General features: G+C 39.9%; 1 protein-coding gene across 1 annotated transcript; it reads left to right on the forward strand.

Moving 5' to 3' along the window:
* The first annotated feature begins 2,154 nt into the window (after window positions 1–2,154).
* ntng1a (netrin g1a) lies at window positions 2,155–94,610 on the forward strand. The gene is made up of 8 exons (XM_062441711.1): window positions 2,155–2,403; window positions 41,017–41,660; window positions 63,021–63,193; window positions 76,558–76,584; window positions 80,584–80,628; window positions 83,252–83,419; window positions 87,242–87,376; window positions 94,351–94,610. Exons 1-8 carry the CDS (start codon window positions 2,155–2,157, stop codon window positions 94,608–94,610), a joined length of 1,701 nt encoding a protein of 566 aa, XP_062297695.1.
* Window positions 94,611–117,993: the final 23,383 nt, after the last annotated feature.

Raw genomic sequence — 117,993 nt, forward strand, 5'->3', positions numbered from 1 at the left:
CACACACACACACACACACACACACTGACTCAGCTGACTGATTAAGCAGCGTTAAAATATCTACCAGTCCGTCCCTCCTGTCTCCGACCGTTGACTCTGGTCTCGATCAATCAACTGCATTCAGGCTGCGGTTTGTAGGCAGGAAACCTTCACACACTTGCATCTGTGGGCTCGGCCAGCTGGCTCACCGCTGTGTGTCTGGCTAGAGAGACATCAAGGTGTTTGCAGTTCGTAGATAACCTCATTTTTTACATTTTGAGGTCAATTGAAAAGTAAAATCAAAAACAGAAGAAAAAATCTAGTATTTGTGAGTACTCATATATAATCTAGCCAATGAAATGAACAATAATGAACAACTTAATGCCCGGCTGTGTTTGAATAGGTGTTTCAATGCAATAACTAGAGACAAAAGGAAAAGTGAGGCCGCAGCAGCAGCCCAGAAACAGCTGGCAGATATATATATAAATGGATGCTACGTAGCTTCGGAAGTAAGTCACTGTGTGTGATGCAGTGCAGCGGCTCCACCACTTACGAGATGACACTTGAAAGCAGCACAAGTCACAATATATTTATGTTAAAGTACAATGGTTTATATCCTAAACTGCAAAGTGGGACTATAAAAAGGAAGCAACTTTACCCTGTTTCAGTGAAATTCTGGTGTCGGTATTTTTGCTGTTCACTTTATTTCAAAGGATCTCAGGTACATAAGTAGGAACTTGAAATATCCTTAGTTTATTTCCATTGCTTGACACCATTTATTCGTGACATTTCAAATGAACACTGACATTTCTCTCCAGCAACAACTTGTTATTAAACTGAAAAACCCCCCCACTGAACTGAAACTGAATAATGACACAAACGTCCTCCATGATATCCTTGAGAACCCATTCTATGAATGTTCTATGAAAACACTTCACACTTTGACAGACATTTTAACAATAAACTGTTGCTTTTGTGTGCTTTTCATTGATATGTAGATGTTTGAAAGATGAGATATTATAATTCAATATAGCTGATATAGCCAAGTGTTTATTAATCCAACCACTTCAGGTACATCTATATTCATTCACTGCACAGCTGCAGCCACACTACAGTCTCACTTTTCCCAGCACTCCTGTTGTTATTGACACACCAAAAATAGTTTCTGCCTGCTAAAACTGAAGCAGTTCATGATAAAACTGTAAAATGTGGACTGTTTCATTTCATGTAATGTGTATAATGATAGGATAGTCTCAAAAAATCCCATTTTCATTAAACAGAGCACTTCACAGTCACTATCAGATCAAGTTAAAGCCAGAAATCTAAAGATCTTACACAGTATATGACCTTAATTGCTTTAAAAAAAGACACAGTGCTACTTGGTTTGTTTGATCTTGATGCCTGCTCTCTGTCATTCAATCCCATGCAGTGTGGGGTGTGTGTGTGGGTGGTAAAAGCTGTAACACTGTAGGCTTGATACCGTTGAGTGAGATGAGGGTTTGGTGTGAAAGCAGCAGGATCCAATTCACCCTGATGCCCTCACTCACTGATTTTCTCTGTTTTGATGGACAACAAACACCAACATGGCACCCCACTCTAGCACCCATCCAACTTCCTAGTCACACGTACACCTTTCACCCCGTGCAACCTCGCCAACTAATGCTCTCTCACTGTCAAATTCTATTCCCATAAGAGAGGTTTATTCACCCTCCTCCCCTTTCTTCTGTTTTTCATTTCTCCGCAGCGCCAGATCGCTACGCAGGACAAGGACCATGATTGACAGCCAGGCAAGCTGAGGAGACCTGTCACTCATCTTCATATCAGCGTGTCAGAGGGCTATCTCCTTCTCGCCTTCCCCCCTCTTCCTCCTCCTTCTCCTCCACCGTCCTCCTCCCTCCCTCAATCCTCTCCTCTTATCTTCTCAATGGGCTGGTAACCTCACTGTCCCGCCGTAGTTATCCACAGCTCCAGAAACCTGAAAGAGACTGAAATAGTAAAGAAAAACAAGGCTGACGCTTCTAAACCGACCCTCGCTCCACCTGACGGGAGCTTGGCATGCCTCCTCACTCCAGCTGAGTGAGTTGTAGTAAGCGGAAATAGAAGAGGGATCCCTTTATTCGTACGCCTTCGGGAGGAGATACAGCTCCTTGAGAAGGAGCCCAGAGGGGACCAGTCATGCGTTTCCAATTTGCGTTGACGCTGCAGGCGCTGTGGACTGGTGTTTGCCAGGCAGCCATGCAGCACTACCCTGCAGCGTGGGGCCACTACGATGTGTGTAAGTCCCAGATTTACTCAGATGAAGGCCTGACCTGGGACTACATGGCCTGCCAGCCAGAGGCAGCAGACATGACCCAGTTCCTGAAGGTTACTCTGGATCCCCCCAATATCACCTGTGGAGACCCTCCAGAGACATACTGCGCCCTGGTGAGTACACACACGTGAACACTGACATGCAAAAAAACTTCACCAAGAAGCACAGAGAAGAAATCAGCCCTTAAAATGAATTGTAAACCTAGCAGAAAACAGTAAGGCAGCTCTCTTATCTGTGTATATATATGTGTGTTTGTGTGTGTGTGTGTGCATCGCATATCAGCTCAGCTTGCTCTGCCCTCAGAGACGTGACACTTTCAAAGCTTGTGTGACTCAAATGCGTCGCCGTGGCTGGAGAAATAGGGGTTGGCGCCCATCGACATCAACGTTCTGCTGTTCAGAGAGCTGCTCCTCGACATGCACAGCAAACACCGTCTGATGTGATGTTGACGCTGCTTACTCGCAGAATACACGCTACAATGTGACTCTACCAATAACAACACACCTCCTCGTCTCTCTCCATACACACGTCAGAGTCGCATAAGAATACAGTCGCCTCAGTAGTTGAGATTTCAAAGTGAAAAGATGTTACAGCACAGCTTTTCAGTTGCATCAGTGTGAGTCTTTTAGCAGAGTTGGGTGAGTGAGCGGCCTTAAAATTCAAACAATGTCTGGGTGAAATAGTGCACAGGTGGGCTAAAAATACAGCAGCTTGTATGCAGAACTTAAATGGAGCACTATTTTAAGTGTAAATACGCACATTTCTTTCATTTTTCTAGAGTTTTCCTAGAGTTAGTCTTCATATTAAGTTTTAATCATACCTGTCTTCCTTTGAAAAGTTTATCTGCCTCAGTTTTCTCAGATCTTCTGGTGATCAACTTTGAGATAAAGTGGGTAGGAATACTTCTTTTGTACCTGCTGAGCAAAAGAGATATTTGTCCCCAAAGGATGATTTCAGGAGCATGAAACAGGTTCATTCATTATTTTACTGTACGAATCAAAGAGAGAATTTATTAAAATTCTTTCTTAAGATGACTAACTCTACCATTTGGCTAACTTCCTAAGTGTTTAGCTGAAGCCTTATACCACATTACGGACACTTTTGGCTTTTTAATGTGCAATTTTGAAATAATTTGATAAGAGTGTAGACTTTTTGTCCAATTAGAACTAGAATAGAACTTCTAGAGGCTCATTTCATTTTATAATAAACTGTGTAATCACAATAATGACACTCAGCTCTTTAAGCGCAAAATACCTACATGAAACCCATTAAAACCATAATTTTTGATCCCACAGACATTGAAGGCACAAATTGCATGAAAATGCATTCTATTATATCAGGCTTTTAACTGAGAACCGTGGCTTCAAAATTGTAGTTTTTACTATTTTCCACCAGATTGAACCTTTATCTCATGTTTGCCCTTTGGGGCAAATAAATGCTATTTTCCTGGTTTCCACCAGTGCCATTGCTGCTGTATCATGGAACACTGCAGGCCAATGTAGCAAATGTATGCAACTAAAATTATGTGTGTGTGGGTGTGTGTTGAAATGTATGTGTGAGAGAGGTGTGTGTGTGTGTGTGTGTGTGTTTATGGAGAAATTAGTGTGTGTGTGTGTGTGTGTGTGTGTGTGTGTGTGTGTGTGTGTGTGTGTGTGTGTGTGTGTGTGTGTGTGTGTGTGTGTGTGTGTGTGTATGCAATAAACAGAAATTATATGGTACTGAAGGTCACATTCCCTCCTCCCTATCTCTTTCCCTAATAAAAAAAGGCATTTAAAGGGCTACAATTCAGAAAATAAATGAATGTCTGGTACTGTAGTATTCTGTGTTTTTTTAAATATTGCTGATCACTGACATATTTCAGATAGTGATAATTCCCAAATTTGAAAATGAATGGATATTTGGTAGTTATGATCAGGACTGATGTTGGTGAAAAGATTTAACTCAGTTAAAGTTGGAAAATAGTATTGACATATAATTTCTTTATAGCAATTTTTATTTTTTAACCACATCAGTGAAAGTTTATTAAAGTGAGGTATGAGATTTATAGTTGTTTTGGGCCCAAAAAAAATATTGACTTTCAAGGGTTGTTTTTTATTTTTTATTTTAATGAGTCAATTAAAACTTCTTTTGGTTTCATTTTTGATTTAATTTCACTTAAGTAGAAGCAGTAGTAGTAATTGAATCACAGAACAAATTTACCACAGCTGACTTGTGAATACGTGGCTCTACATTGTTGCACACTACAGCAAACCCAGATGAGGAGGATTTTCATATTTAAAAACAGCACAATAAAAAAAAGCAGTGATTGGTTGATTGCCTCCCACTTTGAAGTCCTCTGTGATGCTGTTGATTCTGCAAATTATATCGCAATCATGAAAATCACAAATTCCTAGTGGAGCTGAAAATAAAATGAGCAAAAGATGCATATTAGGTCAAGTATTTAATTAGCAAACCGCCCTCCTCCTTATTCCGGGTCCTTTTCACTTTGAAGCTCACAGCTGGTCGCTTCAGATTAACACTAAATGATGAATCCATTTTGGGTCGTCGTGTGTTAGCGAGTCATCAAAGATTCCCTCAGAACAAATGCACTCCTCAACAGCTTCAAGAGCTTTTTGGATAAATAGCGAGATGTTCCAGGAAAAGTGGTAACTTGAGGAGTATAAATAGACAGTCGCCATCAGCACGGAGTCAGCTGAGAGGAGAGACAGAGGAACAGAGAGGGATTAACAAAACACAGATGACAGAGACAGCAAGCGAATGATCAAGAGAGACGCGAGAACAGGGGGGATCATGGGGGAGACAGAGACTCAGAGGACTATGTGCAAAGCATACGGTGACTGAAGAACTAATATCTCCTGCGTGGGGTGGGACGGGGGCTCTGAAATGTGAATAATTCAACATGTTTTGTAGCTAATGTGTTTTATTCATAGGACACATTATTCAGCCCGACATCTCTCAGGCACTTTTTGAAAAATGCTGACACCCCTGATCAGCTGAAGGTTGGTTCAAGGCAAAGAGGGAGTTGGTGAAGCTGGGTGGGGAGGGTTGAGAGGGTGGATGACATATCTAGGAGGTCATTGTAAAAATGGGGTCACCCTCCGTTCTCCCTCGGGGCGGCCCCGTGACCTCTGATTGATCCGCATTTGAACCTGAAGTGTGTCTGATATTTGCTTTGCAGCGGCTGTGTTGTGGGTTAAATTGGATGATGTCTGAATCCTGGATGAGCATCGGTCCGTGTCTGATGCTTCCGCTGAGCCGCTTCTATTTCTGGACGCACAGTTGAAACTGAGTTTATTATAATTATTGCCAGCCTTTTAACAGTCTGATGATCGCTTATTGAATTAGCAGGAGTTTGTACCGCGCTGTCGCCCCTCATGTCTCCGGCAGTCAATGTGATAGGAGTGTTTCAATTAAACAGGCAGTGGTTAGCTCCCACATAACCATTTCCTCTCTCCACTGTACTCTACTTAACACAAATCACACAAACATCAGTGAAATATGACCCCTGCTTCTTACTATAGAGTCCAATTCTCTGCAATTGGTTTATGTTTACCCCAGGCAGTAACGTGGCTCCAAATCAACATCAGAACAATTGTCATTGATATTCCAGCTACTCTGGCTGCCAATATGTTGCTGCAATGCCAATACTGGTTTGTATCGTAAGTAAGATCATTTCAGATTCGGGGCAATTATCATTAGGCCGCATTATCGGAGAATTTCATCTCTCTGGTAATTGATTTTGTGCTCATAGAGGCCGATGTATTTTAAAGCCTTGTGTCTGCTTCCTGGAGTGCTGAAGGTAACAGACACCAAAGCCTGACGAGAGAGAGAGAGAGAGAGTGGGAGAGAGAGAGAGAGAGAGAGAGAGAGAGAGAGAGAGAGAGAGAGAGAGAGAGAGAGAGAGAGAGAGAGAGAGAGATGCAGCAGCCCGAGGGCGTGGTGCTAATATGAGCATGGTTATCTCAGGTTGCGGCCTTCATCCCAGGGTCACAGATAAAGGAAGACAGCCACACACACACAAACACACACACATGCAGCACGTCCACACATGCACACACACACCACACTCCCCAGTAAAGACTTTTTATTCAGCTTCTAGCCCAGTGACCTTTTCGATAGCAATAAGCTGGCATTCACTGAACTCTGGTACAGGAATCTGCCATCATATGAGATTTCTCTGTCCCCTCCAGTTAGGCAGTTAGAATGGACAGGTCACAGAGCGTCAACCAGTCAATGATTGAGTTGCTGCAGAATTCAGGCGTGAAGCTACATTCATTACAGAAGAAGCTGATGCTCATTGTTTGTCTAAAAAGATTATTGTGTATTCCACAGTCCTTTAATGCACCACAATCAATATGTTGAACTGGTGTGATTCCTTGAAAGCATACTAAACTGAAATGTACATTTAAATGTGGAAAGATCAGTATAGGTAGGTTAAACTGAGTTGTAGCTGTGCTGTCTGTGTAGCTCCTGCACCATATATAGATGGAGCCTCGAGGGAATTACCAGTGTTTCATTGACTCTACTGCAGAGACATGTAGTTAAAACTTACGTCAAGTAACATCCACTCATTTACTCACACACTCCAACACACAACTTATCAAACAGCATGACTTTGCATGTGTCGGTTCTTCTTTGATGCATATGGCATTAAAAATAGAGGAACCCCCTTTCTAGGTGTAACTCCATAATTTATACCACCTGGCTTGTGAAAACCACGCTCGTGTGTATGCGGATGTCCTCATGCATTTCCCGTGCAAGTACCTTATGTCTCTATTTGTGCCATCAATTTACAACCAGGAAATGCTGATGAATGCTGAAACCCGAGTCCCGGCAGGCTGGTGCATTTCATAGCCAATCAAATCTAAATGAGGAAATGAAGGGGATTATTAAAAAGGTGGTGCAGTGTGTGGCTTTTTCCTCATTTTAGCTCCAATGAGAGGTCATTAAAGCTGCGCCCTGGTTGCACACAAATAGAGTCTTAATTATTCTCCTTCGCTAATGAGAATAGTAGAGTGATGCACTAATTTAAGCTTTAAAAAGTGGACTATGGGGCCTTTTTAAAAAATCATTAACAAAGCTGGATGAGCTGGTAAAGGTAGTATGTGATAATTGTTTTTCCACCAGCAGTATGGAATTTATTTCATGTTTATCATGTTATCAGAAAGTTATATTTCCACTCTGTATGTCTACATTTCTTAAACTGCCATAAAATTATGTTTTGGATGCTCATGAAGCAAATGCTATACAGTATGTAAGGCTGATGGTGCAATATGCTACATGGTGCACCTGTTAAAATAAATAGAAAAGCCCCTTCTCTTCTGTTTTTGGTCCAGTATTATTAGGTTTTCATTAGTGTTAAATAATTTATTTCATCCCCGTGTTTTGCCAAGTACTACTTTATTCATGAGTCAGCATTTACTACAATAACAACAGGGCACAAGCCTGTTTGAGTTAGTATTAATTTGTGTTGCACATGGTTGTGAAATGCCAAACTGGTTAAAAATACAGTGGTGAAAATAAGATGTGGGTTTCTGTTCCTTCTTGTGGTATTTCGGGTCATCTGTTCACTTAGTGGTAGTGAAAACAGGTGTGTGTTGTTATACCTCTCAACAGTGACAGGGCACTGTCAAGTGAAAGAAGGGTAAAACTGCTGCACAGGGGATGATATGCTATTAAAGTGTGCATTTGTGTGTGTTTATATCTTAACTTTAGATGTCAAAAATATTGAAGTATATGAAGTTTTTGTTTTGTTATTGTATAGTTTTTGACTACTTGTAGCTGTTAAACTCACCCCTGTGCTTACCTGAGCAGATGGTACATTCCAGTTTAAATCAGGCTAAGATGCTTAAAATGCTGCTCACTTATCTGTAGTGGGAGAGAAAGGCTGCAACCTAATGTGAAACTCTAGCTTTTGTTTGTTCATTTTTCTTTAGATTAATGGTGTTTTTGTTGAACTGTGCCTCTTGGTCCAGTTTCTTTCATGAATTCATCATCCCCTTCAAAGAATTTCACTGCCAGACAAAGAAAAAACAAAGCTTTGCAGCTTTTATTTGTTGGATGCATAAATATGGTCTGCTTTCACCAAACAGACAAGCAGCATTGATAATAGCACTTTAGAACAACAGCATGTCCAATATGTTTTATTTGCTGTCTCAATCACAAGCCCACTAAAGCACTAGAAAGTGCTTTGCGAGGTGTTTTAGCCAATAAATGCAAGTGAGGGGTGCCACGGGCTCCCATGGATTTACATTGGAATATACAAATCTGACCTTTTCCCTAAGCTGATCCTGATTAGAGGTTTCAGACAGACAAAGCGTTTTACTCCATACTCCGTAACCCACCCCGCACTCAGGCACTGTGCCGCCTCTCCACAGGCTCCATGCTGACATTTCTTTGAGAGATGAGTACGCTGTCAGCAGCAATATGTCTAATTTCATATTGTAACCCTCAGTCAATGCAGGGGTTAGAGGAGGATGAGAGGGAGAGAAAAGAGATGGCGGCATCTTTTGCAAGGCTACAGTGTTGTCGGTGACACTCTGTCTAATAAACTTGTTTATATTGGCTTTGTTGTGAGAGGGCGAGACTGCGAAAATAAGCGCAAAAGCGGCTTTTCAGACCTACTGATTGACTTCAAGAAAAGGTCAGATTCCAGGAATGTAGTGGCAATTAACCAGCATTGAAAAACTAATTACTCATTCAATAGAACTGTTTAACATCAGAGGAGTAAGTCAACTTGATCCATTTTATGTGTCTTCTTTCATCTCTGCTTAACCAAACCAAATCAAAGGTTTATTGAAATTTGTGACAGAGGCACAGGATATGGACCAAATCAAGCTTAAAGGAAAGACGTGTACTGTAATTCTCCAACTCCTGGCGCACAATAGATTGTTTTTTGTTTGATTCGTGATAGCTATCTTGAACGCCAAACAAAGCCGCCGTCAATATTTCTGAATAATTCACAGACAGGCAGTGTTAGAGACTTGACTGAATTTTTCACACATGATCTTAATTTGTACTCAAGGAAATGATGTGCCTTTTACTTGTCTGTGATTTTAATTAGCTTAATCAACGCTAATCATATTTTCAGGTATTTTCCACTTTATGTATTGTTTTTGACATGACAATAACATGGTGGGTGGAGCAGTTTTCATTATCTAGGAGCCATGAAATGCTCTGTATCTCAACTTAGGCTGCAGTCATTGACTCAACTGTTAATGATATATAATGCTACAGGAACAGGGCCTCTTAAATTACTCTAAAATACAAGGGAATGATACTTCAACAAGAGGCCATACCTTCATGAAACTTAATCTCCCACTGAAACCTCTTCATCTTTTATTATCAACATCATGGCGTAATGTACAATACTTATAACTGCAGATAGATCATAAACTTTACTGTAGCTGGTAAGACTAACACAAATCAGATGCTGTCTTATCTTGCATATTATTCAACCTGTTCTCATTATCATGGTGTCAAATAGTGCCACTTTGTTATGCCCCTCAGCATCTGATTCTAATGAACAGGGCATCTTTTAACATCTCTATGAGACACTAAAGGATATACATAGTATTTGTATTTGCATTCTCATGTAACTCCAATGTAAACACATATGCGTCATCATCAGACACATTTTACAAATGCTACAAATCACATGTGGAAACGTTGTAGTTAAGGTATGGTTAGGTTTAGGGAAAGATCATGGTTTGGGTGTTCACTTTATTGAGTCATCCACCCAACCCACCACTGCTGCATAAGTACATTTACACCATTGTAGTAGACATGCACATCCAATAAACTTCAAACAAGTCCTGTACCAATGAAACAATATAAAATAGAAAGTTGAAGGTCCACACACTGTTGCTCATTTAGATGCTGGTTATTGAGACATCCACCAGTGATGTTTCAAACTCTTCTACATGAAAACCCATCATATAAATGATATCAACATATTCTTGTCAACAAGGCCATTTCACATATAAAAGAGCTCATACGAATTGTAACAACAAGTCCTATGAGCTAAACCAAACACAATTGTCAACAAGGCCATTTCACATATAAAATAGCTAATAGGAATTGTAACAACAAGTCCTATGAGCTAAACCAAACACAATTGTCAACAAGGCCATTTCACATATAAAAGACATACCTTCATTCATCCTTACCCAGGAAGAAGCTTCAATGTCAAGAGCATTATTTCATAATTCAAAAGTTTGGAAACACTTTCTCATTGATGTGAATGGGAAAGTGTGTCCAAACTTTTGACTGGTACTGTATATATATATATATATATATACTTAAATAACCCTGTGGTCTTGCTTATATTGGAAAAATAAGCAGAGCCCTCAAAGCTAGGATCACTGAACACAGATGTGCTATTTGTAACCAGGATGTTACAAGCCCAGTTTCTGTCCATTAAAAAAAAAAGAAGCCCAGAACAGCATATCCACTCTCAGATCCATCGGCATAGAAGTTCGAAGAGGTGACATTGACTCTCTACTCTTGGGGAGAGAATTTCTATAGATTTTCTGTAGATTTCTACACTGGGTACTCCTCACACCAAGGTGTCTGAAGGAGAACTTTATATCAGGACATTCCTGTCATTGTTTATTCAGGTATAAATTAATTCCTGTGCTGTCTAATATCTTATGCTCTTTATTTCAGACATTGTGGGAGATAGAAGTGTTAAATAATGCCAAGGGGTGTGACAATACATTCATTCAGTCCAAGAAATGTAAGGCAATACAGTAAAATAAAATAAAATTGTACACTCAAAATAAATTCCCTAATTTATAGCTCAAGCCTTCGCACTGTAGTCTACTGCCTACCTGCCGCCCACCTCCCAATGGGTTCCCTAATCTGAATAATCTGAACCCAGCAGCATGCAAAGCTTTCATTTTGTAGTCTGATACATTCAGCTGAAACTTCATTTCAGTCAGATATTTTCTAACAGTCCACAGAACTGTCAAGGCAGTCTGACTGCATCTATCTGACCAATATGAAGGTTAGACACACCGTGCCCGGTCACAGGAGGATCTCATCATATTCTCTCCGAGCAATCCAGTGCCATAAAGTTTGCATGAGCGTCGGGCACTGTCTGAATTTTTATTATTTTTTTCTCCTTCAGCCACTTGTTCTTCCAAGTTTTCAAGCGCCAACATAAACACAGAGTGGTCAGCCAGCCTTGGCCAGGCTCAAGAGAAGTCCATTAAACAAGTGTTGGCAGAAAATCCCACAGTTTCTGTTATGGGCATGCCAGGAGATATTTTGTGATAGTGTGTTGTCATGTACATTTTTTTTAATATACTGAATTTCTCAGCGATGTGTCACATCTAAATGAGTTCCTGCATTTCTCAGAATGCTTTTTGGCAAACTACAGAAAATAACTATAATCCAGAGTAAGATCAAGTGTGTATTTAGTGATATGGATTGTGTTTTGTCACTTTTAGATCATTGATAACACTCATATCTTGATGGATTATTAGGGACTTTGATTAAATACATGGCTTAATTGACTATGTGCTACTCATCAACAGAGATTGTCTAATTAGCCATAGCAAGCATAAGTAGGCACAGCAGGCCAGTGAAGTTTTGGATTTCTCCACATGCTGAAATGATGTGTTTAGGGATATTTTGAGCAGTACTCTGCATTTAAAGAGTCTGGAGGTTTTTTTCCCCTAGCTTTTCTAAAACCAAAAAGACAAGAGCAAAAGCATAAGGAATGGATTTGTATTTACCTGCTCTAATGTAAGCTAAAAACGTTAGCATTATCCAGCTCACTAGCTTACCACCCATGGCAACCAGCCATTACTTCCAAAGCCAAGGAGCACAGAATTAACTTACAAACTTGATTAGTTTTTGTTTGAAAAAATTGTTAACAACTAGCACATGTATTCCTCTCACTGTGTAGGAGTGGGTGATGGATGCTATCAGAGTTTTGGATAACATTAGTGGCTCTATGGCCTGTTTCACAATAGCAATTTGTGAGCACTGCTTACACGCAGAACGCTAACACCCCATATCACTAATGTTTGTCACTCATAAAGTCAAGGTACATTTGAGTATTGCAGTACTGTTACTGATGTACATGTCACAAGTATGGTGTTTGTTTTATTGATTAAATATGTCAAAATCAACTCAAGGGAAAAATACATCTATGCAGGACAGGAATGGAAAAATGTGACTACCATAGCAACAGTAACTAAGAGGGGTGCGAACAGTCATCTTTATGTTCAGTGCCATTGAAGTGAATATTTATTTTTACTTGCCTTATTATCATCCCCATTATCAACATTATCATCCATCAGAAGCAGGATTATCACAGTCAACATCATCAGCACCATTTTTTCAGTATTATCTCCAGTGATGCCACCATCACCACATCAGTCTGTGCTTCCACGGTTCAAATATGAATGGATGTAAGTGCAAACGGGAAGAAATGTTTACCCTCAGGGAGAAAAGTTTATAACGCTAAAGTTGGTGAGAACTTGGTATGCAGACAACATCAGGTGTTGCTCTGTGATGTTGTGTTGTGTGAGTGTGTGACTCGTCTATCTGGGATCCATCAAGGCGTTCAGTGTTGCCTCACCGTTTACACTGCCATAACAAGATAACAGGGGGCCTGCTTGACTCCAGCCTCCCACAGGGTTTTCTGTTGACTTTTTTTCCCCCCCAAAGTTTGGAGAAAAAACATCTCTTCCTTTGCCACAAAAATGGAGAGGCAAGTTTGTAGAAGCTTTTTTTTTTATACGAAACTGTATGTCAGACTGTGAAAGTGCCACTTGAAAAAAATGTAGTCTGCAAGAGAACGGCTAATGTTTCATTTTGGGAAACAAAAACATTATATTTCACTCTTATTCAACTTTTAGCTTCCAAATAAAGAAATGAATTCCCAGAAAATTAGTATTGAATATAAGTCAAGGGTGGAATGATCCTTCATAGCTCAGATTTAGCCTCTGAATTTCTTAAAGGCCCTCACTATTGACTTCAAGTCACCCAGAAATATCACATTGTCTCACTGTTAAAGGCTCTCTTCACTCACTGGATTTGAGGAGCCATGCATAATATGAACCGTATGGGCCTTCAGTCTGATTTCTATGACACAGGGATTTTTTTCCTCCCTTGTATTTTATTCGACGAAGGCATTTTTACCCCCTCTCTCTCGTCTATTGCTGTGCGGGCTCTAAATCCCTCTTGCGGTAATGGGGGCTTTTGTTGCATTTCACAGTTCATCACTCATGGAAAATTATGGTCTGGAAAACCCCCCAGACTCATCATCCCACTGTACTCCTTCCACCTTTTGTGCATGAGGCTCCTAGAATGGATGGAGATACAGTAGTGGGCTGTCAGAGGGATCCGTTGACTTTTAATTGCTCTTTGAACCTTTGGGACGGATTTCCCCTCAGAGCTCAAGCAGTTGAACACTGATTTTCCACAATGCCCCTCCCTCTGTGGGATAACAAATGGCAAGCAGACACACTTACAGAGCCGCAAGCATGGCATACGGTGGTATTCATATTTAGAGGCACTCATGATTTCATTTATTTGTGTTTGGGGCTTTTAATGTTAATTGCAGCAGATAAGTGGGAACGTTCTGAATGGAGCAATCCCAGTGATCCCATTCCTCATTTTTATCCATGGTGGGAGGTCAGATGCTCCCACAGCCGTGGCAGACACTCTCCCTCCTCTACTCAGCATTTCAAAGCAGCAGGGCCTCCCGTCCCTTATCAGCACAATAAATGCCTTTTTTCTTTTTTTTTTGGAGTGAGTGTGTGTGTGCGAGTGCGCGTTAGTGCACTTCTCTGTCTGTTTCTATTTGTGCGTGTCTCCATCCACATCACAAGCTTTCATGGATTCTGAACTGCAGCTTATTGCAGTTTTAGACAGCAGTTACTGTTTCAGTTACTCTTTTAGACCACTGTCTGCATCTATTTTGGGATAACCTACTGTATAGGCTGTCTTAATGTGAGCTTCAATTATGTAGGGGAAAAAAGGATGTGCAGAATAACAACATGTGCCAGTATGTGCCTTCAAATTCTCTCTGGATTTATTATCACCTGTCTTGCCTTTTTTTTATTTTTATTTTTATTTTTTACACTATTGCGGTTTCTTAGCTAAACTGCTACGCTTCCATAACCAGTGTTGCAGTTACAGTCGTCTCAGGTGAACATTTACTCACCGTCATGGCAACGCTGTCACATGTAGGCTGCATGCTTTGGGATCAGTTCTATATGACACATTCATGTCAACCTAAGCGGAACTGAAAAATGCAGCTGCTCCTTTTTTCAGACTCATCACAAACCATAATATTCTGTATCAGAATGAGCAAAAACAGCAGTTGTAGATGTTGAGTTTTGAAAATGTAAGAAGTGTAATATGTGTGTTATTTCTTGATGTCAAAATAAGAGTGTTTTCAATCAGAAGCAGGAGGGAAAAAACTGTGGAAAAGATCAAATAATGAACATTTTTAAAGGTGAAATGGGGTATTACCTGATACTAAACACTATTTCTCTTCTTTTATTGGCTCAAAGCAATCATTTGTGCTTTTCTTTTTCTTTTTTTCTTTTACCTCAGACGAATAAGTAGTAAGCCATTTAAGTTCTTTTTTTCTTGCCTGTTTGGTTTCACGTTCCTTCCTCTGTGGAGCTTTCCTCTCTTCTTAGACGGCTTTTAGGCCCATTCTGTTTTCCTCCTTGTTTGAAGGAAATGTGAGGCGGTAGGCTTCACCCTGACAAGCTTCAAAAAAAGACTCCTGGATTACCTTGACTGACAGCTCCCAAACCCTAATATCTGTTGTGTCTGGTCCACACTGAGCACAGGGCGAACTCTGAATCAATAGCACCGCTATCAGTGATGGAAATTGAATGCTGTATCTGAACGCTGAGTACCCCCTCATGAACTGCATAAGAGCATTTTTTTCCTCCCGCTGCTCATCTCAGGTATTATTCTCCCTGGCAGATATGAGTATAGCCATAGCTAAGAGAAAGTGTAAAGTTTGTTGGCACGTGCACATTTTTTGGAGCATCAAAAATAGAACTCGGGGAGATGAGAGGCCACAGATGGAATTGTCTTCAAAGCACAGAGTCGGCTCTTTTTTAAAAAGTGATATAGCACTTTGGTAGAGCATTTTCATTTTCCTGTGCGCTCAGCTTGATCTGACAATGAGAAGTAATTTGAAGTTTGCTGCCATGTATCATTCTGTTCACTCCTTATTGCTAGCTGCAAACAGGCCATATTACTTGTTTAAAAAGACAGCCGACAACACAACAGAACACGCAGAACAGAAGTGACATTTCTCCTAGAAACTATTATCAAACCTATACAGGGGCATACATTCCAAAAACTACACAAATATGAGAGCTGTCAGTGAGATTTTTAGCCGTTTGAACTTTCGGGAGAGCACTGAAACGATTCCTCTGTGCACTGTGCCACATATGTTGCTGAGTTGCTTTGTAAGCTAGCGTGTACCCAGCAGAGGGAACTGGACCGGTCAGCGCACAAGACGAAGGCCTGGAAAATATGCTTGCTTAATTAAAGAAGGGGAATATCCAGTGCAGCTATTTACACCTAATTCTGACATAAATCTGCAGTTATCGCACTGGCGAGACTGTTCTCTCCCCAAATTAGGAAGTACCCGAGAGCTTTTCCTTAATAAGCAATCCTCCTGATTAAGCCAAGGAGAGAGTTACAGTCTCTTTCTGTGAGCGAGGAAAGGACAAGAGAAGCTGAATTTAACTAGAGGGAAGGTAGTTAGCAAAGTGCCGTCACGGATATTGAGATGGTTAGCATTTTATTAACCGGAGTCAGGACAGAGAGAGTAATTGGTAAATTGGGTGTAGACTTGCAGTGTCTGCAGGACATTGGCCTAAGGGGGCTGGGATATAGACACTTGGCATTTCAACCTCTCCATCTCCCAAACCATTCACTCAGGCAATACTGTCTGCCTCAGTCCATTGCTCCCCTAATTAGCAAGTTGTTTTATTTCCTGTGACTGCTAAACTAGTTTTCAGTCCTTTTTTCTTTTTCCCAGGCTGTACTATGGAATAGGAAGCCATACATTGAAAACATCTCCCACAAGGTGCCACGTACTTGTCACAAGAGTACGATATGACAAGGATGCAAACGGTAATGTGACGAGGGTGCAAACGGTAATCTGTTCATTATGTTTTGCAAGGACAGCGAGCAATTGAGCGGTTTGGCGTGGAAATGCATTTTACATCCCCTCTGTCTGCACATCAGAGACTCTAAATGAAATGATTTAGTTAGAGGTGCCAGACATTAGCTGTTACTCTGGGACACGCATTGTTGTCACGTTGAAGGCTCTCTTTCAACGACATTCAGCATTGCTTCAGACTATTCCCTCACCGTAAACACAGGGGCGATACGCCAAGCTGCAGACACTGTGGCAGGGAGCGTTGGCGTTTGATATGAGTCTGCTATCCACTCCTCGCCTGAATTCCCTTGGATCTCATCAAGGGCTTTCTTCTACTCGTATTATTAGCTGGCTTGCCGGCTTGCCATCACCCTTACTGTTTTAAAGAATACGAGAGAAACGCTGAGAAGCAGACTATTACATATCAGTTGTCGATTAAATGAACGTCTGAGTTTTATATGGTTGATACATTCCTCTCTGGTCCTCCGTTTGGAATGCGCTGTCGTCAGATTTCATCTATCAGCACATGTGGAGTTTCTCATTTTCCTTTCGTGACTTGGTTTTGAAATGATGAGTTTGTGACTGCATGTATGCCAACATTAGATGCTGTGTATGGTGATGTGCATGAGTTTGTCTCCATTGTTGTTGAGAATACTTATTATTCCATTTATGTCAAGTTAGACTGTGTAAATGTCTCATTGTCTCTTGTTATGAACTGTCTGAGCTAAAGTCACTAGCATTTATTTATTCTTTTATTAAAGCAGGTTCTTCACATGTTAGGAAATCCGCCTTTTCACTTTATAGATGAGAGAATTAATAGCACTCTCATTATCTGTCCTCCTAATAGAAAGCTATAGACAGCAGTTTGTTTAGCTTAACCTAGCATACAGACTGGAAAAGACATCAGCCTTGTTCTGTTAAGGGTACAAAAATGTACCCACTATCTCACCCTAAATCTCACTAATTAACATTAACTTATTTCTGTGTTTAATCGCAAAGAAGTATAAAAATGATAATTTGTGGTTTTATGTGTTGCGCTATTTCGTAGCCAGGTGAGCTGACTTCCTGGAGTCTCTACTAGTTGCCTGGCAACCTTATATGCTAAGTTAACCCAATCAGCTGCTGGCATTAGCTTCATATCTAGTGGACAGATAAGAGTCGTATGTCCTTAAGTGTTGAACTATTCATTTAAAATTAGAAAAAGTAATTTTGTTGGCAGCAGCAGTAGTGAGGAGATTTGCGGTTATGAAACCACGTAGCAAAAAATTGTCTGGTAAAAAATACACAATAAGAGAAACAAGGATGGGAAATGACAACATAGTTCTTGAGTCATCGACTCCTACAGTATGATTTAAAGTTATGCAATGATGACAGAGTGATAAAGCTGTTAATCAGGCATTGCATATGGTGTTTGAGCTGCTGACTACACTTCATTACAATCACTTTGAATCGCACATGACATCACTGGTGTCACTGGATCCCCCTGAGGTCTGGGTTGTATAGCTACACTACATCTCACAACACATTCAGGCTTTGAAAAAAAAAAGTGTAAGTGCACTTTGGCTGTTGGTAATTCTGCACTCATTTTCAATTTTGCTCTGCAACGACTGAGCAATTTGTTTTAGTCCCAGCTGAATAAAATACGTCCTGGTAATAATCCTAATTAGCTTCTCTAATGTACTCCCCCCTCCTCCTCCTCTAAATACTCCCTCTGGTGTGCAATTGAGGCTGGAACCCATTCAGCCCTGCCACTACCTCTCAGCTGCCTGTCTGACTGATAGGGAGACTCCCAGCTACTATGGAAGTTGAAACCGGTGTTACTGTTGGAGGCTTCAGTTAACACAGTAACAACATTTTCAGTTTCTTTTTTAAGTTAATTCATCCATGGAACTGAACTTGTGTCTGCTTTAGAGCCCTTGTTGGGGATCCTTTTCAGCCAAGATAGACTATGCATACTATTAATTTTGGTGAGCACTTGACTTTTCCTCTAAAACCATCATGAGGTTGACATTTGTATTTTTCAGTGAAATATCTACTATGGAAGGGTAATAATGAAATTTGATACGGACATTTCTGTTCCCCAAAGCATGAAGTACTCTGGTGATCCTGAAACCTTTTAATCTAAAGCAATCATCAGACCAATATTTAGATTTTTTTAATAAACAAATACCTGCAAAACTCATGACATTTCCATCAGACTCAGCTGTACTTTGTACTTTTTATTAGCAAGTGTTTGCATACTAACTAGATGGTGAAATGGTAAACATTGTACCTGTTCAACATGTTGTAATTGTCAATGTTAGCTGATGTTAGCATTAAGTACAGCCACTACGTAGCAAGTCTGTAAACTCATAGTTTTGTAAATTGCAATTAGTACATTGCCTATTTAAAATGCATAAATGTGATGTGAGTATTAATGTGACTACCATGTGTAGTAGACATCTGTCAATTTGCTAACATTAGATTGTATTGTTTTAGTTTTGTATTTGGTGTTCTCTTGGTGTGGAAGCAGCCCATTTTAACCAGTTCCTCTGTGCATCACCTAGCTTCTCAGGATTAAATGCTTGGTTCAGAAGCAGTTACTTCACACTATAGCTATTGATGGAAAAAAGTTTTACCCATTCATTTTAAACTCAACCATATTTTTGGCATCTTTTTTGGAAATCAAAAGCCAGCCTGCACTTGTCCCATATGGGCTGTCACCATAATTTGAAGTTACTTAATTTAAAAGAGATGTCTCTTGCAGTATATCTATTTTACAAGAAGAAACACTTCCAGATTTAGGTCAGATTACAAAAACAAGAGTGGACTGTGATATTCCCAGTTTTCCCTGTGGTGTTAATGATATTAAGGGGAAAAACCTGGCTGGTGTTCCTGCTTCATTGCAATTGACTCTTTTGAACCTGCAGAAGTACTTTTGTGGAATAGATCATAGAAGCCAACGGGTGTCTATATGTCTGTTGGTTTGTGTGTGACTGTGTCGCGCTGTGTATCCGGGTGCCATGTGGCACTAAGCGACTCAGCTTTGCTCTGCCAAGAGATAAGAACACAGGGTAAGCCGCTTGCTGTGCCAGCCTACTGGATTTCACCTCTGAATCGTCTTTGTTGGAAGTTGTAGGGCTGCTCCATTTCTAAAGTAACAATTCTTTCGGAGCGCCACATTGACTTTATATGGTGTACATGTTCAATGTGAGAATGTATTTGAAATAGATTATGAATTGGAAAGCACTTGAAAGCAAGGGGAAAAAGTTAAATCCTGCAATGGCTGGAAATTGTAAGGGTGTTAAAGCATTGTTGATGAAGGACAGTTTGGCATGGTGATTAGGAATATTAGCATGTAGTGGCTGTTCTAATTGTTTTTGATTATGTAAGCACTTTAATCTCAAGTACTTTATAGTGTTATAGCAGCACGAAGATTATGTGAGAGATGCTGTTTAATCTACTGTGTTACTGCAGATCAGTGCATAGTGAAATAAAGGGAGACTTGCTCTTGAAGTGAAGGTGTTAGACTGTTGTGCTGACTGGATGCAAGCCTTGCAGAAGAGTCCTGCCAGTGAAATGTTGGCAGCAGTCAGCAAACAGGTCTGCAACAAGAGGGCAGTGCCTGCTGGGAAGTGTAGGCGGAGGCTGGCATATGGCTGGGGATACTCGCAGGCTTTTGCTTCAACAGTGCTTACCCTTGCTAGGCTGCCTTTTTAGCTTGTTTTAAGAGTGCAGAACTGTGATAATTTAATCCCCTCGTCGTAATTTAGTGGAAGCTTATTTAGCAAAGTTTCATGAGCAGGACCATACCTCAGCTGTGCTGCTATTTTGCACCCCTCCACACACACACACACACATACACACGCACACACACACTGCATTTCTCTCTTCCTATTTCTTAATCTTTTTCTTTCTCTTCGTATGGAGTCCGCCGTTGTCTCCCCACAACGCATTCAGCAATTGGAAGACCTACGCATATCAATACTTTTTCTTGATAAATCATTCAAACGCATCTTGTTGATTGTTGGTCCTTGTTAGTGAATTTCTTACATTATTGGAAAAATTGTCAGTAACCACACAGTGTCATGCAAGTGGTTTTACAACCACAGATTTATTTAAAACTGGTCTTTAATTTTATAAGTGAATATGGTTGTTTGAGGCTCGTCCTCATTAATGGTCCGTCGGCCTAATATGTATCTGAAGAAAAGGAGTAGCATAATTGTAGATAGAGGCTGGTTGGCTAACAGGCAATGTGGCACTGTTACCAAATGATCTGATTTATGTGTGCTTGCTTTTGCATCAGTAATGGATTTGACTGTTATTTTTTGACTTAGGAATCTTATCTTGTCTTAAGGACACTTTCTCCTGTGTATTACTGTAAGCTGTACACCAACTGTTGCATTGAACAATGACCACATAAGTTATCAGACAAACAGTTTATGGAGAGTCATTGTGACAGTTAGCAGATTTAATGAAATGACTAATGGGAAAATTCAACTCTTCTGGTAAAAGTTGAGTTCTCCTTAGATACAACTGCTGTCTGACCTCTGTAGATAAGCACCTGTAGATAAAGAAGCACAAACAAATATTGTGCTCACATTTCATCTGATTCCTTTATCTCCTTCAGTAAAATACTTACTTAGGCTATACAAATTCCAATTAATTGCTTCCTCGTCACAACGCTTTATTTGAAAAGTGCTTTGCTGCTCTGTATTATGCTCTTAAGCATCTCAGGCATTTAAGACTTGAGTGAGCTATGAGACCTCACCTTCCTGTTTTTTACTTTTTACAATATAACATAGATGTCTTTTTCCCGACATCTTTGATTGTTCTTGTTCAGTGTTGGATTCTCTGACAGCATAGTTTATACATGCAACATGTTTTGCATCTTCCAAACAGTGCAAGAATGCACCATGTAACATAGGTGCATGTGGTTTTCCTGTTTGTTTTGTTGGGTTTTATAAGTTTTGTTTCTTGCTTTTTTTCATTTAACTCTGGCCTCATGGGGTTGGCAGTGGCTCAAGAGGTAGAGCGGGTCGTCCACCAATCAGAAGATCAGTGGTTTGATTCCCCACTCCTCCTGTCTGCATGTCAAAGTGTCTTTGGGCAAGATTCTGAACCCCACATTACCCCTGATGGCTACAAGCTACCACGTAGGGTATGTGTGTGAATGGGTGAGTGAGCAGCAGAAAAACATTGTAACATGCTTTAGATAAAAGCACTGTGTACAATGCAGCCATTTACCTCAACATATGGTGCTAACCATCTGAGCAACAGAATAACTAGCCCCTCCTTGCACTTAAAAACACATTTTTGTTAATCATGTTCCAGACAGGTACCTTCATATCTACACTAACAAAATATTATTGCTTTAGGGTCAGGACTCCTGTTGTTACAGTTGTACATTCCTGTGTCAAGTTTAAAGCAACCTAGTTGTTCCTCTCTAAACACCGGGGCTGTTCCCTGAAGCAATTATAGTAGATATGAAAATTAAAAACTCGCCTTGTTTTCTGCTACTGTACAATGAGCCAGTGTTTACCTAGGTATATAATTGCTTGTGGCATAGTTGTTTTGTTTTTTCACTTTTTGGGAGACCGTTTCAAGTTCTGCCTTATGAATATTCAGCACAGAAACTTCTTCATAAAGGCCTGGTAGAAATACGATATATGTTTGAGTGACAGCTGCTGAACACCCCCCCCCCCTTCCTCCCAAACTTTGTCTTTTCAAATCCCTTCTGGACACCGCCTGGCTGCCTCCAGCATAACAATTTAAATCCCACCTGATAATACTTCTTGTCACACTGACAGCTGTCATCAAGTCAGCCGTGTTCACTGTTTAGTTTGCTTTTCAAATTAGCAAGTGGATATTCCTCACAATGGTCTTTGTTTTTCCTCTTCTGAAAAGGGAAAAATGCACCCTAAGGGAATGCAAGCAGGCATAGTACGAGTTTTGTTCATGTTGCTGAGAATTGACAGCCAGTTTGATATGACATTTGCTGTAGTTTGCTCCTGCAATTATTGAACTTTCAGTTTGGATTTGTCCAGTAGATCTTCACAGCACTTGATAGGGTTTGTTGTACATGTGGAACAGACTGCCCGCTGCCATATTTTAATCTATCCAGTTTATTATAGGAACTATAAAGCTTTCAATTTCATTCTGAAACGCAACCCAGTGAGTTGCTGACAAAACAGTGACATGCATATGACCAAATCAGGTGTAATAGGGCACACATTTTTCACAATATGACATGATTGCCAATTGGTGGTCATAAATGACAGTGAGAGGTAACAATTTGAAAAGAGTTTGAGCTTTAGTGACCAGAAGTTAGCTATCAGTAGACAGCATGGTCACATTTGCTAACTAGTCCAGTGATGTATGATGCCATAAGATAGCAAAGACATTTCTTGAATAAAACACATCTGAAACGTGAAACCTGACTTTTATTTGGTCAAAAAAGGATTACTCTAAAATGTCTGAATTGAGCTTGGAATAAGAATCTCCCTTTCCCCCATCTCTAAAAAACCCTAAAGTATTCTGAACTAAGTTGAGATGTCAGCATAGGCGCACATTATCATACAAAGGTCTGTTCACCATCTACATACTCATAGGGAAGTATCAAACCTCAGCTGCATGTAAAATAGCAAAACAATCATTATGTTAAATCGCACCAGCATTATGGCAATGATTTAGGCTCATTGTGGGCCATAAAACACGACGTAAGTGGAGCCTGTGGAGTAATCAGCTAATATTCTGAAGGCAACAAACAATAATATTTAATCGCCTGACAGAGCTTGGAGGGCTGAGGCGTGCCAAGTCGTAATCACTCACCTCTCCGATTACCCCCAACCAGGTCTGCTGTACTTGAGTTGTTACAACAGCCATGACCTGTGACACCAGCTGTTGATGTGCACAGAGGTGCAAGTGAAGGCTAAATAAACCTGTGGTGCATCACCTTATCTGGTGATGGTGGAGCACAGGATCCAAAGTGAGGCATTTGGAAGTGTGGCTGTGTTGTGTGAAGCAGGCTGAGGTGAAGAGCAGACCAGTCTTGAATTATTGAGATCCAGGCTGGCTGCTGATCACACCCTTTCTCTTCCCCTGGTAGAAAGATCCTGCTGTGAGGAAAGTCAGGTTGAGGTAAACACACCAGGATTTGTTTATCTCTCTCTCTTTCTCTCATCTGTTTCTCTCCGTCTGTTCTGTGTCTAATTTTAATACATACATGAACTGATCTTAACAGTTACCCAAAACATGAATCATGCAGGTGGAACACATGCATCATTTTTACTTTTATGTTCTCATAAATAAGTAAATGACAATTTGGCCAATCCCTTGATAACCTTGTATATTTGTTTTGACTGAAGTAAACTGAATTGCATACTAACTGCTATCCAATTTCTGTGTGAAATTTGTCTGTTTTTAATCACCAATTTAATAGGGAACTTGTCAATTGCAATGTCTGATTCGTGCTTTGTAGGAGTCATTTAGATTTTTATCTTCCCATAAAGTAAGCTGTACATATTCATCTGTCGTAGTTGGTGTATTGTGGAGGAACTAAAGTATATACAATGCTTTCTTTTCTAAAGTTCATTTTATACACACATTTACTTTTAATAACATACCCAGAATGTTTACACAAGTAGCTGTACTTCTATTTCAGCAGAATTTCAGCAGACTCTCAGTGCTTCTACCACACTTTCACATCCAGGTTCACACATACATACAGTATCTAAATAAAGGCTGCCATATAAACACGCAGGCAACCGCACTCCTACAGTACAGTATAAACAACATCACACGGTCTGAAGCTCCCCCCTCTCAGTCTCCTCGTTGCTCTTTCCCATCTTTTATCTTCCTTGCTTCCCTCACATCTGAATTCCTCCTGAGCACAAGCACACAACCTTTTGTTACCTAGCTGAACAACACACCACCCCTTGCTGGAGAGCTAAGCCTTTAGAATCCAAGCAGGTCGTCTCTCCGACCTGTTCCAACGCTTTAAACCAAAGTTAAGTAGAGAAGTGAGAAAGCAGTATATCCTGAAGAAGTAAATAATTATCTGCTTGTAATTTTGAGGTATTTCTCCAGCATTGTATTTTGTATGTTCCTGATGGTATATTTACAACTTTATTCATAAATCATAAGCATTTACACTTAATTAGGCTACATGTTTGTTTGTTTTTCCTTAATAGGGTTGCAAAGGCTAATGGATAGAGAGGCAGAATTTGTAATCCTGGTTCAGTTCCCTGGGTCATACTGGAAATGCGATTGAAAGCAAATAACCAAAACTTTTCCCTCCATCATAGCCACTATTGAGGCTTTGTGAGTACATTTGTTCCGGTGCAACTGATAGACAAAGCTTTATGCTGATGATATAGCTTTCTACAAATGACTGTGTTTATTGACTATTCTTATCCTTTCATAATAGGCTTATTGTGCCTCAGGTGACTACCCCTTTGTGTTCATATGTAGCAACCAATGTGCAGAACATGGCTTTATTACAGTAGACTTTAAGGACGTAAAATTGAACATACACCGGCTTTAAACAGCATTCTTTATCCCTTCCACATGAACATGGCTGCTTAAGAGCTCATTCAGGGTCTTCCACAGAGCTCAAACCCATGGTTAGCACACAAGATACAATACATCAACTCAGAGATATGTATCCTCTATTCAAGAAAGTTTCAGGGTGCAACAATTTGCACAACAATTCTTCAGCTTGTTAAGCTTCAGACTCCATAATGGTGTGTTTGTTTACTGAGCCTTAAGGGTTTCATTTTTAGACAAAATTGCCAGTACCATTTTGCCAACTTTATAATCTTGGATTTCTGACCTTTCTGCCAGTACTTGTGCTAGCACTTTTGCCAGCACAACAAAATAATTAAGTGCTGAAACCAATAGGCCAGACCAAGAGTGTAATCAAATCCAAGGTTAGAGCTTATTTAAAGACAACATTTTAACATTAAGCATACTACCAGACCACACATAGCAGTGGCACCCACTGTCTGGGTAAACTGGCAATTGACACTTACAATTTTCAATTATGTTAAATTTCCACACAGCTCCACAGCTTGTTTTCAGGGCTCTATTGATATTTAGGAGGTTTATTAATTCAGGTAGATTGACTGCCATATTCCCATTAAGAAGTTAAAACTGGGAGGAGGTTTGGCAAGGCTGTTCTGTCTCGCTGCCAACAGACTCTCTCCAAGGGTTTCAGTCTGGAACTGGAGGCAGACACACACAGAGTAGAGTCAGTGAAACGAGACAGCTTACACTGTGCGTGTGTGTGTGTGTGTGTGTGTGTGTGTGTGTGTGTGAGCCTCATGTGCTCAGGCATAATTTGGTGGATTAAAGTAATATTACAGCCCAACATTTTCAATGAATTGTCAATTAATGTCCATTTAGCTATTTTGTGTGAGTAATTGCTAAAAGACAAGAATGATTCAATGATCCACATTTCCCACACTTTTGCTGGTCTCAACACCTGAGAAAACCTGGGGAACATTTTCTGACACACAGGAAGTAATGTAGCTAATGTTTCTGAAACAGTATCAAATGTCACAACAGCCCCAAATCATATATATACAAACGTATGTGGAAAGAACTAATAATATACCTTTTGACATGTAGAGTGTTTCATTTGATACAGTGAATAATATGTTTCCCTGTGCTTCAGATCACAGGCAGCAGATTAGCCCATCCTTTTCTAAAATATACTACCTACTTCCATTTTGTTAGATGACATCACATGATACAGATGTTGCCATGTATAAAGGACTATATGAACATACGGACATTGACAATGTATGATTCTTTTCTTTCACTTTTGTTTGCAGCATTGGTTTGCACACACACACACACACACACACACACACACACACACACACACACACACACACACACACACACACACACACACACACACATTCACACATATCCAGGCAGTGGTCTGATAATGCCACACAGATAAGATCTATAAGGAAGTCTGAATCACAACCAGCCCTCCTTTCTGCTGATACTGTTGAGTCAGAGGAAAGGTAGAAGTTTGATACTCCACAGTGATATGCTTTAACTTTATTTTTTCCACCACTGCTTCAGTGACACCTTACTTACGTTGAAATGAAACTCTAGTTTGAGTGGTATTGACACTGTAGATCCCAGTTGCAGCCATAAAAGCTGCTGTTATTTGCTTTCCGCTCCACAGTGCTTCCGATAATGCGTCTTGTTTGTTTATGGTGTTTTAGCATTTTACCCAAACATACATACAAAAGGCCCGTTTAACCAAATAGTGAACTGTGTTTACTTTTTGTATGCATCATTTGAACCTGGAATTTTTCCCTTCGGCATCCACCGTTCGCCTTGCCTGTCACTGTTCCTCGCCACCACTTGCCTGCCAGTGAGTTCTCCCTCGCCAGCGTCAAAACTAGGCCAGCTGAACGGGGTAGGCACAGAGCAGTTTGCCGGTGTAGTTGAAATGAGAGATAAAGGCTGAAGTCAAACAGGCGGCGGTGAGGCAGAGCGTCGTTGCCGTTTTCCCAAGTTGCATCCGAGAGCTGTCGAGGCGTTCGCTTCCTGCCATGTTTAGCGTGGTGACAGAGCATTTGTAACACCTCCGCCTGTGGCTTTCACAACTCTGTCACGTCAGATGAAATCAACTTTCAGAGAGGAGAAGTAAAGGAATAAGGTGGTAGAGGGGAAACGGGGAAAAGGCACGTACAGGAGTAAGAGAGATCTTTTTGTGCTCAGCGAGAAGGGGCAGGTTTGAGACATTGTTGGGGCTGAAAACACAAGCGCCGCATCCTAGTTTCCATATCTATTGTTTTTGTTGTCAGTCACAAGCCAAAAAGTCTAGCCTCGGCTTGGGGTGATTGTACATGGGGGTGGTATTAGAATAGCAGAACAGGAAGCCAAGGGTGAGCATAAACCTTGTTTTACCTATCTTACCACCATGAGTGGTAAAACAGTGAGCCTGTAAGACAGGGAGCTTGAATTAAACAACCTTGGTGTCTTACAGTCCTGAATGAAAACCAACAGACTGGTATCCTTGATGGTACATAGTTAATAACCGGAAAAGAGCAAGGCGTCTGATTTATCAAAGCATGCAAAAGTGCACACAGTACCACTTCAGTGTAATTAATAAATTACAAAGGAGCTTTCTCATTGTTGCACTTTTTACAATTTCAGCACTACAAATATACCTCAGTTTAAATCAATAAAAATGAATGAAAGAGAATCATAACAATTCTTTGTAATGCAGACTGATTACAATTAAATCTCATTAACAGATCCTCTGAATTTCCTATATGGAGCCACAGGTGCTCAGTGATGCAGTACAAGAGAATTAATTGATAAAAAGACATGAATTTGCTTTTGTGTTCCTTGTTTTCCAAATAAAATCAGTAATAACTGATCATTTACTAATCATGCTGTGATTTTCAGTGAGGTTGAGGATTGTGTGTCCGTAATTAAAAAATGTACCTGCGATTACACCCTCAAACCAGTGGGGGTTTGTAGATATTCTAAAACACAGAAAGTAATCAATGAATTGGATTTTATGTGCAGAAATAAGCATATGCAAGGTTGATAAATGAGGCCCCAGCTCTCTTCTTTCTCTCTGTACTGGTGTTCATTCAGCCATGTCTAAAGACAAGAAAAATATGGCTAGTGCTAATTTTTACAGTATGTATAATTTAAAAACTAAAAGTTTGGCTGAAAGATTTTCCAGCGTCTTCCTTAATGAGCAAACCTTAGAATTTGAAATGTAAGGTGAAATCCTACTGTGGCTGCACAAATTCGGTTTCGAATGCGCGTATCTCTGTAGGAGTTCATAAATAGTCAAGTACCAAAATAGGACATGGGAACCTGCAGTCAGCACTGTTCTCATTTCATTTTACAAACCCAGGCTATAAAAACCTTCTTCATACATCTGTAAAAACAAGGAAAGGTGAAACTAGGGGATATTGTAGTATTTTATGTCCTAGATCATACTATATTAATAGCTGTTAAATAGTCTTAAAAGCAGAATTTCCTTGAATGTGGCAACTCTTAATGCTTCTGTTGATTTTAGTATTTTCAGCTGAAAAATAGTGAAAAGACAAATTATGTTCGTCACGCATTTTCCCCAGAGTCACCGCCTATTAACAACACACTTGAGTAAGCCATTCTGATTTTGTTCAAGTGTCTGGTACATTTGAGACGAGCTTACTGTCTTGACAATCAGCTCTAACTTGCTGTGACTCTTCTCCTGTGTGGCCGCCAATCAGAGCCAGAGCTCATTAGCAACAAAGCTGCTTATATGAAACAGCAAAATGGCTTGTTTGCTCGCACTGCAGATAAAGAAGCACAGGGATAGAAATTGAAAGCTATATCAATAGAATCTGTACTAAAACATCTTTCATCTTTAGCTTTATGATCAACCATGTTAACATTATTCTACAGATGCAGATGAACAGACAATATAATTAACATTCAAATATGTTCAGTAATGTGCTGTCTTTAGGTTTAAAGCATTTACTTATACATTTTCAGCAGTTTTCACCAGATTTGTAGGGTAGTCCAGGATGTTCACTGCTGTTATTTTGCTCTGATGATCTCAAATTGAAGCCTGGCAGCTTGTGCAACTTGGCAGTAGACTGGCAACCAATGACCCGAAGTTAGGGATCGTCTCAAAAGTGCTTGATGACCAAGAAAGCTTTTCAGATTTTTGTCAATAGCTTTCTCTTTTTTTATCATAGACGCATCAAACTAACTTTATATTTTGTTTCCGCAATTCATTTATAGTCATTTTTATTTTTATTTTTAGGTAGAGTAAAATTCAAATAATGCTGCTTTATTTGATTAATTGAGGTACATACTTATTGTGCTAAATATTGTGCAACTATGCCAAACTTAAACATGCATATTATATATGTTAATGGGAGTATTCATGACAGTAGAAAACAATTTAAAACAGAAAATAAGCAATCTTAGCAATTTGGGCAACTTCCTGTGTAAGGCCCCCATCTTTGTGTTATATCCCTAACATATATATGCAGATTTAGAACATGGAATACATAAAATGATAAATAATCCTCTCATCAGGAGCAGCCTGTAAGACTACACAACTCCATTATATCTTAAAAATACACACAACAAACGAACACCTGCTGCTGCAGCTACAGGAGCGAACCCTTTGCCCCATTTTCATATAGGCAAAATATGAACGTTAAATATGTGCAGTGATGTGACCTGAATCTTAATTTACAGCACAGTGTTTTTATATGTTAATTCCCTCTGAGTGTAAACAAAGGTAGGTTTATCGAGCCACGACAGTTTCTATCTCTCAAGTCCGAGACCATTTTCAGAAGTCCCTTTATTTTTCAGCTATTTTAAGCCTATCTGTTGACTGTTTAATGAGCACAGGCGCGTGTGCAGCAATCACAAGATCAAGCACTGTATCTAATCCCTCTTTAAAGTGGGTTGCAGCCTGAAACCGGTGTGCTTCTTCTGTGTTTGGCGCCAGAAATGTACACAGGAAATTTTACAGGCCACCCCACTTCATACACACACACACACACACACACTCACACACACACACATTGCTCTGTGTGGTCTCATTAATTTGAATCTCTTGGTTTAATTAATCACTAACAGAGTGCTTAATTCATCTATAATTTCAGCAGAGTGGAGTTGATTAGTGTAGTATTTCCCTCTGGCCCTGTTAAAGTTTTTGATTTCCGTTTCTGTATTTTTTTTTTACCCCCCACCACACCTCCCCCAACCACCACCACCACCACTTCTTCTCTCTCATCTTCTATAATGGTGGCTCATCAAGAGCTCAGAGACAATCAGCTGGCAGAGCACCCTTGACTCCCTTTTGAGGGTTGTGATTACGATGATGGTGGAAGCTTAAAGTTATTGTCGTGGAATCAAGTGGATCCACTCGTGTTTCATTGTTGCGGGCTGCACACATTTTGAGTCTGTCTTTAGTTTTATTTTTACAGACTGCTGCCTTTTCTCAGCTTGACGGGTGATGAAGATGACGAGTGCAGCGTTTTTTTTGTGTAGAAAATCAATGCATCAAGAGTACCCTCTTGTGTTGTACCATTGTTGCTGGTGGTATTGAAGAGTTCCTTTAACTCGCTTTACTGAAGCATGATGACGGAGAATTACATATTTCAGAACTGGATTTGTTATTTATAGGATTTTTGATAGCTGGCTTTGTGTTGGCGAATGTTTACAAGACTTTTCTATAGTTTGAAATTGAAGAATGTATTTATAGTGTGTCTTACTCGGTTGTCACTTTTTTTATATAATAATCCTTTGACAAAAGTTTAAAGTGGTGACAGCAAGGGGACATAATTCACTTTTTGTCATTTCTCCTGCTGATAATGCTGAGCTATTAATATTGCTTTATGTACAATCTGAGAAGATTATGTTTGTCAATTAGTCAAGTCAGTTATGCCCAGGTGTAGGAGTCTCATTCATTTTTGGAAATCCAAGAAGGGTTGAATTGAGGTCAATTGTCCTCAACGCAACCCTCCTTGGATAATTATAACCTGGATGACTGAGAATCTTCACAGACATTTTTGGAAATATACTAAGCTGTCAAGGATCATAGGAATGATGTCAAGTCGATTCCTGTGTGTGTGTGTCCTTATTTTTCTTCAGTGTTCTGCGTGACTTGCCTTTAAATGAATTTGCGTGCGTGTATGCACGTCCGCACGAGGCCACTTTGCCTGTCAGTGTGTTTGAGTGTTGTGAACCCCTGAGCTCAGAGAGAGGAAAAGGCTCGAGCTCTTTTTTCCCAGGAGTCATCTGCCAATCATTTTCTCAGATTCAGTGGTAAAAAAAATGGAGGGGAAGGAAAGACACAGAGAAAGAAGAATAAAGGGAAAAGAAAAAGAAGAAAGTCTCCCTGTAGAATGACTAAATAGACCTTCAGTGATCTGACAGAGAGGCCTGGAGCTGAATCCCAAATATGCTCTGCACAGTTAAATATCCACACTGGGAATGCAGAGCTTTACCACACTATTGATTTTAATCATCTCTTAAAAGCTGAGACTTTAAAAAAGATATAAATAAAAAGAAAACCCTAAAAGCCTGGGTAAAGAATATAGAAATCTTGTGAATCCGGAAGATGGTGACTGATTTGATTTTTTGACATCTCACACCCCCATCTGCACCCTGAGCTCCCTCGCATAATCCCTGAGACACCTTTGAGATGATTATAAGGTGCTAAATTTACCCCCTGCTCTGGCCGCTGCTGACCGAGTCACAGAAGCGCTCATTAACAGGAATAGATTCTCCATGTACTCACAGCAGTCTGTAGAGCCACTAATGAGGGGTGAAGCTTGATGACGAGAACTTGATTGAAAAGGCTTTGCTGGGAGGGAAATGTGATGGCACTTATGACTGTAAGAGCTTTCGTAGAGCACAAATTGTGTGATGGACACTATACACTGCTCTGCTTATTCCTCAATGGTAGCAAGCCCAATGAGAAACGATTAATAATCTGGGGTGAGCGTTTATTTTCATCACTGCTCATTCTTAAAGTAAAAAGTACATCTGTTATTCTATTCCTCTAAATCAGAAACTGGTATGTGTCCAAACAGAATATATCTCTTTATGAGCTGAAGGTCCAAACCAAAGGAAAACACTCGTTAGGGCCAGTTTAATTTCGTCACTGAGCCCACCCATAGAAACCCTGCGTCTTTCTTTCACTTTTCCACATCAGGAACTTCACAGTGTCTGTATCCTGAAATTGAAATTCCAAATCTGCTGATATTAAGAGGTGCAGTGAGTGTAACTGTGAGTGTTAGCAGAGCGTTCCTGGAAATTACAAGAATTAGTCTACATGCTGTGAGGGTGTTTCGCTAACATGCTGCTAACGTTCTCCCAATAGTCACAGCATAGTGATGTTTAGCAGTTGGGTTGTTACCATGTTAACATCTTAGCTTTTCTTTGTGTTTAGAGCTAATAAAAGTATCTTAGCATGCATCACATTAAATTGAGGAAAATGGGAATAGTTTTTGCAGATATTTGATCAAAAACCAAAGTATTTGACACATTGAAATTTTAAACTGATGAAGGAGCTTCATGACAATCCATCCAAGAGTTGCAGAGATATTTCAGTCTGGACCAAAGTGGTAGCCAAACCAGACCGACCAGTTGTTAGCATAGCATAAGACTAAAGCATGGTTAATCCCACACGTTGCCATACCAGCAGTACTTGACATACAGGCTCGAATATTCCTTTGTGTTTTTGAATTCTTCTACTGGCAGCACAGCGAATGATCTAGCACTAATTTGAGGGTAGCCTCATTGTTGCAGGCAGGGTGGGGGTTTGTATCCATGGGGAAGAAGCCAGGGCAGCTCCCTCAGCTGGGGTCTCTTAGCTTGGTCAAGTTGACAGTGATACATGTCTCTCTGGAGGGCTTCTATACAAGATTATTATACCATTAAAAATACGAGTGGATGGAAAGATGGGGGGATGGAGCGTTAGTGAGAGTGTGATGTAGCCTCTGCTTCACAATGTCAACTCCTGGAGGATTTCTCAACTAGAAGATAAGGAGTGATCATAGCTACAGGCTAGCCTTGTTTTCAAGTCTTAATGTACAGTGAAAAATTCCAAAGTCTTCATGTTATTTGACAGGACAGTTTGATTGAGAGATGCACCATTTCAGCAGAGTGCAGATCGATAATGCCTTGGTTTGTTGTCTCACTGTGGAAATGTCATCTTAATAAAAGATGAATGACACTTGTTCGGTAAATGGTGGAAAGTAACAGTTATCCATCCCTGATTTGGCATTGGCAATGCTTTAGTCATCTAAAAAAGAAAAAGTTTTATTATTTGAAACATAAATTGATAATGATTTTATAAAAAATACACATACTGTACTGACTTAGTTGTGATACCTGAACACGAAATGTTGTCTTCTGAGAATGTATGAAAACTAGCTATCAAGTGAACTTAGAAGTATAAACAGTTATCATAAAGTAATGGCTAAACAGTTGAAATATTAGATAAATGGTGGAAAAAAATGGATAAATGGTTATAATTACGTCCCACACCTAGTGGCAGTAGTATGGAAACCGTGAAACTTGACTAAACAGACCAAACATTAACAGTTCAATTGTAGGAAAAAAATATTGCAATATCCCCCTAATATTTTATATTTATAAATTTAAAATCAATTCAAATGAATACATTTGAAAAATGACAGGTGGGGTGCATGAAAGGGGAACTAAACAAAAGTTTTAGAGAAAAACAACTTAAACTGAGAAGCTAAGTGTGGAACTGTCCCAATGAACAGGTTTCATACCTGTCACCACTCTACACAAACATGCTATTTTAAGTTAATTGAATAAATTGTGGTGTACTGCATGTGGTCCAAAGATTTATTTTGCCATAATTTACCTTTTCACTCCTTTTTTGTTCATGAGGTCCTTTCATGTGTCAAAACATCTTATTTTCCCTAAGGTAACACTATGCGTGTGTTTATAATGTTGTGGTTAATTGTACACTTTGTGTGAAAGGTTCCTCAACTTATGCTTGACTGTGCCAAAGCCGTGTACTGTACCATTAACCTGTCAAGCTGACTGCCTATGTTAGAGGTGTACTTACAGACATGAAACAGCCGGGGCTGCGGCTCTTGATGGGTGTACTTGCCTTGCTCTTACAAATATACCATGTCTTAAGCAGGGGATATCGGCCTGTCCTCCAAACCATATCACAGTGGCACTCGATGGGGTTTGCAATGCCATATAAAAGATAATGGAATATAAAATTGTTTTTTATAGCCTCTGAATGTGTGGAGGGTTCGTGCTGAAGGCTTCTTAGCTATTGTTTTAAGGCTCATGAATCTCCTAAATGGCCGCCAGTGATCGTGATGAACGAAACATGAGGACATTTAAACATTGTCTCGCCTCATAACCTCCCCTCAGTCGACTGGACGGCCCACACTGTGGTGCTTAAGGTGGCTGAACAGTGCAGCTTGCTGCCGTAGATCAGAATTGGATTTCCCCCACTGGTGCCACAAAACAGCATATTTAATCTGTTGGACCCTTTGAACTGTAGTTCTACGGTCCACTTCAAGCTGCTGAGGGTTGGTGGAGCACCAGTACTCTTTGTTTTTCCGTGTGTTTGTGTGAGGGTGCAACAAATGTTATGATGAAACTAATTAAATAGGTTCAACTCAAACATCCTTTTTTTTTCTCAGCACATTTACTCGGTTTTGTCCAACCAACAATCCAAAAAGACAATTTTAAAAGACAAAAGCAACAAGAAACCCTCACATGGCATGAATTGGATACAAATCTTAAATTTGATATGGACTGAAGGATTTTCTGTCAAAGATGACACATGTTGCAGTACACCATAAAGATGATACCAGTGTAAGAGAATGTGTGTGTTTTAAAGTTATTTTTAGCCAATTAATAATATCAATTCATGCCCCGTGCTTTGACTTTGTTGACCTAAAGGTTATTGTAAAACGAACTACTTACGTCAAAATGCTTTATTAAAATATATGAAAATATATGCTAAAACCATGTCTGATCTCAGACACAATTGGCAAGTAGAGCCTGGTATGTGTGTGTGTGTGTATGTGTGTCACTGACCTCTGGCCGACCCTGAACCATTTGAAAATATGATTGTAATCCTTGTGAGGATTTGGCCTGGGTGTCTATTACCACTGTAATCTGTCACACTGGCATCCAATATTCATTCCACGTCCAGGTTAAGCCCCTCTTTCTGTCTGCACCACCCATCACCATGGGAGAGGGAGAGAGAGAGAGAGGGTGAAGGGATCCAGTAAAGGTGTTGGCATGACTGGAGAGAGAGAGAGAGAGAGAGAGAGAGAGAGAGAGAGAGAGAAGGAGAGAGATTTTGAAATTGAGAGAGCACTGCTTCAATCAAGCCCCTGGGTCGGGGTGAAGAAATCTATCGTGGAACACAAGGTCTCATTAATGCAGCAGGGATAGCTTTAACCCCCACCTCCCATCTTACACACATGCACACACACCTCGCTGGGGAAAAAGAGGTACATATAAAAAATGTGGAAGAGAAATGGATAGATTTAAGGAGAGAGAGACTGTACATTCCTGCACAAAAAGCGAGAAATCTTACACTGTTGATGCAATGAAACGGCCACACACGTACAAAGTTGTAATATAATTTCAGTATAGATTTTACAGTAATTTTACATTAGCTTGATTTATGGATTTATGCCAAACTGGAGCTGAACTTTAAATGTGCTGCATGTAGCATTTTTTACTGACTGATAAGTAACATTTATTGTCAAATCAATTTTGATACGATGGTATATTATGGTTAGCCCCGTAAGAGACAGCTGACCTGTCCAGGATGGATTGTACATTTTGTCCAGTGCATGCTGGGAAAGACTCCAGTCCTCTGTGACCTTGGACAGAACAGAGAATGGATAAATGGATGAACTGGTGGATGGATGTTATTATTACCTTTAAACCAACAATCATATGGTATTATGAGATATTTGATTATGATATAATTTCATATGATGATCTCATACAAAGTGATCCCTTTGTGAAGTAAAGTATTGCATCTGTAACATGGAATGTCATATCGTATCATTTGATTTAGATACATGTTCTAATCATTTGTAAAAAAGCAAATGATTATTTATTCTGTTAGCCAATCTAATAATGTTTACAGATATCATTGTACGCAGGAGCTTGTTTAGCTTCCTTTCCATATTTTTTGCAGATGACGATCAGTGCAGTAGTCAGCAGTGTCGGTGTCAGAGCAACAGTTACTGTAGGGGGCTACAGAGAGTCAGAGGTGGCTGCAGAAGCTCATTAATCATGACTTTTTTTTCTTGAAAACAGTATGAACCCTGTGTTTGATCCAGGATATGCACACAGCTGTTGTATTGTACCGGTAATAATAAAGAACATTGCATTTTCTTCCCATTTCCTTGTGTGAGAGGCACTGAAGCTCAAAGTGTGATTGTCACACCTATTACATGAAAGCTGGAAACACTGCAGGGAAGGCTGAACTTGGATAACATTAATTCAACAAATTTGTTTGCTTCTAATTCATTTTTTGCAGATTTAAAAAGTTAGAAAAAGTTAGAGAGTGGTCAAACTGTGAAAAGGGTCTGTATTGATTTAAGAGATGTGACAGTCTGAATCTTTTATCTGAAATGCACTATACAGTCCTGACGCAACATTTTCTGCAAAGTTAGTTCTGCTCAGTGATTACAAACAGCTAATAATTACAGCAGCTATGAAATAACTAAAGCTTAAACAAATATCACGTGACTCTTGTTAATCCTCTGAGAATGACATTTTTTGCTCTAAAAAAGTGTTTAAATAAAAAAAAAAAGATCAAATTACTTGTTTAAAGCAGTATGAATGCTGATCACTTCCAAAAATTAAAAGTGTTATTGGAAAAGTAAAGAGGAGCAAGAAAGAGAGGAGAGGAAAGGGCACAGGGAGGAATTGATGGAGGATAGATTAAATTTGCTATCTGGGTTACAAGTCCAAGACATCTGTCACAAAAACGGATTGATTTGATTGGTGGGGGCCCATCTATCTAGATGGCTTGTCAGCAGTTTGGTAAATTTATATTCCCCCAAGTCCCATCCTCCATCAGTGGTTACGGTGTAGCTGGGCCAAGGCTGTCAGCCACCACGCTCATATCTTATTTTAAAACTGGACACGGTCAAAACCTCACTAACTTATCTGCTCTACAGCTCTTTTGTATATATATGCCCATATTTACTCTTAATGGATCCCAACTGTGACCTCAGCCGGTGAGGAAAACAGCTTTAAATATTCCGTATGGCCTTTGTCAGAGCAATTTTTCAAATAAAAGTTGCTCTTAATGTTCTTTGTTTGGGTAAAGGTTGAAACCTTTAAGACGAAACACTGCTTTTCATCTTGTGTATAGAGCTACAATGAGAAAACACCTGTGATATGTAGTCCTGTATTTTTTGCCAGGAATATTCTAGTCAAGTGATAAATCATTTTTTAAAAAGTGAGCATTGCATAAAATTAAGAATAATTTTTCAGTGGATGAAGTTTTTGTGCTTTTTCCCTGTTCTAATTGTTTTAGACGACAGATTGATCATTGTTAATTTAACTGTTGCAGTTGCACGGTGGAAGATCTCAAAACTGAAATTGCACCTTCATTCAGAAATGTGTTTGCGAGGTAAATTGCTTCAGACAAGTGATATGAAGTGTTGTTTTACCTCCGTGAGTGCATCAGGCAAATTGCTCTGTAACGTGTTTAAAAGCCTCGGCTGGGAAAGCAGGAGAAAAACATTTCCCCATGACCTAAACACTAAAAATAACGCTGGTCTGTGAAGTGCAGCTGAATGGAATTAGTCTAATTTATTATCCTCGACATTGCTGCATTGTTGATTTTTATTCCTCTAGTTGGTTGGTAAAATTAGCCTAAATAGTTTGACAGTAATGGGGACAACGCCAAAGGAATTTATAGCAGCCTCCTGATAATTTGTGAAACACACACTACATCCGCCCACAACCAACACGTACACGCTGCTATACAACAATCCACCTGTACCCACAAACTCCCACCGTCTCACTACATCACAATGCTGGTAATCGGATTAAGCCGGTGTGTTTTGGGTCGGTCGACGGCATCTCTATTAGCGCCAATTTAGCGTGACCTTTCCGCTACGGCAACCTCGACGCTGGCTTTGTAATCTATGATGGCTGTCCCCCATCTTGGCCACTTATCATCACACCGGGATTAATAGAAACATCTTTTGTAATTACAGAAATGCTGCGTTGCCATGCCGGCTGCTGTCAATTATTTTAATGTGTGCCAAACCATTAATCGGCTAACGGAGACCTCAGTGATGCCCTACAGTAAAACACAGAAATCTGCCATTGATTTTCACGAGGCCTTATACTCAGCATTTTATGTCCTTTCTCTTCTCCGGGCTGACCGGTGAGGTTATTGATCTTCATAAAGGCAGTATTTTGTCGCGAGGCGAGAAGCGGAGGAGACAGTAATGAAAGGTTTTTAACCTGTGTGTTCGGGGGAAGGGGGGGCACCGGACGACTGGCCGAGGTTGCAAGGTGCTACACACAGCAGATTTTCAGCTGCTTGTCCGCGGGGATCGATAGGGATACATCTTTGTCTGATTACAGAGATGGTGCTGGTGAGGATGGTGGTTTGTGTGTGTGTGTGTGTGTGTGTGTGTGTGTGTGTGTGTGTGTGTGTGTGTAGGGGTGTGGGTGTTACAGTAATAGCTGATCATTGGATCCGCCTGACTTAGACAGAAGAAAAAGTTTGACCTCAGACATGATACAGTCACTTACAGTAAGACACTCCGAGACCCTTTTGCTTACTGTCTTCAATTCAGAGGTGCAGTAGAGGCTTTACTGTAGGTTTAGCTTCCCAAGCAGAGTTTTTGGCATTTGGCAGTCTGGATCAAACTCACACTGGAATACTACTGCGTGGACTAGTAGAGTCGCAAATGTATTTACAAGATTTGGAATGTAATGTGTTTATACTCATTTAATTTCGTGCTATGATATATTTATACTCCATATTTCAGAGCGAAATACTTTTTACTTGATTACATTTATCTTTCAGCTATAGTTCCTGTAGTTGTTGCTGTAGAATAACATTCTCATACAGATCCTTTGGATATATAAAATACAAAGAATACTTAAAGACAAACCTGTCCAATGGTGTATATAAAATCAGCTATAACACTGAAAGGCTGCTTACATGTTCATGCATCACTAATTAGTATTCCTTTTATTTATATATCATATAATAGAAATAAAACAATCACATGCACCATTCTGCTGTATTTTTAGTGTTATTGCTGTTGATACTTAATGTAAATCTAGCTTATGACACTTCTGTCTTCTTATTTAAATAAGGATTTGAATAGAAGACTAGGTTATTTTTTTACATTCAGGTATTTACACTTACACTAAAGTGGTATAAGGAGTGTAAAAGTATCTTTTATAAGTGACAATGAAGCAATACGTTCAATCCTAAGGTGACTTTTATGAGGGTAAGTAGAAAATGTAATAGTTCTGCATAACTGAAATACTGATCTGAAAGTGAGGATTTGATCAAAATATAAAAGTCTTCAACAACATTTAATAGAATTTCCAATTTCAAGGGCACCACGATTAAAGAGAAAGTGCTGATAACCGAATGCTACTTCTGTAGTTTAGTTAGTATGGTACAGTGTAAATACTGTATTTTATTATTATAGTTATTTTTTATTTTTTGATTATAATTAAAGCATTTGTTTTTTCTCTGTCTTTCCAACTGTAACCGTTTTACATCAACCTCAATAGTTGCAGCTCTAATACACATTTCCAACAAGCCACTACACCGCCAGCAACCCTGCATGCCAAGTGTGTTTTTTAGAGACTGTCCACACCCCCTAACCAGGCATAACTGTCGCATATGAGTTATTACACATCTGTCTGTGGGTACACAGTGCACCAGATGCTGCAGTTAATGGCACACCTAACCTCCCACCATGAGATGGTATACTAAAACCCAAGTGGAATTTTCCACTTCCAGCCTGCCTTCTTCCTCCTTCCATCTCCTCGGAGCAACCGCTGTCCAGTGCTTAGAGAAGCCTGTAGGGGATGGTCCAGACAGGATATTAATGGGGCCCTCCAACAGTCAGAAGGCCTGACAGAGCCCTGTTTCATTGTCACCTTGCCTTGGAGGACGAGAAAAAACTTGCAAAGCTTATTAGTCGAATGGAGCTGTTTCTCCCTCTAACTTACTCAATCTCTGCTTCATTGCTTCATTAGACTGTCTTACATCAGATGTCTGCTCTTCCATCCATGTTTCCTCAACACATCACCACACTTACTCCAACACACACACACAAACACACACACATACGCACACACACACAGGGTGACATCTCCCACCTAATCAAATAGTGGATTATCTTGTCCTGATAAATTGGAGCTTGTAGCACTTGAAAGGTCCTGCTGGAGGAGTGCCTGCTCCCTCTGACAGCTAGATCGAGCCTCCAGGGAGCAAGGAGAGAACATGGTCTGGTAATGATTTGTGGTAAATCGGACAAATGTTTTTGGGAAGACCTCTTTCAAGCAAGGGGCTTTATGAATTTAAAGCTTGTGAAGAAACTCTAAATCCACAAGTCGTACTCAGAAATGAGTGATAAAATAGGCATCCATTTAGCCCTGTATGAATTAAGTTATGATGGATGTGATTAAATGGTACAAAAGATTTAGATGGAGTGAGAGTGAATGAGAATGAATATATTCAGTGTTAATGAATCAAATTGGCATTTCATATGGAATAATATCAACTAAAGATCTTCGCAGACCCAATGAGCTCCCTGTGCAAAAATAGGCCAAAAGAGACAGTTTGCTTCCTTTTAGCACGATATTCATTTTATCCAATCTGTTATTTACGAGGTTTTGTGTTCCTCATGACCATTTTACACATAAAGATTACCAACATGCTTGCCATGCTTACATTGATTCATCTGAGTAAAATTTAATCAACTGAAAATGTTTTTTTTGTGTCATATCTCACGACGGCTAACAACTTTACCTTCTCTTCATGTTCTCTGCTTTCTCTGTGTAGGAAAACCCATACATGTGTAATAATGAATGTGACGCCAGCACTGAGGAGCTCGCCCACCCTCCAGAACTCATGTTCGACATCGAGGGCCGTAACCCCACAACCTTCTGGCAGTCCACATCCTGGAAAAAGTACCCCAAGGCCCTCCTGGTTAACATCACGCTATCTTGGAACAAGACCATTGAGCTGACAGACGACATCGTCCTCACCTTCGAGTCAGGCCGGCCCGAGCAAATGGTCCTAGAAAAGTCCCTGGACTATGGACGAACCTGGCAGCCCTACCAGTTCTATGCCACTGACTGCCTGGACGCCTTCACCATGGAGCCCAAGACGGTGCAGGACCTGAGCCAACATACCCTGCTGGACATCATCTGCACTGAGGACTACTCACGAGGTTATGTGTGGAAGTATGACAAAACGGTGCGCTTTGAGATCAAGGACCGTTTTGCGCTCTTTGCTGGGCCCCGACTCCACAACATGGCTTCCCTTTACGGTCAACTGGACACCACCAAGAACCTGAGGGACTTCTTCACCATCACAGACCTGAGAGTCCGGCTGCTCCGGCCTGCCACAGGAGCTACGATGGTGGACGAGAACAACCTGTCCAGATACTTCTACGCCATTTCGGACATCAAAGTTCATGGCAGGTAAGACCTGAATTCTTTTGCACACATGCTCATTCCTGTGGACTAACTCTCAGAATTGATGTTGTAATAATAATCCTGTGGACCAGAACTTCTGTGGTTTCTCTGTGGCATTGCTTCAACCACAGTACAGCTACCCAATAGTGAAGAAAAATGCGTTTGCGTTACCATTCTTTCAAATTAGGCAGCGGATCTATAACGGTGTGCAGAGTTCCCCGGTCATCAGCATGTCTTAATTAACCAAGCTGCTTACGGCTTGCTGAAGCACTCTTCTGTATTCTGGACGCCAAATTCACTCAGCTGTCTGTCTGTTAGCCTATGGAAGACATTAGAGGTAGCATTTCAGCTGTCAGGTCACTGAACGTTGTAATTAGTGTTTGATTTACGGAATCCACAGAGGGTCATATAACATGAAAACAAGACGCCATTATACTGTTAGCAGAAAGGCTGACAAAAGCTTCTTGACGCTACTACAAGAGTCACTGGGGCATAGACTTAAGTGGATCTGTTTTACACTGTGTGGTTTTTCAATTTAACAGATGTGAATATGGTTGTAGGGTTGGAGGAATGAAGATTTAATTACTCTTGTTTTGCTCTTCACACATGAGAGGCTCGCTGTACAGAAGTGCGGAGCAGCGGAACGTCACAACAATTCGAGGATATTGGTAGAAGTGTTGAAGTCAGGCTGCCAGACTGTGGCTCACAACAGTGGCTGTGTCACAGTGTGCCTCGGCCTGAAGATAGACTCGGGAAGACGACTACAAATAGAAACATCAGTTGTGTCGTTGGCTGCCACCGTTGTGGATGTGTGAAAAAAATTAATCAAAGTTTCCTGAGCTTAATGTTAGGGTCACAATAAGGTAACAATTTAAGATAATAATGCCAGCAATTAAAAGGAACTGAATCGTTTGCATCCGCGCGCTACACTGGTTGATACACAGTTAGATTGCAATAATACGTTTGCTGCTGTGACATTATTTACACTAATAATGTCAAATGCCTTCAAGCTAATTTAATGAATCTCTAATTTGTTGATTTCCTTAATATGCCATTAAAATAGAGTATAGCTATACTACACATTGCTCATTGCACTGTAAATGGGCAGGTACCCTTGAGCACAGGGGCTATGATAATGAATGCCTCATTCAGAAATTGAATTTTTGACTTTTTCTCATGATTGAGAAGGTCATTCAGCAAAACTAACTGGAGGGAATTTACTAACACAAAAGAGTTGGATGGGGCATCCATTCAACATCCGCTGAAATGAAGAGGGCTGTCATAAGCGCAGATTATTTATTCTATCTGACTAATCATGACCAAACTTATACATCCCTGTGGGGCTGTAGATTTGAGCAATGGCTGTGCGCCACCATCGGGCCGCGATCGTTTACTAGCCCGCTGCTTTTAGAGTGACGCTCGCCTGAGAAATGTTCCCAACGGTTTACCAAAGGTAACACACAGTTCAGCCATAATGAGATACAGTCTACACAGAGAGAGGCTTCACTCTCCTTTTTCCCCTCCCATGGCGAATCACTGCTCAGCCCCTTTCTCCATGCGTCGTATACGAGACATAAGCTTCTTAACCCCCGGAATACAGTTCTGTGGGACTCGGCGGGAGCGATTTTGCAGGGGCAGTGAGGTTGAATCTGGCATATTTCACTGTGCTGGACTCGGCTGCCATCCGTGTGGATCAAGAGTGGGGAGGGTGGGTGGGTGGGGGGGGGTGGAAAATACCGTAGGAGAGCTTGCTGATTTTTCTGGCCTTGCCACAACAGTGTGAGAAACAAAGAAAGAAACCTAAGCTCTTTGCCAAAGTAGGTCAACCTAGAAAGGATAGAGAAAGAAGGCAAGAGGCACAACTTTGCAGAAGTAGATCTCTTTGCATCTGTGACATGTAGCTGAAGTTGATACAGGGAAGCCAGAAGTGTCATGCATGACCATTCTATTATGGCTGATTACAAGAAAGAGCCGGACTGAAGGCACTGGGGAGAGAAAAATCGATGCAAAGAATTTCAAATCAAACCAAGCATGTAACTGTGAGATAGATGTGAACAATGCATATGGCCCAGTGACGTAAATGAATTTGACACCCTCACTGTTTTATTGTGTCAGCTGTACTAAATGGGTGTGTGGAGACAGAAAGCATGGAGAGTTGGGAGGATTTTCTAATTATCTACTGTATGACTTTGGCGTAATTGCTTTGCCTCTTTTTTTTTTTACATGCTTTACAGTAACTACAGCCTGCAATTTTACCAACTGTGTATCCCCCTTGCGCAACCCCTCCTTCCCCCTCCACCCCCCACCTCGTCCACCCTCCCGCCTGTGATCAATACAGTGTAATTAAAGCTGGAGAAGATTCAGGCTACTAAAGGATCTGTTTCTAGCTCTCTGTTTCGCTCTTTCGAGCTCTGTACCTCCCCCCTCCCTGTCTCGCTCTATTTCTCCTGTGCAGAGAAGACTTGTCTCCAAAGGGGCTCTGGATCCCTGCCTTGAATTATATACGAGGACCCAGCCCCACTCCATCCCTGTACCACCACTCCAGATATAAACACCAACCACATACCCGCAGTAAGAACTGTAGAAAGGATTTTTTTTTTTTTTTTTAAATCAAAGCACTGTTTTGGTTTTTAATTGCCAAAATCCAACATGCCAATCCCTTTATAGGCTGTAAGACTCTGAGGTAGGCTCCCAGTTAGTCACCACATTTTCACTTGTGCTATTACAGTAGGTCCAAACTTTTCTCCTGCTGTCAGGGCTAAATAATAATGCAAGCCCCTTATCAGGAACTACATTTTCAGCTTGTTTCTACCCTGTTTGTGTAAAACAAAACAGAAGATAAGGAAAGGGAAAGTTTGTTTCACCAATTTACTGTTTTGCCTGTGGGAGTTGTGATTCAATTTCCAAAGCATATATATGCCGCGGGGCATTATCAGGGAAGGTCAGAAAAGACCTCAAGGGTTCACAGTCACTTTGACTGCGGGGTAGACAGGTAATTCACTTGAAGGGGTGAACTGGTTATTAGATGCAGCGCCTTTTTCTGGTCTATATTCCCTTCAGCCCTTACAGAAAGCAAGTGCAAAGCAAATGAACCCCAGCATCGTAGGATATTGCTGCATTTTAACTCTCCCCACCGACTAACAAGTCAGTGGGGAGCACTGTCAGTTTACACTGACTTCTAATCAGTCCTTCTAAATGTAAACACTTCCACATGTGAAATTAAGAATAAAATTCACCTAACATGTGAAATCATGTGGATTATCATTATCTGGATTGGGATAAAATCTCAAAATATATTAATGTTAGAAACATCCAGCATATAGGCTATAACTGGTATGAAATACATCTGTAATCCTATTGCTGTGCACATTGCCTCTGCCAACAGAATGCAAACATATCAGACCAAGCATTCACAGGTCACTTAATGTAATATGTATTAGTTTTTTAGCACATTGCATGTTTGATTGACTCAAATCTATCACCACCCAATAATGTCAGTATAGGACAATTTTACATTCAGTGCTAATGTTGTTAGAATTTACAAAGTCTATGCATAGAAACAGCAGTGTAGATAATATTGGGGTAAGATCATATTTCATAGAATACTGGGCTTGATTAACTGTATGTTGTGTAATAAAAACGACTGCAAGTCTACATTAGTCTGTCAAGTATTAAGTGCAATGTAGCAGATTATGCTACAATTGTAGATGAATTATCATTACAAAAGCAGTGCTACTCTCCATTATTTTGGGGTCACATCCACACTTGCTCTAATATTCAAACATATGATAAAGAAAAGTGATCATTTGGGGCAGTCTGTAAGGGATTGCATAGTTCATCTCTCCCACAGTGCACGGGTCATATTGCCACGTACTTCAGTGCATGCATGTGTGCTTTGGATACAGCTGTTTCAACTACAGATCAGCAATTTGGTGAGTGATGGCTCTATCGGATCTCCCCTAAGGGAGGAACAAACAAGAAGTCAATCTGCTTTTTTTTTTCTCCCTTTCTCTCCCTCCCCCTCCTCCTCCCTCCACAGTGCTTGGCTTGCTTTTAGGCCTGCCTGGAGTCGACAGAAAATCTGTTTGTGCTAATTTTATGTTTCTTCCTGCCCACTTCCCCCTTGAATAAGTCATTCCACTTGTCTACCCTCCTTAGTTTCTCTTTCTCTCTCACTTTCTCTCTCTCTCTCTCTCCCTCAATGCCACCACAGGCATTTACGTACCTTGGGCAGTGCTCTGCATTTCAGCCTCTTTTTTTTGGAATCAGCAGTCTGTATTAGTCATTGTGTGGGAGCATGCCATGTGTGTGGGACAGGCCAAGAGATTGGTCCAGTTAACTTGCGCCATCTGTTAACATCCACGCCACATGTTGGTATTAAACTAACATGTGGCTGTAATCAAATGACCCACAGCCTTTTGTTAGTCCAGGATAAATGAGTTCAGTAAAGTATTTGAAGAGTCAGCGAGGCTATAAGTCAAAATGATTTGCTGTGTGTCTATATTGTATTCTCTGCAGGTCCAGGGGTGACTCATCAAAGAGGAAATACAGGAAGATAGGGTTGTGGTTGCCACTTAAAGGGCAGAAGTGTAAAGCAGTTGTGATCATTACTGTCACTTTTTTTTTTATTGTTATTGGTACAGTGTTCACTCGTTTGTAGTGTGTGACAGTTTCATTTATCTGTTTGTGGTGTTTATGGTTATTGCTGCTCTGTTGACCAGGTCATGGCAAAGATGCATATATGTGTATTCATATGTCGATATCATTGGTTTTTGCCCTTTTGCCCTAAAGTAATGTCAGTTTGTGAAGTAAAGCAGTACAGCAGCTTTTCAATCAACTAACCTATTAGCAGTGGAGGAGGAAGTGCTCACTTTCTTTCACTTTCACTAGTGGCAATACCATGATGCAAAAATAAAAGCATTTACAATTCAATATAAATAAAAGTGCAGAAGAACAGTAAATCGTGCTTACTTTAACTACCTACTTAGTAAAGATACTTATTCTGCAGAAAAAAGCCCATATGATAAATATATAATTATTTAAGAATTTATTTATGACAAATTGTTAATACTAATGCGTGAATGTGTCAAGTACAATTGTACAGTAGTAGTGTATAGGTAGTTTTAATGACTATATACAGAAGAGTTTGGTAGGAAAGAGGAAGTTCTGATTCACACATTTCTATTAGTTCTCCAAACCTTTGTGTAGTCTTTGGTTTTATATTATTATTATTATATTGGATAATTGAACCTCTTTGGACCTCAGTTATTTTAATGAAGGTGTCTGAGAAGTTTAGACCTGAAATCACTCTTTGGTGAGATGACTCATACGTACAGACACAGATTTTTTTAAATAAGCCGTTTGGAAACTGGTTTAATCTTTGTGCATTTTCAAAGCTTGTTGTATATTTTGTTATGTAGAATCTTAATCTGTAAAGTAAGTAACTACCAAATGTAATGAAGTAAAATGTTCCCTTGAAAAGTAGTGGAGCAGGAGTAAAACATAGCATAAAATTGTACTAAAGAGAGTCTACCACTGCCTATTAGCACATACTGAAACATAATTGATTTTTCATCATATTTATCTAGGCAATAGCTTCTTACCGTATATATTGAAGCGCTTATCACTGTGTAGTTTTTTAGTGAATGGATCGCTAAGGCAACAAATCCATGAAGTGAAATTAAATTGTTCTCTTTCCTCAGTCTGTCCTTTGACCTACGCTTGCCTTATTCCCCTCCTTGTTCTTGTTTATCCTCCCTCTCACTTCAAAGTGCTTAGTGAAAATGTATTTTTTTCATTTCAGCTGGGGGGTTTTTGTGAGTCAGTTTGAAGCTCTGCCTTCCTACACTTGTGGGTCCACCTGAAGAGATGGTTTATTAACTGCTGACCTCTGGTTTTTTAACTAAAATGTCATCACTCAGTCAAGAGTTCTTATGCCTTTGTTTGAAGATTGTAAAGTTTGCTTCACCGGTGGAGTTTGAGCAGCATGTTTAGCAGTTTCTATTATTAATGTGTGCAGAAACAACTGAATGAACTCTGAAGTCCAAATTAGACGTTTGAGACATCAGTGAGCGAGTGTTCTTCTTTTAGCTCAATAAAAACACTTTAACTTTTCTCACATCTGCGTCACTTTACAGGTCTGATAGAACTAAATGAGCCTTTTGTTTCTTTAGATTTTAAAAAACTCACGCTATCTCTTTACTCCCTTTGTCGTTTTTGTCCTCGTTCCCATCAACACGAACTGTACTTCACCTGTCGCTCCTCACTTCTGTCCAGGCCTCTTTTTTTTTCTCTCTGTCTTTGATCCTCTTTCCTCAGTTCATCTCTAGCTGACGCCCTCCCTGCTTGACTCTGCCAGGTTGAGCTCAAAAGAAATTTTTATCAGCCAAGGCAGAAACTTTTCACTCACCCTGTTCCTGTGCTCTGGTAGTGCCTGCGTGATAAGGCTATCATATCTTTGAAACGTATGCATAAGTAATAGTGTTTGGACAACAGAGCATCTCAAAGTTTTATTGGACCAAACCATAGCTGCAGAGAAGCAGGGACAAGCTGGCGAAAGAAAGAAATATCTTTGCCTACAGTAAATCCTGATATGATGTATTAGTTCTATCTGTCCTTGCAGAGTTTTTAACCGGCCTTGTTTTCATGCAGCCCCTGCTTTGACCTCTCACTTTTTAAAACACTTGTTTATGGAGAAAATTTGCTGGGTTTGTGTTGAGCGTTTACCACTTATAGTCATTTACTCAAAGCCAGCTGTAGTGGGCGTGTTTCTTTGTAAGGGCTGTATTATTATAGAATCTGACCCCCCCCCCTCTCCATCCAATTAATTGGATATTCCCAGCTGCAGAAATCTCCCCAAGCATTACACATGTGAACCGTGAAGGTTAAAATAAAATAAAAAATAAAATAAAAAGAGCATGAGGAGAGGGTGGATTTGATAGGGCGTAGGCAGAGGAGGCAGAATGTGAGGTGCATCAGTTTGGCAGCAGTGGAGCGTAGTGCGCTGCTTTTTCTAGATGTCACAGCTGCCTGTGCAGAGTCATCTGCATACGGCTGCTGGCAACATCGGACCGGCGCTGTCACACCTGTGTCCTCTATGGTGATGGACAAAACGGGATGGACATGATGTTGGATGTCAGGACAAAAATATTTTGGATGGTGATGTTTCTTCTGTCAATCAAGCATCAGTTGACAAGCTTAATTAGCTCTAATTAGGGAGACGGGCCACATTTGTCTTGATTTTCCTGTAATGGTAAATACATAGCAGCCGCAGGGACATTTTACTAACAAATGTGAAGCATTGAACATCCATTATTTGGTAGGACTGCGCATTTTACAGCTTTACATTGAGCAAAATCTATATTAGGTGCATATTAACATAATATAAGCATTTGATGGGGCTGAGAGTGTCTGACTTGAGATATTTTTATTCAGGCACTTGTAGTTTTGCTTTTTCACCATCTACCAGGTTGTGATATCATACAAATGGTATCACATGACTCCAAGTTTAGATTTGCATTCCAGACCACAATATTTTTTTTATACCCAACACATTCATACATTGCATTTATTTACAATGTGTGTCCCTCTCTAATCTTTAAAGTGGTATTATGTATTGCACTTGGTTCTGTAAGATACAGAATAGAAATGGAGTTAATCTTACCTAACCCAAGGCGTAAACAGCACAGTTAATGAACTTAATCTTGAGAGAAAACAGGCATTTCATTTTTCTTCAGAGAAAGCACCACACATCGTAGAAATCACATATTCAGTTGTTTTAAAATGATTTTCGAGTGAATTGGAAATACAGAAGTGCCCGATTTTGTTTTGCTTCTCTAAATACATTATGCAATCCTATTCATTAAGTGAATTTAATCTAAATCTCACATGGGCTTCTGCCTCATTACCAAAAGAGACACAGACACTTTGTAAAAAATGCAACCAGCTGTCAAACATATTCCACTGTATTTACTCTGTTTTGATCAGCTATTATATGTCAGGTGCAATAGGTCTGAAACACTTCAGAGTCTGACAGCCATGTTTTGTTTGAGGGGTGAGGTTCATATATAACTTTATAACACTCAGACTCAGTACAATGGGGATATAAAAGTGAAAAAAGAAGGAATAACAGGGATCCAAGGCCCACTGTTAAGCAAATGAAAAGTTTTTTGTGAAGAAAAACAAGTCTTTCAATGTGAGTGTTGCTATAGTTATGAGAATAACAAACAAAAAATAAATACTCAGTGTTCTCTGTCTGAGTAATGCATTTTATCCATCCCGTGTGTTTAGAAGGTGAATATGAGTTTGAGTGTTAAGGTTAGCTTTTAAGTCCCAGACTGTCTCCAATGTATAAACTACCTTTTTTTTTCAAGCACAGACTCTCTTTTAAAACCATCTCTGTCTCTTCCCTCTCTCCCTACCACTCTCACATACCAATGGCAGGATGAAAGAGGGATGGATTTTGACTGCTTAGTCTCTGTTTGCTGAGTTGCCCCTTTCCAAAGACAATCCAGCTTAAACCTATTGTACTGTACTTTCATAAGTCCCATGATGTGCCTTTCTTTCTTTTCTTTTTTTTTTTTTCTTTTTTTTTAATATTCACTACACAAACAGCAGAGTGTTTGCTCCGTGTTGTTTTCCTGCCTGAATGAAGTTTGCAGCAGAAGCAGTATTATCTATAGAAACCTGTAGGCGTAGTTTGTGTGAGGAAAGGCACCCGGGTGAAGGTGACAGTCTTTGCTTTTGAGATAGATAGCGTCAGAATTACTGGTGATTTTAGAAGCAGGTTGCTGGGGTGAAAATGCAATCTATGCATCTCAATGAATACGGTGCTCCACAGCACTAGTAGTGGTGAGAAACTCCCTTGACCACCTTTAATTATAGTAATAACCAAAAATGAATCAATTAAAGTCATCAGGTCATATGTTAAAAATAAAAATGCTTCTTTTTTTCTTTTATAATCATCTGTGGTGTCTTTTTCATAAAGAAAACATCCATGATCAGTATTTTTTAGTGATGACAGACAAGAAAAACACAAACCCTGGGAACAGTGTTTATGGCAGAGAAGAGCTAAGTTGTGAGCTAAACTCATGTACACTGAAAGCTTCATTTACAAGTAAAATCAAGTGATAAGCCGCCCAGTGACTGACATTGAACCCACAGAAGCTGTACGAGCCAATCCCTCACTATTTATCACAGGCCAGAGGTATCGACCGAGTCCAGAGATATGAGGACCAAAGCTACAAGTGACATGAAGATTTTATCAGCAGAGGACAGGAGGTGTGACGCCTCAACAAATCCCTTTCCTGTTTCCCTTTTTTTCCCCTTTCTTAGGGATGAAGCAACATTTATTTTTCACTTCAGAAGCTGGAGTTTTCACCTCAACCTCATCCAATATTGCATGTCTTATAGAATGCTGCATTGCTGATAATGCAGATCTTATACTTTGTATATTGATTTATTTCCCTATGGGTTAACCATTATTAGTAGCCAGCACACACAACAAATTGAATTTATGACTTGGACTGGAAGTCTGCACTGCTGATGTGCCCAGCATGATGAGACAGCTCACACTTCACTGCTATGTGTAGGGTGTGGTGGAAACATATGCAGTATGTCCACAACTATGGTGTGTGTGTGTGTGTGTGTGTGTGTGTGTGTGTGTGTGTGTGTGTGTGTGTGTGTGTGTGTGTGTGTGTGTGTGCGTCTTTGTGCGTGCTGAAAACAGACAATATCTATGTGTCACATTTTCTTCCATAAATCCAATTCTAGATCAGCATTAATTAAATCTCAAATTCACACACACACACACACACACACACACACACACACACACACACACACACACACACACACACACACACACACACACACACACACACACACACACACACACACACACAGATTACACAAATCACCCAGCCAGCATCTTTCATTCCTGTCATGATCCATACATTAATGCCACCATACAAGCTAAATGATACTGTTTATGATGAAGTTACGTTGAAATCATGACGATCTGACGGCTGCGATGAGCCATTTCCCAATCTGAAGTCCTCATAAAGCCTTCTTTATCTGCTAAGTTAGGGTGGCCAATTTCCTCTTTTGTGCAAGAAAGAGGGTCATGGGCACAGAAAGCAGCCATATCAGAGGCATTTTTCTCTTTCTTGCTGTCGACAGAGCACATTCAACATTCATGTCGTGACCCATTTCATTAATGGAGAGGCCTTTTTTCAACGTGTCTTCCCCCTGTCTTTGTCGACTGCAGCCGTCTTCATAATGGGCCCTCCTGTCAGGGTTTCATGACTAATCCCCTCATTGACCTCTCCTTCACTTGCAGCCCCCTCCACCACACTGATGATTCGGTAACTAGTAGAGAATGGGGGAGATGGTGGTAATTCTTGCATAGTGAATTACATCTGGAGAAACATAACATGCTCTACTCGCAGTCTAAACAGTGCTGTTTTACTGTAAGCATGTGGACTTAGTTGAAGATTCAGATTTGAAAAGTCAGTATAGCACTTCTACACCAATTTATGAAATCTGATTTACTTGTGATGTGTTTTTGTACCATGGTGTATGAACAATTTACAGGGGGAATGTGTAAAATTGAGAAAAAAAAAACAGAAAAATATGTAGCCATATACAACAACAACTGTGATTCAGAGTGTGTGGAAACTAGTCAGCAAGCAAAGTCGAAATACACATTTGTCAACTCCAACTGATAGTGGTTAAATTACAACCTTCACACAAAGTCTTAGCAGACTCAACTAAGTGTGAACATCAACAGTTTCAGGTTCAGTATGTCTGTTGAAAAAAACACTGCAACAATATTCACTTATATAATTAACTGTGGTAACAAAACATCAAGTTCAAAAGAGAATTATCACCTAACTCCGCAGTTCCTCTCAGCTCTACGGATCTTTGCAGCATCGTTCAGCTCAGTGTTCTGGTTTTCAGGTCGACTACTTTACTATTTCGTTCACTCTTGCGGCATTCATAGTGTCATTTATCTGTCTATCACCAAATGTTAAACAAAGTCAGTGAGTTGCTGGTGCCGGACATTTTCCTCAAGACTAAGTCAAGCAGTAAGTATCAGCAGAAAGTATCTGCAAAAAGAAACAAAACAAAAAGAGTCACCTATTCTCCCATCTAGGGGAAAGTCTCCTCATCCCTTCGAATGCAGACAGTACAAACCCTCAAACAACACCAGCTCTTTCCTCAACCCCCCCAGGAATACTGACCAAGAAGACATCAGTAAGTTTTCCAAACTTCTCACTCACCAGACCACATCCTGCAAACAGCAAGGATCAGGATAGGAAAACTCTTTTTGCCATGTCAGTTGAATGCTTGCTTTTTGCTCTTCTGAAGATGTTATATGGAACAATAGGAGGTAAAACCTCAATAGTTTGTTTCATGGGTTAACATTAAAAACTAGGAGAGAGGCTACACCAAGAGTACTCCTCCAATCGGAACTTTTCAAATCCAAGCCGGACAACTTACTCATCATTACAAGATCCAGACACCAGCTTCTCACCTCAGCACATCGAACTCCATTCTCTGTGAGAATCTGTCATTAATATCATCATCATAATTAATCATAATCCATTAATAACAATCATGATTCTAATAGACATCTCTTGTGTGGCCAACAAGGACGACTATTTCCCTATTAATTTACAAACTTTAGAATGAGTTATGTAGCTGGACAAATAATTTCATATTTGAGTCGTGCATAATAATAATCAATAGTATTTTTACTAAGTGCACCAATTCCTGACACCCATTAGTCAGACAGAGATAGCCATATCAGCATTGGCGATATGAGAAGAGAGCCTTTTGAGTGAAGAAAACACCATATGGCAGTATTTTCCTTCACAAGCTGGAGCAGATACAGCATTTCTGACAGAGGGAGAAGTGTTGACAGCGTCATCATACTGTTTCGGTTTGTCAACTTCACTTTGTGTGCACACAAATACACACACACACGGGCGCAAAGTGACAGCACAAACGTGGTAAGATCCTGAACCTCCCCAAGCGAGATATTTGATTCTGATCTGAAGACGACAGGGAGTGATGAATAAAAACTGCTTGATAATGGGTTCATTGAGTCATGAAAAGCGATTCTGAGCAAGTTATCTTTTGCGGAGGCCAATGAATGCAGACACTCATTATGTATGGCCACCCGACGGTGCTTTAGCCTTCAAGCAGAACAGGAGCATACAATAGAGCTGCAACTGACAAAAGAGGAGAAGAATAACAATCAAACAAAGAAAAAGTGCCGTATTGAATTTTCCAGACCTTTTCTCCTTCAGCAAGGTAATGTAACTTACTGGAGCACGATGACTCACTGGTGATGTGGGATGATGATGAGATGATGGTGATTGTGATGGTAGGGTCTGGCTAAACTTCAGTACAGCTGATTTACTGTGCTGACCACAAATAACCACCAGGGCTGCGTAGTTTTGTATACTATAAAAGTTTTGCAGGTCTTTGCTAAATGAGACCTTGTCCTCTGTTAAAGATGTGTCCTGTGCATATTTGGACAGAGGTGTTTTTGTGAAGAAGGCTGCTCATTCTGAAAATAGAAATATTGGTTTAAAAACGAATAAATACATATTTTTTTATATTATATATTATGTAATTAAACAGGAATTATGTCATTCCTTGAATTACAAAAAAATGATTTCTTTGATTTTTAACCTTTTTTTGCTATTAAAGAAAAATCAAATTATCTGCTCAATAGTGTTGATTTGCTGCCTTTCTTTTTTAATATACTTTTTAATATATTGTCGGACATAACAAGCAATTTATGGCATCATCTCAAGACTTGAGATAGGTAGGATACAGCTTCAGATATTGTAATAGGCATTTTTCACTATTTTCTGAAATTTTATAGATCAATTAATTAATTAATTAATAGAGAAAATAGTCAGCAAATTAACTGATAATTAAAATAATCATTAGTTGAAGCCTTACAATACCGTTGTCAGTGAAAAACCGCAGTGAAATGAAAAATCCTGCTCTAAATGCATTGCTGGTCATTTGGCTTGTGTTGAGCTGTGTGGTGCTGAACGGACAGCTCCCGTAAAGTGCACTGAGTACACATCCTCTAACCTGCTGCAATATTTTTGGTTCCTGTCACTGACAGAGTTTTCATTGTAATGTAGCTGGTACTAAACTGTTCATAAGAGCGCCTAGTTTGTCTAATCTTTCTTTTTTCTCTTCTTTTCTCTGTTTTATTTCTGAATCTTTCCTTTTCACTGGTTCTATTTCTTTTTTTCTGTGCTTAAGTAACCATGCCACCAGTTTTACACCTGCTTTTTCCAAATGTTAAATTGCTGCACATTTTCCTCCTGTGCTGCAGCAGTCAATCTGCAATGAAAAATCTGTTTTAATATTGTCTTGCCGTATTCTTGCACAGGAACGCCTTCCAAAAAAATAAGCAGTTTTGTATTTTTGTCTTTTGGACAAAGCTCAAAAGTTTGTTGTGGCTCCATATTAAATATAGACAAATGTGGTCTGATGTAAACACACACAAACCAAGTTCTTCTTCACAATCTCTCTGTGCTCTCTTTAAATCTTGATCTCTCTGTCACTCTCTCTCCCCCTCCTCACACACACACACACACACACACACACACACACATCGGTACACCTTCCTTAAAGAAATTCTTTACATCTCATTGATCACCAGGATTCCAGCCTCTCATTTAATTTAGCAGAAACGCTGCCCCCTTAGTCTATCAGGGTCTCTTGTTTTCAACACCGTTATCGCTGACCCACGCCCTGGGTTTAAGACGGAAAAGAGATGCTAAGAGAACTAAGAGGGCTAAGAATTAACCCCATCTGCTTTTTGGAAAACTGCCAACATTTTCTGTAATTACACCTGCTCTTTGGGTCCTGCCCTGGTTTTAGATGATGGCCTCTGGTGGGCGTAGTCATGGGAAATGTCTGCTCCAGATATCGGTGTTAGGTAACAAGGGAGAAGGTTGCCAGAGTTTAATGGCTGGTGACATTAGCAAGGGGTAACAGCAGATTGTTTGACGAGGGTGCTGGATAATAGCAGTAGAAAAAGACAATTAAGAAGTAGTGTTTTTTATTATTTTCCATATTTCCTGCTAATCAATCATAGTTGTGTTAGGGTAGGGTAGAATGTTTTTGCGCTGCTCTTCCTTTAAATCACTTTTGACTCAAATTGTGACACCAGTTCTAAAGCTGCTGTTTCTCTGTACAAATCTGAAACATAAGACACACTCTCCCGTGTGCTGCAAGTGATTTAAAATGGATAAATCAATCCATGAGACTGAGTCAAAATGTGTACTTTGTACAAAAATATCAGATTATAAATCAGAAGATGTGAGGCTGTGGATGAGATAGATGTTTTATGCTTCAGCAGTGAACATGCCCTCTGTTTTTGTCTATACAGACGCACGCAGACACACACACTCTATAACACAAACACACACACAGAGAGAGAGGTCAAACGCAGCCTAACCTCTCACAATCTGCGAACAAGCTCCTGACCCAAACTGATCGATGTGCAGCAATCTTTGGGGAGTTACTTCCTTCAAAGGGCTCCAATCAGCAACGTCGCTTATGAAATGACAAGATCGCTTCATGTCACTTCTCCACCTGGCCTCGACTTTGTATGGAACTGTCGTCCCGGCGACTGAGCCTGGCTCACTCCTCTGCAGTGAATTGTCTGTCAGCGGGTCCGCAGCCAATAGTCTTTAGCAGAGAGCAGTATCAGTGAGGCCCAGCATGTCGATTCTATTGAACTAGCTTGGCATGTCACAGGCAGTAAAGACCTCTTCATTGACTCCTGCTTGGATAGCATGTCCAACTGCATACATTAGTAATGCTGAGGATTCAATAGATGGATGACTTGGATGGATTGATGCAGGCAGGCGGTACATTCACCTCAAAGTGGGGAACTGGAGATGAGCTGAGTTTGCAGTGTTTAAAAAAAATACTCTAAAATGTTATCTTGGCCTTGTGTGGCTGCTTATACAGTAATGAGACTAAGATGAATATTTACTGTCATACCATGTTAGTTTTTGCAAGATTCTTTTTTTAGATTTATAATGACTTATTTTAAGAGGAGCTTTAAAAAAAACAGGAAACAAGAATCACTCATGTGCTCGCCAAAACAATCATTAAAATAATCTGAAGTGATGCAGTTGGGTTTTTTTTAAGCATGCCGCCATAGTAGCTGGATCACTGTTGTGTGTGCCTCTCCAAGTCTTAATTGGCCACTTAAGCATATCTCATTTCCTGCAGAGTAAATGCACTGTTGTAAGTACAAGCACAGCCAGTACAGTGCAGTACAGTTAAGCAGTTACGGCTGTAGCCTCGTTTTGAGACTGAGCTGCTCCGCGGTAAATCATTTGTCCGTGTACGTCACGTCTTTACAAACTGTAATAAAAGCTGTTGTTTGCCAACGCTGCTCTGTCTGGCCTCAAATAACTTCCTCCAACATCTTTTTTCCTTCTGTATGTCTCTGCTTGCTTGGCAGCTGTTGAAATAAATAAAACAGGACTGACAGTGAGGAGGACTGACCGCGCACCTGTTTAAAAATCTAAATTAGAGAGCGCATCTGCAAAGCATGGCTGTTCTTAGTATTTGTCTCACTTTTGCCGTGACTTCAAGTGAGTTTTTCTGCCTCACTAGACCACAATGTGGAACATCCAAATTGATGGAGATTTTTGCTAGATACTCAAGAGTATATCTGTCTAAAAGTCTGTGTGAGGCTTCATATTGAGCTATTAATGTTACATTATTCCACTTATCTGCCTTCTTAGGTAGATTACACTGTGTACGTATGAACAGAACAGGTCTATAATGTCTTTATATGCAGTGGCTCTGTATTTATTTTCACATGCCAACAAATTGAGCCAGAAATTGTCACGTATAGAGGAGCAGTACATAGGATCTGCCAGGATTTTTTCCCACATCCTCCACTTTTCTCTAACAACATACTGTACCTACCATCTAGTGAGAGGAGAAGGAGGGATGTGAAAGAAAGATATAATTATGAAGAGTTTTGGGAGCCGAGGTCCATCCCACGGGAGGTTGTGCTGAGATCTCACTTCTTCTCCCACAATGCACTGCAGGCCAGCAGGGGTTGTGGGATAAGGGGGGGGATTAGAGGAGGCAATTAGCAGGTAACACGTTAGCAGGCAGGCTGATGTGTTTTCAGCCAATACCCAGCTGCAAGCTACAGTATATGTCAGTGGGGAAGAGCATTCCGGTGTATATCGAAAAAGGTGTGTGTGTGTGTGTGTGTGTGTGTGTGTGTGTGTGTGTGTGTGTGTGTGTGTGTGTGTGTGTGTGTGTGTGTGTGTGTGTGTGTGTGTGTGTGTGTGTGTACGTACGCGTTAGGGGAGATCAGGTGGGACAAATATATTGTTCAGTAAATTTCCTTCTGTGCGCGCGTTGTGCAATTATCCTTTCCACCGACAACAAATCACCTGCGCACACACACCTCAAGGCCTTTTACAAGCCACTCCTGTGTTTTTATTCCATTTTCATCACACATAATTAAGCTGGAGTGTTCTCTGAACCTCCCGCCCCATGTCACTTCCCCTACTCCCCCCCACTGCCCGCCCCCTCGCAACCCCCGGTGTGTTGTCGCTCATTTACAGCAGACACTGAATGCAGACATGAGCTAAAAAAAGGAGTTTATTAACCAAGCGTTTGACCCAATTGGCTTGCATATGAAAACACCTGGGCGTTAGATTGAAATTTAATTGCTTCACTTAGTTAACCCACTTAAGGACCATGTTGAGTTTAGTCTGCTGAATTTGTTGGGATCAGCAGCTTTGCGCGTTGGGGATGTTGTAGGCTTGGATTGTGGATAATTACTATTAATTAGCGGTTGATACTTTTAGCTTTCAAGCCGCAATGAGTACAAAGGAGCCATGTTGGGGAATGAACTTGGCTGAATGGAAATATATAGATAACGGCTGAAGCGATGGAAAGGAAAAAATGGCATTTTTCCTAAGATGCCGGGCTTTGTGTTGCCTTGTTTTTGTTTGCTTTCGTCGGCGTCATCAGTGGGAAGGCGCAATATGTTGTCTGCACCCACAGTCTCAATGAGAATCCCATTACTGCAGAGGTCATAGACACAGTGCTTCAGGTAAGCTAAGTCTCAACGGGCTCCGCTCACATTTCCACCAGGATAAAGAAAAATAATAAATTTGCGCCCAACCATATTTCGTCCCCCACATTTCAAGGAGAACTTAAAACTCTTGTCAGATATAAGAATATGTTTGCTGCATTCCTTCAGACAGAATGGAATCAAAACCCCAGCCAGTCATTTTTTTTCTTCTCTCCTTTTTTTTTTGCCAGTCTAGCAATTTGAGCCTCATGGGTAATTTTATGAATACATATCAGGACCTTTAGCTCACAGGCGGTGGCTGGCACACTCAATAATGCCTTGAGCAATATCACTTTGAGAGCACCACACAAAAACAAAGATGCCTTAGCTCCATGAATATTTATTAATAAGAGATATTGGAGCGGAGTTTAAAATGACGGGCTAATAGGTGGATGGAGAAGAGAGAAATGAAGAAAAAGATAGGAGTAAAAAAGAAGTCAGGAGGTGAAAAAGCCACAGAGCGTACAAAGTGAAACAGGCCCAATAGCACATGAAGACACAACATTGTACACATGAGGGACCATGGAGGTATTTTGCTGTTAAAATGCTGCTAAATACGCGCTTACTCCACTGAAGCTGTTGCAGGTGGTTAGGGAGCCTCCCCATGATTTATCCACATTCAGAAGCCGCTTCAGATTGGCAGCACGACAGCGCTGGTGGGTATAAGAGCCTTCGGGCCTTACTGGCGGTCTTCATCATTATGCCGACGGCGCTATCATTTCTGGATGCTGATTAAAATGTTGGCCATGTTAAAAGAAGCTGAAGGTTAAACCACAAAGGACGCTGTGTGGAGTCAGTCCCCACCACATCCCTTACCCACACACACATATACACACTGACAAGTGAGTGTTTTTGGACAGAAAAGGAAAGGAAACAGATTTAACAGGGCTGTATAGGAATGCTGCTCTTTTCTTGATTTTTAACTCAGCTTGAACCACTTTGTCATAAAGTCTCAGTAAGTCTCGCTTTTTATATTGCTAAGACAGTCGCTGATGCTCTAATCCGGTGTTGCTCATGACCGCCACAGCAGGCTCAAACAGCTTGTATCATATTGGCTTCGGTCAGCACTTGGGTTCAATAACATCTTATCAAATCTGAATCCTTTCAAGTCCGTCATTAAATCCATTTAAGTTCAGCTTTAAACATCTGTAACTAAAGCTGAAAATAGCTTAGCTTCTGCTCAAAGATTCTCTAGAGATCTGTAATCATCTTTTGTTGAGAGAAGGAAGAAACTCTACAGGTTTGAGTGACAGCATAACACATTTCAACATTTATCTGATACTTTGAATAACAAGTGTAACCTACTTACTTTTTCCACACCTTATATTTCTTTAGCTACTTAACCTAAATATTTCCTGATTCCAAACTGTTACACTGACAAGCTTAAAAACTGGATATGATGTGTATGAAATGTTTCACTGGGAGATTCTGAGTACTGTTAAACTGTAAAAACACACAGTTCACTTAGAATCCAATAGAGTTTATTTTACTTAACAGTCTATTACATAAACAAGCAAGCAAGCTTTACATTTGGTTATTCACAGAATGAATGTTAATAGCTACAAGCTGATGCCATCTGCTGCTGGTATTGTTTCTAATTCAAACAGGTGAAAGCAACAATGTGCACTTGCTAAAAATTAGAAGCACATTGTTTGCACATTTCTAAGAGCGAGGAGAGACAAAAGATTGAATTTAAAATGTTGATAGCTTAATAGTTTAGATATTGCAGACAGTGCAGGTATTTTACCAACCTGGAAGTCAGTACACCACTCCCGAATTTCGTGCAAACAACAGATACATTGAGCATCAAGGTCAAAAAGCGGTGAGTGGTTTAAGATTGTGCCTTTCCTCCAAATTATTATCTTTTTTTTTAGTTCAGGCTAAGCTGTAGTACGGGAGGGTGGGCAGGGTGAAAGAGGCCAGCTGTCACTGGAGTGTCTCACTAAGATGTTAACGAACACAACTGTAGGGCTATCTGTGTCATCTCCCTCCTCAACACCTTTCCCTCCGTCTGCTTCTATCTGCCTGAGGAACAAGCGGAGAGACGCCTTTCACCTGGCTCCCAGTATTTTTTTTAAAACCAGCTGAATGAAAGGGCACTTTCAGAGTAAAGACGCAGGCTTGAATAGTGCTATTTTGTCTGCCTCTCAGTATTTTTCCCTAAAATAAACAAACACAACCACATGTGCCATTAATCTTCAATGAGTCATGCCCGTTGGAAGTCAGATTTGCAGTTCTTTATTTGAAGTTGCAGCCAGCGTTGGCGTTGGCGCTGGATCGTGAGTCATGGTACGCCTTGGAAACAATAAGGTTATCTTTGAATATCAAGCGTCCTCGCACTGATGTTTTGGGAGTGTGTCGGATCGAATTTCAACATTAGATGTCAAGGAGTGAGGGCTTCCAGCTCAGTTTTTCTCTAAACTTTCGAGTATTAAAACACCAGTTACTTGCGAGGGGGTGGGCAAAGTAGCATGTAAAGGAACATAACTTTAGCACAATTATAAAGACAAATCTTTATTCACTGTAACTGAAGATTAAACCACAGACCTGGAAACTAAATGAATTGCATCGTGGTGGGAGACTAAACAGACTACGACTCACAAGCTGAGGGGCATGTGACCGTAAAGGTTAACCAAGCTAGCACCACAGCTAGGGAGCTAATCTGCTAGCTTGTTTACTGAGCACTTTTGAAAATCATAAATTTTTTAACCCTCTTGTTGTCTTCCTGTCTACCATGCAACTTTTGTCCTCGGTCTGGTTTGACTGTTTATGAAACATAAGGTATAAATGATCACCCAATTCTGTGTTAGACCCTTTTTAGCCAACTTCCAGCTTCTTACCACAGGCTTTACACATATTTTTGGAAATTATAGTCAATAGGCCTCATTTTAATGAAAGTATACCTCATTTTTGAAATTACACCTGTTGTCCTCTTCAGTCAAAACTGACCCAAAAACAACAGGAAGATGCTTTTCTTTTTTTTTTAATGGTGTTTGCTATCCTTTATTACGATAGCAGTTGGCTTGGCCTACTACATTGATATTTGTGAAGATTCTTTGTCAGTACTGTAATATTGAGGTGTATGATTTTATATCTTTGAGGGATCTTGCTAGTCTTTATTTAGTTTTTTTTCTCTCATAATCTTTGTTTTTACTTTTGGATATGTTCAAACTAAATAGAATTGAAAGAATAAAGAACCTGAACTATTTTTAACAGTTGTGTTACATAGACAAAGTAGCAAGTCTACAATAAAGTAGTCTACTGATGCCTCAGTCCGTCATAAAACCAGATTCCAGATTTATTTGATTTGGACAATCAGTAATTACTGCTTAGACATGTTGTCACATAATCTGTAGAAATAATGCCGAGCAGTCATATGTCCATTGACTGGATGTTGCTCTCTATTGCAAAGTTCTTCAAAAATTGAGTTGTTGAAATGAACGCCAGAAGTTGTCTATATTCTTCAGAGTGCTTTATGCTGCATGAGGATCATAAATTAATTTAACTGATACCCCCCTAAATACTCATCTAGCCATAGCAGAAAATGAATTTCCAGAGTTTATTGTTAAATGAAGGTTCTGGTGAGCAGGATGTGTGTGAGGATTTAGTGCACCTTAAGGGAGTCCCTCTTTCCAAACTGAAAATATGATTCTGAGATCTCATCTCATTTTAATTTGTCAACGAGAGTGCAGCCGTGCTTTTGCTCCTCGCCGCCCTCTGGCTAACTCTGAGCTATTTATCGCCTTGCAGAGTTACAAGCCCGGCTGCCTTCACTCTCCCAGTGCTTGTTCCACAATTTAACTTGGCTTGTTTTCCTCAGTCTCCCTTCACAACCCTTTGTCCCTCTCTCCCTCCTGATCCTTCCTCGCCCGTCGACTGTGACCTTACTACAATTATGCATTCTCCAGTGGGACAATTAAAACTGAGCTACCTTCCCGAGTGGAGAGGAGAGCAAGAAAAGGGAGGAAATAATGATGCCACATTTGTTCATAGAATCGCCTGCCTCCTTTGAACTAGTTCCTCTTGAAGCTCGGTGTTCTATGTTCCAATGCCACCGCTAGTGAAGGACACACTGCCCTTTGCATTGTCCAACGGAATTAAATCGGTCTGTTTTTCATTCAGTGCTAGAAAATTCACTCATGTTGACGTGGTTGTCCTTTTTCGATCCCCTACCCACCCCAAACATCCCCTTCCCTATTTGACAGGTGCAAGTGCAACCTTCACGCCAACAGCTGCTTCTATGACAAAGACAAGTTGAGCTGCGAGTGTGAACACAACACCACCGGGCCTGACTGTGGCCGCTGTAAGAGGAATTACCAGGGACGAGCGTGGAGTGCTGGCTCCTACCTTCCTATCCCCAAGGGCACGGCTAATATCTGTGAGTACACGCACGCACACACACACACACACACCACAGACATGTTGACTAATTAAAAGGAAGAGTCACATGACAGAGCAGGTATCAATATAGGTCCTGCAGACAAGGATACAAGCGCCGGGCTAAATTACTTCTACTCAAGCAGAATAACAAAAGCATCAACACAGACAGCTGGCAAAAGTTGAATCCCAATTAGCAGCATCCAGTATCTCATCTTTGAGAGTCCTGGCAATCACCATTAAAACACTGAGATATTGAGTCGTGGGGTTTCAAAGCAATGTGAAGCAATTAACAGTGTTTCAAAGAGACAAAATGCAGAGTAAAGACAGTAAGGAGACCAACTTTGGTGATTTTTGATTTTGTAAACAAATGTGTCCAAACCCAGACTAGGACTAGTGAAAAATCGCATCAATAGGACATCTTACCTGGTCTGTAGCCTCATGTTTCAATTCAGCTCAATAAGAGACATTTTAAATGAATTCTCAACAGCAGCCAAAATAGGGCAAACATTAGCAAACTAAGCACCGTTTTGGGAAGTCATTGGTCATGAAACTTCACACGCAACATCACAGTTACCAAATATAACAAACCGACCTGCGTGACAACACAAGTGTAAGAAAAGTCTGTCCAGCAGCAGCTGCAGCAGCTGTAGCAGCAAGAGCAGGTGCCCCGGGTGTGACTTCAGTCTTCGTTACCATCTCCTCACCCTTTACAAAACACCCACATCATGAAGGCAGTGCTTTGACTGAAAAGACTCTCTCTCTCTCTCTCCTCTGTATGTTAACAAAGAGAGTGTGCAGCATCGTGGTTAAAGTTCACTTTACTTTTCAATTTCAGGTTTTTTTTTAAACTGTATTCAACAAGGCAAGTGACTTGTAGACCTCATGAGACAAGCTCTGCTTTGATGAAACGTGTGGCTCAACAGCAGTAAGTGAGAGCTGTAATGGATAGTGTATTGCAAATGCATTGCACTACCATGTATTTTTTAAAGATCCCTTCCTGAGGTGCTTTAAGATGTTATTAAAAGACTTTACTTTGTATAACAGTTTGCATCTGATATGGATGCACAAAAAGTTTGATTACCTAGTTAAAATCCTTAAAATGACACTTACTCCTTCACCCTCCAGAAACCATAAATACTATTCATTTCAAAAGTTGAACTGATCACACAATGTCTCCTGCATCACTGTAAAGTCCATTCTGAGTGTTTGTGCACTGGAAGCTTCATGTTTCCACATCACATTTGTGTAAGTTGAATATTGGACCAGGATCGGCTCCAAACTAGTTGTGATGTCACAAATCACGCTCAAAGGCCCGCTCCTGAACACCAGAACCACCAGGGGTCACTATATTCCTAAAACCACAAACAGCTAGTGCATTTCATTGTCATTGTATTAAGGCATTGTCCTCATAAAGGAATGCCAAGCACACAAGTTCACCCAATCAGTGATTAAATTAGGCATTTTAACAATGTATAAATAAGTTAACATCAATGATGAACTTGAAATAACCATTAAACCTTTGAAAAAACAATTACATCACATCATAACATAAATAGTCTATATATTTCTCTTATAGTGTTCGATTCACAAAAACAGAGTAAAGCAACAGGCAAATTAGGATGAAGAGCCTTTAAACAATAAGCAACAACAACAAATAACTAAAAATAAGTTATGAACACAGTGAACATTTGTGAGTTGGCAAAATTATTTTTATTTAATCTTTATTTTAATCACTTCTGATTATATGAGTTTCTCAAACACACTTTGAGCAGCCTTGACTGTGCATTTTACACACACAGCTTTACTTCACTTCAGGCACTTGCTGAAGGCTTTTTTAAAGGTCATCTGCTGTGTTTATAATTGAATTATGACTTGACGTAGTTGTATGATCGCACTCTCTAACAGAATATTTAAACCTGAACCACGGGAAAATAAATGCATTTCATATTTGGTTAAATTTGACCTGGTGTTGGTTATAGGTATACATGCTTGTGTTTATAGTTTGGATTCATCTTCACTATTTTAACATATATAACATTAATAATATTAAAACAACAAGAAACAGGTAGCATACAAATATTTATCCGTGGTGGTTCTAGTGTTGAAATCAGTTTTTCATTGAGCACAGAGAAACTTTTCACTTTCTGCAGATGAATGTGGAAACATCCTTGTAGTGTCAAACTGCAAATATATCATTCTGCACAGCACAGATCAAACATCTAACAGAAGGAAAAAGAAGAAAAACACATTTTTAAGTGGAGGTGGACTTTAATGCCAGCTGCTGCATAAGGTGCAACACTGAGGGAAGTTTTTTCATGTTGTTTACTAAAGCAAACTACTAATTTTACCCTGGACAGCATGGTCTTAAACATGTTACCATATTTTTTGTGCTGCTTTTAAGTTCATATTTCGACCATAAACAATGTGAAACAGTTTCATTTACAATTATTTGGGAGGATTAGATGATTTTTTCTGAACCCATGGTCTTTTCAGTAAAAGAAGACATGTACAATAATGATATTACATGTAACACCACAGCAGGTTCCCATCTGTCATGATCAGGAACACAGTAGTCTATAATAAACCTACTCGATCCATTAATGTGCTCTTACAGCGGCCAGTTGTCATGACATCATGTACGATCCATCAATTCTAAGTAGCAGTGGACTGAATGATCTGGTATAATTATTGTCTTAAAGTGCCTGTGGATGTAGGGTACACAGTTTATTACAGTTAATAAATAATGTTCTCAAACTGCAGTTGCAATACTAATGTAGTAGAGAAGCAATTATTTACTCCTGCTTGAACTGAGGAAAATTGGCCAACTCCTTTATGTCTGATGTCTTGTAGTGGACTCACACCATGTGAGTGTCTTTTCTTCCATGCTGATAGAGCTCATTCACTTGGGCTTGTAAAGACCAGCAAGACATTATTTATGATACTGGGCTTTGCAGGTACACAATTACATGCCTTGACAAGAGGGAGGCATTCAAAGTTTATAAAAAGCCATGAAATTTTGGGATGTAGCGTCCCCTTCACAACACATGCCTGAGTTCTTGCTGTTTATTAATCATTTGAATTCCCACTAGAAACAGCAAAAGTTGCTCTTTCTGGGGTCCAAACAAAACAAGGGTCATACAGAGCTCCCCACATACAGTAGTTTAGCAGCACTGTAGTGAGGAGCTGACTAAGTGCTCCAGGTTCAATGTATCATGTGTAGAGTTGGCATGTTCCTTATATTGGCCACTAGGCGGCAGATTGTCCAACTGCCAGTGACAGAATGAATGGATGAACGGATGGATCTCTGAGTAAACGCAACATTCTTTACAATATCACATGAACACAGGATCCATGGCGACGGGTTTGCCTCCCATACATCAGCTAAAACAGCAGAGTGATGAGCAGCAGCGCTATAAGTCCAAGTGCGCCGGCATTCATTTCAAAGCCCAAGTTTCATCCTGCTCAATGCTCTCCTTATTGCGTCCACTGTGATTTCTGCCTTTCTCGACGGTGCTCGGGGACTGTTGGTAACCGGCTGATGACTTATTGTCCCCCTCAGAGGATCGGCGTTATGAGACTTAGAGTGGGTTAGTGAAATGGCCATTCCCAGAGCTTAGATTGACAGCACATTATTAAAAAAGGTGACAAACACACACACTCATATACACTCAGGTGCTCATCCAGACCTCCTTATTCACACCCACACACACACACACACACACACACACACACACACACACACACACACACACACACACACACACACACACACACACACACACACACACACACACATCACACATGTTCATAAGCACTACACAAGGACACACACACTCCCTTTGCCCTGCAAGTGATGAAAAACAGTCTTAGTATAAAGTGCATTATTATACTTTGTCTTGGAGGGGAAAAAATCTATAATGTAATAAGACTGTGAAAAATCCATAAGAATGCAAGGCTATCCCTTCTGAATAGAAAAAAAATACACAAGGCTGACAGAAAAATGCACCTTGTGCTGTTCTGTAATTTTCTAGCCCATTCGACACCAATTCCAAAAGTCTCCTTCCCTCTCAATGTTTTCCCCCGAACCCAGTGAGCATATGGCAGCTCTGTGGAGACAAATTTGTCAAAGATGAAAATTTAATTAAGATTTAATTTCTTTTTACTATGCCCATCAAGTCGTCTGATGCGATAAGGAGATCGATGAATCATCATCCGGAGGGGGTGTGGTGGAGTTAAAGGGGTGGAATGGAAGGGGGGGATGATATGTCGTTTTACAACAGCGCTGCATTTGGGAGCAAAGAAGAAGAGCAGGATTTAAAAAGTGATGAAGAAAGAAAAGGATGGCGGAGATAGGAGGGGAAGTGGGCATCACTCTCTGTCACAGCTAACTCAACCTTCTGGGGTGGCTCTGTCTCTCTCGCTTTCCCTCTCTCCATCTCTGTCTCTCAACACCCCCCCCCCCCCCCCCCCCCCCCCCCCCCCCCCCCCCCCCCCCCCGCCCTTCTCCGTCTCTCTCAGCCTTACTCATTCTTGCTTCCTCCCTCTGTGGAGACAGAAGGAGAGGGATCAGTTTGAGAATTAACTATGGCAGTTCATTTCACTGTCGGGCTGAGGATGCTGAGAAAGATAGAGGTCAGTGGTGGAGGGGGGTGGCACTGGGTGGCCTCTGAAAAGTTGATTTCAAATAGTACAAATGTATCTTGAATTTTATATTAGTGGCAAAAAATCCTTAATCCCTAAAAAACTTAACATTGATAGTGCAAACTCATAATTTTGAGCTACCCACACCAAAAATAAGCTCCTCTTCAGTTCATGATCTCACACTAGTTTCATCCAAAGCTGTCCAGAATTTTTATTTTCCGATATCCTGCAAACAGACAAATGGGACTTTTGGGGACCTAAATGTCTGTGACCTACTAAAGTATGGAATTTTTAAACAGCTTTTGGATAGTTTTTGATAAATATACTTATTTGTTCTCTTGCAGAGGGTTATATCAATACTACTCTCATGTCTGCTCACTAAACATTAAGACGTAGCCAGGAGACAGATAGTTTAGCATATAGATTGGAAGCAGGGAGAAAAGGCATGTGTCCAAAGGTTAAAAAAAAGCCTACTAGCACCTTTAAAGCTGATTAACACATATCTGCTTTAAAAACACAAAAAACCAAGTGTGAAAACGACAGGTTGAGGTTCTACAGGGTGTTATTTACTGGCCTAGTTCTTCGGAGGTTGAAGTAACTTAATGGAATCTTGTCTTTACAGAGGTTGCCAGGCAACCAGTTGAGACTACAGGAAGCCATTGCTGCCGTCTTTATGCTTAAGCTAAGCACATGAGTGGTACATCTCTAACCCTCACCAAGAAATCCTATAAGAGTATTTCCTAAAATGACAAACTATTCCTTTAATGGATGGAAGTGTTGGGGCATCAGCAATTCACAGGCAGTTCTAAGTGTGCAGATTGTTTTAATATGCATAAATTAATAGGAATAGGCTACATGTATACACATAACCTTTCTCTGAGCACAAAAGTCTATTAAGTTGTCAAATGCAGCAGTCTACTAACAAACCAGCAAATAAAAATGCAATATGCAAACCCTGGGTTCTGTGTTCCAATAAATTAACTCAAAATGAATCATATGAATTGAATACTATGCCATATATTATAGCATATACTGATATAATAAGATAGTTATCCTGGGCGTTTCTGGATAAAGAATAAAAGCAGGTTCTGACCATATTTAAAGCTGTTAAAGTCATTCACTTTGATCTGCATAACAAACTTTAAGGTATTAAGCAATCACTGCCATGGTATACTAACATAATAACAATTTACAGGCTTGTGTTTACTTGAGGAGACTAGCATGAAGTGAATAGATAAGTATCAAGCATAATTACACTAATATTAGTATAAATTTGAGTAAATTTTTCTTCAGGATCCTGAGTTTTATTATATAAATAATGCTCTGACCTTTAACTAAAGCCATGCATTATCTGTGGTCATAGATATATAACCTCTTTGTTATGCTATATGTGACACTGTAGCCTGTTATAGTGATTTTCAGCATTTTTGGGCCTGAAGGTCAAAGCAGAATCACAGGGCACACCAACCCATGCTAATCAATTATGCAGATTGTCTCAAATGTCATGATTATATTGTCATTAGAGATATTTCCCCTATATGGCCGTCTGACAAATTATTAAATACAATAGGCAGAAATGACATCACTCATTGAAATATGCAGGCCTATTTCTATGACACATGAGCTACACATTATTGTTTAGATTAAATAAGAATAGCACAAATAATTATGATTGTTGTGATAAGCCAATGAAGGTTATGATTTGAGGATATCAAGGCTTATAGCTGAAGCAGTAGGAAAACAATGCTGTGTTGATGTGCAATCAGAGATTGTATAAACTAAGATGATAGAACAGTGCAATGTCAACAACAGCACTGGCAGCACTTCTATGTGTAAGTAATAGCATCTGATTAACAAGTGCAGATATTGTGCAGTGTTTGTATTTATCTCTTATCTGGATTAAACAAATGGCATGTTCATATCACCGGCACCTGTAATAATCATAATTATATTCATACCCAGAATTTAATTTTAATTGTGTGTGTGTGTGTGTGTGTGTGTGTGTGTGTGTGTGTGTGTGTGTGTGTGTGTGTGTGTGTGTGTGTGTGTGTGTGTGTGTGTGTGTGTGTGTGTGTGTGTGTGTGTGTGTGTGTGAGAAAGAGAGAGAGAGAGAGAGAGAGAGAGAGAGAGAGAGCAATCAGAGCAGTCCTAATCTTTCATGGCTTTCAAATTCTACACACTGCACCTTTAAAGCTGATTGACAAGATTTTGACTTACTACAAACTATAATCTAAATTGCTCCTTTCTATTTTGCAGAGTATAAACTAAATAATGAAAACATGAATTTCCCATGTTATGCACATTATCTGCACACAAAGTCATTACCGCAGATTACTAAATTCATAGTAATTAATCCAATTAAAGATGCATTCTGACTTCACCCAGCATATATTTTTACATGTGCAAATTCCATTGAAACACGAACCCAGATGCAGTTGCTGCAAAGGAAAGAAAGAAGCTGTTGAGGGTTGTGACCAGCCTCTACACAGTGACATAGGTGGGGAAGTTATATAAGGGACGTGTGGTGGCCTTGCTAAACGGTGACAGCCTTGTAAATGTTCGAGTGTTGAGCTGGATGATGGCTGTTACGGCAACAATAGGAAGACATCCTTCCAATCACCTGCTGTCATTACAGTTTTATGATGGTCTCACAGTTGGACATGATGTACATAACCTTTGATTTGTTGAGGGTTTAGCAGAGGAGGGGTTTTTATGTTGTTTGTGGAGTTTTGACTCGAATTATGAACTAACAAATGAACAACTCTTAGTAATAAAACAGGTTCCCCCTTCTCTATTAAAAAATGTTATTTTCTCCCACTGATATGTAACGTTTAAGAAATTAAGTCTTCATTTGTCTGCAGCTTTGATGAAATGAGTAGATTTCCTTTTCAGGGCTGGATTAGGAGACACTTATTCAGATTTAGCTAAAGACAGAGTTTATGCATTTCCTTTGATCAAAGCAGTGATAGCCATGGACATGCAGTGGATTTCACTGTAATGATTCATCCCCCCCTGCCTGGAAAGAAGATCCACGTCAACCCTCCACCGTCCCAATAAAAAAAAAAACCTTACATCTCCTGAATCCCTGTCGAGCATAAAAAGAAGCACTGTCACATCAGGAGGTGCCAGTCACAATACATATTACAAACATCATTTTATATGACTTACAAATTGCATTTTTCTGCTGTTGTTGTCTAATTAGCGCACATTAATTCTGAGTTACCAGATGCTACAGCCTTATTATCAGTGCTGTAGTCCAACTGGGAGGAACTGATGGTGGAAATGTGACCACCATCACAAACACACTCATTTGCACAGACACACACACACACGCACATTCAGATTTTTCTGATTAATCTTCTCCCTTGCACAGAGGAAGTCGGTCTCTATACGTATTACAATGGCGAGACCAAATCCCACAGGAACTGATAATGCCACTGTAGAATAAATCTCATTGTATTGTGAGTGAACAAAAACAACCATTATGTATATGGGTCTCTGAGACCTGCTCCATGCATTATGTTATTGAAATAGATTCAGATTTGACTGGAATATTTATGACTTTTATAAACATATGGGGAGCTGCCTTGAAAAATCTGTTGTTTTAAAAATATTTATTACAGGCATTACGAGGGGTTATGGGTACAATTACTAATTCACGCATGGGTGTAGTCACATTACTTTACATACTGCTTTACTGGACTACTACAGAACTAATGTAATCATATTACACATTCAACATTACACATTCTAAAAAAAAGTTTTGGGTTTTTTTGCCTCATCATCATTTGATGAATTAGTATTAAATTTGAGTGTCATTCCTCTTTAATTCTAAACACAGTGAGCCTTGTGAGAAAATGTGAGCTTTATCCAGGCTCACACCTCTTCTGCGCACTCAATTAGTGCCATGTTTTCATGCATGTACACACATAAACACGTTCGCCCGTGCACACACAGCTTCACTTCCACCCTCTCTCACACATAACACCCACTCATTTGTGTTTATATTCCTTTTTCCACTTCTATTTGAATTTCCATTTTACCCCCATCCTCTTTCATTTTTTTTCCCTCTGTAAAACTCATCGCCTGTTGTTTTGCATCCTCTTCATTCAGTTGCTCCTCCTGCCCTACTTCCCCACCAATTTTTTTTTCTTCTTCCCCTTCTTCTTCGCTGCCTCCGCCTGTTCTCGCTCCATCTCTGGGTTTTGTTTCATGCTTGCGTTTCTATCTCTCTCTCCCCCTCAACACCCCCAAACCACCCCAGAGACCGAGTTTGTTTACTCTGTCTTTTCCACATCTCAGCTCGGTGCAGCTGTGACGGTAATCTTTCTTTCAAATATTTGTTTCTTCCATCTCCAGATTTTTTTTTTTTTCTTCTCCTCGCCTTCCCCATTGCCGCCACCACCGATCTACACCGCATTCAGTCCCTGAAATCTTAAACTGTGCTTCTTCCAACTTGGCTCCTGGGCACTTTAAGACTTGCCACCTTCAATTCACATCTACACATTGAGTTTGAGCGAGCGTGCCTGGTACTCCGGCGAGGAAAGCCGAAATTTTGCTCCTGAGGAATTCAATCAAGTCGCATGCCGTGCGCTTGTGTTTTGGCAGCCTTTCCGCTGCTAACCAGTTAGCAATGCCTGTCACCATCACTGGGCTCTGTATAGCCAAAGAGCTCCAGATGATGATGGATTGCTATAAAAATGATGGCAGCCAGGAAAAGTAATTACCAACTTTGCCTGCGGTGGAAATTCAGCAGATAAGACCCTTTCCAGAGTAGTCCAGGTAGCGCCAAGGCAAAACGGGTGACACACATCGAAGGTCAAAACTGGATGGATACTGACAGAAACAATGTAATGACATCCACTATCACACACACAAACAAACCAATGTAATCTGACTTCCACACCAACAGATGACAGAAGCATCTAGGAACCAAATTTGACCAAGATGTCCTTTCTCTCTGTACTTGTGCAGGGTGAATAAATGACAGATTGGATTGTTCAGCAAGGGAATAGGATGCATGTTGAAGATTTAAAGCCCATAGATCCATGGGAGAACATGTTTATTATGGGTTTCTGATCATCCATTAGTAAGGTTACAGTGATGTTCTTAGATGGATGACAGCATAACTGAGCACAACCACATAGCTCTTCTGTAAAGTGAGATTTATTGTAAATCAGTTGATGCCCCACAAGACTCAGGCTCTCTACTGTATTTTAATGCCTGCATGTGTGTGTGTGGGTGTGTGAGTGTGTGTGTGTGTGTAGCCTGTCGCATGTGCTGACCCCCACATGCACACAGATCATGTTCGGTGAATCGCACACACCCCTCAGAGATCACGTTCAAGCGCCCAGCGACACGCAACCATGATCCCGGCGCAATAAAATCAATGGAGCACATTGTCAACATAAGCAGCTCCTAATGCTCTTCCTGTGCGATAGGACAAAATTAGATTGTAACCGTGCCCCATAATGGCGGGGCCGGGCTGGTGAAGGGGATTGGAAAAGACGGTGATTGAAAATTAATCGAATGACCCGACATGGGATCCCGGACATCTGCTCGAACCCCACAGGTTGTTCATAAAGCGGCGAATAATTGCACTGACAGGCCATCGGCGCAGCAGATCATGACCTGGAAGAACAGGGATTTGGCCTTGAACTTGACAAATTGAAAAGTCAAAAGAGTAGACATTTGGGTAACAGCTTTATTTTTATTTTTTTAAGTACAACACATTCACATCATGACCGCACAGGCGTGTGTCACACAACTGTAAGGCGTCATAAATATAAGTAGATTAACACATCATGAGTCAATTACATGCAACAACTGTTTTATAATGTGTAATTAGAATAAGTACATTGTTCCATGTCTTATTCATAACACTGCAGCCCACATCATTGTGAATGGTGTGATGGGTTTTTATCACTTGTGATTTTGTTTTTCATCTTTTAGCTGAAGGCAAACAGCAGTCACATACAGTTGGCAGTAAATAGGAGTCTCTGTGTAAACACTGTTAGAAAGAGCCTTCTTATTCTCTCTGCTCTGACTGTGAACTTCCAATTTGGTGACACACACTAACATGAGCAAGTCTTTCTCTTTCTGTCTCTCTCTCTGGTTTTATATTTATATCCCTCTACATTTAATGTAGTGGGTCCACTGCTAAGCTTCCAGACTAGATGTAGATAGGGCCTGTATATTATTGCACTGTCAGCTACTTAACCAGGCCTTTTTTAGTACAGCATTACTATTTTTTTTCTTTTTTTTTTAAGGGTTGTTCAGTTACACAGCCATAACTGGACTGGAACAACCTCATATAATGCATGTTTGGCTCCAGGACTGTACATGCATGTGTATTTACAGCTCCCTGTACATGTCATCAGCTCCTGTCATTAGCTGAAATCATTTATCTAAATTAATTAAAATGACACATTTAATCAGATTCCACGCAAGCATGCCTGCATAATGGCTTGTTCATATCAGTAGTATTAGTTTCAGTGAAAATATGCAGTAATGTGCAAGTTTTTTAGGCACTCAAAGTAAAGTGCTTTCAGATTGAGTTCAGTAAACACCAAAAAGCTCAATCAAATCAATATTTGGTGCTGAGTTCATGCTTCAGCTATAGAATACATATTGTCATTTTAACAAATATTGGCATTATCCTTCAACTATCCATAATCAATCACTACAGGCGGGATGTATGAATGCTAATGCACAAAAAAGATGCCCATCACACAGTTTCTCACATTAGTAATGAATAACTTCAAACCATGCCATGATATGACATGATGGAGTTGGAGAATAGGTTGAGATCTATCAGCAAAACATTATTTCTGTTATTATTTCTCATAAAGGCACATAAACTTCATATTGATTCATTTCTCATGCAGTGGTATCATTATTTTTTATTATTATCATTGGACACATCATTTTATTTCCCTGTTAATGTACTTTTATTATTATTATGAAGCACTTTGTTTCAATAAAGGCGCTACAAGTTTTTAAATCTGTATTTATTTTAAAACCAATGCTGCTAAGTCAAACTGTACATGGTGATTAAGGTGGTTCAGATCTTCCTCGCGCTCGTCCTTCCTGTCTCTTGGTTAACATCTGCCCACCCTCTCGATGTTTGACATCTATGACGCTCCGCCTCCGTACAGTGTGTCAGCATTGCCTCCTGCACTTCACAACTCTCAGACAGGTCACACGTTTGGCTCTTAAATACATCTGGCAGGTAGAGATCAGAGAGAGAGAGAGTGACTGAATGACAGGAGTTTGATCAAAGTCCACGTACACAAACATGCGCACACGCTCTGGAAATCCCCTGAGCACTTGGAGATATTTTGTGACGGCTCCATTTAGATGAAAGGCCTCGCTCAAAAATCCTGCACAGATGCCTCCTTGCCTCCTCAGCTTCCTCCGCTTTAGGTGTGGCGGCGAGCGGATGAGGAGAGCAATGCGAGCTTGAAAGGAAGAAAACACCCTTTTTATTTAATTTCTTCTCTAGTTTACGTGGGCTGATTTCTCCTATTGCCCAGCATGCTTCCCCTTCCCACGGCAAGAGGGGGGTGTGTTTGTTTTTATGGGCAGACTGCCTTATTGAGGGCAGGGGGTAGAACAAATAGTAGGGAGGGCCTCCGTTCAAACGGATGATTAGAAAAAGCGGAGTTGGCGTTGATGTCCTGAAAGCAAAGCATTCCTCTGAAGCCAGTGCTGTCCAAAAATACACCGCCGGTGTGTTCACGTGTCTTTGAAGAATATGGATTCAAATAGAGAAAAAATGGCAAAGTGCTCGCTAGCGTTGCCTGCGCTTGATGACGTCTGAATCTGCCACAGATATGAACTTGTGCGTCACTTACAGACCGAATTAATACCCTAACCAAGATGACGGCGGTCGCTTCAGATGGCGAAATGATCGGTGCGAGAAGCCTGTGAACGTCTCAATCCCCTCACATCCATAGCCAGCTAGTGTCCTGGTGTGGGAGAGATCTGGTCACCATGGGGATGAGACAGACTGTATTATCTGCTCAGTTGCTGTCTGGCACAAGGGATTGCTTGATGGAGGGACGGACAGGCAGACAGCAGGATAAGACATGTCTTCCTTCAGCGTCAGAGGCAGAGTTTGCTATATAATGCCATTTGATGTGTTGTGTGTGTGATTGTGTGCCTGTGTGCATGAGAATTTTGTCTTATGTGCCTTTGACAAGACATATTTTTGAAAAACTGACATGCTGAGCAGCGTCTGATAACAGTGGGCAACTTTTAAACTTTAAAATAACTCAAATCTCAACAGTCTGTGAGCATGTTGTGTCCACAGAATTTTTTTTTTTCCAGTGGTTTTGGTACATTTTGGGATGTGAGAGAGGGGAGGGAAGTAATAACCTTCTCTGGCAGTACCAACCACAGGGACATCAAAGCATAAATAATAGAGGAAACCAGAAGAAACCAAAGAACAGTGATGCTAAACATGCAACAGATGACACTTTCACATCTTGGAAAACTCCAGCATTGCTTTTCCTGTTTAGCTTTTCATCAAGGTGAATCATAATATGCTGGGTGGGGACGCAATCAAATGCAAGGGAGGATGACAGGACTAACATTATACACCTAATCTCATGGTGAAATGTTGCATTTGTTGTCTAAAGCCTGTTTTAAATTTTAAATGCATGTAAGTCAGTTTTCTGCTTTGATTTAACTTGTTCTTTCTCTCTTCTTCTCTTGCAGGTATTCCCAATAACATTGGTCCAGTTAGTAAGTAAAAAGTCACAAAGGAACTACAGTGAATGCTTGATGCTTTGCTTTGCCTATTGCCTTTATTGTGTCACTCTTCACCACACAACTCTGAACATCCACTTGGTGCCAAGTGTTCATTTCTGATTCCAATCGATTTTCCTACAAAGGATTACTCACCAAATTCTTGATAAACCTTTTTTAGGCAGGGAGGGGGAAAGATGAGCAATAGCTTAAAGCAATACTGTCATGACGTAGGCATATTAATTTATTATATCCAGGCTCAACTCAACCAGATAACACTTGCCTGGCTCTGCATGCCGAATGTCATTTGTTTGTTTTTTTTCCTTCTCCTTCCATGCATTATAAATAAATAGCATCTAGACTTTATTAAAGTGCCAAGACCTTTCTGCCAGTATAATGTCACAGGAGGTCATTTTAATATAAACCGCAAGGGCCTCAGCTGGTATTATCTTTGTCAACCAGTAGCCCCTCAGGAGGAGGAGGAAGAAGAGAGGTGCCATGTCTCAGGTTACCGCTGCCTGGAAGGCCATGTGATGCAGGAACCATAGGACTGTATTGAACAAGTCAAAGTGCATTCAGAGCCTGGCTCAACATTATACAGTCTTTTTTATCTTTTTTCTCATTGCTTTGTTCTTAGTGAGCTTCTTCTGTACCCAGAGCAGCAGATTGGTTATCAAAATGCCTCTTCGCTATCTGATCCTAGACCTACATAAACTACCTGGGTTAAAGAGACATGCATGTTTTGGATAAATTGCCCCAAATTATTGACATATTTGTAAAGTGATGATACACACAGCAGATGCCCAAGTCTTATGTAGCTGCAGTGTGGTTGGCCTTTAACACTTTGGCACTGGAAAGAGTGAAAGAAGTCCACTAGCTTCATTTAAAATATGAAGACTGACCTTTAGTTGTAGGACGCTTCTGGTGGCTTTCATGGATTTATATATTGTATATTTAATTTTGATTAAAACAAGAGGACACATTATGATGTTGGTATAGTTTATGTAGACTGTGTTATCTGCTACTGTAGTTTTAAACAATGAGCCTCACACAGGAACATTTTACATTTTTCACTAGTTTCTACATATAAGCTTTCCATATTAGATTCAACAAACTGTTTTAACTGCACAAACTTGTCATAAATTGCTCATTTTAACCTGATGAAATGACTTGTGTGTGTAATTTAAGGTACAATTGAGCCTCTTGCTGGAGGCTCAATTGTACCTTTTTGTCACTAATAAAGATTCACCTAGATAATAACAGATTACCTATTATTTAGCTCAAGATCTGTTTATCACTGAGTATTAAGTGCAGATTTTCAATATAAAGCTAGTGGCTTACTTTCCACTCAAGACCCAAGCCAAGTTTTGCTAAGGGACACATGCACACTCGTCTTGTTTTCATCATTTACGAGCCGAGTTGACCTTTGGGCAAGTTTCCCAAAACATGTTGTGAGAGCCACAGGGTGGAAACAGATTGTTCCAAGGTGGTTTTTAATCAGGGTTTAGAGGGGTAGATTGCACAGAAAGTGAACACTGGCTGTAAAGTCTAATGCGATGTCAGAGTCAGAAATGGACATGTGGCCAAGAAAACCAAGCAATCCTCCCGATTTTCCACTGCTTGCCTCCCTCACCACTTCCTCACACCTTAGAAATTAACTTCATGCATGGCCTGACTTGAGCTAAATGTATGTATGTATGTGTGTGTGTGAGAGCATGCTCTTCATATATGTTCTATATACATACTGTACATATTCACTGCTGCACATCAGTCCTTTCCGTCCCATCCAAATGCCAGGCCAGACCATGTCCAAAGGCTGCCCTCAAATGCTTTACGGGGAGAGTGTGCATGCTGATAAGTGTGTGGTTGTGTGTGTGTGAGTGTGTTGGGGAAGGGGGTGGGTGGGTGATGTAGAAAGGACACTCAGAAAAACCAAAGTCTTCACTTCTCATCCAGATTGGCCCAAAGGGATTTAGAGTTCTCACGGGTAGCTGTCTCGTAGCAGCACAGACAGCAGCTTCCCACAGAACTGGCATAACACAAAAAAACCGAAACACTCACTTCTATGAAAACACACAGAAGAGATGAGGCTGTTTTCAATACAAAAAGAAACTAAGTTAACATTTACGCCATAGATAGAGTAAGAATAGAGTGGCCAAAAAACAAAAAAAAGGTTAGGATGTCCTTGAGGTTGTTAAACGGACTAGAAGCAATGCTAATCTTGAGGGGGAAAATAAGAGAGCACTGCACTTTTCATGTTGTTGTTTGAAGGTAATTGAATTCCTTATTGACTTTTCTCAATTCTATTTCAAGTTTATTAAGCCAGGCAGAATTGCCTAATGCGGACCATTAAAGTGAAATTAATATTTTAAAAAACAATTCTGGCTCTGCAAGATTGCATTTCATTATGGGTATGGCATTGATTAAAATCCGTCAGCACTCATTTAGCTCGCCATACCTGAATATTCCCCATAACAAAATAATTAATGGCACCCAGATGTGTATTACATCCAATCAATTGGCAACACAGAATAATTAAAAATGAACTCACTTTATCAATTAGACGTTCCGGATACAAGCAGCGTGGTTTGCTCATGTGTGTTTTATTTTCATATCAAATAGTGCATATTTTGTCCTGTCGTCATGATTTAATTGTTCATGTCCTCGCGAGTCACTTTATTTTGAGGGAAACAGCTTCAGCACAAAAAGCTTAATAAAAAGAACAGATATGAATGCATGTAGATAAAAACAAGACTGAACGAGCACTTCACAGTTTTTAAGAGGAGATGTGGTGCCCCCCTTTTTTCTCTTACGCTCTTTATTTGTTAATCTGTCATTTTCAAAGAGCCTCTCAACTACTGACTCAAGTGATTTAAACCCACTGGAGACGCAGCAGTCAGCACCGATGCCAGAATCCCCACACTGGATCAGTTGTGAAACATTTTTGGCGGGATAAAAAATGAAAGAAAAGGATGAGATACGAGATTCCGCATGATAGTCTTTTGTTCAAGCTGTTTTGAAATCAATGAATGGCAACGCTAGGGGGGTTTAGAAGTGATTGTCACAGTGAGTAGACAAGCTCAATGCTAATGTATTATTTAATTCCAATGCAGTAAAAAAAAAAAAAAAAAAAAAAAGTTAGAAATAATTTAGCCTATGTGTAAAATACATTTCTAAAATGATTTGGCCCCATGAATAGCAGTCATATTCTCTATTCACACGTAGTTAGGGTAATAGGCTTCGTGCCAAGACACCACTGGATGTTAATTACCCAAGATTGCATGATTCATGGAGTCAATAGCAAAAGGACAGAAAGATCAAGTGAAGAGATGAAGGGGCATGATGAGGAAACGTATCCGTATTCGTCCCTTTGCTTGAGGCCTCTCCATTTCCAACCGCAAAGTATTTCCCTGACACGGAAATACCGACTTGTATGTAATTATGAGGTTATGCTACCCACAGCAGTCCGTCATTCCAAGTCCCAACACCTGCCATTATTTATTCATTGTTATTCCTCCACCAGAAATACACTGTAATTAGATATTGATTACATAGTCAATGTGATGAATTAAACAAAATGCCCCCCTAACGTCTTAATTTGCTATACATAGTTGAGACTTGCCTGCATAAACCATGACTCAAATTCTAAGTTCAAGGGTTTTATCTTTTTTTTTTTTTTGTTCAGTTCTTCACCCATCATTACCATTGCCATGAACATGTGCATACACAGCAAGTCCATGGAAGTCACACAAATTACATACAACGTCTCTCCAATGTCCTTAATGGGTCTTTGGATGCATTCTCTTTTGCTCGTCCATGTCAGCCCTGCCCCATTGTATTTGCTGTTTCCTGATTTACTGATTTAAGTCATGCTGGACATGTTCGTGTTTCCAGTTGTGTGTGTCCACTACCACGTAGTCCCCACTCTAGACTATCTGTAAACCGCATCACACAAGTGCACATGAATAACTCCTGGTTTCTCTCAATTGCACGCAGTTCGGCCGAATGTCTCATCTCTAGGTGTCGCTAACCGAAAAGAAGGTAGGCATCTAAGATTATGCAACAGCTATTTTTTTTCACAGATTCATTGAACTCGGGGTGTAGAAACAAAAAAAAAGATTCTTTGGTAGATAAAAGCACTTATTTGTAGTATCTTACCCCTTCTGAGGCTTGGTAACTTTTTGACAAACCAAAAAACACATCCTCAGTTTGCTTGTCTTTTGCTCATTATAAAGGTTTCTGGCTCCTCAGTGGGGGCTTGAGGACTCATGGGACACTCATGTTGCAACGTGCTGGAGTGCTGTGCATTATCCTCTCAAACAATGTGTGCACTGTACATTTATAAACACACTCTACTCTTATTAGCCATAAAGCTTACAGGGATTCTCAGTCCTATCTTAGCGCATCAGGAAGAAAAGCAAGAGAGGCTTCACAGTGGTTTTATGCAGATCAATGTTAGGCTCATCTCAGCTTAATCCATTGCGCAGATGTGATGTACAGCCACATCGCAAACAACTAGCACACAACCACTCATTTCTGTGTTTCCATGACTGCAGCCAAGCGTATGTGTCGAGGGCTTATGTCTCCCAGTACAATGGCAGAGGCTGGGCCTATTATTTCTTTTTCCCACTGTTTGTTTTATGACCGGAAAGGAATCGAGGGATTGATGTGTTCACCGCTAGCCAGTTTCCTTACCCACGCTCCTGTGCACAAATTTATAGGGTGAAAATTCTTGGCTGGCCTCCATCGAGGTGGAGAATAGTTTGTCAGGGGGTAGTTTCTGTCTTGGGAAACATACACAGGGGCCTTTGAATTATACAAAGCACTTGTTAATGAAATGAAGCATAAAAGAAGGACCATAATATTTGAATTGTTCAGCATCTAAGGCATTTGTAACAGATGCTGCTACATGCAGCCAACTTCACTTGGCAATGTCACTCCTTATTTCCCAATGCCATCATTCATTATTATTGCGTATGTTTCTTTCTTTTTTACTGTTACATTTATTATTAAGCCTGATGCTCAGTATTTTTAATTCTCTGACATTACATGTTTTATGTTTACTTGCAATATCATGTTTTTTTTGTTTCTTTCTTCTTTTAATTTGTCTAGTAGCTCCTCAAGTTGCATTGTCCACTGCCCCTTCTGTCCACATTGCAAACAGCAAGCGAGGTAGGAGCTCTGGTATTCATACATTGACCCCCAGATGACACCCAAGCCTCCTTACTGTATGAACTGATGTTTCTGTTTAACTGTAAGCTCCCTAACCCTGCAGCACCCATGTTAGGGCACTCTGTCTCCATATATCCAGCTCAGTGCTGGACTGATGGGTTTTACTGTACAGGGCACATTGAAGATTCATTTGTCTATTGAATCGTTTCTAAACACTATAAAAGTCCCTTGGAATCATATCTTTTTCACTGCAAATAAAGTGGGTGAGACTACAACTATTTTTGGGAAACGTGTTTCCGAGACTCAAGACTTTTTATTCCCCATGCCTGCATGATTTATGACTGTAGCCCATTTCTGAAAAGGGGAGATTATTTGTCTTCTGAGAGTATGTCTGTGAGAGTGAGCCATCTAATGTAGAAGATCTTATCTTACACTTGGACAAGACTTACCACTTTAGGTGAAAGGTAGAGTGGACTAGACTGCTGCTTCTTCATTTCCAAGCTTTGTTGGGTGGTTAGTGAGTGGACAGAGAGACCTGACCTCAATACAGATCCTTAATAACCACAATCCCTTGGACGAAAGCCCCATTCGCCACCCCCAATTCTGGATCTCTGAGTGGGCTTTCTGTCCAAGCGGCTGCCAGTGAGGCTTAAGGGTCACATCTGTCTGCACTGTGACACATGGTGTCAGTGGTCACTCAGCATGGCAGACTGATCTTCATTCGGAGAGAGCTGAGCTGAGGCTGCACTTCTTAGCGCAGGGCTGCCAGTGAGTATCATAGACTGCAGAATGAGATTTTGCATAATCTCAATGTTAGGTTGTAACTCTGTAATTCTACAAACCTACCTACCCAGCTACTTCAGAAATACTGGATGAGTTAGGTGTTTCTCATATTTAGAAATTCTCATGCAATTCATTATAAAGGGTTGTGCCATTAAAAGCTTCATCTCATCCTCTTATCCCGTTACTTCAGATCAAATCAGCCAACATCAAGAGATCAATTAGACAACAATTTCAAAAGTCCATTCCCTGGGTTGAAAGATCCATCCCATTCATGGTTTGACCTGCCTAACGCTGTGTGGTGTTTCCAATGTGACCGTGTCTCTGTGCCATCATAACAGAGCCTCCCTCGCCTCGTGTTGTGGTGTGCTTGAAGTGATGTGACCTCTCCGAGTCCTACTAATGCCGTGCTTTTTTTATGTGATGTCTTTTTTCTAACTCTGGCTGTGCCCATGCCAGACTAATCATGAACTACCCTCCCTCTCATCACTTCCCCAAACATCTCTTTCTCCTTCTCCATAACGCAGTCTCTCCATTCTTAACCTCGCATGCCATGGCGCCTCTGTCAAATTCTTGCTAACCCCACCGCCGTAGCGCTCGCAGCAACAGCAGCAATTCCAACACTCCCTGCTGCGTCTCTCTCTTTCTCTTTCTTTCTCTATATTTTTCTTTCTCTTTTCTCTCACCTTCACACGTTCTCCCTCTTTACAAGACTGCGAATGCTTCGGCCACTCCAACCGATGCAGCTACATCGAACTGCTAAACACCGTCATTTGCCTGAGCTGTAAGCACAACACTAGGGGGCAGCACTGCCAGCTGTGCAAGCTGGGATACTACCGCAATGCCTCGGCAGAACTGGACGATGAAAATGTGTGCATAGGTTAGTCCCCTTCCCCCCTGTCATTGCCACCCTGCTTTCACACAGACTATCTCCTCACCTCACTTCATGTGTTTGACTTGTCACCAGAGAAAGTGTCATCTTTCATCCCCCACGGCCTCATCATCTGTACCCCCCTCCTTGTCTCCATGTCTTTCTGTGGTCTCTACATCTTCCTCTTTTGCTTCTTCTGCTTCTGCACAACGGTGTCACTCATTAACCTCCCTGTCAGAATGAGTGTCATGGAGGATGCTAGTCATTTAGCTTTAGTCAGATACACCGTAACTTGATGTTGACGTGCTTTGAGTCATTCTTTCAGGTATGGTATGGATTTCTGTAGACTGATATTTGGCTAATGCAGTATGTTACATTTGATGTCTAGCTGTCAGCTTGTTTTTAAGAGGCATACACTGAGCCAGATATTGATTTAAAGCTTGTATGTGTAAATTACTGAATTACCTGAGTCAATAATAGATATTAAACAATAAAGACTTTGCACAAAATAATAGAAACACCTAAAATATCACAAACAGGCCAATGTTTCACAGTCAAAACAGCCAATTGTGTGTATCTTCATTTTTCCACTTAACCAATGCAGTTTTCGTAAACTTTTGTCATTATTTTACACAAAACTTCACCATGTTCAACAAATATTTTGACATTTTGGGAAATATGCATATATTCACCTTCTCATTTCAGTACAGTAAATATGAAGCTACAACCAGCAGCCTGTTAGTTTAGCTTAGCACAAAGACTAAACTAGGAAATGACTAGCCTAGCTCTGTCCAAAGGTAACCTCTTACCTCTAAAGCTCATGAATTAACATGATATATTTTTTGTTTAATACATCCAAAAACCTAGTGTAGCTGTTTTGGAGCTAAGATAGCCAGCCTTAGCTACAGAGGTGAGAGCGGTTTGATTGAAGGAAGTGAAAAGCATATTGTCACAAAATGTTAGCAGCATCATTTGTGAGCCAAACAGATGTAGTTTTACTATTTAGCAAGCCTTAAGTCCAATGGCACATTATTACCACTATTATCATATTATCAAAAAGCTAGTGGACCGAAAGCCCAATGACCCGTTATCCCAAAAACAAAAAGCCCACTGCCATGAAAGCCAGTTTCCCTGAAAATACACACTCTCCTTAGAGTTTTTTCCCCTTAATATCTTGGTGTATTTTGACATGCAAATGATAATTTTAACCCAAACCACGATCTCTACCTTACCTTTACCAAGTGATTTGTGTGCCTAAACTTAACCAGACCATAACCACAGTGTTGTCACAACATAAAACATAATTACTTTTTAACAAGCATGCCAAACTACAATGTTAAGGGCAAAATAATCAGAATGACTAACCATAAACAATGGTAGTGCATCATTATTGGTTATTAGACACTCATAATTTGTATTACCTGATAAAAGAGTCTTTTATTACTGACGTCTCCTGCTAAAAATGGTGTCATGTTTCACTCAGTAGAACTCAGTAGAAACGCTTATTCAGTTTACATGGAGCTAAAATTAATACTGAATTATGTGTAATGTTTACCAAATGTGTTCACGTCTGTTTATGAGTCATAAGAAATAATTAATGATCTTTTAGAAGGAGTAGATGCTTACCGGTATGCTCGGCTCCATTACATTTAACAATTTAAGCATATTTAATTGATAAAAATGTTTACTGTGACAGGACTTTTACTTTAATAAAGTAATTTCACAACATGACAATATTAACGTCACAAATATAATTAGAATACTTTTTCTAATCACTCTTTGGTACACAGGCCAAACTACATAGTAAAAACATGCATGTTTTATTATTTATTTATGTTAATTAATAATGTTCACTTTTCACAATTCATTCAGTGATAAATTTGGTGTCATGTCTCACAAAGCAGAACTCTAATAAAATAACATAAAAATATATAGAATTATACTTAAAAACTTCACAGACATGCTGACTAGTGTTTGGAGATGTCAGACAGTAACATTGCACATCTTACTTTAGTTTATTTAACTTAGTTCACATAAGAGCTGTTTAAGTAACATATTGGTTGCAATGAATAGTTTTTCTTTAGGATTTATAAGTTTACATTATGTGTTAAATTGAGAAGTATCTTAATGGAGTCTGGGAAATATAAGGCCGGTAGTCAGTGAACTCCAACTCCAGAGTGTGTATTTTCACAGCAATGGACGTCTGTTTTTTGGATTAACAGGCTGACGGACTAATGGGCTTTTGCTCCAATGGGACGTTGTTCGAAGTATTGGGGTTTCAGTATAATGCACCTTCATACCAGTGGGCAGTCTCCTTAGCTTTATCATGCCTCTCTAAAAACTGACACATAAAATAAGTCACTGTGAGAAATGTTTAAAGCTGACAGTCTGCTAATTGGTATTCAATTTAGTGTCACTTGCCTGTGAAGACAGTGCTGCTTTTGAAGTTGTGATGTCAAAGTTAAAGGCCATTTTCATCTGGTGTTTCTTTTATTTTGTCCATGACCTTTACGCAGGCGTCCATACACTGCATCATCTGTTTTTCTTATGTGTAAGAATGTGTGAAAATTGCATTTCACATAGTTCCTAAGGCAACAGTTTGGTTCCCTATTGGATTCTTTAACTAGCATGTGGAGAGTGAATTCACAGTGCTCAGTGCCAGGTGCATTTGCTAGTCCTGAGGGGGGAGTCTGACAAGCAACAAGAGTTCTGAGAGAAATGTCGCAGGGAAGTCACACTGCCAGCCAGAGGTGCCACGCAAGTGCATATGTCATATACATGAAATGGCCTCAGGAGTAGCAGCTGAAACCCGTCACAAGGCGTTAAGAGTCAGTGAGGCGCTACCTAGTGCCAAGCTCACCATCACCCTGCTTCTCTTTTACCGACCCCCCCGTTTGTCACTTGCCGTCACCTCTCTCCTCTTGCCTGACCCCTGGATGTCACTCGGGTGCAGCCACGGGCAGCAGGCACGGCCACAGAAGGTGCAATGTGATGGTCAGGGACTGTCAAAATAGGTGTCACTCTGACTGCAGAGTGCTCCAGTCGCTGTGGAAAGCTGGAAGGTCAGTTGAGCATAGGACACTACTTGACAGGTTGTTTTTTTTTACAGACTAAGTTTTTTTATAGTAACATTTAATCATGGCTAAAGAACATTGTCTGCTGGTGAAGAGGCATTTGGCAACGAGGCCATAAAAAAATTATAAGTTTAAATTAATAATAGTTATATACATTTGGAAATGAGAGAGAATTAAAGAACATATTTCAACAATGCCCATTTCAATGTACCAAACTCATTCTTCTAAAATGTTAACATTCATTCCTTATATTTGTTTCATGCCATTATCCATCTGAATCCTGCTTATTACTGTCACTTTCCATCTCCTCTTTCCATCATTTTCTATCTATACCTGTATAAATCAGATTATAGAAACACATATGCAGTTTATCCCACTTTGTCCATCTTAAATTAAAGCTAATGATAATGCTTTGCATATTTGCTCATTGCACATTGTGTATCTGTAGAACAGTAAAGTAAATTTGATATTAATTACAAATATGCTGTAATGAATACAAAGTGTTCATGTATCTAGAGTCAGCTTCATTCTTTTCTCATTCTGTCTCCATTACAGTTGAAATGGTAGCATTAATTTCTGTATGAGTCTTTAAATCAATCCACATTTTTTTTACCGAGTTTAAAGTTACAATGCGGTTGAGTTTATAATTGAGCTCGAGGACTGTGGTCCACGCTGTGAAAATCCTACAAGTGTGCCGGGAAGTCAAAGCACCACCCTGTCTCCAGCTTGTGTGTGTATGTGTGTCTTGTTTTTCCAGAGTGTAATTGTAATCCCTTTGGCTCAGTCAGTGATCGCTGTAATGGCACAGGATTTTGTATATGTAAGGAGGGCACAACAGGGCCTAAGTGTCAGGAGTGTCTACCCGGCTATTTGTGGGACGATCGCTGCAAATGTAAGTAGAACCACAACCCTTCCCACGCAGCTCCCAACTGTTCTCCACCCCCCCCACCCCCTCAGCTCTCTCTCTCTCTCTCTCTCTCTCTCTCTCTCTCTTTCTCTCTCTCTCTCTCTCTCTCTCTCTCTCTCTCCCTCTCTCTCTCTCTCTCTCTCTCTCTCTCTCTCTCTCTCTCTCTCTCTCTCTCTCCCTCTCTCTCTCTCTCTCTCTCTCTCTCTCTCTCTCTCTCTATCTCTCAATTTCTTTTCTCTCTCTGTGACTTCTGAGCTTGGCTGGAACAATGTGCTGCACATGCGCAGGACTGCCCAGCTGCCTTGACAAACACAGACCTAACCCACTACATGAGCTAACCCAATATACTACACCATTTGATTCACTAACTGAACCTGCATTTTACACTTGCTGTGGCTTTGTTAGCAATGCAGGTGCGATATATGGCTCAAATGGGAAGGGGGGGGGGGCAATAGCATGTCAGGATGCATGCGGCTCAGTAGCTAAGTTATTCAGCCATGTCACACACCAACAATACAACAGCTGAGTCAATATTGACTGCTTGACAGGCTGCCTGTGATCTGTTTGAGTATCCTGTCACCCCCCTTTGCCAGTCCACAACAGGGCAATGTCATCCAACACCAACATTTTTAAAGGAGAATGCAGGTCATTTTGAGCTTCAGCCCATTTATTACTGTCTACTGTTTATATTTCCCCCTGGCCAATTTGCGATGCATGCCATGTGTAGTCATTTTTTTCAAATGTCACCAATTTTTCATTGTTTTCTTTCAAGTCAAACTTCAGTGACAAACCTGCAGGAGGCAGACGGAATAAAGTAACAGCTCTTGATAAAGGACTTTTATTGATTTACAGACAGAACTTTGAAGTAACAGAATCACCATTGTAAACACTGGTTATACATGTCAATTAACAGGTTATACCTATTTATGTAATGATGATTCCTATTAACATATCATTTAACCTTTTTAAATAAATGCATTTTGACAAATACGCTTGGAATGGAGCTTCCTAGTTGACAAACCTCACATAACTTGATTGCCAGAGATAATTCCTTCTAATTGGCATTTGACCACCTATGTCCCACCTGCTGTAGCATTGTTGGTAATTGTGACTAACTTACCTCAGAATTATAGACCTTTTTCCAAGAAAGTGACATCTGTTTGCCTTCTTTCTGTAGCTCAACATTAATCTCTGTCCTGGCTAACAAAGGTGCCCTAAATAAGGTGCCTCCACATTGTAAGATGACATGATTTTGAGGGATTAATTTCGAGTCCTCTATTTCTTCCTGTGCATGTAAGGTGATGACCTGTGTAAGCGGAGTGCAATATCATCATGAAGGATGTCAGCAAGTGGTCGATTGAATGCCAATCAGGGGCGTCTCAATGTGAATACGAAAGCCAGACACAGCCCAAATAACTGCACAATACAAACTTGCATAACATAAGATCAATTAAGGCTTTATCTCTTTTTGTGATGAATTATTAAAAACTTGGGAGGTAGCCTTTCATTATGTGCAGGAATAACAATGAGAGAGCTTCTGTTGAGGAAAAATGAGCACTTTTATCTTGAACTATAGCAAGAAGAATGTAAAGAGGAAGAATCACTTTGTCATTGGCACAAAAGAATGGTATTATCTTGGAAGAATAAAAATGTAAACCTCCAACACCTTTTGTATGATATTGACAGTAAGGACAATTATAATCTCAATGGTGATCTAAAATCTGTACTAAACATAACCAGACTTTATAAGATGAAACAGCTATTTGTAAAATTAGTGTAATTTAGGAGCCAGTGTAATTGAATATAAAAGTAAATATATATCTGCTCAGATAATTGTGCAGGCGTTGTCAGCTTAGAATACAAATATGATTAAGTGACATGTTTCAAGCTAAAGCTCCTCTTAAAACTGTATGAAATAGCTGTTGTCATATCACATTGACATATTTCTATTATCATTTACCAAACTGCAATTAGTTTATTGTTGATCAAGTGTCCATTGATGTTGCCAATGATCTAAAATTGCAAATGAGTTGCAGGAAATTCTTCTCTCAATATACCAGAATGCAATGCTGCCTTATGATGTGTGATGGAGCTTATGAAGAGGTAAATGAGGCAGGTGTAGGGGTTCATCATAGTGTACATTAGAAAACAACAGAAATAACTTCTGAAATGCATTGAACAAAATAACAAAATAACAATATAAATCAGATGGATGATTTGAACTTTAAACATCAAGCTTGACACCACATCATCAGAAAAAAAAATACCATCACAAACCTATCTGGCATTGGTTAGACTGCAACATGCAAATAAAAGCTGCTTCTGGTGCATTATCATTTAAATTCAGTGGAAAAAGGAATAATCAGTTTATTTTAGCAGATCCTGACACAGATGGATGTTCATTAAAATGGACTGTTTTTGATTAATATATTCAGCGTGTATAGTGTGAATACACACTGTCAGCTTTGCACATCTGTTTCTGCACAAAAGGTAACTGTGAAGGCATAGACTGTTATGGCTCACACCCCATGACATCTTATGATGCATGCATATGCAGAACCCCGGGCATTACTTAGTGAAATACAATGCTGAGTTATACAACAACCAGTAATTAAATGTAAATAAGAAAGTGAAAGTTATTCTTGTTTTTAAGCAAGACCAAGTCAAACAGATGGGTAGTCATATCAGTGAAAGAGAGCACAGCATGGATCAGTAGTTTCATTTGTCAGATTAGCTATGATGCATTGATTAAAAATATCTAATATTTAAATGTCCTCAAACTTTCAGTCTTCCAACTGTGATATTTTAAAAGCTTCAAAACATAAATCCATGCCATTATAACTTTTATTTACATGTACATTATTTTTTAAATTAATTTATAATCTACTGTGTTAGTTTTACCGCTCTGCTTAATCTACTGTTATTTCAATTAGTATGTTTTCCTACATTTCCCAGAATCCCTTCAAGCAAGGGGAAAACAAAGATGTAGTGTTATATTTGGTCAAGGATTGCTCTGAATGTTATAACTCTACTGACAATCTGCAAAGATGAAACCCACAACTGCTCTTCATTCTGGTCTATTGAGGCTACAGCAGAGACATTAGTATAACTGCCACTGCTATGAATTTCTTTATGTATTAGTGTTGATGTTTTAGTAGGTGGAGGAAAGACAGTTTCCCTCAGGAATTAGGAACATAATGTTAACAGCAAATGGGCCCCAAAACACACAGAGCTATTTTAGGGTAAAGAATTCTTATATTGACCACAGCAAATGCAACATAACACCTGAAATAATGCCGGCCCAAGGAGCTTATACTACTGATTTATTGCACGACTGAAATAGTTTGAAAACTTTCCAGTTCTCGACCTTCCATAGCTTCCCCAGTGCTGCAGTATTTATGTGCATAAGCAAGACTCTATCTGCATGCAGACTGAAAAATGCAATTAAAACTGAAATCTCTCATCAAACACATCACAGTCTCAGACAGGCACACCTAGTTCATAGGTCCCCTCTCTAAATATTATCTCTCATATCAAAAGCAAACGCAACAAATCTTGTCATTTACTGACTGTGCCGGATCTGTTTGCATGCCGAGAAATGGTTAATGTGAGAGACTAGAAGGAGATAAAGGTGCAGAGCTCTCAATGTAATTTTTCCTACAGTTTTCATTGATCTGTAGAACTGTGCATTTTTCTTGTATTTGTTTTTGTTTTTGTTTTTATTTGTGGATGACTCTCCGGTTACCACAATAACTCCATGATGATATTAAGATATAGCAGCACTCTCACAGTTGTTTTCCAAACCTTACCTGGAACACCAAACAAGTAGTATGAGGGTCAATTCATCCCATTTAATACCCTATATGCTGTTATTGTTACCTGCAATCTCATTGGCCCAACTGTATGTTGTTGATAAAAACGGGTTATTAACGCTTCTTTTTTAAAAATCAATGTCTCTGTTTAATTTTGGGCTTGAGCACTTTGCCTTCAGGGGTCGGCCATTACCTGAACGTCCCTTTAAAGTCAACTGGACTGCAGAATTATTGTGGACTTGTTCACCTTAAAATGTTGAAATCAGGCAGTAATTAAATGGTCATTTGAAAATAGGTAGGTGTGTACCTGCCCGCTCAGCTACAGTAGCTACGCTTTGAAACCAGATGGCAGCCAACGGTTAATTAAAATTCTACATTTTCAGATGATCCATTCCTTTAAAAATCTCAGCTGCTGCTCAAATTGTCTCTCTTTTGGGTTCTTTAGAGAAAAGAAGACATTTTTTACTCCATTCATGTGTTGCTGCTTTTGGTGGTAGCCTAGTTTCAGGAAGAAAGTGAAGCAGCTCTAATTCAAGGCCTGAAGAGAACATCCATGCTGCTGAAAATAGCTATTAGCAGACAGTTATCCCACATTGCTAATGTTATCCTACATAATATCCTTAAACCAAGTTAGCTGAATTCATATTTACTGGATGAATGCTCTTGTTGGAAACTGGACTCATATTGGAGAGTTTTTTTCTAAACTACGCGCCTGAATTTACACAATCCAACCAACTTGACTTCGGAGATAATTGGAAAAAATATTTATACAAGGTTTCTTACTTCTGGCATCACCTAACAATATACCATTGATTCACATCTTGCATCAACAAATAAGCGTGATGTTATTTTGGGCTTTTGCCATCAACTTATCCAAATCTTCCATGTTTCTATTTGCTTTGCTGTCTTCCAAAAGGGAACTGTCATCCTGACCATGGTGAAAATGAAATATGCTGCCATTATTATTTCCAGGCTCTTACGTTGAGGTGCAGTAGTTATCTAAAAACTGCTGTCATTTTTGTACCAAACAATGCTCAAGAAGGGCTTCCAGTGTCACTCACAGTCTAGACTTTTGGAACTAGTTGACCTTGAGCTGATTTCCCCTTGCACGTTATTTCAAAAATTTAATGACATTTAAACATTTTTTTCTGAAAGTGGGGAGGGGGATAAGATGGACAAGATGAAAGGTCATTGTCTAATTAGAGGAGTCTCTCCTGTGTCCTGATGGTATCAAGGCCTCTCAGGGAAAAACATGATTCTTTAATTAATACACTTGATTGCTCTTCCTCCTCCCTCACCTCGGGGGGGGGGGGGGGGATATTTCTTATTACCAATTTTAGCTGTTGCCTCATCTTAAGGAGAAATCCAGGTGAACAAAGGCTATCCGAAGACAGAAACTCAACGTTGTAGTTCTATTTATTGACTCATTAGTTCAGTTTCTTGAGTTGGTTTGGTCACGAAATTGATATGTCACTTGACGGGGGGGAAAAAAGACAGAGTCCAGATGTCTTTTTTGGATCTAGTTGTGCATTGTAATTGGTGAGCTGCGGCCAGAAGCAAAACTCACTGAGCCAAACAGTAGCTCCCTTTCTCCAGTAAAACAGATGTGGCACAAATAGGATTCGCAGAGTCAATGTTTCTTAACAAGCCTCCCATCAAAGCCCTGTTTGGCTATTCCTGGGAGACAGCATGCTTCCAATCCTGAGTATTAGGAGAGAGGCTTGATATTTGTTATTGTGATATTTATGTCCCATAGAGTTCATAGATTGCTCACCACATTGTTTTCCACTCCCATAAAGGACTGAAATGGGCAGAAGTGGCCCCTGTGTTTATCACTGTTTATTTGTCTCTGTTGGTTTATTAGTCTGTGCGGCGCTGCTTTGTTTGCCTCCAGCTTGCTTGACAGCTTGCCTCCACTGGGAATAGAGTGGCCTCGGTGTCCCAGCTCTAAATATACACCAATTTTCACTTGACGTTCAGTTTGTCTAAAGTCGGTGCTGTTTGGGGGAAAGCCTTTACAGGCTTTGAGGAAAGTGTGGATTTTGGTGCAGTAACGCAGCTGATGGGATGAGGGTTCAATCAGCTTTGTTATCAAAGAAATTAAGATGATTAAAAGGGATTTTGTTCATATTACAGAATGATTCTGTTCACATGCAAAAGATGAGATGAAACTGGTGTAGTTGCCAGGTGTCCAAAAAGAGAGACTTGATACTTTATAGATACAGAAAATCATTAAATGTTGTGTTAATTTTTAGCTTGTATGGAAACTTCAGAATCTTCAATTCCAGGTGCCATAAGGTGCAATTGCATGTCAACATTATTATGGGAGGATGTGAAAGTTTAAATTTTTCATAAATTTAATTTATGAAAAATTTAATTTTATTTAATGAGGAAAAATCTGCTCACTATAAATATGTGAATATATAATATATAAGGTGGTATTTAATTCTCAAGTGATGTTTAAAGATTTTCAGCACTTGTCAGCACCTTCAAGCAGGAAACTAGGTATAATAAGAGTGCGTTGAAACCTCTTTGTGTAAATATTTTTTGTTATCACCCCCATCTTCAAAATTATTCTGATGGATTACATTTTTCTTTGTATAAAAATAAGACTAAATGAAAATAAGTGTATTTTTTAATGTCACCACTGGGGGTGCCAAAGTTAAATTCAAAACAGAGTGGCTTTAACAAGTGTGCTATTACTTACAATTTACACTAACATTACTAACCCAACTTAACCAGACTTTGCCTATTTTAAATATGCTGCTGACCCTATCATGAAATACATGGTATTAATATGTATTATATTTCTGTAACTGTAGTATGTTTTATGATGAAACATTGAAGATTTCTGATGATGTTAATGTGGAGTAAAATGTGGTAACACTTTACTTGACGGATACTGTGAACTTCTGTGATAACTGTATTCACTTTTTCCCCACATTGATCATTTTAGTTTCATCCAATCCTAATGGGGCACTGAGTCAATCATTAAATTATATTACATTTTCTGGTGTTTGATGATAAGCACTATTATAATGTGTTTTTGAAGCATCACAGCACAATTCAAGTAAAGTGTCACCCAAAAACCTCTTGAGTGTTTGAGTCTCACTCTCTCTTCTTGTCTTCATATTGCCTCCATCACAGCCCGGGTGTGTGACAACGAACTCCTGCGCTGCCAAAATGGTGGGGTGTGTGTTAACAACGTCCGCTGCACCTGTCCCTCAGCCTACACGGGTCTGCTGTGCGAGAAGGCCCGCTGCGAGTCGGAGCTGGGGGGGTGCGGGGGCGCCAATTCAGGCCAGTCCTCCATGATGCCTCCGTCCTCCGCCGGGCTGCTGCTGCTGCTGCTGCTGCTGGGCTCGGCGCTGCTGAGAGAGGCCTCCTGCTGGCCCGCTGTGCTCTAAAGAGACCCATGACCTGGTGGGAGAGATACACTACCCGCCGCCTCGACCCCACCTCCCCATCCTCCTTTCAAATAATCAACAACCATTAAAAACAAGAACAACCATGAGCTTTCTGGACTGTACTGTACGAGCTTCTCCGCCGCCAGGCTCAATGGACACTCGCGCTGACGATAAAGGGAATGTGCCAGACAAATGAGTGCAAAAACTTTTCATTTAATTTCAAAGAATATATAAAAATAAAAAAAACATATACTTCTAAAGATGCCAGATATTATTTAAAAAAAAGAGTAACAGAGCGTTTGCCTAATAAGAATAAAATGAGCAAAGAACAATGAGACCCCGTCCCCCCTCTAAGCCATACCAGGTACTTGAGCTCCTTCCAGTTTGAGAAGGGAGAACTGAAGATGACAGACTCGTTCACTTCCTCTCTTATTGCCACGGCAACAACAGCTGCAACCAATCAGCTCTCGCACGAGCCGATAGAGGCCCGCCGATCCCCCCTCCCCCCGGGATGCTTCTGTGAGTTAATGTTGGCTGGACTGACGCAGAAGAAATCTCAAAGAAACTGTCCCCGCTGAATGGCAAAGACTGGCCTCTGAAACATAACCATATACTTCAGTACCACGACAAACAAAAAGAGGAGAAAAACACAGGAAGCATTCTTTGCTGTCAGTGCATTGTGGATAGAAGGAAATCTGTCCGGACTGCCACTTTGTGACGCAAAAACCCTTGGCCCATGTCGATTCCTCTCTAGCTTTCTGTCTCTCCTTCGAGCTCTATCTCATCCTCCCTCCTGTTCATCCTCCCCCTTCCCTCCGATCCCCTCGCCATGCTGCCACTGACCTGTGCTTTTGTGAACGTTACTCTGTAACCCTTGTCGGTTGAAAGATTTTTTTGTCCGATGTTAGTGATGCACATGTGTAAGAAGCCTGCCCCATCCCTCCCTCCCTCCCTCTCTTTACATCTCCTCCAAAAAGATACTCCAATTAAAAGCTGTCTGATTCTTTTCTATTTTTGAGCCACCACGCTCTCTACGATCATGGTCAGAGGATAGTTTTCACCCGAGCAGATGAGACGTGCATAGAAATCCATCAGTGTATTTGCAAGTTTTTTTCTCAACAGAGCAAACAAAAAAAAAGAGACATGTAGTCCTTTTGTATCTTTGCCGAACTGTGATTGAAAAAAGGCAACCTTTATCTATTTATGACATCCAAATGCAAAAGCGATTGTTTATGGTTTTCTTTTATTTTTTCCATTTCTTTCATTCACATATTTTAGTTGTTAATAATACTTTTAGTTGTGCAGCTGATTTTCCTTTGTATTGGCAACGTGCTGGCATCAAAGAATATCAGTTTACATATACAGTATTAATAAAGTGTAATAAAATCCCACCAAAGGACATTATAAATGTTTTGCTTTAACACTTGAGAATTTAAGTGAATAAAAGTTTCAAACTTAAACTGTGTTGCTGATTTGTTGATCACAGGCACATTAAGAAATGTTGGCTAGTTATACTGTGTAAATCTAATCAATTTAATCTTTTAGCTGCTTCTGTGAAGTGTTTTTCTAATTGTAATAATAGGATATACAGAAAACCATTATCCAAAAAAATTCAGTTTTTAATGGTTTAGAAATATATCATGAAGCTTTTTTTGTTTACTATAAATACTAATTCTGATACATCCAACTTTCTGCAGGACTACTTATGTATTCTTTATTGATTTTAGCAATTCACTGCACTACAATCCTATTTGTAACATCTCAAAAGTGTCTCTCTATTATAGTCGGCTCTCTATAACGCTAAGATACACGTAAACCAGTAGAAATCTTAGTTTAGGGCTTCTATAAAAAAACACTCCAGGTACTTTACACAGTGCCTTTACATACTGTGTCCTAATCTTATTTACAACTGCACGTATAGTGTGCTCAGACATTTCGGGTGGTGTTTAGGAAGTGCTGACACGTTGGATAAACTAATATGCAATCTGTGGAACAGGAGGCCAACAAGGCCACCCTGACAAAACGATGGCATAAAAATCTGTGTATCAGCTTTGGTGATATTTCCGCGCTATTTATCTCGAATTCAATCTGGTAAAGATTTGTTTCAGTGGCATGCATTGTCGGAGGCACTGAATTAAATATTTACAAGTATCGATGTCTCCCGGAGAGCCAGTGTTCAAAGTTTATATAGTGGCTCTTGTCAGACACTCGACAGTTCATCCATAAACTGAAATATTCAAACCGCAGCTCTGGCTAAACACACCCTCCTTTTGTTTTTTCAAAATTTTGACTCAGGGAAGTTAAAGAACTTTGGACCTCTGATTGATATGCTAATGCATCAAAAGGATAATAATCAGTAAGACAATATTAAGCAACTGAGATTCCAAATAGAGTTCAGTTTTATTATTTCTTAGTTTCACAAAAAATAGCTTAGACAGGAAACCTGATCTGGGATGTAAACACATCCCACCTTCACAAACTATGTAGTTTTTCATTTAAGCTTTTTATTGTGATGAAAGCAATATAACGAGACAGCAAGATGGAAGAGCTGACTTCTGTTTCCTGACATATTGTCTTTTATAAGCCAAATTAATGGATTCTGATATCTTATTTTCTTGTTTGGATCTGATCCAGAGCCACCAAATCACATCCAAATCACAACAACAAATTTAATTCAAAACTTCATATTTTCAGAAATCTTGAGAGAGCTGCAGTGCCTTAACTGAAATGAAAATATAAAACCCTCTTTAACTCCACAAGTGACTGGCTTCAAAGTGTGGCACTGATTGTTGGGGTTTCTTTATAAAAACTTTCTTTATACTTTATTTAATATGATTCCTGCTTCTATAATTCTAAACTATTCAAAATTCTTAAGAAATAACAATTGCTGATATGCATTGACTATACATATACAGTAATAACAGATAACCACATGATCAATTTAACAATTTGCAACAATAGCGGCATTCAATTTAATTCCCATTTATCACAGTTTAAAATGGGAAATAACTGCTTATTAACTAACTAACTAAAACAAAACTCTTTCTTTCTTTTAGCATTGTTGTGTGTGAAAAGTGTCTGACTCTGGGGACGCCCTGATAAATTCTGTCAAAGTCACTTGTTTGTCAAGGTCCCCTACAGTGGCCCTAATTTTAACCATGTGTTCAGCCCAGGTGTCAATGCACCATGCTGTGTGGAGAATTAAAATAGAGTTGATGCCGTTTGGGGAGAGGACTTCATCCTAGATATCTCACCTCCAACAGCTGTTGGCTGACCCAACCATGAAGCATCACCAAAATACCTCGGAGCAAACCATCCGCTGCTGCTGGATTATCTCCTCCCTGTAATGTGCTTTGTGAAAATGAGCGGTGAAAGGTGTTTAAAGGGGCAATGGATGGGTTTTTTCTGCCCTGTAGCAAAAACAGTGTGGAATTCATCTGTTGGGAATCAGTGACTCAACAAAGACATTTCATTTCCTCGCTTCGTGTTTCTTTGGATCTGTGCTGTAATTAGCTTGCATACTCCTGTAATGTAACAACTGTCTGTGGCAGTTACAGTCCACCGTAGGGGACAAGTGTCTTTGTCACATTTGTGCAGATGAAAAGGTGAGTGTCAAAGCTAACAATGCAGCTCAAAACTTGTCACGCTGTCTTTGAGAGAACTAACTTCCAAAGAAATCAAGAACTTGACACAATCAATTGGACTGTGTGTTCACAATTGAAGATGCAAAGCAGTTTTTTATAGTGAACCCAATGCATCATACTTGCAGTGAATCTTGGGGCTTTTTCCAGTTGTTATGGAGCCAAGTTGCTATCTGACGCATCCTTGGTGCCCAAATAAACTTTGAGGATCTTTATTCATCCACCATCCTTGGATTCTTTTGTTTTTGAGTCATACTTCAGTTGTCAGATATTTTGCCAAACGCATCACAGAGGACACAAGAAGGCACAGGAGCACATTATTGGAATGACTAAAATGTTTGCCCAAATGAAAAACTGGAAACATCTAATGTGTTTCCTTATCTCAAGGAGGCCAGTAAAACATCTCTACAATTTGACATGCGTTAATAAGCAGAAAACATGTTTGAAATGGAATAAAGCACATATTGAAAGTTAGAGATGGTTAAAGTTAAAGGCCATGCGCTAATTTACTTTCTGCCAAAAGATGGGACAAATTAAGGTTTTATGGGGACTATTCCTGGCTAAGCTCAACATCTTCTTTGAGTCTCACCAATGAGTTATACTGTGCTATTTAGTGAGCTTTAGAAGTTCTGGTAGGCTGATTATTTTACATTTGGACAGAGCACAATTAGTTGTTTCACCTTGCTACCAGTGTTTAATCATCTCCTGACTATGTCTTCATATTTTGCCTACAGACATAAAAGTGGTTTAAATCCTTTTTAGCATATTTGCCAAAATGTCAAACTATTCCTTAAAACTGCCTTGAGTGATTTTTGTCCACTTGGGGGTCACGTTTTAAGATAATGAACTGATACCAAACAGGTACCTATTAACAATCCAGCAGATAGTATAAAGCAACATTAGTATTCACCTGGAATTGTGTGTTTGGTCAATATGGTCCATCACTCTCCTATTAGCTCTGTTTTTGGTCTCCACCACCTCCTGATGGCTTTTTTGCCGAAAAACATCCAAAACTTATGCTATGATAGCAATAAGAGTAAACCAAAACAGCAAAGTTGCATGCAAAAACCAAAACAATGAGCTAAAAGTTGCTATAAAGCACCAGAGCTAAATACAACTGCAGGGTGGTTCAATAATCCTCACTGGTTTCATCAGTACAAGTGATCCCTTTCACATATAAGTAGTTAATATATAAATACTGATAGTAGCTGCTTTACAAACATACAGACCCAATCTTATTCAGCTTTACTATAAATTCAAGGCTGTTTTGACTTGTACCTGACTCACTCTCACAATGAATGTCAACTTTGTTCAGCTCATCATTATAAAATGTGACTTTGCCTGATAAAAAAACTGTTTTGGATCTTTACCTTTAGCTATTTTGTATCCCTGTAATTATTATTTTTTAAATGATTTACTGTGGATTTTTTGAATGCATTGCAGAGAAATTTGAAAACTTTGAACAGGAATAGGACTGGACAGCTCTGCCTGAAAGGTGTGTACAGTATTGTGTATATACAGACGTATTGCATTTTCATAAATTAATGACATAATCTGCCATAAAAATTATGCAAAATCTACTCAGGAGCACACATGCTTAGAGTAAATACTTGACATCAGATTTTAGTGTATATTGTGTTTCTGGACCTCAGACATTCTTTTCTGATCCTGTGTAAAACGACAAGCAAAAACAAGCCTAAGCAGACTTACATTAGATCGGGTTGAGAGGTATTGACCTTTCCCCAGCACTCTTATTCCCGCTATGGTGATGTGATGTGTTTGTTTGCGTGATGATCAATGCACTTATTGAACCGCACACAGCACTTATTGATCAGTGTTTCTTTTTCCTACAGTGGGCACTGAGTGGTCGGTGCTTCTTTTTTTTCTTTTTTTTTTCAGTGCCCAGTTTTCTCTTCAGTGAAACCAGACATACAGTACAGTTGGTCCATTAATGGATACTAAAGCCGGTGCTCAGCTCGAAACGCTCACAGAGCTTGAATGAAATTGTTCTTTCACACTATTTTTTCCCTTTAGAAATGGTTCTTTTGAGAGGGTGAGCTTTTTTTTCTCTTCTGGCCCACATTCTTCCTTTTAAATCACACTGGCATTAGCAGGGTAATCTCAATGCTTGGCTAACTAATGAATACTTTCAAGGCTCCATTTTTCAAAAGGTACAGATTCCTTTGGAGACCAGGACACCTGAGAGTTTCCACAGTGATGTTACCAGGGTAATATGTCTCACTGCTGGTGATTAAGTGTTACACATCTAGGATTTCTACCAACACATTGCTGTTGTATCCTCTTTCTTGTGGGAAATGTCAAATAGTCCTACAGTGTATGGAATCGCAAGTTATTCTCAAAGTTAACAGTTAACAGTGTTTTATTGCCATGATTACCAAAGAAATATTCAGAATTTATACACACATTTGCACACTTAAACCACCATTATGAACCATATAAACCAACCAATAAATTAAACAACAACAAAATCACAGCTAAAAAAGGAGTTTCAACAAAAATGGGACGTTTTCAGCTTAAAGGTTGTAATTGTGTATAATTGGGTTTGATTGCACTTGTGTTAGAGATATTGCATTTCTTGCTTGAAAAAAGGTGTAGACACGTTTCATTTTCTGTATGCAGGACCATGTCTTTGTAGACTTGAGGAAGAAAAAGGATTTCTTCATTATCTTGTGATTCACGTACATCAGTGCAGTCTGTTTACTCAGTGCTGGGCCCCATCATATCAGCACAGTGAGACAACACATGGGACACAAAGTGATTGAGAAGTGAGACTGAGGGGTTACATCTTGTTGAAGCGAAAATATTGTGCAGCGGCTCTGAGTTAAGCCATCGGGATTCAGGCTTTATCATACTTTTCCCACTGCTTTAAAATACTTGACACTCTTGGTGGTTTTCCAGCTGTGCACAGGGAATGTTTGAAATGTAAAGAGTGAATCCCATCGTGGCTTAAAGCAGTTGATGGATGTCAAATATTGCTCTCATTCCAGGGGAGACAGAAGTGAAGGTGGAGCTGGCATCAGCCACCATCACATGAGTGGAGCAGTTTTGATGTTGCAGCGAGGCAGTGACTACCTTTTACTGGGCCATAGATAGATACACCTGTAACTGGAAACCACAACCAAATGTAACTGGTTATTCTGTGAATGGAACTACAATGGGATTGAGAAATAATTCTATTTAGGACAGCGAGGCTGGCTGAACCAGCTGAAATGCCTTGATAATGCTGTAGCTGCACATAGAAAAAGAAAGCTGAAGTATGTGATATTATTAGGTATTACGGTGAGTACATACAATCCCCTCTCTGGAGCTATAAAAAGTGTGGTAAATAAATATTGACTGTTTTTGAGTGGTCCTGATATGGGTCATTCAATATTTCCTTTACACTCCAAGATTCACTAGATCATATAGTGAGATCTGATCAGCCCTAAGTTTCCGATGTTCTATCTGAAATTTGGAACTGAGATGTTTTATGACAAATTATATTCTATATTAACTATAGATGAGAGAACAGACTTAACTCTGTTAGTAATTATTTATTTTGTCTGTATTGTGAAATGCCAACTGCAACTTTTACTAGATAGACAAAACAACAATTAAAAGAGAAAATATGTCAATGGTCCATGCCAATCAGATCAACACATTTTCTGATGTGTCACCACTGATAGGATAACATCTCAACATCTGCTTCTGAAATAAAATAGTTAGGGTTAGGGTGGTCATGCTTAAAAGAAAGTAATGCTGGCTATCAGTAGGGAAACAGTCCAACTTTTTACTGGCCTCTCCATCCACCCCAACATCCTCCTCCTGTAGACTCTTTTGTTATGTAAAATAATACAAGGGCTTCTGAACATTTACTTCACCCACAATTAATATTTGTAGTCACTTTCATTCACCTTAGAGGGCACAGATATGCATGAAGCCATCTTAAATTCACAGGCATACCTGTATAGATAGTAATTGCTCCATAAAGAGTCTTTTTAGCAACTTGTTTATATTCATTTTTATTATTGCAAATAGGATTAGGGTAGTCCATATTTGCACTAAGATTATGTGGTGATTACATACAATATTTATTCATTGTTTAGACCATGTAGCTCCCTGTTGGCTAATTGTGCTCACAGCCAACTGCTTCCACCTTAACATGTGCAACAGGAGAGGGAAGGACGGGCCAATCAAGCAGTCTGTACACATCCAGACTGTGTAATCAGTCACAACTGAAAACACCTGTGTGGGAGGAGCGGGAGGTCATTTTACTTTTTGCATCACAGCAACTTATAACTGCAGAGTAGAGTGTGTTGTTTTCTGTGTTAAGTTTATGTTTTTACATGATTTAGGATGTTTTGCAGCTTCAAAATATTCGGTAGATTTAAAGGTGGTTTAAATATGTTTTCTGTTTTGTAAAAAGCCAGATTTAATTATTTCAAATACTTTGGTGGACACTTAGAGGGAAGTACAACATCAGAATTTGTGTTTTTAGAAATTTGCGGTCTGACCGTCTTTAACAATGTGACACTTTTTTCAAAGAGATGAATATGAGTCTCATGTCACATTCTGCTCAATTGTACTCTCACGTCAAAGTCAAAAAATAAAGCAAATGACTGAATATGCAACTGTGGAGATATGAAGTAACAGAATGTGTTTGGTTTCTGTGTCATGCTCCTCTCTGCAGTGTGTATAGTATCAACCTGAGTACACACTGGCCGTTTTCCATGGCTGTAGTGTGTGCTGTGGACAAACAGCGTGTGCAACCGCAGCGTCAACACTCTGATAAACTGATAGACTGAACAAACGCGGGGTCAAATAAAAAGTCACAAAGCTCACATGCCAAAGAAAATAAAAGAGTTTTGCTTTTGTCTGATATCTTTAGTATTTTGTCTTCTGTAAAGTTAACAACTTACTCTTTATCTGTCTTTTTTCTGCACTTTTTCCTGATTTGATAGCATTAAGCACACCTAAAAGTAAGTGTAAGCTTCTCACTGTCATGCTCAGTAACCAGCTAATTAAATGAATCAAAGATGTAAGTGAAAAGCAATCTGTCAAATTATGATTAAATTATGATAAGTGTAGTATTAAATCATGGGTGCAAGCCAAGTTCCTTAAGCTAAACTGTGATACATCAGATGTGATCTTCATCGGCCCCAAATCTGTCACCAAAACCACTCACAACTTCTGTCTCACCATCGATAATTTCACTCTGTCTCCCTCCCCACACACCTGCAATCTCAGTCATTTTCAAAAGCAATCTCTCCTTCAAACACCATGTCAATCAAATCACCAGAACTGCCTTTTTCCATCTAAAAAACATAGCTTGTCTTCACCAATCACTCTCATCCTCTTCTGCCGAAACTTTATTCCATGATTTCATCACATCCATAATTGACTAATGCAACAGCAGTCTTAATTGTACATCATCCAAATCCCTATATAAACTCCAGTACATCCAAAACTATGCTGCTTGCCTGTTCACCCACTCCCACTCCCACATCACCCCAGTCCAAATTCAAAGTCCTTCTCCCCACTAACAAAACCCTCCGTAACCACACGCCTTCCTACCTCACTGTCCTGCTCCACCACCACACTCCTTCCCACAGCCTCCCCCTTTGTCTCCACCACTCAGGACCAAACACCAGACCTTGGGCGACAGCCTTCTCCATAGCTGCCCGCTCCCTGGAACTACCTCCACAAACACATCCGAGACTGCACCAATCTGTCCACGTTCAAATCACTCATTAACACCCACTTTTTAAGAATTGCTTTTAATATGTGATTAATGTGGTGTGTCCCCCAGTGTCTTTGAGTACACTGAAAAGCGCTCCATAAATAAAATGCATTATTATCACTGTCACTCAGGGTAGGATTTGTTTTGACAGTAATTTGTTGGTGCAACAGGTTCACGTCCCTTCTCTTAAAGGCAGATACATGAATGTTCATTGTTGTCTGTGTTGTGCTAACAGGACCAGAGATAGCTGTCTTGTCAGAAATAGAATTGATTTAGTGCAGTGCTGATGGCAAAACACCTGATGTGCAAAAAAAAAATGTTTCAAACATGTGAAAGTCACAGCTTTTAGCTTATGTACACCACACAGGGAAAGACAACACCTATGATGGTTGTGTGAATTACAAATTTAAAAATCACTCAGTCAATACTCAGTATCATGATGTTTTTATATGTATGTTAGTAAGTTAATTAATCCATTTCTGTGCTGTTTGTTTTTTCTGGTTGCTTCTGAGAAAAATAAGGTCACACTTGACAGATAGTGATATTTTCATTTGAAGTTTTTCTTTCCCTTGGTGGAGGTTAGAGAATTAGCATCACTCCAGCATTGTTCACCTTCAAAGAGGCGGGCTAATTCCTGCTATCTTTGATGTTTCTGCGGCTACACCGTGTAGTGGGAGATAGGAGTAAAAGGGTGACAGTCTAAGGGAGAGAGCGATGCCTCCTGCTGTCTGCTAACGACAAATGAGGGCCAAGATGGTCATCTGTGCCGTCATTAGCCAACATTCCGGTATCTTGCCTTTATTGGGAGAACAAAAGAGAGCATCTCTGGTGCTGTAAATACAGTTTCCTCCACTGCTGGCATCCCTGCAGCTTTAATAAGGATGGGATAATCAGACGTATTGTGGCCCAGCCTGGCTAATGGGAATATTTCAGCAAAGGCTCTGGCAACGAATCAAACAAAAGTCGTTTATTGGATGGTAAAGAGACAAACATGGCTAAAAGTCCCCTCGGCCTGGCAACTGGACTACTGGGCAACCATTGGGGTTTGGACAGCACAGTGTGTTGGTTGGCAGCTCAGCAGCTACCACCAGGGAAAGTCAATAAAACAGGATTAACGGTGCCCTTGAGCAAGGCATACCCAGTCTATTTAAAAATGTTGGAAAAAAGCATGAAAATTAGTTCTACATATACAAAATGTCAAAATCTTTTAAGAGCTTGTCATAGAGAAACAGTGCAAGTTTTTTGGCACAAGGGTGATGTTTTTTTCTTTGAAACACATAGTTAAAAAAAGGGTAATGAGAGATGCATGAGACCTTTTTTTTTTGTCTCCTGAAAGTCGTGTCCAACGAGCTGAGAATCTCTCCTTCATCTGGTTTGGGCTGATGAGCAAATGCAGTCAGTAACCTAGACTGTTGCCTAGGAAGAGCTTCATTAACGCTCCATCTCTGAGCAGCAGAAAATACCTTTTTGCTTTCACTTATCCCCAAGGACACAAACAGGTGTGTGAGTGAAATAATTATGCATGGCATGTTTGCACTAAAGTCTTCGGCACAGCTTTGGCTCACCGCGACTGCAGTGATGAAGATATAAATACATCAGAGCTTACAGTGCCATGATGACAGCCATTGTCTCCTGTATTAAAGCATTGTTGTAATAAATATCATAATAGGCTTGTGTGTTGGAAACGATATAAATCCAGGCTATGTGATTACTGAATATTAAAAAATGAATGGTGCAGTCATGTTTATAGTAAACATTGGCTCAATATATTCACATATATTTTCATTTAGATAGAACAGATCCGCATTTGACTACAGCTTCCATTAGGTTCACACATTCTCTGCTTTTTATTTGATTTGTGAGTAACACCTCACAGATATGACATCAAATATGATGCATCACATTTCTTTCCAAAAATGGGTTTTTCATTTTTGCCATAATGGTGATTATTTCCATTTCATTGCCATCATGAAATTTTAGATCAGATCCAAGTTTCAATTTGTCCAACACTTTTAAAGTTACCATCTGCCTCAGATGTACTTTGAGTTTAGTGCTAAAAAGTAAATGTTAGCATGCTGACTAAGATGATGGACATATGTTAGCATTGTCACTGTGCACATTTTAACACAGCTTCTAAAGGCCTGTAGACTCTTTTCTAAACCCAGACTACATACTGATTATAAGGATGAGTATATAATGTGTTCACACTAGAAAAGTGACAAGATTTAGTATACTCAAACCATACGGTTGATCCTGCTGGTATCTCATCAAAAAATGTTTAAAAAAGGATGAGGAAACAGCTGGATAAAATGGCAGATGACACATTTGCTGGTACTTGTTATCCTGATACACGTGACATATTTACACCATATGTTAATGCAACATCAAATATGTGGTTAGATGTTGAACATTTTACTCCCATAAATCACAATATGCTCTTAAACTACCCCAAAATTGATGTTTAGCTGTCACACACCAAAATATATACATATAGTAATCTATATGTAACCTAATGTACCATGGTTCCACAAATTCACAGCAACTTTGAATATAGCATAACTGGTGATAAATATTTTAAATAAAACCACATTTATCCTCCTGCTACTGATCTCTGAGAACTGCAGAGCAGAAACATAACAGCAGTGACCGCTTAGCACCAAGAATTAAGAAAAAAACACACACAGAGAGATCGCTTACATTACCACTTAAAATAATTTAAGTCAGTGAGAAATAATGGGAGCATTTGCATATAACCTTGAGGGGTGTTATGGTATATGAGACAGAAAGGTGCTCCTCTGTGCACACATCTAATCAGACAGCTTGATTAAACCCGTGCAGACCCCCTGTTGCAAGAGGGCTTTACAGCTCATGTGTGTGTGAGTGTGTGTGTACGTGCTAGCGTACACTCATTTAAGAATCACTTATCATGGCAAATGAGTGTCAGTCAAGGTCTGAGATGCACTACTCAGGTATCTGTCACAGTGTCTTTTCATTAATGTTTCCAGCTGAATTTGAACCATTTTTTCTTTTTATACTGTAGACTGAAGTTAATAACAGTGTTATTTTTTACTAGTAGTGTTTCCCATGAAATATATTTTGTACATTTTTTGTGTGGAAAAAATACAAATTTGTTCAAATGTTTGGTCCAAATAGTTGAATAGGTGTGTGATATATATATACAATAAGAATTAGCTAATGAGGTGAAAAGTGTTTGGGTATTTTTTCCATTTCACTGTGTCACTAATGCTTTGGATCAGCCCACAGTGTATACAATATCAGCTAATTAACTTCCCTTTCTGGCCTCACTGGCTCTCCCACTCCCTGTCAGTCTTTTTTCCTTTTCCTCTCTGTTCTCTCATCTCCACCACCATCACTCTTCCTCACATCCCACCTCTTTTTCTGCTCTCTCTCTCTCTCTCTCTCTCTCTCTCTCTCTCTCTCTCTCTCTCTCTCTCTCTCTCTCTCTCTCTCTCTCTCTCTCTCTCTCTCTCTCTCTCTCTCTCTCTCTCTCTCTCTCTCTCTCTCTCTCTCTCTCTCTCTCTCTCTCTCTCTCTCTCTCTCTCTCTCTCTCTCTCTCTCTGTCTTCCTCTTTCTCTCACATTCTCCATCTTTGGTAGTTTGGCCCAAGTTCATCTTGTCACCTAACGGATTCCTCTGCAAAGTGAAAAATGACATTTTGGGTCGGGGACTTCAAGGATGGTCAAGTTAATGAATGGCCACCAGATGGCCCTTATTAGGCTAATGTGTTCCCCCTCTCTGCAGCCCAAGCTCTCGTCTGGGGACTTAACTCGCTGGCAGCCAGTGTGTGTGTGTGTGTGTGTGTGTGTGTGTGTGTGTGTGTGTGTGTGTGTGTGTGTGTGTGTGTGTGTAGTGCAGGAAGGAAGGGTTTAACATCCTAAGTGTGTGTTTTTTTGTGTCGCCAAGTTTAAATCAGGTTAACCTGAGAGAATAGAAGGACGCTGCATCTCCACTTTAACTCAGCCGCTCTGTATTTTTGATGGGGTCAACTGTCCACTGTGGAGACACTGCCGTCCCGGTCACTCCTGCACCCTGCAGACCCTTCGCCCTCCCCATCTGACAGCCTGACACCAGACGCCGCCACAGCACTCAAGTCTGAAGTTTACATGCAAAAAAAGCAGGATTCAGAGAATGAGCAGCGCGGCTCTTTCCCCTCCAATCTGACAGCGTGTTAATTGCCTCATTTATAATCCCTGCTCATCAAGATGAATAATTGTTGTAATGCATACATCTACCACAAAGACCTTTGTTAAACTCCAGAATTATGCTAAACATGGTAATTAATTGAGTTTAATTTATTAGATTGTCGTCAGTGTATGCTGCTGCTGGGCCTTTATGTTTGGTGAATGTTGTACCTACGAGGGATGAGAGCAAGCTGTCAACTCGGTTTTAAATGAGGGCCGCCGTTAGCTGCTCAACAAGTTACTGGAGACCTCAACGTCTTCTCATAAGCATCTGGGATTCCTCATTATGTAGAAATCCTTTCATATAAATCACATCTATTGTTTTTATGAGCAGAAAAACAAAAAAAATCATCGGTGTCTCGTGGAAACTATAAACACCTGTGGTTCATTCACTTTGTAGCAAGTTGTCTCCCATTCTTTAAAAGGGTCATTTGTTAGTGTATTATGTCACTATATGCATGACTATATTGGAGCAGTCATTATATATATAACATAAAATGAAGTACATGCTCAAGTGCTGACTTTCATGTAATATTACTGAAAATCCATTGACACATGAAGAGGAATATGTGGGTTGAAGTCATAATAAGTCATAGTCAAATATATCCTATAATACATGTTAATAATAAGCAGACTTATATACACATATAATCACATCTAATACACTTCTAGACTGTGCAGAAGGGACTACGACTATATATTAGAGTGACAAGTTTTGCAGTTTCATATCCACTTATCTAATCCATAAGTTGCCAGATAATAAAAATATTGTTTATTTAACAACAAGTTGTAAACACATCATGGACATGCTTTTCTCTTATATTAAGCAAACATTTAGCTCTGTGTGTTCACCAGCTAGTTGTTAACTGGTGGATTGACTGAAAGTAAGTGAGTAAAATTGAAGGCCTTTAAAACCAAAACAATTAGCTACAAAAATGCTAAAATACACTACAGAGCTGAGATGCACTGCACAGCTGGGTGATAATTATCTGTTGCTTTGTCAATTCAGTTAAACCCCCTTCACACCCACTCATTTCTAATCCATTGTTAATTAAAAAATATTGATTTTAGCAGCTTTAAAAGTCAGAATCAACTTACTGTAAAAATGTGTTTCCCTGTCTGTGCTGTCAAAGTAACTAACACAGCATATTCATGGGCTAGCAATCAGATCACTAGTTTAAATGGAAATTCTTTCCAGTGAATTTAAATCCGTCAGTGTAGCTAACAGATCCATGAGAAGCAAACCAGCATATAAACATAATGCAACTGAATGAGCAATTGAGGCGTGAGCGTGGTGGCGACAGCAGACTAAATAGGGCAACAACATCATTATCCATCACGCTGAAGATGTAAAATAATAATAATAATATGGGGAGTATAGGGTGACCTCAGGCGGGGCTGAAACTCCTCATGGTGGTGGTGGTGGTGCCATCGGTGGAGGTTGAGACATAACTGCTGACACCGCCACATTCTCAGCAATGACAAATGGGAGCTGAATACATCTGGAGGTGCTTCAGGGGACACTGGGGAATGGACACATTGCGAATGGCACGATTGCCAGTTGAGGTTAGGAGGGGGAGAGAGAGAGAGAGAGAGAGAGAGAGAGAGAGAGAGAGAGAGAGAGAGAGAGAGAGAGAGAGAGAGAGAGAGAGAGAGAGAGAGAGAGAGAGAGAGAGAGAGAGAGAGAGGGGCAAAGACTGAGCTCGACTCAAAGACCCCAAAATAGAAGCTCCCACATCTTCATCATCCCTCTGCCACGCAGGAGGAAACGCTTCTGCATACATAGTAAAGAGAACTGTATACTGCAAGTGTATACTATCAACTAAGCTAGCCATAGTTATGCTGTGAGCTAAGTTGAGTATAATCAAATATGGCTGCAGCTCTACATATTTTACACTTCACATTTTAATAGAGAAATTTGTGCCAAACATATTGATTTCCCAATTGCTTTAATCTTTTTATATATTTTTGAACACAGCGCTTCTCGAGCACAAATGCACACATACATACTGCAGACTGCAATTTCTATGCATTGCACCAACAGTCCAGATAAATAATGGATGTGATGTTTCCCAGCAGTACCTAAAATAAACGTATCTAGCGTTTAAAACAAGATGCACAGGGAAACGTGTTGAGCACACACACACACACACACACACACACACACACACACACACACGCACACACACACACACACACACACACACACGCACGCACGCACGCACACACCACACACACACACACACACACACACACACACACACACACACACACACACACACAGTATTCAGATCAAAACAGTTCACACACACAGAGGACCAACTAAAAATTTCAGCCGGGCAAATACAAGAGCAGCTAACCAAAATCAATCCATGGTTCAGTGCAACATCTCAAAGACTTTTAGGAATTTGATAGTCATATAGATAATTAATGTGTCAGTCAGAATATGTAAAAGGCAAATGGCATGACATATTGCCTGTTTCAGCTGTATGTAAGATCCTGTAAGACAAGGTTTTTGGCTGCTGGGAAAATCCTTACAGTCCCACTTCAATAATACAAGACATGATGAGCTAATGCAGTTGGAACAGACGGGCAAATGAAATGTACCCGAGACAGTAGTTTACCATACAGAGGGACCGCCTGTATAAATTCAGACTGGATAAGTGTGAGCTCCAGCCTCCTATACAAACCACAGGGAAGGGACGGATACCACGATCTCCCAGACATGTGGAAGTACCTTTGGCTGTGTGGAAAGTTTACCTATGCAGAGATAAAAATACTGGGTTTTGAACTCTACTCGAGTAAAAATAACAGGGCAGTTGAAGTTCATTTACCCACTTTAAACTTAATGTTCCCAATATTCCTCTTAAATTTCCCCTTAGGTGGCTTCAAAGTTAGATAACACATTTTCCACACTGTTAACCAGCATCACATACTCTGCGTCTGTGTGTCCCAGCGGTGCTTTGAAGCAATATCACATTTATATTGAGGAAAATATTCAAATCTTGTGCCCAACGTTTTTAAAGGCTGCACCATTACATGAAATGGAAAATTCTAGAGGCCTTTTTAATGTACATTTTCCCATAGTTCAGGATGATTATTTTTGAAGTTTTGGGAAACTTTGTATAGTGAAAACAAATTTAAATAAGTATTTAAGTTTGAACTCAACTGTACAATAGTTTAGTTTGATCAATTGTACAGTAAAATCCACTGAGGTGATATTGGGATCCTTGATTGGAACTAGGAATTACTAAATCCTTACATGAATCAAGACAAATAATCTAAAAGAGTGATGACACAGATGTTGGTGTGAAGCCTCCAAAACTTGCTCTCTGTAACTTTCTGTAGTCCTCAGTCAATATTTTAAACATTTTTAAATCTACTTCTACTTCAAAGTACACAATAGCAAAACAAAACATTTACCATTATGTCTTAATCTCTTAAACTATATCAGACCTTTTCTTGTGTATTTATATTATTATCATTATTTGCAGTATGATAGATTGATATATTTGGTGGCATCTAGCAGAACAGACTTGGCAGAAATTGAATATAATATTAAAAAGTATGTTTCAATTAGTGTGTAATCACATGAAAATAAGATTGGATGTGTTCTTTATCTTTATCTCTTCCATGGAGGCCACCACCACATGTTCTCCTACACGCTTGGAAGGGGAGAGTGAGGGGAAGGGAATTCAATTGCTTGCAATATGCAACTTCACCACTAGACGTCACTAAATTATACACACTGCTCCTTTAATTCTTTCTTCTTTTAGTTTTTAGTCTTAATAATACAAGTCCCACAGTTCTGTACGTACATTTGTATGCGTGCAAATGATATACACTGGCTCTTGTCCCCTGAATTTCATCCAGTACATGTGTGATTTCTTGTGATTCCCTTTTGCATGTCATTTGAATCCAGGATGGCGGAACCTGCTACTGAGGATGCAAACTATTAGAGAGGCAACTAATGAATTTACATGAGTGTAGCAGAATAAATGCATGACAATGCATGCAAGTAGTATAAAACATTCGGTTTGATATGATGAGAAATGTAAGGATTGTAACTTAGCCTAGATCTTTGTGTTGTACTAACAGTAGTCCTTTCAACAGTCTGTGCATGCATTGTCTATTTAAACATTATTTTTTTAATATTCACATAATTTGATACTACTACTACTAATAATAATGATGATAAAATGTCATAATCCCTTGTCATGTTACTATGGTAACTGATATATCAACTGAATAATAATTTGGCTGATATTTGTGCGGGAAAGAACTCTGTAAAAAAAATAATAGTGGCTGATTTATTATTACATTACATAATGTGTTATTGCACCTTCCAGACAGTTTTTTTTCCAGCTACCGTATGACTAGGTCACAGGTGTGACACACACACACACACACACACACACACACACACACACACACACACACACACACACACACACACACACACACACACACACACACACACACACACACACACACACACACACACAAACACAAACACAAACACACACACACACACACACAAACTGTACTCTCAATTTTTCCTCCTACTTTTTAATCTCAATTCATGCGCAAAGAAGAAAATGGCGTGGGACATACAGGGTGTCATCACACTTAAGTGTTTATTTACAGCTGAGACTGAATATAAATTCTGCAAGTTTCAACAATACATGTGACTCCTGTTTAGATTGCTTTTATCAAGCCTGCTGTGTATTACTCTGAAATGCATATGGATAACTCACTCACCTCCAGCTGTGCAGGAAGCTTGCTATTGGCTATTTACCTGATGACCTTGAGTGATAATTTGGAAGGGCAACACTGTAAAGTATTGCGTGTGTGTGTGTCTGTGTGTGTGTGTGTGTGTGTGTGTGTGTGTGTGTGTGTGTGTGTGTGTGTGTGTATAGCAGGCAGAATGTGTTAAATATTAAGTATAACATGGCTAAATAAAACTCGAGCCTCGGAGTGAGCTTTTTACGTAGATTAAGGTATAATCTTAACTGTTTATCATGCTAATTATTATTCAAGGCAATGTTTGTGCCACCATCTGTTACCAGTGTGTGCATGCGTGTCTGTGTGGGTCACACATGCCGTGTGTTTGCGTATGCGTGAATATAGAAGAAGGCTACGATGAAGAACTGCACCTCTGAAAAGTGCACTAGAGTATGCATGAGTGTAAGCCTTCATTTCATGCTGGTGCCAGTTGGAATGAATGCAATCACCCTACACACACTTTGCTTCTGAACAATGCTAAGCCATGTCAACACACGCGCAGGGATATAGAGGACATACGTTCTCTTGGATCAGCGCTGCATGAATACATAACTACTGTATGAGATGAAACGAAAGGCTAGAATAACGCTGCTGCAACGTGTAAAGAAAGCTGCCCGTAACAGCCATTACAGTGCGTGTGAGTGTGTGTGTATGTGTGTGCGAGTGTGTTTTATGGTGATGAGCTGTCTGAGTGTGTTCTGCAGACAGCACCTCAGTGTTTATGCAGTGCTGATAGTCTCCAGGAAAACAGGGGGGAAAGAGTGCTGCTTGATATTTACACACAGCAGCCATACCGTCTGGCAATGATGATGGCTCCCTCATGGCCCTAAAAGACAGCAATAAACCCAGAGAAAGCAAAAGCGAGACAGAGTGAGAAATAGACTTGGATATATGGAGTGCAGTCGAAGAAGTCAAAACATGCCAGATTTTATGAGATCCACAGATTTGGAAAGAGAGACGGAAGGAAGGAAAAGTACGGAAACGACTGAGGTGCTAAATAGAAACAAGATGAGTTCAGTCAAAAGAGCAAGTCATTTTATTTCAGTGGGCCTTGATCGTATTTTGCATGTTTTAGCTCTTTAAATACATTATCAACACCAGTCTACTTAGTTTTTTAGATGTATTTCCTACTTTTTTTTAAAACAATCTCACTAAGCTTGCAGAGACTCTGATATATATATTTTTTGGTCATTTTATGATATGACTGTGTGGTGATGCAGCTCCAAACATCCACTGTCGTGAAATCTCTTCCTTCTTGGTGCCTTCTGAAAGGAAACATCTGAGGGCCCAAAAAGATTTGAATTTATGAGCTGTGCTGTCGCATCCTTTTTATGGAGGTCCACCTTTGTTTTTGTTTTGACTTTTAGGTTTAATCCTTTGAACATAATTTTCTGATGCTGGCATGAACTAAAACCAGTGGCTGCCTAGAGAGAAGGAAATACATCAACATATGGTAGGCTTTAGAAAGCAGTGAGTAGTGATGTTACATTTATGCAGAGTGCAGCATTTTGAGATCAGTGGTGACCACAGAAACTTTGAACTATCATACAATTAACTCTAAACTCACAACAGAGGAAGTGACTGGTATATCTTCTGGTTTTCACATAACACTGATACTGTATATCAGTATCACTGACTCTCAAATATAGTCCTTAAAATATCCAGTATACTTCAGGCTCTAGTGACTGGGGGTTGATGTCATACTTTTTGTTTTTAGTGTCTCTAACAAACAGAGAAACATTAGCAGGTAGACCATCTGCTTTGGGAGCAACCTCACTGCGGTGCCTGCCACCCCTGGTTTCACATTATCAGTCTCAACAACACAGAGCTCAATGAAAATCTTTGCTTGTCTTCAAAATCCGTTTCGTATCAGAGAGCACTGCAGCAAATCAGAAAGTTGGACCTAACAGTCTTTCATTGCTGTGAAGAAGGCTGATGTCTCTCCAGCCATCTGTCACACTGGTGGTCCAGCCTCAGCTGGAAGTGGACTGTTGTGATCCAGACTGGCCCGGCCAAGGCAAAGCCCGCTTGGTGGGCATTTAGTACAGTGTCTCTCTACTTCCCTGCAGCTCCAGCAGCACTGATCCTTTTGGTGCCTGAGCTTCAGTCTAGCTTTAGCAACGGCAGGTAACCAAGCACCAGATGGCCAAAGAGACCACCACCCACACACACACACACACACACACACACACACACGCACACACACACACACACACGGACACACACACACACGGACACATGCACACACAACCATTTTTACAGAGATGATACTGTAAGCATCAACATATGGTCTGTGTCATGCACACACACACTTGTATAACTATTCACTGCATGTTTTCACACACACTCAGTAATGTTCACCTTTTTTTGTGGCTTTTATTCGAACTCGCTATATTTAGAAGTTTGGTTAACTCGGTTCATTATAATCAGCATGATAACAACAACAAAACCCACCCTTTATCCCCACATTCATTCACACCTATTAGCCAATAAGCTAGTGAGAAACAGCACCCCACTGGCTGCAGGTTATTTAAGTCCTGCAGAGGGAACAGCAACAAAACACTGCAGTAACACCATGACAGCCATTTAATGAGCACTACTATACTTTTAGGACCAAGTCCTAATTTTAGCCAGAAAGTCACTTCTGGGCAAGCTGAGCAAACAGGGACAAAACTGACCACAATAAAGACCAAAGGCTGATTCATGCTCCCTTTTCTTTGATTTACTGATATTACAGAGTTTAGTCTGGTAACACTATGCACATTGTGCTCCTGCAGATACTGGAGCTATTATCCACTGATGAATTCAACATTAAAAATCATGACGTAAATAAACCTTACGTAAAAGAGTCTTTAAATGATCAGGGTCCATTTTATAATTTGGCTACAAAGGAAAGTTATATTGCTGTCAGGTTTGAAAATGTCTCCTTAAGTAACAGATGAATATGAATTCAAGACTTCATTTGTTTAAATACAACATTTCAAATTAAAATACCCAGACTAAAGATATCTCAGAATTTGAAATGTATTATTCTGAGTCATCATTAAATGAGACTTTTTTTATGCACAATGTCCTCCCGGAGTTAAAGCTTTTTGTCTACTGAATTAATTATCATTCAAAACTTAATATATCATATTCTTATAGGTATATAGTTCCTTCTTACTAATTTAAGAAATGAATTATATTCATTAGTGGTGGACAAAGTATTCAGATGCTCTACTTAAGTAACAATATCACACTATAAAGGTACAATTAAGGCTCTGTATATAAAATCTTAACTTAAGCATTATGAGTTAAATGTATTTGTAGTAGTTCTAGGCTGCTGCCAGTTATAGTATTCCACATATTATATAACTGAATTATGAGAACTGCAGCTTTAATACATAATAATCATGTTATGTTATATTTGGATGAGGGGGATCTATTTTTAACATTAGTATTATTAATCTAATATTATGCTGGGTAATTTCATTTGTAGCAGTGCATTATACTTTATGATGATTATATGTTTTGAATGGAGAATCTTATTTACTCTAAAGGCACAAGTAACAACACTATGAATAGATCTATTGAAAGCCTCTACTAATGCATGACATTGAAAAAAAACAACAACACCTGATTAGAAGAAGCAACGTATATTTTTATTATGTGCTATGTACATATTTTACATTATGGTACAGCAAAAATACAGGGTAATGCTACACAGTCAGGATTGCACGGTTTTAGAGTTAGGCCACAGTGGTCGGATACCGTGGTATGAGACATAACGCTGAGTGTACAGTAAGTACAGCATACATCTTTGGCTTCATAAGAGTAACATGAACACGCTGAACAGAACATTTTCAGTCAAGAGGGAGCGCTTATAGTTGGGGAAGAAACAGGAGGAAGTGGATGATTGGTCAATGATTTCTTGGGTTGTGATGGCCCGAGAGCAAGAAAGCAAATGTGTTGTTTTTTTTGTAGAACATACAGTATTTTCTTCAAGTATGTTTAAGTTCAGACCTGTTTACGAGCTGGTTAAGGAGACCGTGTCCTAAAACACAGCTCTGAATCCTGTCAGAATGCTTTTCCCCACATACGCCTACACATATGGACATAATCTGCACACACGTTGTTGTATGGGGAGAACACATTTTAATTTATCCTCTAATTGGCGTAATTTCTCCCAGTCTATTAATTTGTGGTAAAATTAAACTAGTCCTCATTTCACCGTGGTTGTTTATAGAGAATCAGGACGCCTCCTTCCCTCCTCTCCCTGATAATACCAAATCTTCCTTTCTCCTCCCACCGACGATACAGCGGCGGCAGTTACAGCCTACAGAGCATCAGGGTGAGGGACAGAATACAGAGAGAGACAGAGAAGAAAGAGATTGGATGAAAGATAGATGGGGAAAGAGAGCAGTAAAGAGAGAGAGAGAGGGAGAAAGAAGGGAAGTGACATGGTGAGATAGAGAGAGAGAGAGAGAGAGAGAAGCCGACAGAGAGATGGATGCAGCGGGGTCGCTGAGGTGAGGAGATGGTGTAATGATTAGATCACAGATACCCTTGAGCCTTCTTCGCGTCCCTCCCACACACATACAAAAAAAAATAAAAATCTGGAAGCACATTCAGAGGAAGGAAGGCTTGCAGTTGTAAATGGCTCCGCTGTCAGAGTTCATCTGGGCGGAGGAGGAGTGCAGGAGTGGATTACCGGAGTCTGTGATTAGAGAACCCTACTCTGCCTCTCCAGTTCTCCCAAGACGGGAAGAGAAGGTTGCGCTGGATCTCATTTGTGCCGCCGCCACACCGCAGCTCTCTCTAAGATTTCCTAAAGATGTTATGAGTTCAATGTTTGACTGTTCAGAGCCAGCAGACATTTTAGGAAGCACGAGGGGGGAAAGAAATATCATCCTCAGAGTTCCCACTGGACATGAAAGTTTCTGGAATATCAAGAAATTTTGAACAAAAATTCAGGGATGGAAGCAAGCTTTACAATACAACTTCTTCTTTACAAATAACTTCATATTAATTCCATT

Source organism: Scomber scombrus, chromosome 20 (assembly GCF_963691925.1).
Source record: "Scomber scombrus chromosome 20, fScoSco1.1, whole genome shotgun sequence".
Lineage (NCBI taxonomy): Eukaryota > Metazoa > Chordata > Actinopteri > Scombriformes > Scombridae > Scomber > Scomber scombrus.

Excerpts from the sequence above, each read along its gene's own strand:
- ntng1a (XM_062441711.1), top strand. The coding sequence starts at position 2,155 with ATGCGTTTCCAATTTGCGTTGACGCTGCAGGCGCTGTGGACTGGTGTT. Across the intron at positions 76,585-80,583 it reads CAATAACATTGGTCCAGTTA|TTCGGCCGAATGTCTCATCT; the intron begins GTAAGTAAAAAG and ends AATTGCACGCAG. Across the intron at positions 80,629-83,251 it reads TGTCGCTAACCGAAAAGAAG|ACTGCGAATGCTTCGGCCAC; the intron begins GTAGGCATCTAA and ends CCTCTTTACAAG.